Source organism: Mustelus asterias, chromosome 5 (assembly GCF_964213995.1).
Source record: "Mustelus asterias chromosome 5, sMusAst1.hap1.1, whole genome shotgun sequence".
Taxonomy (NCBI): Eukaryota; Metazoa; Chordata; class Chondrichthyes; order Carcharhiniformes; family Triakidae; genus Mustelus; species Mustelus asterias.
In genome coordinates this window covers 13,969,077-14,106,723 of record NC_135805.1, presented here as the reverse complement: position 1 = coordinate 14,106,723, position 137,647 = coordinate 13,969,077, and the positions used below count along the sequence as shown (strand labels likewise).

Here is a 137,647-nt window from a genome sequence, read left to right as displayed (position 1 = left end):
GGAGCAGTGAGTGTGGCCAGTCAGGGGAGTGCGGGGGCAGTGAGTGTGACCAGTCAGGGGAGTGTGGGGGCAGTGAGTGTGGCCAGTCAGGGGAGTGCGGGTGCAGTGAGTGTGGCCAGTCAGGGGAGTGCGGGTGCGGTGAGTGCGGCCAGTCAGGGGAGTGTGGGGACAGTGAGTGTGGCCAGTCAGGGGAGTGCGGGGGCAGTGAGTGCGGCCAGTCAGGGGAGTGTGGGGACAGTGAGTGCGGCCAGTCAGGGGAGTGTGGGGACAGTGAGTGCGGCCAGTCAGGGGAGTGTGGGGACAGTGAGTGCGGCCAGTCAGGGGAGTGCGGGGGCAGTGAGTGCGGCCAGTCAGGGGAGTGCGGGTGCGGTGAGTGCGGCCAGTCAGGGGAGTGTGGGGGCAGTGAGTGCGGCCAGTCAGGGGAGTGTGGGGGCAGTGAGTGTGGCCAGTCAGGGGAGTGCGGGGGCAGTGAGTGTGGCCAGTCAGGGGAGTGTGGGTGCAGTGAGTGTGGCCAGTCAGGGGAGTGTGGGGGCAGTGAGTGCGGCCAGTCAGGGGAGTGTGGGGGCAGTGAGTGTGGCCAGTCAGGGGAGTGTGGGTGCAGTGAGTGTGGCCAGTCAGGGGAGTGCGGGTGCAGTGAGTGTGGCCAGTCAGGGGAGTGCGGGGGCAGTGAGTGTGGCCAGTCAGGGGAGTGTGGGTGCAGTGTGTGTGGCCAGTCAGGGGAGTGCGGGGGCAGTGAGTGCGGCCAGTCAGGGGAGTGCGGGTGCAGTGAGTGTGGCCAGTCAGGGGAGTGTGGGTGCAGTGAGTGTGGCCAGTCAGGGGAGTGCGGGTGCAGTGTGTGTGGCCAGTCAGGGGAGTGTGGGTGCAGTGAGTGTGGCCAGTCAGGGGAGTGTGGGGGCAGTGAGTGCGGCCAGTCAGGGGAGTGCGGGTGCAGTGAGTGCGGCCAGTCAGGGGAGTGCGGGTGCAGTGAGTGTGACCAGTCAGGGGAGTGTGGGTGCAGTGAGTGCGGCCAGTCAGGGGAGTGTGGGGACAGTGAGTGCGGCCAGTCAGGGGAGTGCGGGGGCAGTGAGTGCGGCCAGTCAGGGGGAGTGCAGGGGCAGTGAGTGCGGCCAGTCAGGGGAGTGCGGGTGCAGTGAGTGCGGCCAGTCAGGGGAGTGCGGGTGCAGTGAGTGCGGCCAGTCAGGGGAGTGTGGGGGCAGTGAGTGCGGCCAGTCAGGGGAGTGCGGGGGCAGTGAGTGTGGCCAGCCAGGGGAGTGTGGGGGCAGTGAGTGTTGCCAGTCAGGGGAGTGCGGGGGCAGTGAGTGTGGCCAGTCAGGGGAGTGCGGGGGCAGTGAGTGCGGCCAGCCAGGGGAGTGCGGGGGCAGTGAGTGCGGCCAGTCAGGGGAGTGCGGGGGCAGTGAGTGCGGCCAGTCAGGGGAGTGCGGGTGCAGTGAGTGTGGCCAGTCAGGGGAGTGTGGGTGCAGTGAGTGTGGCCAGTCAGGGGAGTGCGGGTGCAGTGAGTGTGGCCAGTCAGGGGGAGTGCAGGGGCAGTGAGTGCGGCCAGTCAGGGGAGTGCGGGTGCAGTGAGTGCGGCCAGTCAGGGGAGTGCGGGTGCAGTGAGTGCGGCCAGTCAGGGGAGTGTGGGGGCAGTGAGTGCGGCCAGTCAGGGGAGTGCGGGGGCAGTGAGTGCGGCCAGTCAGGGGAGTGCGGGGGCAGTGAGTGCGGCCAGTCAGGGGAGTGTGGGGGCAGTGAGTGCGGCCAGTCAGGGGAGTGCGGGTGCGGTGAGTGCGGCCAGTCAGGGGAGTGCGGGGACAGTGAGTGTGGGGGCAGTGAGTGCGGCCAGTCAGGGGAGTGTGGGGACAGTGAGTGCGGCCAGTCAGGGGAGTGCGGGGGCAGTGAGTGCGGCCAGTCAGGGGAGTGCGGGGGCAGTGAGTGCGGCCAGTCAGGGGAGTGCGGGTGCGGTGAGTGCGGCCAGTCAGGGGAGTGTGGGGACAGTGAGTGCGGCCAGTCAGGGGAGTGTGGGGGCAGTGAGTGCGGCCAGTCAGGGGAGTGTGGGTGCAGTGAATGTGGCCAGTCAGGGGAGTGCGGGGGCAGTGAGTGTGGCCAGTCAGGGGAGTGCGGTGAGTGCGGCCAGTCAGCGGAGTGTGGGGGCAGTGAGTGCGGCCAGTCAGGGGAGTGCGGGGGCAGTGAGTGCGGTCAGTCAGGGGAGTGCGGGGCAGTGAGTGCGGCCAGTCAGGGGAGTGTGGGGGCAGTGAGTGCGGCCAGTCAGGGGAGTGTGGGGGCAGTGAGTGCGGCCAGTCAGGGGAGTGCGGGGGCAGTGAGTGCGGCCAGTCAGGGGAGTGCGGGGACAGTGAGTGCGGCCAGTCAGGGGAGTGCGGGTGCAGTGAGTGCGGCCAGTCAGGGGAGTGCGGGGGCAGTGAGTGCGGCCAGTCAGGGGAGTGTGGGTGCAGTGAATGTGGCCAGTCAGGGGAGTGCGGGGGCAGTGAGTGCGGCCAGTCAGGGGAGTGCGGTGAGTGCGGCCAGTCAGCGGAGTGTGGGGGCAGTGAGTGCGGCCAGTCAGGGGACTGCGGGGGCAGTGAGTGCGGCCAGTCAGGGGAGTGTGGGGGCAGTGAGTGCGGCCAGTCAGGGGAGTGCGGGGGCAGTGAGTGCGGTCAGTCAGGGGAGTGCGGGGCAGTGAGTGCGGCCAGTCAGGGGAGTGTGGGGGCAGTGAGTGCGGCCAGTCAGGGGAGTGCGGGGGCAGTGAGTGCGGCCAGTCAGGGGAGTGTGGGTGCAGTGAGTGCGGCCAGTCAGGGGAGTGCGGGGGCAGTGAGTGTGGCCAGTCAGGGGAGTGCGGGTGCAGTGAGTGCGGCCAGTCAGGGGAGTGTGGGTGCAGTGAGTGTGGCCAGTCAGGGGAGTGTGGGTGCAGTGAGTGTGGCCAGTCAGGGGGAGTGCGGGGGCAGTGAGTGTGACCAGTCAGGAGAGTGTGGGGACAGTGAGTGCGGCCAGTCAGGGGAGTGCGGGGGCAGTGAGTGCGGCCAGTCAGGGGAGTGTGGGTGCAGTGAGTGTGGCCAGTCAGGGGAGTGCGGGTGCGGTGAGTGCGGCCAGTCAGGGGAGTGCGGGGACAGTGAGTGCGGCCAGTCAGGGGAGTGCGGGTGCGGTGAGTGCGGCCAGTCAGGGGAGTGTGGGGACAGTGAGTGCGGCCAGTCAGGGGAGTGCGGGTGCGGTGAGTGCGGCCAGTCAGGGGAGTGTGGGGACAGTGAGTGCGGCCAGTCAGGGGAGTGCGGGGGCAGTGAGTGCGGCCAGTCAGGGGAGTGCGGGTGCAGTGAGTGCGGCCAGTCAGGGGAGTGCGGGTGCGGTGAGTGCGGCCAGTCAGGGGAGTGCGGGGACAGTGAGTGCGGCCAGTCAGGGGAGTGCGGGTGCGGTGAGTGCGGCCAGTCAGGGGAGTGTGGGGACAGTGAGTGCGGCCAGTCAGGGGAGTGCGGGTGCGGTGAGTGCGGCCAGTCAGGGGAGTGTGGGGACAGTGAGTGCGGCCAGTCAGGGGAGTGCGGGGGCAGTGAGTGCGGCCAGTCAGGGGAGTGCGGGTGCAGTGAGTGCGGCCACTCAGGGGAGTGCGGGGGCAGTGAGTGTGGCCAGTCAGGGGAGTGCGGGTGCAGTGAGTGCGGCCAGTCAGGGGAGTGCGGGGGCAGTGAGTGCGGCCAGTCAGGGGAGTGCGGGTGCAGTGAGTGCGGCCAGTCAGGGGAGTGTGGGTGCAGTGAGTGTGGCCAGTCAGGGGAGTGCGGGGGCAGTGAGTGCGGCCAGTCAGGGGAGTGTGGGGGCAGTGAGTGCGGCCAGTCAGGGGAGTGCGGGTGCAGTGAGTGTGGCCAGTCAGGGGGAATGCGGGTGCAGTGAGTGCGGCCAGTCAGGGGAGTGCGGGGGCAGTGAGTGCGGCCAGTCAGGGGAGTGCGGGGGCAGTGAGTGCGGCCAGTCAGGGGAGTGCGGGGGCAGTGAGTGCGGCCAGTCAGGGGAGTGCGGGGGCAGTGAGTGCGGCCAGTCAGGGGAGTGCGGGGGCAGTGAGTGCGGCCAGTCAGGGGAGTGCGGGTGCAGTGAGTGTGGGGGCAGTGAGTGCGGCCAGTCAGGGGAGTGCGGGTGCGGTGAGTGCGGCCAGTCAGGGGAGTGTGGGGGCAGTGAGTGTGGCCAGTCAGGGGAGTGCGGGGACAGTGAGTGTGGGGGCAGTGAGTGCGGCCAGTCAGGGGAGTGTGGGGACAGTGAGTGCGGCCAGTCAGGGGAGTGCGGGGGCAGTGAGTGCGGCCAGTCAGGGGAGTGTGGGGACAGTGAGTGCGGCCAGTCAGGGGAGTGCGGGTGCAGTGAGTGTGGTCAGTCAGGGGAGTGCGGGGGCAGTGAGTGTGGTCAGTCAGGGGAGTGTGGGGACAGTGAGTGTGGCCAGTCAGGGGAGTGCGGGGGCAGTGAGTGCGGCCAGTCAGGGGAGTGCGGGTGCAGTGAGTGCGGCCAGTCAGGGGAGTGTGGGTGCAGTGAGTGCGGCCAGTCAGGGGAGTGCGGGGGCAGTGAGTGCGGCCAGTCAGGGGAGTGTGGGTGCAGTGTGTGTGGCCAGTCAGGGGAGTGCGGGGGCAGTGAGTGTGGCCAGTCAGGGGAGTGCGGTGAGTGCGGCCAGTCAGCGGAGTGTGGGGGCAGTGAGTGCGGCCAGTCAGGGGAGTGCGGGGGCAGTGAGTGCGGTCAGTCAGGGGAGTGCGGGGCAGTGAGTGCGGCCAGTCAGGGGAGTGTGGGGGCAGTGAGTGCGGCCAGTCAGGGGAGTGTGGGGGCAGTGAGTGCGGCCAGTCAGGGGAGTGCGGGGGCAGTGAGTGCGGTCAGTCAGGGGAGTGTGGGGGCAGTGAGTGCGGCCAGTCAGGGGAGTGTGGGTGCAGTGAATGTGGCCAGTCAGGGGAGTGCGGGGGCAGTGAGTGCGGCCAGTCAGGGGAGTGCGGTGAGTGCGGCCAGTCAGCGGAGTGTGGGGGCAGTGAGTGCGGCCAGTCAGGGGAGTGCGGGGGCAGTGAGTGCGGCCAGTCAGGGGAGTGTGGGGGCAGTGAGTGCGGCCAGTCAGGGGAGTGCGGGGGCAGTGAGTGCGGTCAGTCAGGGGAGTGCGGGGCAGTGAGTGCGGCCAGTCAGGGGAGTGTGGGGGCAGTGAGTGCGGCCAGTCAGGGGAGTGCGGGGGCAGTGAGTGCGGCCAGTCAGGGGAGTGTGGGTGCAGTGAGTGCGGCCAGTCAGGGGAGTGCGGGGGCAGTGAGTGTGGCCAGTCAGGGGAGTGCGGGTGCAGTGAGTGCGGCCAGTCAGGGGAGTGTGGGTGCAGTGAGTGCGGCCAGTCAGGGGAGTGCGGGTGCGGTGAGTGCGGCCAGTCAGGGGAGTGTGGGTGCGGTGAGTGCGGCCAGTCAGGGGAGTGCGGGTGCAGTGAGTGCGGCCAGTCAGGGGAGTGTGGGGACAGTGAGTGTGGCCAGTCAGGGGAGTGCGGGGACAGTGAGTGCGGCCAGTCAGGGGAGTGCGGGTGCGGTGAGTGCGGCCAGTCAGGGGAGTGTGGGGACAGTGAGTGCGGCCAGTCAGGGGAGTGCGGGGGCAGTGAGTGCGGCCAGTCAGGGGAGTGTGGGTGCAGTGAGTGCGGCCAGTCAGCGGAGTGTGGGTGCAGTGAGTGCGGCCAGTCAGGGGAGTGTGGGGACAGTGAGTGCGGCCAGTCAGGGGAGTGCGGGGGCGGTGAGTGTGGCCAGTCAGGGGAGTGCGGGGGCAGTGAGTGCGGCCAGTCAGGGGAGTGCGGGTGCAGTGAGTGCGGCCAGTCAGGGGGAGTGCGGGTGCAGTGAGTGCGGCCAGTCAGGGGAGTGTGGGGACAGTGAGTGTGGCCGGTCAGGGGAGTGTGGGGGCAGTGAGTGCGGCCAGTCAGGGGAGTGCGGGGGCAGTGAGTGTGGCCAGTCAGGGGAGTGCGGGTGCAGTGAGTGCGGCCAGTCAGGGGAGTGTGGGTGCAGTGAGTGTGGCCAGTCAGGGGAGTGCGGGGGCAGTGAGTGTGGCCAGTCAGGGGAGTGCGGGTGCAGTGAGTGCGGCCAGTCAGGGGAGTGTGGGGGCAGTGAGTGCGGCCAGTCAGGGGAGTGCGGGTGCAGTGAGTGCGGCCAGTCAGGGGAGTGCGGGTGCAGTGAGTGCGGCCAGTCAGGGGTGTGTGGGTGCAGTGAGTGCGGCCAGTCAGGGGAGTGCGGGGGCAGTGAGTGCGGCCAGTCAGGGGAGTGCGGGGGCAGTGAGTGCGGCCAGTCAGGGGAGTGTGGGGACAGTGAGTGTGGCCAGTCAGGGGAGTGCGGGTGCAGTGAGTGCGGCCAGTCAGGGGAGTGCGGGGGCAGTGAGTGCGGCCAGTCAGGGGAGTGTGGGGGCAGTGAGTGCGGCCAGTCAGGGGAGTGCGGGTGCAGTGAGTGCGGCCAGTCAGGGGAGTGCGGGGGCAGTGAGTGCGGCCAGTCAGGGGAGTGCGGGAGCAGTGAGTGTGGCCAGTCAGGGGAGTGCGGGAGCAGTGAGTGTGGCCAGTCAGGGGAGTGCGGGGGCAGTGAGTGTGACCAGTCAGGGGAGTGTGGGGGCAGTGAGTGTGGCCAGTCAGGGGAGTGTGGGGACAGTGAGTGTGGCCAGTCAGGGGAGTGTGGGGACAGTGAGTGTGGCCAGTCAGGGGAGTGCGGGTGCGGTGAGTGCGGCCAGTCAGGGGAGTGTGGGGGCAGTGAGTGCGGCCAGTCAGGGGAGTGTGGGGACAGTGAGTGCGGCCAGTCAGGGGAGTGTGGGGACAGTGAGTGCGGCCAGTCAGGGGAGTGTGGGGACAGTGAGTGCGGCCAGTCAGGGGAGTGCGGGGGCAGTGAGTGCGGCCAGTCAGGGGAGTGCGGGTGCGGTGAGTGCGGCCAGTCAGGGGAGTGTGGGGGCAGTGAGTGCGGCCAGTCAGGGGAGTGTGGGGGCAGTGAGTGTGGCCAGTCAGGGGAGTGCGGGGGCAGTGAGTGTGGCCAGTCAGGGGAGTGCGGGTGCAGTGAGTGTGGCCAGTCAGGGGAGTGCGGGGGCAGTGAGTGTGGCCAGTCAGGGGAGTGCGGGTGCGGTGAGTGCGGCCAGTCAGGGGAGTGTGGGGGCAGTGAGTGCGGCCAGTCAGGGGATTGTGGGGGCAGTGAGTGTGGCCAGTCAGGGGAGTGCGGGTACAGTGAGTGTGGCCAGTCAGGGGAGTGTGGGTGCAGTGAGTGTGGCCAGTCAGGGGAGTGTGGGGGCAGTGAGTGCGGCCAGTCAGGGGAGTGTGGGGGCAGTGAGTGCGGCCAGTCAGGGGAGTGTGGGGGCAGTGAGTGTGGCCAGTCAGGGGAGTGTGGGGGCAGTGAGTGCGGCCAGTCAGGGGAGTGTGGGGGCAGTGAGTGCGGCCAGTCAGGGGAGTGCGGGGGCAGTGAGTGCGGCCAGTCAGGGGAGTGCGGGTGCAGTGAGTGTGGCCAGTCAGGGGAGTGTGGGTGCAGTGAGTGTGGCCAGTCAGGGGAGTGCGGGTGCAGTGAGTGTGGCCAGTCAGGGGAGTGCGGGGGCAGTGAGTGTGGCCAGTCAGGGGAGTGCGGGTGCAGTGTGTGTGGCCAGTCAGGGGAGTGCGGGGGCAGTGAGTGCGGCCAGTCAGGGGAGTGCGGGGGCAGTGAGTGCGGCCAGTCAGGGGAGTGCGGGGGCAGTGAGTGTGGCCAGTCAGGGGAGTGCGGGTGCAGTGTGTGTGGCCAGTCAGGGGAGTGCGGGGGCAGTGAGTGTGGCCAGTCAGGGGAGTGCGGGGGCAGTGAGTGCGGCCAGTCAGGGGAGTGTGGGTGCAGTGAGTGTGGCCAGTCAGGGGAGTGCGGGTGCAGTGAGTGTGACCAGTCAGGGGAGTGCGGGGGCAGTGAGTGTGGCCAGTCAGGGGAGTGCGGGTGCAGTGAGTGTGACCAGTCAGGGGAGTGCGGGGGCAGTGAGTGTGGCCAGTCAGGGGAGTGCGGGGGCAGTGAGTGTGGCCAGTCAGGGGAGTGTGGGGACAGTGAGTGTGGCCAGTCAGGGGAGTGCGGGGGCAGTGAGTGCGGCCAGTCAGGGGAGTGCGGGGGCAGTGAGTGTGACCAGTCAGGGGAGTGCGGGGGCAGTGAGTGTGGCCAGTCAGGGGAGTGCGGGTGCAGTGAGTGCGGCCAGTCAGGGGAGTGCGGGTGCAGTGAGTGCGGCCAGTCAGGGGAGTGTGGGGACAGTGAGTGCGGCCAGTCAGGGGAGTGCGGGGGCAGTGAGTGCGGCCAGTCAGGGGGAGTGCAGGGGCAGTGAGTGCGGCCAGTCAGGGGAGTGCGGGTGCAGTGAGTGTGGCCAGTCAGGGGAGTGCGGGTGCAGTGAGTGCGGCCAGTCAGGGGAGTGCGGGGGCAGTGAGTGCGGCCAGTCAGGGGAGTGTGGGTGCAGTGAGTGTGGCCAGTCAGGGGAGTGCGGGTGCGGTGAGTGCGGCCAGTCAGGGGAGTGCGGGGACAGTGAGTGCGGCCAGTCAGGGGAGTGCGGGTGCGGTGAGTGCGGCCAGTCAGGGGAGTGTGGGGACAGTGAGTGCGGCCAGTCAGGGGAGTGCGGGTGCGGTGAGTGCGGCCAGTCAGGGGAGTGTGGGGACAGTGAGTGCGGCCAGTCAGGGGAGTGCGGGGGCAGTGAGTGCGGCCAGTCAGGGGAGTGCGGGTGCAGTGAGTGCGGCCAGTCAGGGGAGTGCGGGTGCGGTGAGTGCGGCCAGTCAGGGGAGTGCGGGGACAGTGAGTGCGGCCAGTCAGGGGAGTGCGGGTGCGGTGAGTGCGGCCAGTCAGGGGAGTGTGGGGACAGTGAGTGCGGCCAGTCAGGGGAGTGCGGGTGCGGTGAGTGCGGCCAGTCAGGGGAGTGTGGGGACAGTGAGTGCGGCCAGTCAGGGGAGTGCGGGGGCAGTGAGTGCGGCCAGTCAGGGGAGTGCGGGTGCAGTGAGTGCGGCCAGTCAGGGGAGTGCGGGGGCAGTGAGTGTGGCCAGTCAGGGGAGTGCGGGTGCAGTGAGTGCGGCCAGTCAGGGGAGTGCGGGGGCAGTGAGTGCGGCCAGTCAGGGGAGTGCGGGTGCAGTGAGTGCGGCCAGTCAGGGGAGTGCGGGGGCAGTGAGTGTGGCCAGTCAGGGGAGTGCGGGGGCAGTGAGTGCGGCCAGTCAGGGGAGTGTGGGGGCAGTGAGTGCGGCCAGTCAGGGGAGTGCGGGTGCAGTGAGTGTGGCCAGTCAGGGGGAGTGCGGGTGCAGTGAGTGCGGCCAGTCAGGGGAGTGCGGGGGCAGTGAGTGCGGCCAGTCAGGGGAGTGCGGGGGCAGTGAGTGCGGCCAGTCAGGGGGAGTGCGGGTGCAGTGAGTGCGGCCAGTCAGGGGAGTGCGGGGGCAGTGAGTGCGGCCAGTCAGGGGGAGTGCGGGTGCAGTGAGTGCGGCCAGTCAGGGGAGTGCGGGGGCAGTGAGTGCGGCCAGTCAGGGGAGTGCGGGGGCAGTGAGTGCGGCCAGTCAGGGGAGTGCGGGGGCAGTGAGTGCGGCCAGTCAGGGGAGTGCGGGGGCAGTGAGTGCGGCCAGTCAGGGGAGTGCGGGTGCAGTGAGTGTGGGGGCAGTGAGTGCGGCCAGTCAGGGGAGTGCGGGTGCGGTGAGTGCGGCCAGTCAGGGGAGTGTGGGGGCAGTGAGTGTGGCCAGTCAGGGGAGTGCGGGGACAGTGAGTGTGGGGGCAGTGAGTGCGGCCAGTCAGGGGAGTGTGGGGACAGTGAGTGCGGCCAGTCAGGGGAGTGCGGGGGCAGTGAGTGCGGCCAGTCAGGGGAGTGTGGGGACAGTGAGTGCGGCCAGTCAGGGGAGTGCGGGTGCAGTGAGTGTGGTCAGTCAGGGGAGTGCGGGGGCAGTGAGTGTGGTCAGTCAGGGGAGTGTGGGGACAGTGAGTGTGGCCAGTCAGGGGAGTGCGGGGGCAGTGAGTGCGGCCAGTCAGGGGAGTGCGGGTGCAGTGAGTGCGGCCAGTCAGGGGAGTGTGGGTGCAGTGAGTGCGGCCAGTCAGGGGAGTGCGGGGGCAGTGAGTGCGGCCAGTCAGGGGAGTGTGGGTGCAGTGTGTGTGGCCAGTCAGGGGAGTGCGGGGGCAGTGAGTGTGGCCAGTCAGGGGAGTGCGGTGAGTGCGGCCAGTCAGCGGAGTGTGGGGGCAGTGAGTGCGGCCAGTCAGGGGAGTGCGGGGGCAGTGAGTGCGGTCAGTCAGGGGAGTGCGGGGCAGTGAGTGCGGCCAGTCAGGGGAGTGTGGGGGCAGTGAGTGCGGCCAGTCAGGGGAGTGTGGGGGCAGTGAGTGCGGCCAGTCAGGGGAGTGCGGGGGCAGTGAGTGCGGTCAGTCAGGGGAGTGTGGGGGCAGTGAGTGCGGCCAGTCAGGGGAGTGTGGGTGCAGTGAATGTGGCCAGTCAGGGGAGTGCGGGGGCAGTGAGTGCGGCCAGTCAGGGGAGTGCGGTGAGTGCGGCCAGTCAGCGGAGTGTGGGGGCAGTGAGTGCGGCCAGTCAGGGGAGTGCGGGGGCAGTGAGTGCGGCCAGTCAGGGGAGTGTGGGGGCAGTGAGTGCGGCCAGTCAGGGGAGTGCGGGGGCAGTGAGTGCGGTCAGTCAGGGGAGTGCGGGGCAGTGAGTGCGGCCAGTCAGGGGAGTGTGGGGGCAGTGAGTGCGGCCAGTCAGGGGAGTGCGGGGGCAGTGAGTGCGGCCAGTCAGGGGAGTGTGGGTGCAGTGAGTGCGGCCAGTCAGGGGAGTGCGGGGGCAGTGAGTGTGGCCAGTCAGGGGAGTGCGGGTGCAGTGAGTGCGGCCAGTCAGGGGAGTGTGGGTGCAGTGAGTGCGGCCAGTCAGGGGAGTGCGGGTGCGGTGAGTGCGGCCAGTCAGGGGAGTGTGGGTGCGGTGAGTGCGGCCAGTCAGGGGAGTGCGGGTGCAGTGAGTGCGGCCAGTCAGGGGAGTGTGGGGACAGTGAGTGTGGCCAGTCAGGGGAGTGCGGGGACAGTGAGTGCGGCCAGTCAGGGGAGTGCGGGTGCGGTGAGTGCGGCCAGTCAGGGGAGTGTGGGGACAGTGAGTGCGGCCAGTCAGGGGAGTGCGGGGGCAGTGAGTGCGGCCAGTCAGGGGAGTGTGGGTGCAGTGAGTGCGGCCAGTCAGCGGAGTGTGGGTGCAGTGAGTGCGGCCAGTCAGGGGAGTGTGGGGACAGTGAGTGCGGCCAGTCAGGGGAGTGCGGGGGCGGTGAGTGTGGCCAGTCAGGGGAGTGCGGGGGCAGTGAGTGCGGCCAGTCAGGGGAGTGCGGGTGCAGTGAGTGCGGCCAGTCAGGGGGAGTGCGGGTGCAGTGAGTGCGGCCAGTCAGGGGAGTGTGGGGACAGTGAGTGTGGCCGGTCAGGGGAGTGTGGGGGCAGTGAGTGCGGCCAGTCAGGGGAGTGCGGGGGCAGTGAGTGTGGCCAGTCAGGGGAGTGCGGGTGCAGTGAGTGCGGCCAGTCAGGGGAGTGTGGGTGCAGTGAGTGTGGCCAGTCAGGGGAGTGCGGGGGCAGTGAGTGTGGCCAGTCAGGGGAGTGCGGGTGCAGTGAGTGCGGCCAGTCAGGGGAGTGTGGGGGCAGTGAGTGCGGCCAGTCAGGGGAGTGCGGGTGCAGTGAGTGCGGCCAGTCAGGGGAGTGCGGGTGCAGTGAGTGCGGCCAGTCAGGGGTGTGTGGGTGCAGTGAGTGCGGCCAGTCAGGGGAGTGCGGGGGCAGTGAGTGCGGCCAGTCAGGGGAGTGCGGGGGCAGTGAGTGCGGCCAGTCAGGGGAGTGTGGGGACAGTGAGTGTGGCCAGTCAGGGGAGTGCGGGTGCAGTGAGTGCGGCCAGTCAGGGGAGTGCGGGGGCAGTGAGTGCGGCCAGTCAGGGGAGTGTGGGGGCAGTGAGTGCGGCCAGTCAGGGGAGTGCGGGTGCAGTGAGTGCGGCCAGTCAGGGGAGTGCGGGGGCAGTGAGTGCGGCCAGTCAGGGGAGTGCGGGAGCAGTGAGTGTGGCCAGTCAGGGGAGTGCGGGAGCAGTGAGTGTGGCCAGTCAGGGGAGTGCGGGGGCAGTGAGTGTGACCAGTCAGGGGAGTGTGGGGGCAGTGAGTGTGGCCAGTCAGGGGAGTGTGGGGACAGTGAGTGTGGCCAGTCAGGGGAGTGTGGGGACAGTGAGTGTGGCCAGTCAGGGGAGTGCGGGTGCGGTGAGTGCGGCCAGTCAGGGGAGTGTGGGGGCAGTGAGTGCGGCCAGTCAGGGGAGTGTGGGGACAGTGAGTGCGGCCAGTCAGGGGAGTGTGGGGACAGTGAGTGCGGCCAGTCAGGGGAGTGTGGGGACAGTGAGTGCGGCCAGTCAGGGGAGTGCGGGGGCAGTGAGTGCGGCCAGTCAGGGGAGTGCGGGTGCGGTGAGTGCGGCCAGTCAGGGGAGTGTGGGGGCAGTGAGTGCGGCCAGTCAGGGGAGTGTGGGGGCAGTGAGTGTGGCCAGTCAGGGGAGTGCGGGGGCAGTGAGTGTGGCCAGTCAGGGGAGTGCGGGTGCAGTGAGTGTGGCCAGTCAGGGGAGTGCGGGGGCAGTGAGTGTGGCCAGTCAGGGGAGTGCGGGTGCGGTGAGTGCGGCCAGTCAGGGGAGTGTGGGGGCAGTGAGTGCGGCCAGTCAGGGGAGTGTGGGGGCAGTGAGTGTGGCCAGTCAGGGGAGTGCGGGTACAGTGAGTGTGGCCAGTCAGGGGAGTGTGGGTGCAGTGAGTGTGGCCAGTCAGGGGAGTGTGGGGGCAGTGAGTGCGGCCAGTCAGGGGAGTGTGGGGGCAGTGAGTGCGGCCAGTCAGGGGAGTGTGGGGGCAGTGAGTGTGGCCAGTCAGGGGAGTGCGGGGGCAGTGAGTGTGGCCAGTCAGGGGAGTGCGGGTGCAGTGAGTGTGGCCAGTCAGGGGAGTGTGGGTGCAGTGAGTGTGGCCAGTCAGGGGAGTGCGGGTGCAGTGAGTGTGGCCAGTCAGGGGAGTGCGGGGGCAGTGAGTGTGGCCAGTCAGGGGAGTGCGGGTGCAGTGTGTGTGGCCAGTCAGGGGAGTGCGGGGGCAGTGAGTGCGGCCAGTCAGGGGAGTGCGGGGGCAGTGAGTGCGGCCAGTCAGGGGAGTGCGGGGGCAGTGAGTGTGGCCAGTCAGGGGAGTGCGGGTGCAGTGTGTGTGGCCAGTCAGGGGAGTGCGGGGGCAGTGAGTGTGGCCAGTCAGGGGAGTGCGGGGGCAGTGAGTGCGGCCAGTCAGGGGAGTGTGGGTGCAGTGAGTGTGGCCAGTCAGGGGAGTGCGGGTGCAGTGAGTGTGACCAGTCAGGGGAGTGCGGGGGCAGTGAGTGCGGCCAGTCAGGGGAGTGTGGGGGCAGTGAGTGCGGCCAGTCAGGGGAGTGTGGGGGCAGTGAGTGCGGCCAGTCAGGGGAGTGCGGGTGCAGTGAGTGCGGCCAGTCAGGGGAGTGCGGGTGCAGCGAGTGCGGCCAGTCAGGGGAGTGTGGGGACAGTGAGTGCGGCCAGTCAGGGGAGTGCGGGGGCAGTGAGTGCGGCCAGTCAGGGGGAGTGCAGGGGCAGTGAGTGCGGCCAGTCAGGGGAGTGCGGGTGCAGTGAGTGTGGCCAGTCAGGGGAGTGCGGGTGCAGTGAGTGCGGCCAGTCAGGGGAGTGCGGGGGCAGTGAGTGCGGCCAGTCAGGGGAGTGCGGGGGCAGTGAGTGTGGCCAGTCAGGGGAGTGCGGGTGCAGTGAGTGCGGCCAGTCAGGGGAGTGCGGGGGCAGTGAGTGCGGCCAGTCAGGGGAGTGCGGGGGCAGTGAGTGCGGCCAGTCAGGGGAGTGCGGGTGCAGTGAGTGCGGCCAGTCAGGGGAGTGCGGGTGCAGTGAGTGCGGCCAGTCAGGGGAGTGCGGGTGCAGTGAGTGCGGCCAGTCAGGGGAGTGTGGGGGCAGTGAGTGCGGCCAGTCAGGGGAGTGCGGGGGCAGTGAGTGCGGCCAGTCAGGGGAGTGCGGGGGCAGTGAGTGCGGCCAGTCAGGGGAGTGCGGGGGCAGTGAGTGCGGCCAGCCAGGGGAGTGTGGGGGCAGTGAGTGTTGCCAGTCAGGGGAGTGCGGGGGCAGTGAGTGCGGCCAGCCAGGGGAGTGCGGGGGCAGTGAGTGCGGCCAGTCAGGGGAGTGCGGGGGCAGTGAGTGCGGCCAGTCAGGGGAGTGCGGGTGCAGTGAGTGTGGCCAGTCAGGGGAGTGTGGGTGCAGTGAGTGTGGCCAGTCAGGGGAGTGTGGGTGCAGTGAGTGTGGCCAGTCAGGGGAGTGTGGGTGCAGTGAGTGTGGCCAGTCAGGGGAGTGCGGGGGCAGTGAGTGCGGCCAGTCAGGGGGAGTGCAGGGGCAGTGAGTGCGGCCAGTCAGGGGAGTGCGGGTGCAGTGAGTGCGGCCAGTCAGGGGAGTGCGGGTGCAGTGAGTGCGGCCAGTCAGGGGAGTGTGGGGGCAGTGAGTGCGGCCAGTCAGGGGAGTGCGGGGGCAGTGAGTGCGGCCAGTCAGGGGAGTGCGGGGGCAGTGAGTGCGGCCAGTCAGGGGAGTGTGGGGGCAGTGAGTGCGGCCAGTCAGGGGAGTGCGGGTGCGGTGAGTGCGGCCAGTCAGGGGAGTGCGGGGACAGTGAGTGTGGGGGCAGTGAGTGCGGCCAGTCAGGGGAGTGTGGGGACAGTGAGTGCGGCCAGTCAGGGGAGTGCGGGGGCAGTGAGTGCGGCCAGTCAGGGGAGTGCGGGGGCAGTGAGTGCGGCCAGTCAGGGGAGTGCGGGTGCGGTGAGTGCGGCCAGTCAGGGGAGTGTGGGGACAGTGAGTGCGGCCAGTCAGGGGAGTGTGGGGGCAGTGAGTGCGGCCAGTCAGGGGAGTGTGGGTGCAGTGAATGTGGCCAGTCAGGGGAGTGCGGGGGCAGTGAGTGTGGCCAGTCAGGGGAGTGCGGTGAGTGCGGCCAGTCAGCGGAGTGTGGGGGCAGTGAGTGCGGCCAGTCAGGGGAGTGCGGGGGCAGTGAGTGCGGTCAGTCAGGGGAGTGCGGGGCAGTGAGTGCGGCCAGTCAGGGGAGTGTGGGGGCAGTGAGTGCGGCCAGTCAGGGGAGTGTGGGGGCAGTGAGTGCGGCCAGTCAGGGGAGTGCGGGGGCAGTGAGTGCGGCCAGTCAGGGGAGTGCGGGGACAGTGAGTGCGGCCAGTCAGGGGCGTGCGGGTGCAGTGAGTGCGGCCAGTCAGGGGAGTGCGGGGGCAGTGAGTGCGGCCAGTCAGGGGAGTGTGGGTGCAGTGAATGTGGCCAGTCAGGGGAGTGCGGGGGCAGTGAGTGCGGCCAGTCAGGGGAGTGCGGTGAGTGCGGCCAGTCAGCGGAGTGTGGGGGCAGTGAGTGCGGCCAGTCAGGGGACTGCGGGGGCAGTGAGTGCGGCCAGTCAGGGGAGTGTGGGGGCAGTGAGTGCGGCCAGTCAGGGGAGTGCGGGGGCAGTGAGTGCGGTCAGTCAGGGGAGTGCGGGGCAGTGAGTGCGGCCAGTCAGGGGAGTGTGGGGGCAGTGAGTGCGGCCAGTCAGGGGAGTGCGGGGGCAGTGAGTGCGGCCAGTCAGGGGAGTGTGGGTGCAGTGAGTGCGGCCAGTCAGGGGAGTGCGGGGGCAGTGAGTGTGGCCAGTCAGGGGAGTGCGGGTGCAGTGAGTGCGGCCAGTCAGGGGAGTGTGGGTGCAGTGAGTGTGGCCAGTCAGGGGAGTGTGGGTGCAGTGAGTGTGGCCAGTCAGGGGGAGTGCGGGGGCAGTGAGTGTGACCAGTCAGGAGAGTGTGGGGACAGTGAGTGCGGCCAGTCAGGGGAGTGCGGGGGCAGTGAGTGCGGCCAGTCAGGGCAGTGTGGGTGCAGTGAGTGTGGCCAGTCAGGGGAGTGCGGGTGCGGTGAGTGCGGCCAGTCAGGGGAGTGCGGGGACAGTGAGTGCGGCCAGTCAGGGGAGTGCGGGTGCGGTGAGTGCGGCCAGTCAGGGGAGTGTGGGGACAGTGAGTGCGGCCAGTCAGGGGAGTGCGGGTGCGGTGAGTGCGGCCAGTCAGGGGAGTGTGGGGACAGTGAGTGCGGCCAGTCAGGGGAGTGCGGGGGCAGTGAGTGCGGCCAGTCAGGGGAGTGCGGGTGCAGTGAGTGCGGCCAGTCAGGGGAGTGCGGGTGCGGTGAGTGCGGCCAGTCAGGGGAGTGCGGGGACAGTGAGTGCGGCCAGTCAGGGGAGTGCGGGTGCGGTGAGTGCGGCCAGTCAGGGGAGTGTGGGGACAGTGAGTGCGGCCAGTCAGGGGAGTGCGGGTGCGGTGAGTGCGGCCAGTCAGGGGAGTGTGGGGACAGTGAGTGCGGCCAGTCAGGGGAGTGCGGGGGCAGTGAGTGCGGCCAGTCAGGGGAGTGCGGGTGCAGTGAGTGCGGCCAGTCAGGGGAGTGCGGGGGCAGTGAGTGTGGCCAGTCAGGGGAGTGCGGGTGCAGTGAGTGCGGCCAGTCAGGGGAGTGCGGGGGCAGTGAGTGCGGCCAGTCAGGGGAGTGCGGGTGCAGTGAGTGCGGCCAGTCAGGGGAGTGTGGGTGCAGTGAGTGTGGCCAGTCAGGGGAGTGCGGGGGCAGTGAGTGCGGCCAGTCAGGGGAGTGTGGGGGCAGTGAGTGCGGCCAGTCAGGGGAGTGCGGGTGCAGTGAGTGTGGCCAGTCAGGGGGAGTGCGGGTGCAGTGAGTGCGGCCAGTCAGGGGAGTGCGGGGGCAGTGAGTGCGGCCAGTCAGGGGAGTGCGGGGGCAGTGAGTGCGGCCAGTCAGGGGGAGTGCGGGTGCAGTGAGTGCGGCCAGTCAGGGGAGTGCGGGGGCAGTGAGTGCGGCCAGTCAGGGGAGTGTGGGGGCAGTGAGTGCGGCCAGTCAGGGGGAGTGCGGGTGCAGTGAGTGCGGCCAGTCAGGGGAGTGCGGGGGCAGTGAGTGCGGCCAGTCAGGGGGAGTGCGGGTGCAGTGAGTGCGGCCAGTCAGGGGAGTGCGGGGGCAGTGAGTGCGGCCAGTCAGGGGAGTGCGGGGGCAGTGAGTGCGGCCAGTCAGGGGAGTGCGGGTGCAGTGAGTGTGGGGGCAGTGAGTGCGGCCAGTCAGGGGAGTGCGGGTGCGGTGAGTGCGGCCAGTCAGGGGAGTGTGGGGGCAGTGAGTGTGGCCAGTCAGGGGAGTGCGGGGACAGTGAGTGTGGGGGCAGTGAGTGCGGCCAGTCAGGGGAGTGTGGGGACAGTGAGTGCGGCCAGTCAGGGGAGTGCGGGGGCAGTGAGTGCGGCCAGTCAGGGGAGTGTGGGGACAGTGAGTGCGGCCAGTCAGGGGAGTGCGGGTGCAGTGAGTGCGGCCAGTCAGGGGAGTGCGGGGGCAGTGAGTGTGACCAGTCAGGGGAGTTTGGGGGCAGTGAGTGTGGCCAGTCAGGGGAGTGCGGGTGCGGTGAGTGCGGCCAGTCAGGGGAGTGCGGGGACAGTGAGTGTGGGGGCAGTGAGTGCGGCCTGTCAGGGGAGTGTGGGGACAGTGAGTGCGGCAGGTCAGGGGAGTGCGGGGGCAGTGAGTGCGGCCAGTCAGGGGAGTGTGGGGACAGTGAGTGTGGCAAGTCAGGGGAGCGCGGGTGCGGTGAGTGCGGCCAGTCAGGGGAGTGCGGGGGCAGCGAGTGTGGCCAGTCAGGGGAGTGTGGGGACAGTGAGTGTGGCCAGTCAGGGGAGTGTGGGGACAGTGAGTGCGGCCAGTCAGGGGAGTGTGGGGACAGTGAGTGTGGCAAGTCAGGGGAGCGCGGGTGCGGTGAGTGCGGCCAGTCAGGGGAGTGCGGGGGCAGCGAGTGTGGCCAGTCAGGGGAGTGTGGGGACAGTGAGTGTGGCCAGTCAGGGGAGTGCGGGTGCAGTGAGTGTGGCCAGTCAGGGGAGTGCGGGGACAGTGAGTGCGCGGGCAGTGAGTGCGGCCAGTCAGGGGAGTGCGGGTGCGGTGAGTGCGGCCAGTCAGGGGAGTGTGGGGGCAGTGAGTGCGGCCAGTCAGGGGAGTGCGGGGACAGTGAGTGCGGCCAGTCAGGGGAGTGCGGGGGCAGTGAGTGCGGCCAGTCAGGGGAGTGCGGGTGCAGTGAGTGCGGCCAGTCAGGGGAGTGCGGGGGCAGTGAGTGCGGTCAGTCAGGGGAGTGCGGGTGCAGTGAGTGCGGCCAGTCAGGGGAGTGTGGGGGCAGTGAGTGCGGCCAGTCAGGGGAGTGTGGGGACAGTGAGTGCGGCCAGTCAGGGGAGTGCGGGGGCAGTGAGTGCGGCCAGTCAGGGGAGTGCGGTGAGTGCGGCCAGTCAGGGGAGTGTGGGGACAGTGAGTGCGGCCAGTCAGGGGAGTGCGGGTGCGGTGAGTGCGGCCAGTCAGGGGAGTGTGGGGACAGTGAGTGCGGCCAGTCAGGGGAGTGTGGGGGCAGTGAGTGCGGCCAATCAGGGGAGTGCGGGTGCAGTGAATGTGGCCAGTCAGGGGAGTGCGGGGGCAGTGAGTGCGGCCAGTCAGGGGAGTGCGGGGGCAGTGAGTGCGGCCAGTCAGGGGAGTGCGGGGGCAGTGAGTGTGGCCAGTCAGGGGAGTGCGGGGGCAGTGAGTGTGGCCAGTCAGGGGAGTGCGGTGAGTGCGGCCAGTCAGCGGAGTGTGGGGGCAGTGAGTGCGGCCAGTCAGGGGAGTGCGGGGGCAGTGAGTGCGGTCAGTCAGGGGAGTGCGGGGCAGTGAGTGCGGCCAGTCAGGGGAGTGTGGGGGCAGTGAGTGCGGCCAGTCAGGGGAGTGTGGGGGCAGTGAGTGCGGCCAGTCAGGGGAGTGCGGGGGCAGTGAGTGCGGCCAGTCAGGGGGGGGGCAGTGAGTGCGGCCAGTCAGGGGAGTGCGGGGGCAGTGAGTGTGGCCAGTCAGGGGAGTGCGGGTGCAGTGAGTGCGGCCAGTCAGGGGAGTGCGGGTGCAGTGAGTGCGGCCAGTCAGGGGAGTGTGGGGACAGTGAGTGCGGCCAGTCAGGGGAGTGTGGGGGCAGTGAGTGCGGCCAGTCAGGGGAGTGCGGGGGCAGTGAGTGCGGCCAGTCAGGGGAGTGCGGGGCCAGTGAGTGCGGCCAGTCAGGGGAGTGCGGGGGCAGTGAGTGCGGCCAGTCAGGGGAGTGCGGGGGCAGTGAGTGCGGCCAGTCAGGGGAGTGCGGGGGCAGTGAGTGCGGCCAGTCAGGGGAGTGCGGGGGCAGTGAGTGCGGCCAGTCAGGGGAGTGTGGGGGCAGTGAGTGCGGCCAGTCAGGGGAGTGTGGGGGCAGTGAGTGTGGCCAGTCAGGGGAGTGCGGGGGCAGTGAGTGTGGCCAGTCAGGGGAGTGCGGTGAGTGCGGCCAGTCAGGGGAGTGCGGGGGCAGTGAGTGTGGCCAGTCAGGGGAGTGCGGTGAGTGCGGCCAGTCAGGGGAGTGCGGGGGCAGTGAGTGTGACCAGTCAGGGGAGTGCGGGTGCAGTGAGTGCGGCCAGTCAGGGGAGTGTGGGGGCAGTGAATGTGGCCAGTCAGGGGAGTGCGGGTGCAGTGAGTGCGGCCAGTCAGGGGAGTGCGGGTGCAGTGAGTGCGGCCAGTCAGGGGAGTGCGGGGGCAGTGAATGTGGCCAGTCAGGGGAGTGCGGTGAGTGCGGCCAGTCAGGGGAGTGTGGGGACAGTGAGTGCGGCCAGTCAGGGGAGTGCGGGGACAGTGAGTGCGGCCAGTCAGGGGAGTGCAGTGAGTGCGGCCAGTCAGGGGAGTGCGGGGACAGTGAGTGCGGCCAGTCAGGGGAGTGTGGGGGCAGTGAGTGCGGCCAGTCAGGGGAGTGTGGGGACAGTGAGTTCGGCCAGTCAGGGGAGTGTGGGGGCAGTGAGTGCGGCCAGTCAGGGGAGTGTGGGGGCAGTGAGTGCGGCCAGTCAGGGGAGTGCGGGGGCAGTGAGTGCGGCCAGTCAGGGGGGGGGCAGTGAGTGCGGCCAGTCAGGGGAGTGCGGGGGCAGTGAGTGTGGCCAGTCAGGGGAGTGCGGGTGCAGTGAGTGCGGCCAGTCAGGGGAGTGCGGGTGCAGTGAGTGCGGCCAGTCAGGGGAGTGCGGGTGCAGTGAGTGCGGCCAGTCAGGGGAGTGTGGGGACAGTGAGTGCGGCCAGTCAGGGGAGTGTGGGGGCAGTGAGTGCGGCCAGTCAGGGGAGTGCGGGGGCAGTGAGTGCGGCCAGTCAGGGGAGTGCGGGGGCAGTGAGTGCGGCCAGTCAGGGGAGTGCGGGGCCAGTGAGTGCGGCCAGTCAGGGGAGTGCGGGGGCAGTGAGTGCGGCCAGTCAGGGGAGTGCGGGGGCAGTGAGTGCGGCCAGTCAGGGGAGTGCGGGGGCAGTGAGTGCGGCCAGTCAGGGGAGTGCGGGGGCAGTGAGTGCGGCCAGTCAGGGGAGTGTGGGGGCAGTGAGTGCGGCCAGTCAGGGGAGTGTGGGGGCAGTGAGTGTGGCCAGTCAGGGGAGTGCGGGGGCAGTGAGTGTGGCCAGTCAGGGGAGTGCGGTGAGTGCGGCCAGTCAGGGGAGTGCGGGGGCAGTGAGTGTGGCCAGTCAGGGGAGTGCGGGGACAGTGAGTGCGGCCAGTCAGGGGAGTGCGGGGGCAGTGAGTGTGGCCAGTCAGGGGAGTGCGGGGGCAGTGAGTGTGACCAGTCAGGGGAGTGCGGGTGCAGTGAGTGCGGCCAGTCAGGGGAGTGTGGGGGCAGTGAATGTGGCCAGTCAGGGGAGTGCGGGTGCAGTGAGTGCGGCCAGTCAGGGGAGTGCGGGTGCAGTGAGTGCGGCCAGTCAGGGGAGTGTGGGTGCAGTGAGTGTGACCAGTCAGGGGAGTGTGGGTGCAGTGAGTGCGGCCAGTCAGGGGAGTGTGGGTGCAGTGAGTGTGGCCAGTCAGGGGAGTGCGGGTGCAGTGAGTGCGGCCAGTCAGGGGAGTGCGGGGGCAGTGAATGTGGCCAGTCAGGGGAGTGCGGTGAGTGCGGCCAGTCAGGGGAGTGTGGGGACAGTGAGTGCGGCCAGTCAGGGGAGTGCGGGGACAGTGAGTGCGGCCAGTCAGGGGAGTGCGGGGGCAGTGAGTGCGGCCAGTCAGGGGAGTGTGGGGACAGTGAGTTCGGCCAGTCAGGGGAGTGTGGGGACAGTGAGTGCGGCCAGTCAGGGGAGTGCGGGGGCATGAGTGCGGCCAGTCAGGGGAGTGTGGGGACAGTGAGTGCGGCCAGTCAGGGGAGTGCGGGGGCAGTGAGTGCGGCCAGTCAGGGGAGTGCGGGTGCAGTGAGTGCGGCCAGTCAGGGGAGTGCGGGTGCAGTGAGTGCGGCCAGTCAGGGGAGTGCGGGGGCAGTGAGTGTGGCCAGTCAGGGGAGTGCGGGGGCAGTGAGTGCGGCCAGTCAGGGGAGTGTGGGGACAGTGAGTGCGGCCAGTCAGGGGAGTGCGGGGACAGTGAGTGCGGCCAGTCAGGGGAGTGCGGGGACAGTGAGTGCGGCCAGTCAGGGGAGTGTGGGGACAGTGAGTGCGGCCAGTCAGGGGAGTGTGGGGGCAGTGAGTGCGGCCAGTCAGGGGAGTGTGGGGACAGTGAGTTCGGCCAGTCAGGGGAGTGTGGGGACAGTGAGTGCGGCCAGTCAGGGGAGTGCGGGGGCATGAGTGCGGCCAGTCAGGGGAGTGTGGGGACAGTGAGTGCGGCCAGTCAGGGGAGTGCGGGGGCATGAGTGCGGCCAGTCAGGGGAGTGCGGGGGCAGTGAGTGCGGCCAGTCAGGGGAGTGTGGGGACAGTGAGTGCGGCCAGTCAGGGGAGTGCGGGGGCATGAGTGCGGCCAGTCAGGGGAGTGTGGGGACAGTGAGTGCGGCCAGTCAGGGGAGTGCGGGGGCAGTGAGTGCGGCCAGTCAGGGAGTGCGGGGGCAGTGAGTGCGGCCAGTCAGGGGAGTGTGGGGACAGTGAGTGCGGTCAGTCAGGGGAGTGCGGGTGCGGTGAGTGCGGCCAGTCAGGGGAGTGTGGGTGCAGTGAGTGTGGCCAGTCAGGGGAGTGTGGGGACAGTGAGTGCGGCCAGTCAGGGGAGTGTGGGGACAGTGAGTGCGGCCAGTCAGGGGAGTGTGGGGGCAGTGAGTGCGGCCAGTCAGGGGAGTGCGGGGGCAGTGAGTGCGGCCAGTCAGGGGAGTGTGGGGGCAGTGAGTGCGGCCAGTCAGGGGAGTGTGGGTGCAGTGAGTGTGGCCAGTCAGGGGAGTGTGGGGACAGTGAGTGCGGCCAGTCAGGGGAGTGCGGGGGCAGTGAGTGCGGCCAGTCAGGGGAGTGTGGGGACAGTGAGTGCGGCCAGTCAGGGGAGTGCGGGGTCAGTGAGTGCGGCCAGTCAGGGGAGTGTGGGGGCAGTGAGTGCGGCCAGTCAGGGGAGTGCGGGTGCAGTGAGTGCGGCCAGTCAGGGGAGTGTGGGGACAGTGAGTGCGGCCAGTCAGGGGAGTGCGGGTGCAGTGAGTGCGGCCAGTCAGGGGAGTGTGGGTGCGGTGAGTGCGGCCAGTCAGGGGAGTGCGGGTGCAGTGAGTGCGGCCAGTCAGGGGAGTGCGGGTGCGGTGAGTGCGGCCAGTCAGGGGAGTGCGGGGGCAGTGAGTGTGGCCAGTCAGGGGAGTGCGGGGGCAGTGAGTGCGGCCAGTCAGGGGAGTGTGGGGACAGTGAGTGCGGCCAGTCAGGGGAGTGTGGGGACAGTGAGTGCGGCCAGTCAGGGGAGTGTGGGGACAGTGAGTGCGGCCAGTCAGGGGAGTGCGGGGGCAGTGAGTGTGGCCAGTCAGGGGAGTGCGGGGGCAGTGAGTGCGGCCAGTCAGGGGAGTGCGGGGGCAGTGAGTGCGGCCAGTCAGGGGAGTGCGGGTGCAGTGAGTGTGGCCAGTCAGGGGAGTGTGGGGACAGTGAGTGCGGCCAGTCAGGGGAGTGTGGGGACAGTGAGTGCGGCCAGTCAGGGGAGTGTGGGGGCAGTGAGTGCGGCCAGTCAGGGGAGTGCGGGGGCAGTGAGTGCGGCCAGTCAGGGGAGTGTGGGGGCAGTGAGTGCGGCCAGTCAGGGGAGTGTGGGTGCAGTGAGTGTGGCCAGTCAGGGGAGTGTGGGGACAGTGAGTGCGGCCAGTCAGGGGAGTGCGGGGGCAGTGAGTGCGGCCAGTCAGGGGAGTGTGGGGACAGTGAGTGCGGCCAGTCAGGGGAGTGCGGGGGCAGTGAGTGCGGCCAGTCAGGGGAGTGTGGGGGCAGTGAGTGCGGCCAGTCAGGGGAGTGCGGGTGCAGTGAGTGCGGCCAGTCAGGGGAGTGTGGGGACAGTGAGTGCGGCCAGTCAGGGGAGTGCGGGTGCAGTGAGTGCGGCCAGTCAGGGGAGTGTGGGTGCGGTGAGTGCGGCCAGTCAGGGGAGTGCGGGTGCAGTGAGTGCGGCCAGTCAGGGGAGTGCGGGTGCGGTGAGTGCGGCCAGTCAGGGGAGTGCGGGGGCAGTGAGTGTGGCCAGTCAGGGGAGTGCGGGGGCAGTGAGTGCGGCCAGTCAGGGGAGTGTGGGGACAGTGAGTGCGGCCAGTCAGGGGAGTGCGGGGGCAGTGAGTGCGGCCAGTCAGGGGAGTGCGGGGGCAGTGAGTGCGGCCAGTCAGGGGAGTGCGGGTGCAGTGAGTGCGGCCAGTCAGGGGAGTGTGGGTGCAGTGAGTGTGGCCAGTCAGGGGAGTGTAGGGGCAGGGAGTGCGGGTGCAGTGAGTGTGGCCAGTCAGGGGAGTGCGGGTGCAGTGAGTGTGGCCAGTCAGGGGAGTGTGGGGGCAGTGAGTGCGGCCAGTCAGGGGAGTGCGGGTGCAGTGAGTGCGGCCAGTCAGGGGAGTGCGGGGGCAGTGAGTGTGGCCAGTCAGGGGAGTGCAGGGGCAGTGAGTGTGGCCAGTCAGGGGAGTGTGGGGACAGTGAGTGCGGCCAGTCAGGGGAGTGTGGGGACAGTGAGTGTGGCCAGTCAGGGGAGTGTGGGGACAGTGAGTGCGGCCAGTCAGGGGAGTGCGGGTGCAGTGAGTGTGGCCAGTCAGGGGAGTGCGGGGGCAGTGAGTGTGGCCAGTCAGGGGAGTGTGGGGACAGTGAGTGTGGCCAGTCAGGGGAGTGCGGGGGCAGTGAGTGTGGCCAGTCAGGGGAGTGCGGGTGCAGTGAGTGTGGCTAGTCAGGGGAGTGTGGGGACAGTGAGTGTGCCCAGTCAGGGGAGTGTGGGGGCAGTGAGTGCGGCCAGTCAGGGGAGTGTGGGGGCAGTGAGTGCGGCCAGTCAGGGGAGTGTGGGGGCAGTGAGTGCGGCCAGTCAGGGGAGTGCGGGGGCAGTGAGTGCGGCCAGTCAGGGGAGTGCGGGTGCAGTGAGTGCGGCCAGTCAGGGGAGTGCGGGGGCAGTGAATGTGGCCAGTCAGGGGAGTGCGGTGAGTGCGGCCAGTCAGGGGAGTGTGGGGACAGTGAGTGCGGCCAGTCAGGGGAGTGCGGGGACAGTGAGTGCGGCCAGTCAGGGGAGTGCGGGGGCAGTGAGTGCGGCCAGTCAGGGGAGTGTGGGGACAGTGAGTTCGGCCAGTCAGGGGAGTGTGGGGACAGTGAGTGCGGCCAGTCAGGGGAGTGCGGGGGCATGAGTGCGGCCAGTCAGGGGAGTGTGGGGACAGTGAGTGCGGCCAGTCAGGGGAGTGCGGGGGCAGTGAGTGCGGCCAGTCAGGGGAGTGCGGGTGCAGTGAGTGCGGCCAGTCAGGGGAGTGCGGGTGCAGTGAGTGCGGCCAGTCAGGGGAGTGCGGGGGCAGTGAGTGTGGCCAGTCAGGGGAGTGCGGGGGCAGTGAGTGCGGCCAGTCAGGGGAGTGTGGGGACAGTGAGTGCGGCCAGTCAGGGGAGTGCGGGGACAGTGAGTGCGGCCAGTCAGGGGAGTGCGGGGACAGTGAGTGCGGCCAGTCAGGGGAGTGTGGGGACAGTGAGTGCGGCCAGTCAGGGGAGTGTGGGGGCAGTGAGTGCGGCCAGTCAGGGGAGTGTGGGGACAGTGAGTTCGGCCAGTCAGGGGAGTGTGGGGACAGTGAGTGCGGCCAGTCAGGGGAGTGCGGGGGCATGAGTGCGGCCAGTCAGGGGAGTGTGGGGACAGTGAGTGCGGCCAGTCAGGGGAGTGCGGGGGCATGAGTGCGGCCAGTCAGGGGAGTGCGGGGGCAGTGAGTGCGGCCAGTCAGGGGAGTGTGGGGACAGTGAGTGCGGCCAGTCAGGGGAGTGCGGGGGCATGAGTGCGGCCAGTCAGGGGAGTGTGGGGACAGTGAGTGCGGCCAGTCAGGGGAGTGCGGGGGCAGTGAGTGCGGCCAGTCAGGGAGTGCGGGGTCAGTGAGTGCGGCCAGTCAGGGGAGTGTGGGGACAGTGAGTGCGGTCAGTCAGGGGAGTGCGGGTGCGGTGAGTGCGGCCAGTCAGGGGAGTGTGGGTGCAGTGAGTGTGGCCAGTCAGGGGAGTGTGGGGACAGTGAGTGCGGCCAGTCAGGGGAGTGTGGGGACAGTGAGTGCGGCCAGTCAGGGGAGTGTGGGGGCAGTGAGTGCGGCCAGTCAGGGGAGTGCGGGGGCAGTGAGTGCGGCCAGTCAGGGGAGTGTGGGGGCAGTGAGTGCGGCCAGTCAGGGGAGTGTGGGTGCAGTGAGTGTGGCCAGTCAGGGGAGTGTGGGGACAGTGAGTGCGGCCAGTCAGGGGAGTGCGGGGGCAGTGAGTGCGGCCAGTCAGGGGAGTGTGGGGACAGTGAGTGCGGCCAGTCAGGGGAGTGCGGGGTCAGTGAGTGCGGCCAGTCAGGGGAGTGTGGGGGCAGTGAGTGCGGCCAGTCAGGGGAGTGCGGGTGCAGTGAGTGCGGCCAGTCAGGGGAGTGTGGGGACAGTGAGTGCGGCCAGTCAGGGGAGTGCGGGTGCAGTGAGTGCGGCCAGTCAGGGGAGTGTGGGTGCGGTGAGTGCGGCCAGTCAGGGGAGTGCGGGTGCAGTGAGTGCGGCCAGTCAGGGGAGTGCGGGTGCGGTGAGTGCGGCCAGTCAGGGGAGTGCGGGGGCAGTGAGTGTGGCCAGTCAGGGGAGTGCGGGGGCAGTGAGTGCGGCCAGTCAGGGGAGTGTGGGGACAGTGAGTGCGGCCAGTCAGGGGAGTGTGGGGACAGTGAGTGCGGCCAGTCAGGGGAGTGTGGGGACAGTGAGTGCGGCCAGTCAGGGGAGTGCGGGGGCAGTGAGTGTGGCCAGTCAGGGGAGTGCGGGGGCAGTGAGTGCGGCCAGTCAGGGGAGTGCGGGGGCAGTGAGTGCGGCCAGTCAGGGGAGTGCGGGTGCAGTGAGTGTGGCCAGTCAGGGGAGTGTGGGGACAGTGAGTGCGGCCAGTCAGGGGAGTGTGGGGACAGTGAGTGCGGCCAGTCAGGGGAGTGTGGGGGCAGTGAGTGCGGCCAGTCAGGGGAGTGCGGGGGCAGTGAGTGCGGCCAGTCAGGGGAGTGTGGGGGCAGTGAGTGCGGCCAGTCAGGGGAGTGTGGGTGCAGTGAGTGTGGCCAGTCAGGGGAGTGTGGGGACAGTGAGTGCGGCCAGTCAGGGGAGTGCGGGGGCAGTGAGTGCGGCCAGTCAGGGGAGTGTGGGGACAGTGAGTGCGGCCAGTCAGGGGAGTGCGGGGGCAGTGAGTGCGGCCAGTCAGGGGAGTGTGGGGGCAGTGAGTGCGGCCAGTCAGGGGAGTGCGGGTGCAGTGAGTGCGGCCAGTCAGGGGAGTGTGGGGACAGTGAGTGCGGCCAGTCAGGGGAGTGCGGGTGCAGTGAGTGCGGCCAGTCAGGGGAGTGTGGGTGCGGTGAGTGCGGCCAGTCAGGGGAGTGCGGGTGCAGTGAGTGCGGCCAGTCAGGGGAGTGCGGGTGCGGTGAGTGCGGCCAGTCAGGGGAGTGCGGGGGCAGTGAGTGTGGCCAGTCAGGGGAGTGCGGGGGCAGTGAGTGCGGCCAGTCAGGGGAGTGTGGGGACAGTGAGTGCGGCCAGTCAGCGGAGTGCGGGGGCAGTGAGTGCGGCCAGTCAGGGGAGTGCGGGGGCAGTGAGTGCGGCCAGTCAGGGGAGTGCGGGTGCAGTGAGTGCGGCCAGTCAGGGGAGTGTGGGTGCAGTGAGTGTGGCCAGTCAGGGGAGTGTAGGGGCAGGGAGTGCGGGTGCAGTGAGTGTGGCCAGTCAGGGGAGTGCGGGTGCAGTGAGTGTGGCCAGTCAGGGGAGTGTGGGGGCAGTGAGTGCGGCCAGTCAGGGGAGTGCGGGTGCAGTGAGTGCGGCCAGTCAGGGGAGTGCGGGGGCAGTGAGTGTGGCCAGTCAGGGGAGTGCAGGGGCAGTGAGTGTGGCCAGTCAGGGGAGTGTGGGGACAGTGAGTGCGGCCAGTCAGGGGAGTGTGGGGACAGTGAGTGTGGCCAGTCAGGGGAGTGTGGGGACAGTGAGTGCGGCCAGTCAGGGGAGTGCGGGTGCAGTGAGTGTGGCCAGTCAGGGGAGTGCGGGGGCAGTGAGTGTGGCCAGTCAGGGGAGTGTGGGGACAGTGAGTGTGGCCAGTCAGGGGAGTGCGGGGGCAGTGAGTGTGGCCAGTCAGGGGAGTGCGGGTGCAGTGAGTGTGGCTAGTCAGGGGAGTGTGGGGACAGTGAGTGTGCCCAGTCAGGGGAGTGTGGGGGCAGTGAGTGCGGCCAGTCAGGGGAGTGTGGGGGCAGTGAGTGCGGCCAGTCAGGGGAGTGTGGGGGCAGTGAGTGCGGCCAGTCAGGGGAGTGCGGGGGCAGTGAGTGCGGCCAGTCAGGGGAGTGCGGGTGCAGTGAGTGCGGCCAGTCAGGGGAGTGTGGGTGCAGTGAGTGTGGCCAGTCAGGGGAGTGTGGGGGCAGTGAGTGTGGCCAGTCAGGGGAGTGCGGGTGCAGTGAGTGCGGCCAGTCAGGGGAGTGTGGGGACAGTGAGTGCGGCCAGTCAGGGGAGTGCGGGTGCGGTGAGTGCGGCCAGTCAGGGGAGTGCGGGGACAGTGAGTGTGGGGGCAGTTAGTGCGGCCAGTCAGGGGAGTGTGGGGACAGTGAGTGCGGCCAGTCAGGGGAGTGTGGGGACAGTGAGTGCGGCCAGTCAGGGGAGTGCGGGTGCGGTGAGTGCGGCCAGTCAGGGGAGTGTGGGGACAGTGAGTGCGGCCAGTCAGGGGAGTGCGGGTGCGGTGAGTGCGGCCAGTCAGGGGAGTGCGGGGACAGTGAGTGTGGGGGCAGTGAGTGCGGCCAGTCAGGGGAGTGTGGGGACAGTGAGTGCGGCCAGTCAGGGGAGTGCGGGGGCAGTGAGTGCGGCCAGTCAGGGGAGTGTGGGGACAGTGAGTGTGGCCAGTCAGGGGAGCGCGGGTGCGGTGAGTGCGGCCAGTCAGGGGAGTGCGGGGGCAGCGAATGTGGCCAGTCAGGGGAGTGTGGGGACAGTGAGTGTGGCCAGTCAGGGGAGTGTGGGGACAGTGAGTGTGGCCAGTCAGGGGAGTGTGGGTGCAGTGAGTGCGGGGACAGTGAGTGCGGGTGCAGTGAGTGCGGCCAGTCAGGGGAGTGCGGGGACAGTGAGTGCGCGGGCAGTGAGTGCGGCCAGTCAGGGGAGTGCGGGTGCGGTGAGTGCGGCCAGTCAGGGGAGTGCGGGTGCAGTGAGTGCGGCCAGTCAGGGGAGTGTGGGGGCAGTGAGTGCGGCCAGTCAGGGGAGTGCGGGGACAGTGAGTGCGGCCAGTCAGGGGAGTGCGGGTGCAGTGAGTGCGGCCAGTCAGGGGAGTGCGGGGGCAGTGAGTGCGGCCAGTCAGGGGAGTGCGGGTGCAGTGAGTGCGGCCAGTCAGGGGAGTGCGGGGGCAGTGAGTGCGGTCAGTCAGGGGAGTGCGGGTGCAGTGAGTGCGGCCAGTCAGGGGAGTGTGGGGGCAGTGAGTGCGGCCAGTCAGGGGAGTGTGGGGACAGTGAGTGCGGCCAGTCAGGGGAGTGCGGGGGCAGTGAGTGCGGCCAGTCAGGGGAGTGCGGTGAGTGCGGCCAGTCAGGGGAGTGTGGGGACAGTGAGTGCGGCCAGTCAGGGGAGTGCGGGGGCAGTGAGTGCGGCCAGTCAGGGGAGTGCGGGTGCGGTGAGTGCGGCCAGTCAGGGGAGTGTGGGGACAGTGAGTGCGGCCAGTCAGGGGAGTGTGGGGGCAGTGAGTGCGGCCAGTCAGGGGAGTGCGGGGCAGTGAGTGCGGCCAGTCAGGGGAGTGTGGGGGCAGTGAGTGCGGTCAGTCAGGGGAGTGCGGGGCAGTGAGTGCGGCCAGTCAGGGGAGTGTGGGGGCAGTGAGTGCGGCCAGTCAGGGGAGTGTGGGGGCAGTGAGTGCGGCCAGTCAGGGGAGTGCGGGGGCAGTGAGTGCGGCCAGTCAGGGGGGGGGGGGGCAGTGAGTGCGGCCAGTCAGGGGAGTGCGGGGGCAGTGAGTGTGGCGAGTCAGGGGAGTGCGGGTGCAGTGAGTGCGGCCAGTCAGGGGAGTGCGGGTGCAGTGAGTGCGGCCAGTCAGGGGAGTGCGGGGACAGTGAGTGCGGCCAGTCAGGGGAGTGTGGGGGCAGTGAGTGCGGCCAGTCAGGGGAGTGCGGGGGCAGTGAGTGCGGCCAGTCAGGGGAGTGCGGGTGCAGTGAGTGCGGCCAGTCAGGGGAGTGCGGGTGCAGTGAGTGCGGCCAGTCAGGGGAGTGCGGGGGCAGTGAGTGCGGCCAGTCAGGGGAGTGCGGGGGCAGTGAGTGCGGCCAGTCAGGGGAGTGCGGGGGCAGTGAGTGCGGCCAGTCAGGGGAGTGCGGGGGCAGTGAGTGCGGCCAGTCAGGGGAGTGCGGGGGCAGTGAGTGCGGCCAGTCAGGGGAGTGTGGGGGCAGTGAGTGTGGCCAGTCAGGGGAGTGCGGGTGCAGTGAGTGCGGCCAGTCAGGGGAGTGCGGGGGCAGTGAGTGCGGCCAGTCAGGGGAGTGTGGGGGCAGTGAGTGCGGCCAGTCAGGGGAGTGTGGGGGCAGTGAGTGTGGCCAGTCAGGGGAGTGCGGTGAGTGCGGCCAGTCAGGGGAGTGCGGGGGCAGTGAGTGTGGCCAGTCAGGGGAGTGCGGTGAGTGCGGCCAGTCAGGGGAGTGCGGGGGCAGTGAGTGTGACCAGTCAGGGGAGTGTGGGTGCAGTGAGTGCGGCCAGTCAGGGGAGTGTGGGTGCAGTGAGTGCGGCCAGTCAGGGGAGTGCGGGTGCAGTGAGTGCGGCCAGTCAGGGGAGTGTGGGTGCAGTGAGTGTGACCAGTCAGGGGAGTGCGGGTGCAGTGAGTGCGGCCAGTCAGGGGAGTGTGGGTGCAGTGAGTGCGGCCAGTCAGGGGAGTGCGGGGGCAGTGAATGTGGCCAGTCAGGGGAGTGCGGGGGCAGTGAGTGCGGCCAGTCAGGGGAGTGCGGGGGCAGTGAGTGCGGCCAGTCAGGGGAGTGCGGGTGCAGTGAGTGCGGCCAGTCAGGGGAGTGCGGGTGCAGTGAGTGTGGCCAGTCAGGGGAGTGCGGGTGCAGTGAATGCGGCCAGTCAGGGGAGTGTGGGGGCAGTGAGTGTGGCCAGTCAGGGGAGTGCGGGGGCAGTGAGTGCGGCCAGTCAGGGGAGTGCGGGTGCAGTGAATGCGGCCAGTCAGGGGAGTGTGGGGGCAGTGAGTGTGGCCAGTCAGGGGAGTGTGGGGACAGTGAGTGTGGCCAGTCAGGGGAGTGTGGGTGCAGTGAGTGTGGCCAGTCAGGGGAGTGTGGGGGCAGTGAGTGCGGCCAGTCAGGGGAGTGCGGGGGCAGTGAGTGCGGCCAGTCAGGGGAGTGCGGGGACAGTGAGTGTGGCCAGTCAGGGGAGTGCGGGGACAGTGAGTGCGGCCAGTCAGGGGAGTGCGGGGGCAGTGAGTGTGGCCAGTCAGGGGAGTGCGGGGACAGTGAGTGCGGCCAGTCAGGGGAGTGCGGGTGCAGTGAGTGCGGCCAGTCAGGGGAGTGCGGGGGCAGTGAGTGCGGCCAGTCAGGGGAGTGCGGGGGCAGTGAGTGCGGCCAGTCAGGGGAGTGCGGGGGCAGTGAGTGCGGCCAGTCAGGGGAGTGCGGGGGCAGTGAGTGCGGCCAGTCAGGGGAGTGTGGGGGCAGTGAGTGTGGCCAGTCAGGGGAGTGCGGGTGCAGTGAGTGCGGCCAGTCAGGGGAGTGCGGGGGCAGTGAGTGCGGCCAGTCAGGGGAGTGTGGGGGCAGTGAGTGCGGCCAGTCAGGGGAGTGTGGGGGCAGTGAGTGTGGCCAGTCAGGGGAGTGCGGTGAGTGCGGCCAGTCAGGGGAGTGCGGGGGCAGTGAGTGTGGCCAGTCAGGGGAGTGCGGTGAGTGCGGCCAGTCAGGGGAGTGCGGGGGCAGTGAGTGTGGCCAGTCAGGGGAGTGCGGGTGCAGTGAGTGCGGCCAGTCAGGGGAGTGCGGAGGCAGTGAGTGTGGCCAGTCAGGGGAGTGTGGGTGCAGTGAGTGCGGCCAGTCAGGGGAGTGCGGGTGCAGTGAATGTGGCCAGTCAGGGGAGTGCGGGGGCAGTGAGTGCGGCCAGTCAGGGGAGTGCGGGGGCAGTGAGTGCGGCCAGTCAGGGGAGTGCGGGTGCAGTGAGTGCGGCCAGTCAGGGGAGTGTGGGGGCAGTGAGTGTGGCCAGTCAGGGGAGTGCGGGGGCAGTGAGTGTGGCCAGTCAGGGGAGTGTGGGGGCAGTGAGTGTGGCCAGTCAGGGGAGTGCGGGGGCAGTGAGTGTGGCCAGTCAGGGGAGTGTGGGGACAGTGAGTGTGGCCAGTCAGGGGAGTGCGGGGGCAGTGAGTGTGGCCAGTCAGGGGAGTGTGGGGGCAGTGAGTGTGGCCAGTCAGGGGAGTGCGGGTGCAGTGAGTGTGGCCAGTCAGGGGGAGTGCAGGGGCAGTGAGTGTGGCCAGTCAGGGGAGTGTGGGTGCAGTGAGTGCGGTCAGTCAGGGGAGTGTGGGGGCAGTGAGTGCGGCCAGTCAGGGGAGTGTGGGTGCAGTGAATGCGGCCAGTCAGGGGAGTGTGGGGGCAGTGAGTGCGGCCAGTCAGGGGAGTGCGGGTGCAGTGAGTGCGGCCAGTCAGGGGAGTGCGGGTGCAGTGAGTGCGGCCAGTCAGGGGAGTGCGGGTGCAGTGAGTGCGGCCAGTCAGGGGAGTGCGGGTGCAGTGAGTGCGGCCAGTCAGGGGAGTGCGGGTGCAGTGAGTGCGGCCAGTCAGGGGAGTGCGGGTGCAGTGAGTGTGGCCAGTCAGGGGAGTGCGGGTGCAGTGAGTGCGGCCAGTCAGGGGAGTGTGGGGGCAGTGAGTGTGACCAGTCAGGGGAGTGCGGGGGCAGTGAGTGCGGCCAGTCAGGGGAGTGTGGGGGCAGTGAGTGCGGCCAGTCAGGGGAGTGCGGGTGCAGTGAGTGTGGCCAGTCAGGGGAGTGCGGGGGCAGTGAGTGTGACCAGTCAGGGGAGTGCGGGGGCAGTGAGTGCGGCCAGTCAGGGGAGTGCGGGTGCAGTGAGTGCGGCCAGTCAGGGGAGTGTGGGGACAGTGAGTGCGGCCAGTCAGGGGAGTGCGGGGGCAGTGAGTGCGGTCAGTCAGGGGAGTGCGGGTGCAGTGAGTGCGGTCAGTCAGGGGAGTGCGGGTGCAGTGAATGCGGCCAGTCAGGGGAGTGTGGGTGCAGTGAGTGCGGCCAGTCAGGGGAGTGCGGGTGCGGTGAGTGCGGCCAGTCAGGGGAATGCGGGGACAGTGAGTGTGGGGGCAGTGAGTGCGGCCAGTCAGGGGAGTGTGGGGACAGTGAGTGCGGCCAGTCAGGGGAGTGTGGGGACAGTGAGTGTGGCCAGTCAGGGGAGTGTGGGGACAGTGAGTGTGGCCAGTCAGGGGAGTGCGGGGGCAGTGTGTGCGGCCAGTCAGGGGAGTGCGGGGGCAGTGAGTGCGGCCAGTCAGGGGAGTGTGGGTGCAGTGAGTGTGGTCAGTCAGGGGAGTGCGGGGGCAGTGAGTGCGGTCAGTCAGGGGAGTGTGGGGACAGTGAGTGCGGCGAGTCAGGGGAGTGTGGGTGCAGTGAGTGTGGCCAGTCAGTGGAATGCGGGTGCAGTGAGTGCGGCCAGTCAGGGGAGTGTGGGGGCAGTGAGTGCGGCCAGTCAGGGGAGTGCGGGTGCGGTGAGTGCGGCCAGTCAGGGGAGTGCGGGGACAGTGAGTGCGGCCAGTCAGGGGAGTGTGGGTGCAGTGAGTGCGGCCAGTCAGGGGAGTGCGGGTGCGGTGAGTGCGGCCAGTCAGGGGAGTGCGGGGACAGTGAGTGCGGCCAGTCAGGGGAGTGTGGGGACAGTGAGTGCGGCCAGTCAGGGGAGTGTGGGGACAGTGAGTGCGGTCAGTCAGGGGAGTGCGGGTGCAGTGAGTGTGACCAGTCAGGGGAGTGCGGTGAGTGCGGCCAGTCAGGGGAGTGTGGGGGCAGTGAGTGCGGCCAGTCAGGGGAGTGCGGGGACAGTGAGTGCGGCCAGTCAGGGGAGTGCGGGGACAGTGAGTGCGGCCAGTCAGGGGAGTGCGGGGACAGTGAGTGTGACCAGTCAGGGGAGTGTGGGGACAGTGAGTGCGGCCAGTCAGGGGAGTGCGGGGACAGTGAGTGCGGCCAGTCAGGGGAGTGCGGGGACAGTGAGTGCGGCCAGTCAGGGGAGTGTGGGGGCAGTGAGTGCGGCCAGTCAGGGGAGTGTGGGGACAGTGAGTTCGGCCAGTCAGGGGAGTGTGGGGACAGTGAGTGCGGCCAGTCAGGGGAGTGCGGGGGCATGAGTGCGGCCAGTCAGGGGAGTGTGGGGACAGTGAGTGCGGCCAGTCAGGGGAGTGCGGGGGCAGTGAGTGCGGCCAGTCAGGGGAGTGCGGGTGCAGTGAGTGCGGCCAGTCAGGGGAGTGTGGGTGCAGTGAATGTGGCCAGTCAGGGGAGTGCGGGTGCAGTGAGTGCGGCCAGTCAGGGGAGTGCGGGTGCAGTGAGTGCGGCCAGTCAGGGGAGTGCGGGGGCAGTGAGTGTGGCCAGTCAGGGGAGTGCGGGGGCAGTGAGTGCGGCCAGTCAGGGGAGTGTGGGGACAGTGAGTGCGGCCAGTCAGGGGAGTGCGGGGGCAGTGAGTGCGGCCAGTCAGGGGAGTGTGGGGACAGTGAGTTCGGCCAGTCAGGGGAGTGTGGGGACAGTGAGTGCCGTCAGTCAGGGGAGTGCGGGGGCATGAGTGCGGCCAGTCAAGGGAGTGTGGGGACAGTGAGTGCGGCCAGTCAGGGGAGTGTGGGGACAGTGAGTGCGGCCAGTCAGGGGAGTGCGGGGGCAGTGAGTGCGGCCAGTCAGGGAGTGCGGGGGCAGTGAGTGCGGCCAGTCAGGGGAGTGTGGGGACAGTGAGTGCGGTCAGTCAGGGGAGTGCGGGTGCGGTGAGTGCGGCCAGTCAGGGGAGTGTGGGTGCAGTGAGTGTGGCCAGTCAGGGGAGTGTGGGGACAGTGAGTGCGGCCAGTCAGGGGAGTGTGGGGACAGTGAGTGCGGCCAGTCAGGGGAGTGTGGGGGCAGTGAGTGCGGCCAGTCAGGGGAGTGCGGGGGCAGTGAGTGCGGCCAGTCAGGGGAGTGTGGGGGCAGTGAGTGCGGCCAGTCAGGGGAGTGTGGGTGCAGTGAGTGTGGCCAGTCAGGGGAGTGTGGGGACAGTGAGTGCGGCCAGTCAGGGGAGTGCGGGGGCAGTGAGTGCGGCCAGTCAGGGGAGTGCGGGGACAGTGAGTGCGGCCAGTCAGGGGAGTGTGGGGACAGTGAGTGCGGCCAGTCAGGGGAGTGCGGGGGCAGTGAGTGCGGCCAGTCAGGGGAGTGTGGGGGCAGTGAGTGCGGCCAGTCAGGGGAGTGCGGGTGCAGTGAGTGCGGCCAGTCAGGGGAGTGTGGGGACAGTGAGTGCGGCCAGTCAGGGGAGTGCGGGTGCAGTGAGTGCGGCCAGTCAGGGGAGTGTGGGTGCGGTGAGTGCGGCCAGTCAGGGGAGTGCGGGTGCAGTGAGTGCGGCCAGTCAGGGGAGTGCGGGTGCAGTGAGTGCGGCCAGTCAGGGGAGTGCGGGGGCAGTGAGTGCGGCCAGTCAGGGGAGTGCGGGGACAGTGAGTGTGGCCAGTCAGGGGAGTGCAGGGGCAGTGAGTGTGGCCAGTCAGGGGAGTGTGGGGACAGTGAGTGCGGCCAGTCAGGGGAGTGTGGGGACAGTGAGTGTGGCCAGTCAGGGGAGTGTGGGGACAGTGAGTGTGGCCAGTCAGGGGAGTGCGGGTGCAGTGAGTGTGGCCAGTCAGGGGAGTGTGGGGGCAGTGAGTGCGGCCAGTCAGGGGAGTGTGGGGGCAGTGAGTGCGGCCAGTCAGGGGAGTGCGGGGGCAGTGAGTGCGGCCAGTCAGGGGAGTGTGGGGGCAGTGAGTGCGGCCAGTCAGGGGAGTGTGGGGGCAGTGAGTGCGGCCAGTCAGGGGAGTGCGGGGGCAGTGAGTCCGGCCAGTCAGGGGAGTGCGGGTGCAGTGAGTGCGGCCAGTCAGGGGAGTGCGGGTGCAGTGAGTGCGGCCAGTCAGGGGAGTGCGGGGGCAGTGAGTGCGGTCAGTCAGGGGAGTGCGGGTGCAGTGAGTGCGGTCAGTCAGGGGAGTGCGGGGACAGTGAGTGTGGTCAGTCAGGGGAGTGCGGGGGCAGTGGGTGTGGCCAGTCAGGGGAGTGTTGGTGCAGTGAGTGCGGTCAGTCAGGGGAGTGTGGGGGCAGTGAGTGCGGTCAGTCAGGGGAGTGCGGTCAGTGTGGCCAGTCAGGGGAGTGCGGGTGTAGTGAGTGCGGTCAGTCAGGGGAGTGCGGTGAGTGCGGCCAGTCAGGGGAGTGCGGGTGCAGTGAGTGCGGCCAGTCAGGGGAGTGCGGTGAGTGCGGCCAGTCAGGGGAGTGCGGGTGCAGTGAGTGCGGCCAGTCAGGGGAGTGCGGGTGCAGTGAGTGCGGCCAGTCAGGGGAGTGCGGGGGCAGTGAGTGCGGCCAGTCAGGGGAGTGCGGGGGCAGTGAGTGTGGCCAGTCAGGGGAGTGTGGGGGCAGTGAGTGCGGCCAGTCAGGGGAGTGCGGGGGCAGTGAGTGCGGCCAGCCAGGGGAGTGTGGGGGCAGTGAGTGCGGCCAGTCAGGGGAGTGCGGGGGCAGTGAGTGTGGCCAGTCAGGGGAGTGCGGGGGCAGTGAGTGTGGCCAGTCAGGGGAGTGTGGGGGCAGTGAGTGCGGCCAGTCAGGGGAGTGTGGGTGCAGTGAGTGTGGCCAGTCAGGGGAGTGCGGGGGCAGTGAGTGTGGCCAGTCAGGGGAGTGCGGGGGCAGTGAGTGTGGCCAGTCAGGGGAGTGCGGGGGCAGTGAGTGCGGCCAGCCAGGGGAGTGCGGGTGCAGTGAGTGCGGCCAGTCAGGGGAGTGTGGGTGCGGTGAGTGCGGCCAGTCAGGGGAGTGCGGGGGCAGTGAGTGCGGCCAGTCAGGGGAGTGCGGGTGCAGTGAGTGCGGCCAGTCAGGGGAGTGTGGGGGCAGTGAGTGCGGCCAGTCAGGGGAGTGTGGGGGCAGTGAGTGCGGCGCAGGTAACAATACTCAGGGCTCCAAATCGATGAGCTGCTGTGTCTAGTTGGGGCGGTGCCATAACCGGGGCTCCCATTCAAGTGAGGGAATGATCACAAGGTGGGCTTGTGCATATCAGCACAACACAACTCCTCTGCAGGGCAGCAGTGGGTCAGTATGTTCAAGGGATGGAGGGATTGGGTTTCTGCATTATCCGGATCCATGTGGGCATGAGGTGAGCAGGCAGCCATGTCTGTGTGTGGAGGGGTTGTGGGGGCCAGCGATGAGGCCAGTGATGTGAGTGGAGGGATTATGGGGGCCAGCGATGTATGTGTGAGGGGGTTGTGGTGGCCAGCAATAAGGCCAGCGATGTCTGTGGGCGGGGGGGGGGTTGTGGGGGCCAGTGATGGATGTGGTCGGGGGATTGTGGGAGCCAGCGATAAGGCCAGCGATGTCTGTGGCGGGGGGTTGTGGGGGCCAGTGATGGATGTGGGGGGGTTGTGGGGGCCAGTGATGGATGTGGGGGGGGGGGGGGTTGTGGGGGCCAGTGATGGATGTGGGGGGGGGGGGGGTTGTGGGGGCCAGTGATGTCTGTGGGGGGGGGGGGGGTTGTGGGGGCCAGTGATGGATGTGGGGGGGTTGTGGGGGCCAGCGATATGTGTGGGCAGGGTTGTGGGGGTCAGTGATGTCAGCTTGATACTTGGTAGTGTGGATGAACAGAGGGATCTGGGTGTCCATGTGCATAGATCCCTGAAAGTTGGCACCCAGGTTGATAGGGTTGTTAAGAAGGTGTACGGTGTGTTAGCTTTTATTGGTAGAGGGATTGAGTTTCGGAGCCAGGAGGTCATGCTGTAACTGTACAAAACTCTGGTGCGACCACATTTGGAGTATTGCGTACAGTTCTGGTCACCGTATTGTAGGAAAGATGTGGAAGTGTTGGAAAGGGTGCAGAGGAGATTTACCAGGATGTTGCCTGGTATGGTGGGAAAATCGTATGAGGAAAGGCTGAGGGGCTTGAGGTTGTTTTCGTTAGAGAGAAGAAGGTTAAGAGGTGACTTAATAGAGGCATACAAGATGATCAGAGGATTAGATAGGGTGGATAGTGAGAGCCTTTTTCCTCGGATGGTGATGGCTAACACGAGGGGACATAGCTTTAAATTGAGGGGTGAGAGATATAGGACAGATGTTAGAGGTAGGTTCTTTACTCAGAGAGTCGTAAGGGCATGGAATGCCCTGCCTGCAGCAGTAGTGGACTCGTCAACATTAAGAGCATTCAAATGGTTATTGGATAAACATATGGATGATATTGGAATAGTGTAGGTTAGAGGGGCTTTAGATTGGTTCCACTGGTCGGCGCAACATCGCGGGCCGAAGGGCCTGTACTGCGCTGGAATGTTCTATGTTCTATGTGGGGTCAGTGATAAGGCCAGTGATGTTTGTGGGGGGGTTGTGGGGGTCAGTGATGTCTGTGGGGGGGATGTGGGGGTCAGTGATGTCTGTGGGGGGTTTGTGGGGGTCAGTGATATCTGTGGGGGGTTGTGGGGGCCAGCGATGTCTGTGGGGGGGTTGTGGGGGCCAGTGATGTCTGTGAGGGGTTGTGGGGGCCAGCGATGAGGCCAGTGATGTGTGTGGGGGGGGATGTGGGGGTCAGTGATGAGGCCAGTGATGTCTGTGGGGGGTTTGTGGGGGTCAGTGATATCTGTGGGGGGTTGTGGGGGCCAGCGATGTGTGTGGGGGGGTTGTGGGGGCCAGTGATGTCTATGGGGGGGTTGTGGGGCCAGCGATGTCTATGGGGGGGTTGTGGGGGCCAGTGATGTGTGTGGGGGGGTTGTGGGGGCCAGCGATGTCTGTGAGGGGGTTGTGGGGGCCAGTGATGTCCATGGGGGGGTTGTGGGGGCCAGTGATGTGTGTGGGGGGGTTGTGGGGGCCAGCGATGTCTGTGGGGGGGTTGTGGGGGCCAGTGATGTCTGTGGGGGGGTTGTCAGGGCCAGTGATGTCTGTGGGGGGGTTGTGGGGGCCAGTGATGTGTGTGGGGGGGTTGTGGGGGCCAGTGATGTCTATGGGGGGGTTGTGGGGGCCAGTGATGTGTGTGGGGGGGTTGTGGGGGCCAGTGATGTGTGTGGGGGGGTTGTGGGGGCCAGCGATGTCTGTGAGGGGGTTGTGGGGGCCAGTGATGTCCATGGGGGGGTTGTGGGGGCCAGTGATGTGTGTGGGGGGGTTGTGGGGGCCAGCGATGTCTGTGGGGGGGTTGTGGGGGCCAGTGATGTCTGTGGGGGGGTTGTCAGGGCCAGTGATGTCTGTGGGGGGGGTTGTGGGGGCCAGTGATGTGTGTGGGGGGGTTGTGGGGGCCAGTGATGTCTATGGGGGGGTTGTGGGGGCCAGCGATGTCTGTGGGGGGGTTGTGGGGGCCAGTGATGTCTATGGGGGGGTTGTGGGGGCCAGTGATGTGTGTGGGGGGGTTGTGGGGGCCAGCGATGTCTGTGGGGGGGTTGTGGGGGCCAGTGATGTCTGTGGGGGGGTTGTGGAGGCCAGTGATGTCTGTGGGGGGGTTGTGGGGGCCAGTGATGTGTGTGGGGGGGTTGTGGGGGCCAGTGATGTCTATGGGGGGGTTGTGGGGGCCAGTGATGTCTGTGGGGGGGTTGTGGGGGCCAGCGATGTCTATGGGGGGTTGTGGGGGCCAGTGATGTGTGTGGGGGGGTTGTGGGGGTCAGTGATGTCTGTGGGGGGGTTGTGGTGGCCAGTGATGTCTGTAGGGGGGTTGTGGGGCCAGTGATGTCTATGGGGGGGTTGTGGGGGCCAGTGATGTCTGTGGGGGGGTTGTGGGGGCCAGCGATGTCTATGGGGGGGTTGTGGGGGCCAGTGATGTCTGTGGGGGGGTTGTGGGGGTCAGTGATGTGTGTGGGGGGGTTGTGGGGGCCAGTGATGTGTGTGGGGGGGTTGTGGGGGTCAGTGATGTGTGTGGGGGGGTTGTGGGGGCCAGTGATGTCTGTGGGGGGGTTGTGGGGGCCAGCGATGTCTATGGGGGGGTTGTGGGGGCCAGTGATGTCTGTGGGGGTGTTGTGGGGGCCAGTGATGTCTGTGGGGGGGTTGTGGGGGCCAGTGATGTCTGTGGGGGAGTTGTGGGGGCCAGTGATGTGTGTGGGGGAGTTGTGGGGGCCAGTGATGTCTGTGGGGGAGTTGTGGGGGCCAGTGATGTGTGTGGGGGGGTTGTGGGGGCCAGCGATGTCTGTGGGGGGGTTGTGGGGGCCAGCGATGTCTATGGGGGGGTTGTGGGGGCCAGTTATGTGTGTGGGGGGGTTGTGGGGGCCAGTGATGTCTGTGGGGGGGTTGTGGGGGCCAGTGATGTGTGTGGGGGGTTTGTGGGGGCCAGTGATGTCTGTGGGGGGGTTGTGGGGGCCAGTGATGAGGCCAGTGATGTGTGTGGGGGGGATGTGGGGGTCAGTGATGAGGCCAGTGATGTCTGTGGGGGGTTTGTGGGGGTCAGTGATATCTGTGGGGGGTTGTGGGGGCCAGTGATGTGTGTGGGGGGGATGTGGGGGTCAGTGATAAGAACATAAGAACATAAGAAATAGGAGCAGGAGTAGGCCATCTAGCCCCTCGAGCCTGCCCCGCCATTCAATAAGATCATGGCTGATCTGACGTGGATCAGTACCACTTACCCGCCTGATCCCCATAACCCTTAATTCCCTTACCGATCAGGAATCCATCTATCCGCGCTTTAAACATATTCAGCGAGGTAGCCTCCACCACCTCAGTGGGCAGAGAATTCCAGAGATTCACCACCCTCTGGGAGAAGAAGTTCCTCCTCAACTCTGTCTTAAACCGACCCCCTTTTATTTTGAGGCTGTGTCCTCTAGTTTTAACTTCCTTACTAAGTGGAAAGAATCTCTCCGCCTCCACCCTATCCAGCCCCCGCATTATCTTATAAGTCTCCATAAGATCCCCCCTCATCCTTCTAAACTCCAACGAGTACAAACCCAATCTCCTCAGCCTCTCCTCATAATCCAAACCCCTCATCTCCGGTATCAACCTGGTGAACCTTCTCTGCACTCCCTCCAATGCCAATATATCCTTCCTCATATAAGGGGACCAATACTGCACACAGTATTCCAGCTGCGGCCTCACCAATGCCCTGAACAGGTGCATCAAGACATCCCTGCTTTTATATTCTATACCCCTCGCAATATAGGCCAACATCCCATTTGCCTTCTTGATCACCTGTTGTACCTGCAGACTGGGCTTTTGCGTCTCATGCACAAGGACCCCCAGGTCCCTTTGCACGGTAGCATGTTTTAATTTGTTTCCATTGAGATAGTAATCCCATTTGTTATTATTTCCTCCAAAGTGTATAACCTCGCATTTATCAACGTTATACTCCATTTGCCATATCCTCGCCCACTCACTCAGCCTGTCCAAATCTCTCTGCAGATCTTCTCCGTCCTCCACACGATTCACTTTTCCACTTATCTTTGTGTCGTCTGCAAACTTCGTTACCCTACACTCCGTCCCCTCCTCCAGATTATCTATATAAATGGTAAACAGTTGCGGCCCGAGTACCGATCCCTGCGGCACGCCACTAGTTACCTTCCTCCAACCGGAAAAACACCCATTTATTCCGACTCTTTGCTTCCTGTCGGATAGCCAGTCCCCAATCCACTTTAACACACTACCCCCAACTCCGTGTGCCCTAATCTTCTTCAGCAGCCTTTTATGGGGCACCTTATCAAACGCCTTTTGGAAATCCAAAAACACCGCATCCACCGGTTCTCCTCCATCAACCGCCCTAGTCACATCTTCATAAAAATCCAACATGTTCGTCAAGCACGACTTTCCCCTCATGAATCCATGCTGCGTCTGATTGATCGAACCATTTCTATCCAGATGCCCTGCTATCTCCTCTTTAATAATGGATTCCAGCATTTTCCCTACTACAGACGTTAAGCTGACCGGCCTATAGTTACCCGCCTTTTGTCTCCTTCCTTTTTTAAACAGCGGCGTTACATTAGCCGTTTTCCAATCAACCGGCACTACCCCAGAATGCAACGAGTTTTGATAAATAATCACTAACGCATCCACTATTACCTCTGACATTTCTTTCAATACCCTGGGATGCATTCCATCCGGACCCGGGGACTTGTCCACCTTCAGTCCCATTAGTCTACCCAGCACTGCCTCTCTGGTAACATTAATCGTATTAAGTATTTCTCCTGCTGCCATCCCTCTATCGTTAATATTTGGCAAACTATTTGTGTCCTCCACCGTGAAGACCGACACAAAAAACTTATTTAAAGACTCAGCCATATCCTCATTTCCCACTATTAACTCCCCCCTCTCGTCCTCCAAGGGTCCAACATTCACTCTAGCCACTCTATTCCTTTTTATATATTTATAAAAACTTTTACTATCATTTTTTATATTAATTGCTAGCCTAGCTTCATAGTCTATCCTTCCTTTCTTTATCGCTTTCTTAGTCTCTCTTTGTTGTTTCTTAAATTTTTCCCAATCACTTGTTTCTCCACTATTTTTGGCCACTCTGTACGCAGCTGTTTTTATTTTAATACTCTCCTTTATTTCCTTCGTTATCCACGGCTGGTTCTCCCTTTTCTTACAATCCTTGTTTTTTGCTGGAATATATTTTTGCTGAGAACTGAAAAGGATCTCCTTAAAAATCTTCCACTGTTCCTCAGCTATCCTACCTGCCAGCCTGCTCTCCCAGTCTACCTTAGCCAATTCATCCCTCATCCTATCATATTTCCCTCTGTTCAAACAGAGGACACTGGTTTGAGACCAAACTTTCTCCTCTTCCATCTGAATCAGAAATTCGACCATATTGTGGTCACTAGACCCAAGAGGGTCCTTCACAATAAGATCCTTAATTCTACCTACCTCGTTACACAATACCAGATCCAAAATAGCTCGTTCCCTCGTCGGTTCCGTAACATGCTGTTCAAGGAAACTATCCCGACAGCATTCTAAGAACTCTTCCTCCATTCCACCCTTACCGACTTGAGTCTGCCAGTCAATGTGCATGTTGAAGTCCCCCATGATTATTGCCGTTCCGTTTTTACACGCATCCCTTATCTGCTTGTTTACAGCCCTCCCTACCTCAACATTATTATTTGGGGGGCTATATACCACACCTACTAGTGTCTTTCTCCCTCTACTATTCCTCATCTCTACCCATAATGATTCCACGTTTTGTTCCTCAGAGCCTATGTCATCCCTCAGTACTACCCTGATATTATCTCTTATTAATAGCGCGACCCCACCACCTTTTCCTTCCTGTCTATTCTTCCTAAACGCCTGATACCCCTGGATATTCATCTCCCAGTCCTGGTCACCTTTCAGCCACGTTTCTGTAATGGCCACTAGATCGTACCCACTTGTCAGCACATCAACTTGATGAGGCCAGTGATGTCTGTGGGGGGTTTGTGGGGGCCAGTGTGATGTCTGTGGGGGGTTTGTGGGGGTCAGTGATGTCTGTGGGGGGGTTGTGGGGGCCAGTGATGTCTGTGGGGGGTTTGTGGGGGTCAGTGATGTCTGTGGGGGGGTTGTGGGGGCCAGTGATGTCTATGGGGGGGTTGTGGGGGTCAGTGATGTCTGTGGGGGGGTTGTGGGGGCCAGTGATGTCTGTGGGGGGTTTGTGGGGGTCAGTGATGTCTGTGGGGGGGTTGTGGGGGCCAGTGATGTCTGTGGGGGGTTTGTGGGGGTCAGTGATGTCTGTGGGGGGTTGTGGGGGTCAGTGATATCTGTGAGGGGTTGTGGGGGCCAGCGATGAGGCCAGTGATGTGTGTGGGGGGGATGTGGGGGTCAGTGATGTCTGTGGGGGGTGTTGTGGGGGCCAGTAATAAGGCCGGTGATGTGTGTGGGGGAGTTGTGGGGGCCAGCGATGTTTGTGTGGAGGGGTTGTGGGGGCCAGTGATGTCTGTGGGGGGGTTGTGGGGGCCAGTGATGTGTGTGGGGGGGTTGTGGGGGCCAGTGATGTGTGTGGGGGGGTTGTGGGGGCCAGTGATGTGTGTGGGGGGGTTGTGGGGCCAGTGATGTTTGTGGGGGGGGTTGTGGGGGCCAGTGATAAGGCCAGTGATGTGTGGGGGGGTTGTGGGTCCAGTGATAAGGCCAGTGATGTCTGTGGGGGGGTTGTGGGGGCCAGCGATGTCTGTGGGGGGGTTGTGGGGCCAGTGATGTTTGTGGGGGGGGTTGTGGGTCCAGCGATAAGGCCAGTGATGTGTGGGGGTGGTTGTGGGTCCAGTGATAAGGCCAGTGATGTCTGTGGGGGGGTTGTCAGGGCCAGTGATGTCTGTGAGGGGTTGTGGGGGGCAGTGATGTCTGTGGGGGGGTTGTGGGGGGCCAGTGATGTGTGTGGGGGGGTTGTGGGGGTCAGTGATGTGTGTGGGGGGGTTGTGGGGGTCAGTGATGTGTGTGGGGGGGTTGTGGGGCCAGTGATGTCTGTGGGGGGGTTGTGGGGGCCAGTGATGTCTGTGGGGGGGTTGTGGGGGCCAGTGATGTCTGTGGGGGGGTTGTGGGGGCCAGTGATGTCTGTGGGGGGGTTGTGGGGGCCAGTGATGTCTATGGGGGGGTTGTGGGGCCAGTGATGTCTATGGAGGGTTGTGGGGGCCAGTGATGTCTATGGGGGGGGTTGTGGGGCCAGTGATGTCTATGGGGGAGTTGTGGGGTCCAGTAATAAGGCCAGTGATGTGTGGGGTGGGTTGGATGGCAGTGATCTGGATGCTGGGAGGTCTTTTCCGCGATCTCCCAGCGATGTGCGCACGCGTGGGTTCCCGCTCCATCCCGCCGATTTCAGTCCCCGTCCCCCGAGAGTTTAATGAGATTCCCGACTGGGCCTCTGCATTGCAGAGTGCGGAGATTCAGGTGAGAAGCTGAACTATCAGAACTGGCGCGATCTAGAACAGATTTCCCACCAATTCAGCACTTTTGGGAGAATCGCCCCCGTTGAATCTGTGGCGATTAGTTATCTCTGTGATGATTGGTTATCTCTGTGTTGATTGGTTATCTCTGTGGTGATTGGTTATCTCCGGGATGATTCGTTATCCCTGTGGGGATTAGTTAGCTCTGAGTTGATTAGTTATCCCTGTGGTGATTAGTTATAGAGCCGTAGAATCATAGAGGTTTACAGCATGGAAACAGGCCCTTCGACCCAACTTGTCCATGCCGCCCTTATTTTTTTTAAACCCCTAAGCTACTCCCAATTGCCCGCATTTGGCCCATATCCCTCTATACCCATCGTACCCATGTAACTATCTAAATGCTTTTTAAAAGATAAAATTGAACCCGCCTCTACTACTACCTCTGGCAGCTTGTTCCAGACACTCACCACCCTCTGAGTGAAGAAATTGCCCCTCTGGACACTTTTGTATCTCTCCCCTCTCACCTTAAACCTATACCCTCTAGTTTTAGACTCCCCTATCTTTGGGAAAAGATATTGACTATCTAGCTGATCTGTGCCCCTCATTATTTTATAGACCTCTCTAAGATCATCCCTCAGCCTCCTACGCTCCAGAGAAAAAAGTCCCAGTCTATCCAGCCTCTCCTTATAACTCAAACCATCAAGTCCCGGTAGCATCCCAGTAAATCTTTTCTGCACTCTTTCTAGTTTAATAATATCCTTTCTATAATAGGGTGACCAGAATTGCACACAGTATTCCAAGTGTGGCCTTACCAATGCCTTGTACAACTTCTACAAGACGTCCCAACTCCTGTATTCAATGTTCTGACCGATGAAACCAAGCATGCCGAATGCCTTCTTCACCACTCTGTCCACCCGTGACTCCACTTTCAAGGAGCTATGAACATGTACTCCTAGATCTCTTTGTTCCGTAACTCTCCCCAACGCCCGACCATTAACTGAGTAAGTCATGCCCTGGTTCAATCTACCAAAATGCATCACCTCTCGCATTTGTCTAAATTAAACTCCATCTGCCATTCGTCAGCCCACTGGCCCAATTGATCAAGTTAGCTCTGGGTTGATTAGCTATCCCTGTGTTGATTAGTTATCTCTGGGTTGATTAGTTATCTCTGTGTTGATTAGTTATCTCTGGGTTGATTAGTTATTTCTGTGGTGATTAGTTATCTCTGGGTTGATTAGTTATCTCTGTGTTGATTAGTTATCCCTGTGGTGATTAGTTATCTCTGTGTTGATTGGTTATCTCTGTGTTGATTGGTTATCCCTGTGGTGATTAGTTATCTCTGGGTTGATTGGTTATCCCTGTGTTGATTAGTTATCTCTGGGTTGATTAGTTGTCTCTGTGGTGAAACTCAGGATGTGGAGATGCCGGTGTTGGACTGGGGTAAACACAGTAAGAAGTCTAACAACACCAGGTTAAAATCCAACAGGTTTATTTGGTTTATTTATTAAATGAATTTATTAAATAAACCAGTTGGACTTTAACCTGGTGTTGTTAGACTTCTTACTGTGAAGCTCAGGCTGTGACGCCACCTTGTGGTGTTTCAGTGTAAATATAATCTCTGCAAGTGGCAAAGGCCCTTTGGTCCACCTGGATTCATCCACCTGAACAGACCCGACTGTCTCACTGCCCTCCCCTTTCCACCTCGTTCCACCCATTCCCCCAACTGTTCCCAGCCTTTCCCACCCCTTCGCACCCCGTTACACCACTTCCCACACTTTCCCACTCTGTTCCACCCCTTCCTGTTCACTGTTCCCAAATTAACTGTAATAAATCGAGGGTGACTCGATGAAGCTTCAGAACAAACAGGCTTTATTGCTAAAGCACTGGGTAACTGTATGTACAAACAGGGTCTGACAGAGTAACTGTGCGACTGTACATTACTGATCGCCGGCTGTAACTGCTGATCCTTCCCAACCCGGGATACACTCCCTCACACTCCACTGGCTCAGCTTCCAGCATTATCCCTCCACAGGGCCCAGCTTGACCACGTGGCCCTGAGGGAACACCCCCTTAAAGGGGCCTCACACTCCTCCCCCTACCCCCCCCCCGTACCCCGCCCCCCTCCCCCCGACCCACTGAAGTCACGTAAGCAGCAAACAAAAAAAAATTTGACACGAGCAACAATTTCCAGAGAAACATCGTGAAAACCTGTCGTAGGTACAATTGATCAGGTGACTTCCCAACTCTTGTAGAAGGTCCAACTCCAAGCTCGGAAATGGAAAATCAGGTCAGGCCAGGGGGTGAATGGCCAACTCACCCCCCCCCCCCGCCCTCTGGGTCTGGATCATCCTCGGTCGCTGCTGCATTCTCCATTACTGCAATAACTGGCTGTTCCGTCTCCACATCTGCTACCGGGAATCCCACTCCCAATCCCGGCGGATCTACCTGCACTGCTGGAGTCACCTGTTGGTGCCCAGTAACCGGCACCACTCTCCTCCTCAGGTCATCCACATGCTTCTTGGTGCCACATCTTTGTATCGCTAGGATACAGGAGATCTGTCTCTCCGCAACCGTCCCAGACACCCCCACGCTGCTCCAGCTGTGAAATCTCTGACCATGACGAGACCCTCGTCTCTGAAGACTCTGTCATTCTTCTTTGAGTCGCGATTCTCTTTCTGAGAGGCTTCCACCCTCCCTGCCAAATTTGGAAATTTCATATCCAGCCGTGTCCTTTGACGGTGTCCCATTAGCAGCTCAGCTACCTTGACCCCCATGGTCACACTTAGCGTGATGTTGTACAACAGAAACCTGGCAAAACCAGTAAGGCAGAGGCCTATTTACTTGTTCCTTCATTGAGACATTGTACGTTTGCACGGCCTGTTCCACTAACCCGTTCAGTGCTGGGTGGTGAGGTACTAACCTGTTCCACTAACCCATCTGATGCCTCCTAAATTCTCATCCAAATCATTAATATAAATGACAAATAACAGTGGACCCAGCACTGATCCCTGAGGCACACCGCAGGTCACAGGCCTCCAGTTTGAAAAACAACTCTCTACAACCACCCTCTGGCTTCAGTCATCAAGCCAATTTTGTATCCATTTAGATACCTCACCCCGGATCCCATGAGATTTAACCTTATGCAACAACCTAACATGCGGTATCTTGTCAAAGGCCTTGCTAAAGTCCATGTGGACAACTGCCCTCATCTACCTTCTTGGTTACCCCTTCAAAAAACTCAATCAAATTTATGAGACATGATTTTCCACTCACAAAGCCATGCTGACTGTCCCTAATCAGTCCTTGTGTCTCTAAATGCCTGTAGATCCTGTCTCTCAAAATACCTTCCAACAATTTACCCACCACAGATGTGAGGCTCACTGGCCTGTAGTTCCCAGGCTTTTCCCTGCAGCCCTTTTTAAACAAAGGCACAACATTTGGCACTCTCCAATCTTCAGGCACCTCACCCGTGACTATCGATGATTCAAATATCTCGGCTCGGGGACCCGCAATTTCCTCCCTATCCTCCCACAATGTCCTGGGATACACTTCATCAGGTCCTGGGGATTTATCTGCCTTGATGCACTTTAAGACTTCCAGCACCTCCTTCTCTGTAATATGTACACTCCTCAAGATATCACTATTTATTTCCCCAAGTTCCTTGCTTTTCTCAACAATAAATACTGATGAGAAATATTCATTTAGGATCTCATCCATCTCTTGTGGATCCACACATAGATGACCTTGTTGATCCTTAAGAGGCCCTACTCTCTCCCTAGTTACTCTTTACATATTTGTAGAAGCTCTTTGGATTCTCCTTTGCCTTATCTGCAAAACAATTTCGTGTCCCCTTTTTGCCCTCCTGATTTCTCTCTTCACTCTACTCCTGCACCCCCCATACTCTTCAAAAGATTCACTTGATCCCAGCTGCCCATGCACGTCATGTGCCTCTATCTTCTTCTTGACCAGGGCTTCAATATCCCGAGTCATTCAGGGTTCCCTACTTTTGCCCAGCCTTGCCCTTCACTCTAAGAGGAATGTGTTTACCCTGAACCCTGGTTAACACACTTTTGAAAGCCTCCCACTTACCAGACGTCCCTTTGCCTTCCCACAGACTCCCCCAATTATCTTTTGAAAGTTCCTGCCTGATACCATCAAAATTGGCCTTGACCCAATTTAGAATTTTAACTTTTGGGCCAGACCTATCATTCTCCATAGCTATCTTAAAACTAATAGTATTATGGTCACTGATCCCAAAGTGATCCCTCACTAACACTTCTGTCACCAGCCCTTCCTTATTTCCCAAGAGGAGGTCAAGTTTTGCCCCCTCTCTAGTCGGACCATCCACGTACTGAATGAGAAATTCCTCCTGAATACACTCAACAAATTTCTCTCCATCCAACCCTCTAATACTATGGCTGTCCCAGTCAATGTATCCTTGCCTTAAAAACATTCAATGAGGTAGCCCCAACTGCTTCATTGGGCAGGGAATTCCACAGATTCACAACCCTTTGTGTGAAGAAGTTCCTCCTCAACTCAGTCCTAAATCTGCTTCCCCTTATTTTGAGGCCATGCCCCCTAGTTCTAGTTTCACCCGCCAGTGGAAACAACTTCCCTGCTTCTATCTTATCTATTCCCTTCATAACCTTATATGTTTCTATAAGATCTCCCCTCATTCTTCTGAATTCCAATGAGTATAGCCCCAGTCTACTCAGTCTCTCCTCATAAGCCAACCCTCTCAACTCTGGAATCAATCTAAGGAATCTCCTCTGCACCCCATCTAGTGCCAGAGACATAGACATAGAGACCCTACAGTACAGAAAGAGGCCATTCGGCCCATCGAGTCTGCACCAACCACAATCCCTACCCCCATATCCCTACATATTTTACCTACTAATCCCTCTAACCCTACACATCTCAGGACACTAAGGGCCAGTATATCCTTTCTCAAGTAAGGAGACCAAAACTGTACACAGTACTCCAGGTGTGGCCTCACCAGCACCTTATACAGCTGCAACATAATCTCACTCTTTTTAAACTCCATCCCTATAGCAATGAAGGACAAAATTCCATTTGCGTCCGATTGCAACGGGATCTTGATCAATTGGGCCAGTGGGCTGACGAATGGCAGATGGAGTTTAATTTAGATAAATGTGAGGTGATGCATTTTGGTAGATTGAACCAGGGCAGTACTTACTCAGTTAATGGTAGGGCGTTGGGGAGAGTTACAAAACAAAGAGATCTCAGGGTACATGTTCATAGCGCCTCGAATGTGGAGTCACAGGTGGACAGAGTGGTGAAGAAGGCATTCAGCATGCTTGTTTCATTGGTCAGAACATTGAATACAGGAGTTGGGACGTCTTGTTGAAGTTGCACACGACATTGGTAAGGCCGCACTTGGAATACTGTGTCCAGTTCTGGTCACCCTAACATAGAAAGGACATTATTAAACTAGAAAGAGTGCAGAAGAGATTTACTAGGATGCTACCGGGACTTGATGGTTTGAGTTATAAGGAGAGGCTGGATAGACTGGGACTTTTTTCTCTGGAGCGTAGGAGGCTGAGGGGTGATCTTGTAGAGGTCTATAAAATAATGAGGGGCAGAGATCAGCTAGTTAGTCAATATCTTTTCCCAAAGGTAGGGGAGCCTAAAACCAGAGGGCATAGGTTTAAGGTGAGAGGGGAGAGATACAAAAGTGTCCAGAGGGGCAATTTTTTCACACAGAAGGTGGTGAGTGTCTGGAACAAGCTGCCAGAGGTAGTAGTAGAGGTGGGTACAAGTTTGTCTTTTAAAAAGCATTTAGATAGTTTCATGGGTAGGATGGGTATAGAGGGATATGGGCAAAACACAGGCAATTGGGATTAGCTTTGGTGTTTGAAAAAAAAGGGTGGCATGGACAAGTTGGGCCGAAGGGCCTGTAAACCTCTATGACTCTAAATGGCCGAACAACTGAATACATACTTTGGTTCTGTCTTCATAAAAGAGGACACAAATCAAATGCCAGAAATGTTGGAGAATGCAAGATTTAGTGAGAGGGAAGAACTGAGGGAGATCAATATTAGTAGAAAATGGTGCTGGGAAAATCGATGGGATTGAAGGTGGGTAAATCCCCAGGGCTTGATAATCTACAGCCGAAAGTACTTAAGGAAGTGGCTTAGAAATAATGGATACATTGATGGTCATCTTCCAGGATTCTATAGACTCTGGAACAGTCCCTGCAGATTGGAGGATAGCTAATGTCACTCAAATATTCAAAAAGGGAGGTAGAGAGAAAACAGGGAATTATAGACCAGTAAGCTTAACATCGGTAGTGGGGAAAATTCTCAAATCCATTATCAAGGGGTTTATAGCAGAGCATGTAAAGTTAAAGTTTATTTATTAGTCACAAGTAAGGTTTACATTAACACTGCAATGAAGTTACTGTGAAATTCCCCTAGTTGCCACAGTCCGGCGCCTGTTCAGGTCAATGCACCTAACCAGCTCGTCTTTCCAAATGTGGGCGGAAACTGGAGCACATGGAGGAAACCCACGCAGACATGGGGAGAACGTGCAAACTCCACACAGACAGTGACCCAAGCTGGGAATCGAACCCTGGGTCCCTGGCGCCATGAAGCAGCAGTGCTAACCACTGTGCTACCGTGCCACCCACTGCTTTAGACAGAGTCAGCATGGATTTATGAAGGGGAAATCATGCTTGACAAATCTGTTGGAATTCTGTGAAGATGTAACTACTAGAGTTGATCAGGGGGAGTCAGTCGATGTGGTATATTTGGACTTTCAGAAAGTGTTTGACAAAATCCCGCACAAGAGATTATCGTGCAAGGTTAAAGCGCATGGGATTGGGAGAAGTGTATTGTGATGGATAGAAAACTGGTTGGTAGAGAGGAAACAAAAAGTAGGAATTAATGTGTCCTTTCAAATTGGCAGGCAGTAACTAGTGGGGTGCCACAGGGTTCAGTGCTGGGACCCCAGCTATTCACAATATATATGAATGATTTGGATGAGGGAACAAAGTTTAACATCTCAAAGTTTGTAGATGATACCAAGTTGGGTGGGAGGGTGAACTGTGACGAGGAGCAGAGATCCTTCAGCATGATCTGGACAGGTTGGGTGAGTGGGCAAATCAATGGCAGATGCAGTATAATTTGAATAAATGTGAGGTTATTCACTTTGGAAGCAAAAACAAGGCGGCCGAATACTACCTGAATGGCTGTAAATTGGGAGAGGGGAGTGTGCAGCGGGACCTGGGTGTCCTTGTGCACCAGTCGCTGAAGGTAAGCATACAGGTGCAGCAGAAGGTAAAGGAGGCAAATGGTATGTTGGCCTTCATTGTGAGAGGTTTCGAGTACAGGAGCAGGGATGTGTTGTTGCAATTATACAGGGCCTTGGTGAGGCCACACCTAGAGTATTGTGTGTAGTTTTGGTCTCCTTTTCTGAGGAAGGATGTTCTTGCTCTCGAGGGAGTGCAGCGAAGGTTTACGAGGCTGATTCTGGGGATGGCGGGACTGATGTATGAGGAGAGATTGACTAGGTTAGGATTGTTTTCACTGGAGTTCAGACAAATGTGGGGGGGGGGATCTCATAGAGACTTATAAAATTCTAACAGGTCTAGACAGAATAGATGTGGGGGGGAGATGTTCCCGATGGTGGGGGAGTCCAGAACCAGGGGTCACAGTCTGAGGATTTAGGACGGAGATGATGAGATATTTCTCCACCCAAAGAGTGGTGAGCCTGTGGAATTCATTACCACAGGAAGTAGTTGATCCCAAAACATTGAATGTATCCAAGAGGCAACTGGATATAGCACTTGGGGCGAATGGGATCAAAGGTTATGGGGAGAAAGCAGGATTAGGTTATTGAGTTGGATGATCAGCCATGATGGTGATGAATGGTGGAGCAGGCTCGAAGGGCCGAATGGCCTCCTCCTGCTCCTATCTTCTATGTTTCGATCCTCTAAAGGACCAATGTTTACTTTAGCCACTCATTTTTGTTTTATGTATTTGGAGAAACTTTTGCTATCTGTTTTTATATTCTGAGCTAGTTTACCCTCATAATCCATCTTATTTTTCTTTCTTGAGGCTTTTTGTTGACCTTTAAAGATTTCCCAATCCTCTAGGTTCCCACTAATCTTTGCCACTTTGGATGCATTTTCTTTCAATTTGATTCCCTCCTTTATTTCCTGAGATATCCATGGCTGATTATCTCTTTTTCTCCAGTCCTTCCTTATCACTGGTATATACGTTTGCTGAGCACTGTGAAAGATTGCTTTGAAAGTCCTCCACTGTTCCTCAATTGTTCCACCATAAAGTTTTTGCTCCCAGTCTACCTTAGCCACCTCCTCCCTCATCCCTTTGTAGTCTCCTTTGTTTAAGCACAAGACACTGGAATTGGATTTTACCTTCTCACGCTCCATCTGTATTTTAAATTCAACCAAACTGTGATCGCTTCTTCCGAGAGGATCCCTAACTGCAAGATCATTAATTATTCCCATCTCATCACACAGGAACAGATCTAGGATAGCTTCTCCCTTGTCGATTCCATTACACACTGTTCAAGGAAGCTATCGCGGATACATTCTATGAACTCCTCCTCAAGGCTGCCTTGACCGACCTGGTTTGACCAATTGATATGGAGATTAAAATCCCCCATGATAATTGCTGTACCATTTTTACATGCATCAGTTATTTCTTTGTTTATTTCTCGTCCCACCATGATGTTATTATTTGGTGGCCTATAGACTACGCCTAGCAGTGACTTTTTCTCCTTACTATTTCTAATTTCCACCCAACTGGATTCAACCTTTTTTTTTCCATAAAACCTGTATCATCTCACCACCGCCCTGATGTCATCCTTAAATATCAGATGACACTAAGATTGGTGGCATAGTGGACAGTGAAGAAGATTATCTCCAATTGCAATGGGATCTTGATCAATTGGGCCAGTGGGCTGATGAATGGCAGATGGAGTTTAATTTAGATAAATGCGAGGTGATGCATTTTGGTAGATTGAACCAGGGCAGGACTTACTCAGTTAATGGTAGGGTGTTGGGAAGAGTTATAGAGCAAAGAGATCTAGGGGTACATGTTCATAGCTCCTTGAAAGTGGAGTCACAGGTGGACAGAGTGGTGAAGAAGGCATTCAGCATGCTTGGTTTCATTGGTCAGAACATTGAATACAGGAGTTGGGACGTCTTGTTGAAGTTATACAAGACATTGATAAGGCCACATTTGGAATACTGTGTGCAATTCTGGTCACCCTATTATAGAAAGGATATTATTAAACTAGAAAGAGTGCAGAAAAGATTTACTAGGATGCTACCGGGACTTGATGGTTTGAGTTATAAGGAGAGGCTGGATAGACTGGGATATTTTTCTCTGGAGCGTAGGAGCCTGAGGGGTGATCTTGTAGAGGTCTATAAAATAATGAGGGCACAGATCAGCTAGATAGTTAATATCTTTTCCCAAAGGTAGGGGAGTCTAAAACTAGAGGGCATAGGTTTAAGGTGAGAGGGGAGAGATACAAAAGTGTCCAGAGGGGCAATTTTTTCACACAGAGGGCGATGAGTGTCTGGAACAAGCTGTCAGAGGTAGTAGTGGAGGCGGGTTCAATTTTGTCTTTTAAAAAGCATTTAGACAGTTACATGGGTACGATGGGTATAGAGGGATATGGGCAAAATGCGGGCAATTGGAATTAGCTTAGGGGTTTAAAAAAAAGTGTGGCGTGGACAAGTTGGGCCGAAGGGCATGTTTCTATGCTGTAAACCTCTATGGCTCTATGGCTCTAAGAAGAAGGAGGCACATGCATAGGCAGCTGGGATCCAGTGGATTACTTGAAGAGTATAGAGGGTGTCAGAGCAGAGTTAAGGGAGAAATCAGGAGGGCAAAAAGGGGACACGAGATTGCATTGGCAGATAAAACAAAGGAGAATCCAAAGAGCTTCTACAAATACATAAAGGGCAAAAGAGTAACTAGAGAGAGAGTAGGGCTTCTTAAGGATCAACAAGGTCATCTATGTGCGGATCCACAGGAGATGGGTGAGATCCTAAATGAATATTTCTCATCAGTATTTACTGTTGGGTAAAGCATGGATGTTAGAGAACTTGGGGAAATAAACAGTGATGTCTTGAGGAGTCTACATATTACAGAGAAGGAGGTGCTGGAAGTCTTAAAGCGCATCAAGGTAGATAAATCCCCGGGACCTGATGAAGTGTATCCCAGGACGTTGTGGGAGGCTAGGGAAGAAATTGCGGGTCCTCTAGCAGAGAGACGTTTAGGCAGTTACAGGGGTAAGATGGGTATAGAGGGATATGGGCTAAACGTGAGCAATTGGGACTAGCTTAGTGCTAAAAACTGGGCAGCATGGACCAGTTGGGCTGAAGGGCCTGTTTCCATGCTGTAAACCTCTATGACTCTATGCAAGTCCAGATCTGTTTTCCAGTGCTTCTGTTTTCATTTGTTTACTGTTGTTTTGTCAAACGTTGTTAGTTATTTCTATATAGAAGATCCCTCTGTTAACAACGCATTCGACTGCCTAATTTGTGGGCTCAGGTTAGCACACACAGCAATGTGATTAACTTTTAACTGCTCTCTGAAATGGCCGAGCAAGCCACACAGTTCAAGGGCAATTAGGGATGGGCAATAAATGCTGACCCAGCCGGCGACCCCCACATCCCGTGAATGAATTAATAAAACAGCCAGGAGTGTGTTGGAATAATCGAACCTGCAGGGAACGGGGCAGCAATGAGGCTTTCAGCAGCAGGCAAGTTGAGGCAGGAACAAAGGCGGCCATTTTACAGAGAGTGTGAGGGTGGAGGGAGAGCGTGAGGGTGGGGGGAGAGAGTGTGAGGGTGGGGGGGGAGAGAGTGTGAGGGTGGGGGGAGAGAGTGTGAGGGTGGGGGGAGGGAGTGTGAGGGTGGAGGGAGAGAGTGAGGGTGGAGGGAGAGAGTGAGGGTGGGGGGAGAGAGTGTGAGGGTGGGGGGGGAGAGAGTGTGAGGGTGGGGGGAGAGAGTGTGAGGGTGGGGGGAGGGAGTGTGAGGGTGGAGGGAGAGAGTGAGGGTGGAGGGAGAGAGTGAGGGTGGGGGGAGAGAGTGTGAGGGTGGGGGGGGAGAGAGTGTGAGGGTGGGGGGAGAGAAAGTGTGAGGGTGGGGGGAGAGTGTGAGGGTGGGGGGAGAGTGTGAGGGGGGGGAGAGAGTGTGAGGGTGGGGGGGAGAGATTGTGTGGGTGGGGGGGAGAGAGTGTGAGGGTGGGGGGAGAGAGTGTGAGGGGGGAGAGAGTGTGAGGGTGGGGGGAGAGTGTGAGGGTGGGGGGAGAGAGTGTGAGGGTGGGGGGAGAGTGTGTGAGGGTGGGGGAGAGGGTGAGGGTGGGGGGAGAGAGTGAGGGTGGGGGGAGAGTGTGAGGGTGGGGGGAGAGTGTGAGGGTGGGGGGGGAGAGTGTGAGGGTGGGGGGAGAGTGTGAGGGTGGGGGGAGAGTGTGTGAGGGTGGGGGGAGAGAGTGTGAGGGTGGGGGGAGAGTGTGAGGGTGGGGGGAGAGGGTGAGGGTGGGGGGAGAGAGTGTGAGGGTGGGGGGAGAGAGTGTGAGGGTGGGGGGAGAGTGTGAGGGTGGGGGGAGAGGGTGAGGGTGGGAGGAGAGTGTGAGGTTGGGGGGAGAGTGTGAGGGTGGGGGGGAGAGTGTGAGGGTGGGGGGAGAGAGTGTGAGGGTGGAGGGAGAGTGTGAGGGTGGGGGGAGAGTGTTAGGGCGGGGGAGAGTGTGAGGGTGGGGGGAGAGTGTGAGGGTGGGGGGAAGAGTGTGAGGGTGGGGGGAAGAGTGTGAGGGTGGGGGGAAGAGTATGCCTTCATCTTGTAGCCTGCTATGTCTTGCAGACCTTGCCATAGTCGGTGGGGGTCGGTGTGGCTCGCCTGGGACTTCCTTGTATAGCTCAGTAAGGGGTCTCACAACACCAGGTTAAAGTCCAACAGGTTTATTTTGTAGCACAAGCCATAGGCTTTCGGAGCACTGCTCCTTCATTAGGTAAGTGGGAGTTGGGTTCACAAACAGGGCATATAAAGACACAAACTCAATTTACAAGGTAATGGTTGGAATGCGAGTCTTTACAGGTAATCAAGTCTTAAAGGTACAGACAATGTGAGTGGAGAGAGCGTTAAGCACAGGTTAAAGAGATGTGTATTGTCTCCAGCCGGGACAGTTAGTGAGGTTTTGCAAGTCCAGGCAAGTCGTGGGGGTTACAGATAGTGTGACATGAACCCAAGATCCCGGTTGAGGCCGTCCTCATGTGTGCAGAACTTGGCTATCAGTCTCTGCTCAGCGACTCTGCGTTGTGTGTCATGAAGGCCGCCTTGGAAAACTCTTACCCGAAGATCAGAGGCTGAATGCCAGTGACTGCTGACGTGTTCCCTGACTGGAAGAGAACAGTCTTGCCTGGTGATTGTCGAGCGGTGTTCATTCATCCGTTGTCGTAGCGTCTGCATGGTCTCCCCAATGTACCATGCCTCGGGACATCCTTTCCTGCAGCGTATCAGGTAGACAACGTTGACCGAGTTGCAAGCAGCCCCGTAGACCATCCGATTCCTCAGACCAACATTGCACGACTCTCTTTGATGGGTTCTCCCGCTTCAGATTTTGCTTGTAAGCCGGGAGCAGGAGCACAGCCTTGTGGTCTGATTTTCCAAAGTGTGGGCGGACGATAGAGCGGTAGGCATGTTTGATATTTGTGTAGCAGTGTCTAGGATGTTTGGGCCTCTGATGGAGCAGGAGACGTGTTGGTGGTAACTTGTTAGTACGCCCTTGAGCTTGGCCTGATTGAAGTCCCCGGCTACGATGAAAAAGACCTCCCCACAGATGCTGTCAGACCTGCTGAGATTTTCCAGCATTTTCTGTTTTTGTTTCCGATTCCAGCCTCCGCAGTGTTTGTCTTTGATCTCATGGGTCAGATCTCTCCCTTGGAGTGTGATGTCAGAAATGTGGGGAGGCGATTCTCCCATTGCGACCCGCAACTTTTCTGTCGGCTCGGGGTGGGAGAAATGGGCGTCGCCGACCTTGTTCCGGGATTTGCGCATGTGTCGGGAACGCAGGCGCTTCTCCCAGAGCCGGAGAACAGTCGCCGGTCGGATCACGCTGGAAACCGGCGGGAAGGCAGGGAAGTCATTCAAATCTTTTTTTAATATGTTTTAAATGTCTTTTACATTTAATTACTGGGAACTTACTGGTCCCGAATGAATCTCCCACCCCGCCAGGAGTTCTTCATTTCGGCAGCGTTCAGACTAGCTCCCCACGTTCGGGGAACTAGCAGGAGACCCCGCCGGAATGAAGGGGAGGCAATCAGGGCCCCCCCAGGGGGTTGGGTGGTGGTGCCTCCTGGGCATGGGTACCCTGGCAGTGCCGGCCTGTGCCCCCTGGCACTGCCCAAGGGGCAAAGTGCCCATGCCCCTCAGGCATCAGGCAGTGCCAAGGGGAGGGGCCTATTGTGAGTGGAGTCTGGGGGCAATCGGTGGGGGTTGGGGGGTCCCGCTGCCACGCTGCAGACAGGATCAGTCTAGGATGGAGGCCAGCGATTGGGGCGGAGGGGTTGGTCACGATTGGCCCGGGAATTGTTGTAGGGGCCACGATTGGGCTGTTGGGGGCGGGGGGGGGGGGGGGGGGGTGCTGGAGGGGCAGCTCTGCGGGGGTCCCGGGCTGGCCAGCGATCGAGCTGGATAGCAAACGGGGCGAGTGACAGATTGGGGCCACTGCACATGCGCAGAGTTCCAGAACGGTCAAACTCCAGTGCGAATAGGCCCCGCCCCCCCCTGGGTTTTTAATGAGATTCACGACTGGGACCTCTGCAGTGCACAGAACGCGGAGATTCAGGTGAGAAGCTGAACTGACAAAACAGTCGTGATCTAGAACAGTTTTCCCGCCGACTCAGCACTTTTGGGAGAATCGCAGCTGTGGTGTCTGGAGTGTGACCTCTGGAGTGTGACCTCTGGACTGTGACCTCTGGAGTGTGACCACTGGACTGTGACCTCTGGACTGTGACCTCTGGAGTGTGACCTCTGGAGTGTGACATCTGGAGTGTGACCTCTGGAGTGTGACCTCTGGAGTGTGACCTCTGGACTGTGACCTCTGGAGTGTAATGTCTGTGTGTGACCTCTGGAGTGTGACCTCTGGACTGTGACCCCTGGAGTGTAATGTCTGTGTGTGACCTCTGGAGTGTGACCACTGGACTGTGACCTCTGGAGTATAATGTCTGTGTGTGACCTCTGGAGTGTAATGTCTGTGTGTGACCTCTGGAGTGTGACCTCTGGAGTGTGACGTCTGGAGTGTGACCTCTGGAGTGTGACCTCTGGAGTGTGACGTCTGGAGTGTGACGTCTGGACTGTGACCTCTGGAGTGTGACGTCTGGAGTGTGACGTCTGGAGTGTGACCTCTGGAGTGTGACTGACATGTAGAAGACAAAAGGTTTACACTGACAATAGATTTAATGCATACTCTGTACATTGGCTAGACACTACTAACTTGGGTGCTCCAACACCTTGCTTGGGTCACCGAGAATAGGCGTACCCATGGCATTACATCACAATGTTGTCTCCATGTACATATCGCAATAAATAACCTTCGGATAAACAATAAAGTCACCTTTACAAGAAGAAACTTGAAAGAATCTTTCAGACTGATCTTCAGTCTTGCCCACACCCCATCTACAATTTCCCAATAATTCTGTAGAAAAAAACAAAACCTGTCCCAAGTTGGAAAGAGTGAATCTTCCAGAGCCTTCCGTTAGCTACCCATCACAAAATGGCCGCCACACCACATCCAAAATGGAGCTGGTCATGGGACTCGTTCTGGAGGCACAGTTAGACATTGAGGGCACTTGATGTGGGCTGGAGACACTCATTCCTCTCCCTGTTCCCAAGCCCCTCCCCAACACCTGCCCAAGAGCATTTGCACACCCTAAGTTAGGTCTGTACAATAATACAAAAGAATCGTCAAAGCTGATTTGTTTTAATGTGTGTTGGACTTTCCCCAGCTTGGGTGGGTTTGCATCAGGAATGGAGGGATTGTATTCTGGATTGGGGTGGGTGTGGGGGTGGGGGTGGGGGGTTTGGTGGGCTGGGTCGGGAAGTATTCAAACAGAATGCCAGTCTTCAGGATGAGGGGGTAGACTGAATTCTATCACTGACTATCACTAAAGGGAGAGACGCGACTGGCTGATGGGTCTTTTTTTCAGGTGGAATGCCCGATTGTACTCTGGGAGGGGGCGGTTATTCTGGGGGGGGAGGTGGGCAGACAACATGGAATTCATTTTGGAAGGTCTATTAAAGACAGGAAAAATATGATGAATGGTAGGACCCTTAAGAGTATTGATCGGCAGAGGGATCTGGGTGTACAGGTGCACAGGTCACTGAAAGTGGCAACGCAGGTGGAGAAGGTAGTCAAGAAGGCGTACGGCATGCTTGCCTTCATCGGCCGGGTTATTGAGTTTAAAAATTGGCAAGTCATGTTGCAGCTTTGTGGAACCTTAGTTAGGCCGCTCTTGGAATATAGTGTTCAATTCTGGTCGCCACACTACCAGAAGGATGTGGAGGCTTTGGAGAGGGTACAGAAAAGATTTACCCGGATGTTGCCTGGTATGGAGGGCATTAGCTATGAGCAGAGGTTGGAGAAACTTGGTTTGTTCTCACTGGAACGACGGAGGTTGAGGGGCGACCTGATAGAAGTCTACAAGATTATGAGAGGCAGGGACAGAGTGGATAGTCAGAAGCTTTTTCCCAGGGTGGAAGAGTCAATTACGAGGGGGGCACAGGTTTAAGGTGCGAGGGGCAAGGTTTAAAGGAGATGTACGAGGCAGACTTTTTACACAGAGGGTGGTGGGTGCCTGGAACTCGCTGCTGGGAGAGGCAGTGGAAGCAGATGCGATAGTGAGTTTTAAGGGGCGTCTTGATAGATACATGAATGGAATGGGAATGGAGGGATATGGTCCCCGGAAGGGTAGGGGGTTTTAGTTCAGTCGGGCAGCATGGTCGGTGCAGCCAAAGGGTTGTAATTTTCTTTGTTGTTTGTACCCAGGAGTCATCCGGCTGGCTCTCCTCTAGTTCTGGATTTTCCTGCCAAAAATAATGGGCAGACAATACATTTTCTGGCGTTAAATCTAGACAGCCATATTCAGGGCAGAGAGCGGATATCTGCACAATGCCAATAGGCTACACCCTGGGCCCAGCACCTTACTGCCTCCCGGCTGGTTGCTAAGGGACCAGCAGCAGACCCTTAACTTTTTCGATTCCCGCCTCAGGCCCAAGTGTCAATCGCAGGCCGAGCTCAGGATTCAGACCTTCCGGATCCCTCAGGTTCCAGGGAAAAGAAGCTCCCTCCCTCTCTGACCAGGGCCTGTGGCAGCCATTTTGCACTCCTCCTTCCACCCCACCCCCAGACCCCAACAACCCCCTCAGGGGAGAAACGTCAAGGCGAGGGACCAAGAAACGGTTCGATCTTTCATTTTCTCTGCACAACGTTGGTCACAATTATACTGGCGACAAGGCAATGGTCAAGAGGTTGTCCAATCAGGTGGCCAGGAGAGGGTGTGGTGTCAATATCGGGTGACAAACAGGAGGGCATGAAACCTCCAGGAATTATTTCAGACCAAATTTCTTTTACAAGTTCACTGTGGGATGTGGGCGTCGCTGGCCTGGCTCCCATTATGGGCGACACAGTGGCACAGTGGTTGGCGCTGCTGCCTCACAGCTCCAGGGACCTGGGTTCGATTCCCAGCTTGGGTCACTGTCCATGCAGAGTGTCAGCGTGGGTTTCCTCCGGATGCTCCGGTTTCCTCCCACAGTCCGAAAGATGTGCTTTGTAAGTAAGCCTACTTGTGATGCTAATAAATAAACTTAAAAAAAAATTATTTATTGTCCATTCCCCCTTGCCAAGCGTCGGGCTGGTTTGAGGAGAGGGGGGCATTTTTTGGCAGGTCTGTCTGCTCCTGGAATATTAGGTTAATTGGGGGCGAGAGGTCATAGGGGAAAAAGAGGTCACTTGGGAAAATCTGGCCCCGGTTCAAAAGAACCAATAAAACTTCAAACTATTTGCCAAGGGAGGAGGGATTTCCTTGTCCAGAAATCAGAAAAATTTGCACAGGGTCAGATTTGAAATGCTGCTTTCACTGCACAGAGGAATCACTCATTCCGCCCTCCCTCCCACTGCCCCCCCCCCCTCCTCCCCCACCGCCCATCCCCTTTCCCCAGAGCCTTGGGCAGTGGGACATATTGAACCGAGCTGTGTAAATGGATGGTGCAGAAAGTGGCCAGCAGAGGGTGACACAACACCACTTTGCCACCATAACCTGGCTGCAAGAAGAGCCAATTGAAGCCTCCCCCAGTCGAGCAGCTAGCCTCACTCCCTGCCGGGCATAGCCACTTTTTGGTACTTGCTGTTTCCCAGCAGGGCTGGAGTTGCCCTCCTTGGCCTGTTGGCACGGTGGGTGAGCGGGTGAGCGAAGGGGATCCGGTTAGGCCACAGCCTGCAGCGTGAGTGGATTGTGTTGGGCCCTCGCATGGGGAATGGGATAGGGCAAGGAAATTGTAGATGGGAGTGGCTTAATCCCACCCTCGATTCCTCACGGTTTGTAAAGGGGGTTCACCAAGTGAGGGGAGGTTCCGCCAATGGCTTGTGTTAACTCGACTGCCAATGAGCTGGGGATTGTTACCAAGGACCACTTGCCTGACTTGAGGGAGCTGACCCCAGCCTGTGGATACAGACCCCGGCCTGTGGATACTGACTCCGGCCTGTGGGAGTTGGTCCCGGCCTGTGGATACTGACCCCGGCCTGTGGGAGTTGGTCCCGGCCTGTGGATACTGACCCCAGCCTGTGGGAGCTGGTCTCAGCCTGTGGGAGTTGGTCCCGGCCTATGGGAGTTGGACCCGGCCTGTGGGAGCTGGTCCTGGCCTGTGGGAGCTGGTCCCGGCCTGTGGGAGCTGGTCCTGGCCTGTGGGAGCTGGTCCCGGCCTGTGGGAGCTGGTCCCGGCCTGTGGGAGCTGGTCCCGGCCTGTGGGAGCTGGTCCCGGCCTGGAACTGGGCTCAGCCTGTGTGATCCGTAAAAACAGCACCTACAGAAACACAACACGTGGCTACAAGCCCTTAGGAGTCCGTTCTAAACCCTTGCTTCTCTCTGTATGAACAACCCAAGCCCAAGACCTCCCTCATCCACCAGCTGACAGTTCCATCTTCTACCTGATAGTCATTGCGTTGGAGCCTCATGCTAGCACAGACTTGTTGGGCGGAATGGCCTATTCCTGTGCAGTGAAATGCCACATTACTCAATACTGGTATTGGAGTGAAACAGATAAGGCATGTGGGTGACAGCCAAGGTCTCAGACGGTGAAATATCTGGAACATCCTCAAGCTGCCCTTAAGGACTCGGCCCTCCCTCCCTCCCTCCCTCGATATTCCGACTGCCACAGAGCAAGACAGGTTTGGAGTTTTAGGAGGAGCTGGGAGTGTGAGGGGGAGGGGAGAGGAGGGGAGGGGGGTTAAGGGGCAGGGAGGAGGACGGAGGTTAAGGAAATGAGTCCCATTGTCCAAAGTCTTGACCCTGGCAGTTTAATGTCCTATCAGAGCCCAGCCTGTATCTTCCGTGTAGCCATCTTTCTGAGTGTGGGGTAGAGGGGGTAGGCGGGCTTGTTCTAGAACATTCTGTAGTGCGGCGTGTATTGACGGACAGGGACTGCCTCAGTTGTCGGAAGGAAGTTCCGGCTCCACCTCAGTTCTGCTCCTGCGACATGTCTGTGATGATGGAGATAAGATTGTCCAGGCCCCAGAGGTAACCGTCCTCTCGATTCCCCTCCACCCAGGGCCTCCTGTGGGTCAGGACCTGGCCCTCGGGCAGAGGCATCGTTTTGCCAAAGTCGATCATCCAAACCTTGGCCTGGTCCCGTCGGTCGTGTACAAAGAGCAAGGAGCTTCCAATCACCTGGAGTATAACAGAGAGAGAGAGAGAGGGCTCGTCAATACATAGCCGTTTATATAGTGACTTCCACAACCCCCTCTGGACACTCCCAGCGTCAATGAAGTGCTTTCTGAAGTGTAGCCATAATATAGGACAGTTTATACACAGCAAGGTCCCACAGACAGCAATCTGTGTTGGTGATATTGGTTGAGGGATAATTATTGGCCAGGCGCTGGGCAGAACTCCCTCGCTCTACTTCCAAGTGGTGTCAATGGGGAGGCGATGGCCTAGTGGTATTATCATTAGGCTATCAATCTAGAAACTCAGCCAATGATCTGCGGACCCGGGTTCAAATCCTGCCACGGCAGGTGGTGGAATTTAAATCGAATAAAAGATATCTGGAATTAAGAATCTATTGATGGCCTTTAGGGGAGGAAATCTGCCGTCCTTACCTGGTCTGGCCTACATGTGACTCCAGAGCCACAGTAACTGCCCTCCAAGGGCAATAAATGCTGGCCAGCCAGCGACGCCCATGTCCCCCGAGAGAATAAAGAAAAACAAGGACCTGTTTACTTCCACCGTTATGCTAACAGAATCCAAGCTGGTTGGTGAAATCAAAACTAAGAACTTTTCTCCAATGAATCTAGCTTATATTAAGTTGATCTTTCGCTACACCCTATCTATGACTGTAACACTACATTCTGCACTCTCTCCTTTCCTTCTCTCTGCACGGTATGTTTTGTCTGTATAGCGTGCAAGAAACAATACTTTTCACTGTATCCCAAGACATGTGACAATCATACATGTGGCCCTGAGAGTTCCCATTATTGGATTGCTGCTGCATGTGTAATTTCAGATGCAACCATTATCACAGCAGGGTGCCTGCAATTTCACAGTGTGGCAGCTGCAAGTGGTTATACATTCTTTGATGTGGAATTGTGAATTCCAATGCTTGTCGTTGTAAGGGATTCTGAGCTTGAATTTAAAAATTGTTGTCATAAGGTGTTAGTTAGTTGAGGGAATGTAAATGTAGTAAATGGTATTTTAAAAATGGGTTTTATAACATAGTAAAGTCAGCGATTGACAATTACAATCTAAAAAATCTCTGCATGGAGGTCCACCTACGGTGGATACTAGGTGAGTTGGTATCGTAGCTGTGGAGCCTTTGCACCTGGTATCTGAGGGTCACCAGTCTCAACTTACCCCAGACTGAAAGTCCAATGTCTGGGAACTGTTTTTAAAGGTCAGGTTCTTGGAGGTGGGAATTACCCCATCTCTATGCACTTGATGTGGGAGCGAAAATCTGAGCCAAGGGTTTTTTGATTTGATTTGATTTATAATTGTCACATAGAGCCAGAGAGTCATGGAGGTTTACAGCATGGAAACAGGCCCTTTGGCCCAACTTGTCCATGCGCCCTTTTTTTTTATTACCTCTAAGCTAAACCCAATTGCCTGCATTTGGCCCATATCCCTCTATACCCATCTTATCCATGTAACTGTCTAAATGATTTTTAAAAGACAAAATTGAACCCGCCTCTACTACTACCTCTGGCAGCTGGTTCCAGACACTCACCACCCTCTGTGTGAAAAAATTGCCCCTCTGGACACTTTTGTATCTCTCCCCTCTCACCTTAAACCTATGCCCTCTAGTTTTAGACTCCCCTACCTTTGGGAAAAGATATTGACTATTTAGCTGATCTGTGCCCCTCATTATTTTATAGACCTCTATAAGATCACCCCTCAGCCTCCTACGCTCCAGAGGAAAAAGTCCCAGTCTATCCAGCCTCTCCTTATAACTCAATCCATCAAGTCCCGGTAGCATCCGAGTAAATCTTTTCTGCACTCTTTCTAGTTTAATAATATCCTTTCTATAATAGGGTGACCAGAATTGCACACAGTATTCCAAGTGTGGCCTTGCCAATGTCTTGTACAACTTCAACAAGATGTCCCAACTCCTGTATTCAATGTTCTGACCAATGAAATCAAGCATGCCGAATGCCTTCTTCACCACTCTGTCCACCTGTGACTCCACTTTCAAGGAGCTATGAACATGTACCCCTAGATCTCTTTGTTCTGTAACTCTCTCCAACGCCCTACCATTAACTGAGTAAGTCCTGCCCTGGTTCAATCTACCAAAATGTATCATCTCGCATTTATCTAAATTAAACTCCATCGTCAGCCCACTGGCCCAATTGATCAAGATCCCGTTGCAATTGGAGATAACTTTCTTCACTGTCCACTATGCCACCAATCTTAGTGTCATCTGCAAACTTACTAACCATGCCTCCTATATTCTCTTCCAAATCATTAATACAAATGACAAATAACAGTGGGCCCAGCACTGATCCCTGAGGCACACCGCTGCTCACAGGCCTCCAGTTTGAAAAACAACCCTCTACAATCACCCTCTGGCTTCTGTCAAGAAGCCAATTTTGGATCCATTTAGATACCTCACCCTGGGTTCTGTGAGATTTAACCTTACGCAACAACCTACCATGCGGTACCTTGTCAAAGGCCTTACAAAAGTCCATGTAGACAACATCAACTACACTGCCCTCATCGATCTTCTTGGTTATCCCTTCAAAAAACTCAATCAAATTTGTGAGGCATGATTTTTCACTCACAAAGCCATGCTGACTGTCCCTAATCAGTCCTTGCGTCTCTATACATGTATTAGCATACAGTGAAAAGTATTGTTTCTTGCGCGCTATACAGACAAAGCATAGAGAAGGAAAGGAGAGAGTGCAGAATGTAGTGTTACAGTCATAGCTAGGGTGTAGAGAAAGATCAACTTAATACAAGGTAAGTCCATTCAAAAGTCTGACAGCAGCAGGGAAGAAGCTGTTCTTGAGTCGGTTGGTACGTGACCTCAGACTTTTGTATCTTTTTCCTGAAGGAAGAAGCTGGAAGAGAGAATATCCGGGGTGCGTGGGGTCCTTAATTATGCTGGCTGCTTTGCCGAGGCAGCGGGAAGTGTAGACAGAGTCAGTGGATGGGAGGCTGGCTTGGATTTTGTAAAAGTTGGAGCAACTGTTGCTGTATAAATTGCTCCATAATTTGCTGAATTTTACTGTGTCTGCTTATCTTGAATAGTTGAAGAGTTAAAACACACCTGAATAATGTATGATAGACAACAGAGAAAGGTAAGAAGGAGCATCTGAATGTGATGCCCTGCCTGTGTTGACCAATGAAGTTTGTACAGATGCTGTTATAAATATTATCCATGCCTTATTTATTGTAGTCCTAATTTGATAGAGATGGATTTTCGGTTTGATAGCTGTAGCTTGAGTGTTGTGTACAGTTTTGGTCTTCTTGCTTGAGGGGGGATGTGCGGGTGCTGGGGGGAGGTTGTGGAGGAGGTTCACTGGTTTGATTCCAGAGTTGAGAGGGTTGTGGCTTATGGGGAGAGACTGAGAGTACTGGGACTGTGCTTGTTGGAGTTTGGAGGAGTGGGAGGGGTGGGGGCATCCTGTAGAAACATGTGGAATTGAGAGGGGAATGGGTGGAGTGGAGATGGGGAGATTGTTTCCATTGGCGGATGGGGCCAGGGCCGGGGCTGGGGAGGGCGTAGCCTCAAGCTGAGGGGAAGCGGATTTGGGACTGAGTTGGGGAGGAGCTTGTCCACCCAGAGGATTGTGGCTCTGTGGAGTTCCCTGCCCAGTGGGGCAATTGGGGCTACCTCATGGAATGTTTTTGGGGCAAGGACAGATAAGATTTTTGAAGAGTGGAGGAATTGTGTTGAGGAGGCGGGTGGCTGGAGCCGGGTCCATAAGGAGATCAGCCGTGGTCTTATTGAATGGCGGAGCAGGCTCGAGGGGCCAGATGGCCTACTCCTGATCCTAGTTCTTATGTTCTTATGCTCCTCATTTCTGAAAATAGGATAAAGAGATGTCCTGATTCATTTTATATTGCTGCACCATTCTAGATTAAAGTAGAGAAGTGTTGTTACAATTGTATAAAGTGTTGGGTGCGACCACACTTGGGGTATTGTGTTCAGTTTTGGTCACCTTCTTTGAGAAAGGATGTGGTGGCATTGGAGGAGATCAAAGATGTGTGAGTTAGGTTGATTGGCCGTGATAAATTCTCCCTCAGTGTCAGAGCTGTTAGCAAGGTAAATATTAAAGTTAAAGTTTATTTATTAGTCACAAGTGAGGCTTACATTAACACTGCATTGAAGTTACTGTGAAATTCTCCTAGTCGCCACACTCTGGCGCCTGCTCGGGTCAATGCATCTAACCAGCACGTCTTTCAGACTGTGGGAGGAAACCGGAGCACCCGGAGGAAACCCACGCAGACACGGGGAGAATGCGCAGACTCCGCACAGACAGTGACCCAAGCCAGGAATCGAACCCGGGTCCCTGGCGCTGTGAAGCAGCAGTGCTAACCACTGTGCTACCCAAATATATGGGGTTACAGGGATAGGACCTGGGTGGGATTGTCAGTGCAGGCCCGATGGGCCGAATGGCCTCTTTCTGCACAGTAAGGATTCAATGATTCTATTCTAATTCAAATGTTGAGCCTCAGAGGCCAGTGTCCCAGCTATCACCTACAGGCTAAAGATAACTTAATATCCATCACCTGTTTCCTTTTGACCTTTAACAGTGTGATTGATGAAGCATTAACACTAAGCAGACAGCCAAGGTCTCAGTCTGAGGTTTTATCCAATAGCTGGCACCTCTGACAGTGCAGCACTCCCTCAGCTCTGACCCTCTGACAGTGCGGCACTCCCTCAGTACTGACCCTCTGACAGTGCAGCACTCCCTCAGCACTGACCCTCTGACAGTGCGGCACTCCCTCAGTACTGACCCGCTGACAGTGCAGCACTCCCTCAGCACTGACCCTCTGACAGTGCAGCACTCCCTCAGCACTGACCCTCTGACAGTGCAGCACTCCCTCAGCACTGACCCTCTGACAGTGCAGCACTCCCTCAGCACTGACCCTCTGACAGTGCAGCACTCCCTCAGCACTGACCCTCTGATAGTGCAGCACTCCCTCAGCACTGACCCTCTGACAGTGCAGCACTCCCTCAGCACTGACCCTCTGACAGTGCAGCACTCCCTCAGCACTGACCCTCTGACAGTGCAGCACTCCCTCAGTACTGACCCTCTGACAGTGCAGCACTCCCTCAGTACTGACCCTCTGACAGTGCAGCACTCCCTCAGCACTGACCCCCTGACAGTGCAGCACTCCCCAAGCACTGACCCTCTGAAAGTGCAGCACTCCCTCAGTACTGACCCCCTGACAGTGCAGCACTCCCCAAGCACTGACCCTCTGACAGTGCAGCACTCCCTCAGCACTGACCCTCTGACAGTGCAGCACTCCCTCAGCACTGACCCTCTGACAGTGCAGCACTCCCTCAGTACTGACCCTCTGACAGTGCAGCACTCCCTCAGTACTGACCCTCTGACAGTGCGGCACTCCCTCAGCACTGACCCTCTGACAGTGCAGCACTCCCCAAGCACTGACCCTCTGAAAGTGCAGCACTCCCTCAGTACTGACCCTCTGACAGTGCAGCACTCCCCAAGCACTGACCCTCTGAAAGTGCAGCACTCCCTCAGTACTGACCCTCTGACAGTGCAGCACTCCCCAAGCACTGACCCTCTGAAAGTGCAGCACTCCCTCAGCACTGACCCTCTGACAGTGCAGCACTCCCTCAGCACTGACCCTCTGACAGTGCAGCACTCCCTCAGTACTGACCCTCTGACAGTGCAGCACTCCCTCAGCACTGACCCTCTGACAGTGCGGCACTCCCTCAGTACTGACCCTCTGACAGTGCGGCACTCCCTCAGTACTGACCCTCTGACAGTGCGGCACTCCCTCAGTACTGACCCTCTGACAGTGCAGCACTCCCCAAGAACTGACCCTCTGAAAGTGCAGCACTCCCTCAGTACTGACCCTCTGAAAGTGCAGCACTCCCTCAGTACTGACCCTCTGACAGTGCAGCACTCCCTCAGTACTGACCCTCTGACAGTGCAGCACTCCCTCAGTACTGACCCTCTGACAGTGCAGCACTCCCTCAGTACTGTCCCTCTGACAGTGCAGCACTCCCTCAGTACTGTCCCTCTGACAGTGCAGCACTCCCTCAGCACTGACCCTCTGACAGTGCAGCACTCCCTCAGCACTGACCCCCTGACAGTGCAGCACTCCCCAAGCACTGACCCTCTGAAAGTGCAGCACTCCCTCAGTACTGACCCCCTGACAGTGCAGCACTCCCCAAGCACTGACCCTCTGACAGTGCAGCACTCCCTCAGCACTGACCCTCTGACAGTGCAGCACTCCCTCAGCACTGACCCTCTGACAGTGCAGCACTCCCTCAGTACTGACCCTCTGACAGTGCAGCACTCCCTCAGTACTGACCCTCTGACAGTGCGGCACTCCCTCAGCACTGACCCTCTGACAGTGCAGCACTCCCCAAGCACTGACCCTCTGAAAGTGCAGCACTCCCTCAGTACTGACCCTCTGACAGTGCAGCACTCCCCAAGCACTGACCCTCTGAAAGTGCAGCACTCCCTCAGTACTGACCCTCTGACAGTGCAGCACTCCCCAAGCACTGACCCTCTGAAAGTGCAGCACTCCCTCAGCACTGACCCTCTGACAGTGCAGCACTCCCTCAGCACTGACCCTCTGACAGTGCAGCACTCCCTCAGTACTGACCCTCTGACAGTGCAGCACTCCCTCAGCACTGACCCTCTGACAGTGCGGCACTCCCTCAGTACTGACCCTCTGACAGTGCGGCACTCCCTCAGTACTGACCCTCTGACAGTGCGGCACTCCCTCAGTACTGACCCTCTGACAGTGCAGCACTCCCCAAGAACTGACCCTCTGAAAGTGCAGCACTCCCTCAGTACTGACCCTCTGAAAGTGCAGCACTCCCTCAGTACTGACCCTCTGACAGTGCAGCACTCCCTCAGTACTGACCCTCTGACAGTGCAGCACTCCCTCAGTACTGACCCTCTGACAGTGCAGCACTCCCTCAGTACTGTCCCTCTGACAGTGCAGCACTCCCTCAGTACTGTCCCTCTGACAGTGCAGCACTCCCTCAGCACTGACCCTCTGACAGTGCAGCACTCCCTCAGTACTGACCCTCTGAAAGTGCAGCACTCCCTCAGTACTGACCCTCTGACAGTGCAGCACTCCCTCAGCACTGACCCTCTGACAGTGCGGCACTCCCTCAGTACTGACCCTCTGACAGTGCAGCACTCCCTCAGTACTGACCCTCTGAAAGTGCAGCACTCCCTCAGTACTGACCCTCTGACAGTGCAGCACTCCCTCAGTACTGACCCTCTGACAGTGCGGCACTCCCTCAGTACTGACCCTCTGACAGTGCAGCACTCCCTCAGCACTGACCCTCTGACAGTGCAGCACTCCCTCAGTACTGACCCTCTGACAGTGCAGCACTCCCTCAGTACTGACCCTCTGACAGTGCAGCACTCCCTCAGTACTGACCCTCTGACAGTGCAGCACTCCCTCAGTACTGACCCTCTGAAAGTGCAGCACTCCCTCAGCACTGACCCTCTGACAGTGTGGCACTCCCTCAGTACTGACCCTCTGACAGTGCAGCACTCCCTCAGTACTGACCCTCTGACAGTGTGGCACTCCCTCAGCACTGACCCTCTGACAGTGCAGCACTCCCTCAGTACTGACCCCCTGACAGTGCAGCACTCCCCAAGCACTGACCCTCTGACAGTGCAGCACTTCCACAGCACTGACCCTCTGACAGTGCGGCACTCCCTCAGCACTGACCCTCTGACAGTGCAGCACTCCCCAAGCACTGACCCTCTGACAGTGCAGCACTCCCTCAGCACTGACCCTCTGACAGTGCAGCACTCCCTCAGCACTGACCCTCTGACAGTGCAGCACTCCCTCAGTACTGACCCTCTGACAATGCAGCACTCCCTCAGTACTGACCCTCTGACAGTGCAGCACTCCCTCAGTACTGACCTTCTGACAGTGCAGCACTCCCTCAGTACTGACCCTCTGACAGTGCAGCACTCCCTCAGTACTGACCCTCTGACAATGCAGCACTCCCTCAGTACTGACCCTCTGACAGTGCGGCACTCCCTCAGTACTGACCCTCTGACAGTGCAGCACTCCCTCAGTACTGACCCTCTGACAGTGCGGCACTCCCTCAGTACTGACCCTCTGACAGTGCGGCACTCCCTCAGTACTGACCCTCTGACAGAGCAGCGCTCCCTCAGTACTGGAGGGTCAGGCTGGATTTTTGTGCTGGGGACTCTCGGGCGGGACATGAACTCACGACCCCCTGACTGAGAGTAAGGGTGCGACAGGATTGTTTGAAAGCAGACTTCTCCTGAAGCCAGCAGCCATCTGAGCCAATCCCAGTTCCTCAGCACCACCATCGGGAACATTGAACTCCCAGATCTCCTCGGAAACTGCAGGAAAGCGTGTGGACCGGCAGTAACCATGGACACGGTGCAGGAAACAGATAAATACAGATGAGAGATTACAACCAAAAACAAATAAACAACAACACTTTAATTCAGCCTGGGGTAACTAAAACTCGCCAAGTTCCTGCACATTCCCCCGCTCTCTCTCATAAATCGCAGGCACATTCCATTCCCATTCCCAGCCCAGTTCTTCCAGCTTCTTTATCACAGCCAGTTAAATACAGAACACAATTCATACCTTCAGTACAAGATACAAAAGTATTCTCTAACCTCTCCCCTCTCCCAGTCTCCCCAGAGGTTCCCCCCTCACTGTCTCCCCAGAGATTCCCTCTCTCCCTGTTTTCCCAGAGACTCCCCCCTCTCCCTGTTTTCCCAGAGATTCCCCCCTCTCCCTGTTTTCCCAGAGATTCCCCCCTCTCCCTGTTTTCCCAGAGACTCCCCCCTCTCCCTGTTTTCCCAGAGATTCCCCCCTCTCCCTGTTTTCCCAGAGATTCCCCCCTCTCCCAGTCGCCCCAGAGATTCCCCCCTCTCCCAGTATCCCCAGAGACTCCCCCTCTCCCAGTTTCCCCAGAGACTCCCCCTCTCCCAATTTCCCCAGAGACTCCCCCTCTCCCAGTTTCCCCAGAGACTCCCCCTCTCCCTGTTTTCCCAGAGATTCCCTCTCTCCCTGTTTTCCCAGAGATTCCCCCCTCTCCCTGTTTTCCCAGAGATTCCTCCTCTCCCTGTATCCCCAGAGATTTCTGGGGGTCAGTGCCGGGATCGGTCAGTGCCGGGATCGGTCAGTGCCGAGATCGTTCAGTGCCGAGATCGGTCAGTGCCGAGATCGGTCAGTGCCGAGATCGGTCAGTGCCGGGATCGGTCAGTGCCGAGATCGGTCAGTGCCGAGATCGGTCAGTGCCGAGATCGGTCAGTGCCGAGATCGGTCAGTGCCGGGATCGGTCAGTGCCGAGATCGGTCAGTGCCGAGATCGGTCAGTGCCGAGATCAGCACATGTGCAGTGGCCTCACACTGCGGCCTCCCGATTGCTGGCCAGCCCCGTGATCCACTCAATGCCGGCTCTCCGGCGCCCCCCCCCCCCAAGCCCGATCGCTGGCCCCCGACCATTCCTGGGCTGAGCCCGACCCCCCCCCTCCCCCCGGCCCGCCATGATCACCAGCCACCCCCACCGATTCTCCCGCCCTCTCCGATAGTGACCCCACTCCGCAGTCCCGCCCCGATCTCTGGCCTCCCTCCTTTCCCCACCAATCCCTATGCAGTGTGGCAGCGGGACCCACCACCCCACCAATCACCCCTCGGCCCTGCCCCCATATGCCGCACCCCTTGGCGCTGCCCCAAGCCTGATGGGCAGTGCCTGGGAGCCTAGGCTGGCACTGCCAGAGTGCCAATGCCCAGAGGACACCACCCCCCACCCCCTGACCCCCTGGGGATCCCCCGATTGCCCCCCCTCACTCCAGCAGGGTCAAGCCGCTGGCCCCCTAAAAGTGGGGAGCTGGTCTGACCCCGCGGAGTGAAACACTCTGTCGGGGGGGGGGGGGGGGAGATGCTCGCGGGCCTGGAGACTTCAGTCCCTGGCTCGCTAATGATATTCAACTGGCCACTTAAATGGTCTTTGTGACTCCCCACAGATTGGCAGTGCAGATCAGACGCTCCCGGAAATCTGGCGCTGGGAGACGCACGCGGGGCACGACTGCTTGCACGAGCCCCCTGAATCCACCACCACCCCCCGAGCCCCCTGAATCCACCACCCCCCCCCCCCCCCCCCCCCACCCGCCGCGGGATTCTCCCCGTTCGCTGTGCTGAAAAATTAGGGATGGGTGAATCGCCCTCTGTGTGTGTGAGAGAGAGACTGGGCTGGATCTCGCTTGGGCGAGGGTCGTCAAACTCGAAATGTTGGCTCTATTCTCTCTCCACAGACGCTGTCAGACCCGCTGAGATTTTCCAGCATGTTTCTGTTTTTATGCCAATGCTCAGCGATAATTCTTTGGAAAGTAACCTCCACTCACCTCATGAGTTTTGAAGAAAGCAGAACCCTCCAGAGTTTCCTTAATCAACTTCAAACGATCGAGGTATTTTTTCTGGAACAGACAGAACGATGGAATCACTGCAGTGAATACTCTCACCTTCCCTTTTGCCCTCCAAGCTCAGGGTGAGAATCACACAATCTTTACCATGCAGAAGGAGGCCATTCAATCCATCAAGCCTGCACTGGCTCTCTGAAAGAGCATTCGATCTCGTCCCGTGCCCCTGCCTTATCCCCGTAAGCTTGGACATTCTTTTCAGGTAGCTATCCAACTCTTTCTCAAATCTCTCAATCGAACCTACCTCCACCACCCTCTCAGGAAGATTGTTCCAGACTCCAACCACCCGCTGGGTTAAAACATTGTTCCTCGCATTAGTTTAAAGGAGATGTACGAGGTACGTTTTTTACACAGAGGGTGGGTGCTTGGAACTCGTTGCCGGGGGAGGTAGTGGAGACGGATACGGTAGTGACTTTTAAGGGGCATCTAGACAAATACATGAATAGGATGGGAATAGAGGGATATGGTCCCTGGAAGGGTAGGGGGTTTTAGTTCAGTCGGGCAGCATGGTCGGTGCAGGCTTGGAGGGCCGAAGGGCCTGTTCCTGTGCTGTAATTTTCTTTGTTCTTCATTTATTAATTTTACTCCTCCTGCCAATGAGTTTGAATCTGTGCCCTCTCGTTCGTGATGCTGTCTTGAGTGGGAACAGTTTCTCACTATTTATCCTGTCCGTATCCCACAGGATCTTGAATATCTCGATCAAGTCTCCTCTCAGCCTTCTTTTCTCCAAGGAAAACAAGAATCATTCTTGTCAGTCTTATCTGTACTCTCTCCAATGGTCTTCACATCCTTCCTCAGGTCTGGCACCCAGGCCGAGCTAGTCTCTTACACAATTTCAATGTAACCTCCCGCTCTCTCTCCCCCTCCTCCACGCCCACCCTCCCCGTTTCCCTCCACCCCCACCCCCACCATCTGCCCTCTTCCTCACTGCTCCCTAAACCTGTCACCCATCTCTCTGGATTCCCAGAGCCCTTTCCTCCTTCTCCCTCACCCCATCAGAGAGCCCCTGCCTCCACCAGCGCCCACCCACCTCCCTCTCCCAATTCACGGGGGAGACGTCTGTGCCCTTTGAGAGAAACAGCTCACATCCTCGCCCACGTTGCAGCCAAAAGCAGCCCCACCCCAACTTACCAAAACAATCTTGTTTCCCTTGGTGAACTCTCTGAACGCCATCACAACCTGCTCTTTGGTCTTTGTCTTCTTAAAGTCCCGGTTCACAGACCCATCTTCATTCTGTAAAGAGAGTAATGTGTCAAAGTTGGGTAGAGTAATTGTAGGTTGGTGTTTGTGAAACGCGAGGGGGAAAGCATTGCATGGTCCCTTTAGAAAGATGGTGCTTTTTCTGTGCTTAGAGAGTTTAAAAAAATGCAAGTACATATAGAGTACTCAGACTGAAACATTTGTGTTGGACGGCCAAGCAGCAGGGTTACCAAGGCAACAGGCTTTCAGGCTTTTTGAATTTTTTTGAATTCAGCCTATCAATTTGGATACCAAGAATCTATAAAATTTGAATTTGATGGTGTTGACAACCTAGAACCAATCATATTGTAGGGGATATTGATATGGATATGGGGATATAGAATGGTCTAGTTTGGACCAGGGAGCGGCGCGGGCTTGGAGGGCCAAAGGGCCTGTTCCTGTGCTGTATTGTTCTTTGTTGTTCTTTGTCATCACAGGTATAAAAGAAGGGTGGCAGTGGGACAAAAGCAGAGAGCAACTGCAATCTGCCAGAGTATCAACTCTTAGTCCAGCTCTAGAGAGAGAGAGAACTGCTGGCTCTCACAGCTTCATTTACATCTTAGAGAAAGTACCATCTCGATAGAAAAGGTACCAAAGAAGAAAGAAGTTCCATACAGAAGAATCAACAGAAAAGGCCCAGAATATTCCAGAAGATGCCAAACATAGAAACATAAAAACATAGAGGATAGGAGCAGGAGGAGGCCATTCAGCCCTTCGAGCCTGCTCCACCATTCATCACGATCATGGCTGATCATCCAACTCAATAGCCTAATCCTGCTTTCTCCCCATAACCTTTGATCCCGTTCGCCCCAAGTGCTATATCCAGCCGCCTCTTGAATACATTCAATGTTTTGGCATCAACATCTTCCTGTGGTAATGAATTCCACAGGCTCACCACTCTTTGGGTGAAGAAATGTCTCCTCGTCTCCGCCCTAAATGGTCTACCCTGAATCCTCAGACTGTGACCCCTGGTTCTGGGTTCCCCCACCATCGGGAAAATCCTCCCTGCATCTACCCTGTCTAGTCCCGTTAGAATTTTATTAGTCTCTATGAGATCCCCCCACGTTCGTCTGAACTCCAGAGAAAACAATCCTAACCTAGTCAATCTCTCCTCGTACATCAGTCCCGCCATCCCTGGAATCAGCCTGGTAAACCTTCGCTGCACTCCCTCGAGAGCAAGAACATCCTTCCTCAGAAAAGGAGACCAAAACTACACACAATACTCTAGGTGTGGCCTCACCAAGGTCCTGTATAATTGCAACAACACATCCCTGCTCCTGTACTCGAAACTTCTCACTATGAAGGCCAACATGCCATTTGCCTTCTTTACCGCCTGCTGCACCTGCATGCTTACCTTCAGCGACTGGTGCACAAGGACACCCAGGTCCCTCTGCACACTCCCCTCTCCCAATTTACAGCCATTAATTGTGAGAGTGACTAAATTTTATTTTGCTAATGAGCAGGAATTGTATTTATCTGAACAGCATTCCATTAGAATCTTGTTTTATTCGGTTTGTTAATAGTTTAGTTAACCTGTTGAGTTGGTTAGATAAATAAATTGTTACTTGTTGATTTTAGAGAGAGTGTCAGGGAGTTATTTTGTGTTTCACCACTAGGGGTTGCTGAAGAGCAGGTCGCACCTTCACGCTCACGGTTACAGATTATAAGGCGCGGTACTCCTCTGAGTGATTAGGTGTCAGTTCTCGGAGGGGGATCAACCTCCCCTTCATAACAATAATTAACAGAAGCACGCAAACAACCTTGACCTTTCACCTCCGGGGCCCAAGAGTTAGGCTCAATCCAAGTTAGTCATACGGAAAGGCCTCTCTCTCTCCCAGCAGACTGTGTGGATCCCTCCACCCAGATTTAAGTGGGGCTGTTGCTAAACTCCAAAGACACAAAGGACCCCATCCCACCCTTACCTCAGCTCACACTGTAACATTGCACTGAGGCTACCTGCCAGGAACAGGCCCAGTTCTGCGATATTGTAAAGTTGGGGTGATGTCCCCTCTCTTATTCAGCACGGAAAGATAACTGTGTAACATGGGGAGGCGATGGCCTAGTGGTATTATCACTAGACTGTTAATCCAGAAACTCTGCTAATGTTCTGGGGACCCGGGTTCGAATCCTGCCCCGGCAGATTGTGGAATTTGAATTCAATAAAACATATCTGTAATTTAGGGTGTCACAGTGGTTAGCACTGCTGCCTCACAGGGCCAGGGACCCGGATTTAATTCCCGGCTTGGATCACTGTCTGTGTGTAGTTTGCATGTTCTCCCTGTGTCTGTGTGGGTTTCCTCCGGGTGCTCTGGATTCCTCCCACAGTCCAAAGATGTGCAGGTTAGGTGGATTGGCCATGCTAAAATTGCCCCTTAGTGTCAGGGGAACTAACAGGGTAAATACGTGGGGCTACGGGGAATAGGGGCTGGGTGGGATTGTGGTCAGTGCAGACTCGATGGGCCGAATGGCCTCCTTCTGCACTGTAGAATTCTATGATTCTATGATACTGATGACCATGAAATCATTGTTGGGAAAATCCATCTTTCGGGAAGGAAATCTGCCGTCCTTATCTGGTCTGGCCTACATGTGATACAGCCAATTCTCTCAACTGTCCTCAGGCAGATTCAATGGACCGAATGGCCTCCTTCTGCACTGTGGGGTTTCTATGATAACGAGGGATGGCCAATAAATGTTGGCCAAATGAATAAAAAAGTGTGGTTGAAGTTTTTTAATTTTTCACAAATCAGGACAAATGTAAGAATGCCAAATTTCAAACCATCACTACAATCCTTACTACAGGAGGAAAGGGCACCTGATTGGCTGGATGGCTCCCAGTGCCACATGCCGGTATGGATGGGAATAGGAGGCGAGGGCAGATCAATGTGTGACCAAAGAGATGGTGGAGGGAGGAGGGCTTTGGATTCCTGGATCACCGAAACCATTTCCGGGGAAGGTGGGACCTGTACAGGTTGGATGGGCTACAGCTGAACCACATTGGGTCTAACCGTTGCGGGGGAGGGAGGGGGGGTGGGTTAGCTGGTGCTATGGGGTGGGGGGAGGGGGGGTGATTAAACTAATTTGGCAGGGGGGTGGAGTGTGGTGGGAGAGTAGCGGGTGATGCACAGGCAAATACAGAAGAATAAAGTTAATCTGGATGGCAGAGAGATTATAGATAACTAAAGGCACGAGGGAGTAGTGTGGGCAGGCTGGATGGCATTCACTTCAATGCAAGGAGTCCAGTGAGTAAGGCAGGTGAGTTGAGGATTTTGATAAAAGTAACGTTTATTTATTAGTCACAAGTAAGGCTTACATTAACACTGCAATGAAGTTGCCGTGAAAATCCCCTAGTCGCCACACTCTGGTGCCTGTTTGGGTACACTGAGGGAGAATTTAGCTCAGCGTTCAGACTGTGGGAGGAAACCCACGCAGACACAGGGAGAACATGCAAACTCCACACAGACAGTGACCCAAACCGGGAATCGAACCCATGTTCCTGGTGCTGGGAGGCAGCAGTGCTAACCACTGTGCTACCGTGCCATACACACGGGGGTACAATTATATTGCCATCACAGAGACATGGTTGAGGGAGGGGCGAAATCTGGCAGTTTAATATTCCGGGGGATTGAATCTTATGATGGGATGGGGTGCGGGGGGGGCTGTAAAAGAGGAAGTGGCAAGCTAATACTGAATAAGGAATTAATTACTGTTGTACTGTCAGAGTGTCAGTACTGAGGGAGTGCCGCACTGTCAGAGGGTCAGTGCTGAGGGACTGCCGCGCTGTCAGAGGGTCAGTGCTGAGGGAGTGCCGCACTGTCAGAGGGTCAGTGCTGAGGGAGTGCTGCACTGTCAGAGAGTCGGTGCTGAGGGAGTGCTGCACTGTCAGAGGGTCAGTACTGAGGGAGTGCTGCACTGTCAGAGGGTCAGTGCTGAGGGAGTGCTGCACAGTCAGAGGGTCAGTGCTGAGGGAGTGCTGCACTGTCAGAGGGTCAGTGCTGAGGGAGTGCCGCACTGTCAGAGGGTCAGTGCTGAGGGAGTGCCGCACTGTCAGAGGGTCAGTGCTGAGGGAGTGCTGCACTGTCAGAGGGTCAGTGCTGAGGGAGTGCCGCACTGTCAGAGGGTCAGTGCTGAGGGAGTGCCGCACTGTCAGAGGGTCAGTGCTGAGGGAGTGCCGCACTGTCAGAGGGTCAGTACTGAGGGAGTGCTGCACTGTCAGAGGGTCAGTGCTGAGGGAGTGCTGCACTGTCAGAGGGTCAGTGCTGAGGGAGTGCCGCACTGTCAGAGGGTCAGTGCTGAGGGAGTGCTGCACTGTCAGAGGGTCAGTGCTGAGGGAGTGTCGCACTGTCAGAGGGTCAGTGCTGAGGGAGTGCCGCACTGTCAGAGGGTCAGTGCTGAGGGAGTGCTGCACTGTCAGCGGGTCAGTACTGAGGGAGTGCTGCACTGTCAGAGGGTCAGTACTGAGGGAGTGCTGCACTGTCAGATGGTCAGTACTGAGGGAGTGCTGCACTGCCAGAGGGTCAGTACTGAGGGAGTGCCGCACTGTCAGAGGATCAGTACTGAGGGAGTGCTGCACTGTCAGTGAGGCACTGCTGAGAGAGTGCTGCACTGTCAGAGGGTCAGTGCTGAAGGAGTGCCGCACTGTCAGAGGGTCAGTACTGAGGGAGTGCCGCACTGTCAGAGGTTAGTACTGAGGGAGTGCTGCACTGTCAGAGGGTCAGTACTGAGGGAGTGCTGCACTGTCAGAGGGTCAGTGCTGAGGGAGTGCTGCACTGTCAGAGGGTCAGTGCTGAGGGAGTGCTGCACTGTCAGAGGGTCAGTGCTGAGGGAGTGCGGCACTGTCAGAGGGTCAGTGCTGAGGGAGTGCTGCACTGTCAGAGGGTCAGTGCTGAGGGAGTGCCGCACTGTCAGAGGGTCAGTGCTGAGGGAGTGCTGCACTGTCAGCGGGTCAGTACTGAGGGAGTGCTGCACTGTCAGTGAGGCACTGCTGAGAGAGTGCTGCACTGTCAGAGGATCAGTGCTGAGGGAGTGCCGCACTGTCAGAGGGTCAGTGCTGAAGGAGTGCCGCACTGTCAGAGGGTCAGTACTGAGGGAGTGCCGCACTGTCAGAGGTTAGTACTGAGGGAGTGCTGCACTGTCAGAGGGTCAGTACTGAGGGAGTGCTGCACTGTCAGAGGGTCAGTGCTGAGGGAGTGCTGCACTGTCAGAGGGTCAGTGCTGAGGGAGTGCTGCACTGTCAGAGGGTCAGTGCTGAGGGAGTGCTGCACTGTCAGAGGGTCAGTGCTGAGGGAGTGCTGCACTGTCAGAGGGTCAGTGCTGAGGGAGTGCTGCACTGTCAGAGGGTCAGTGCTGAGGGAGTGCCGCACTGTCAGAGGGTCAGTGCTGAGGGAGTGCTGCACTGTCAGAGGGTCAGTGGTGAGGGAGTGCTGCAATGTCAGAGGGACAGTTTTGAGGGAGTGCTGCACTGTCAGAGGGTCAGTGCTGAGGGAGTGCTGCACTATCAGAGGGTCAGTGCTTGGGGAGTGCTGCACTGTCAGAGGGTCAGTGCTGAGGGAGTGCTGCACTGTCAGAGGGTCAGTACTGAGGGAGTGCTGCACTGTCAGAGGGTCAGTACTGAGGGAGTGCTGCACTGTCAGAGGGTCAGTGCTGAGGGAGTGCTGCACTGTCAGAGGGTCAGTGCTGAGGGAGTGCTGCACTGTCAGAGGGTCAGTGCTGAGGGAGTGCTGCACTGTCAGAGGATCAGTGCTGAGGGAGTGCCGCACTGTCAGGGGGTCAGTGTTGAGGGAGTGCTGCACTGTCAGAGGGTCAGTACTGAGGGAGTGCTGCACTGTAAGAGGGTCAGTACTGAGGGAGTGCCGCACTGTCAGAGGGTCAGTGCTGAGGGAGTGCCGCACTGTCAGAGGGTCAGTGCTGAGGGAGTGCTGTACTGTCAGAGGGTCAGTGCTGAGGGAGTGCTGCACTGTCAGAGGGTCAGTGCTGAGGGACTGCCGCGCTGTCAGAGGGTCAGTGCTGAGGGAGTGCCGCACTGTCAGAGGGTCAGTGCTGAGGGAGTGCTGCACTGTCAGAGGGTCAGTGCTGAGGGAGTGCTGCACTGTCAGAGGGTCAGTGCTAAGGGAGTGCTGCGCTGTCAGAGGGTCAGTACTGAGGGAGTGCTGCACTGTCAGAGGGTCAGTACTGAGGGAGTGCTGCACTGTCAGAGGGTCAGTGCTGAGGGAGTGCTGCACTGTCAGAGGGTCAGTACTGAGGGAGTGCTGCACTGTCAGAGGGTCAGTACTGAGGGAGTGCTGCACTGTCAGAGGGTCAGTACTGAGGGAGTGCCGCACTGTCAGAGGGTCAGTGCTGAGGGAGTGCTGCACTGTCAGTGGGTCAGTACTGAGGGAGTGCCGCACTGTCAGAGGGTCAGTGCTGAGGGAGTGCTGCACTGTCAGAGGGTCAGTACTGAGGGAGTGCCGCACTGTCAGAGGGTCAGTACTGAGGGAGTGCTGCACTGTCAGAGGGTCAGTACTGAGGGAGTGCCACACTGTCAGAGGGTCAGTGCTGAGGGAGTGCTGCACTGTCAGAGGGTCAGTGCTGAGGGAGTGCTGCACTGTCAGATGAACCAAGCCCGGAATGTCTGCTCGGGTGGATGTAACAGGGTGATATTTTGAAGAGCGGGGTGGGTTATCCCAGTTCATGGCCAATATCTGTCCCTCAGCTGAGGGGATATCTCTCTGTTCGCACCTTGCTGCTTGTCGGAGTTTACTGAACACAACATAGCTCGTATGTCTCCATGTTCGAACACTCCTCCAATAAAAATACTTCAGCTGCTGTAGAGTGCTTTGAGTCTAAATATGTGCGGGTTAGGCCATGCTAAAAAATTGTCCCTTAGTGTCCTGAGATGCGTAGGTTAGAGGGATTAGTGGGTAAAATTATGTAGGGATATGGGGATAGGGCCTAGGTGGGATTGTGGTCGGTGCAGACTCGATGGGCCGAATGGCCTCTTTCTGTACTGTAGGGTTTCTATGTTTCTGTGAGATGCTTTGTGCGCTCGAAAGGAGCTGAGTAAGTGTACGTTTTGCCTCTGTTAAAGATTCGACATGTACACAGCTTGTTGCAGTTAAAAATCCCACTCCAAATTGAAATAACTTGCATCAAATCACCTTGTCATTATTCTCCCCTCTCCCCCTCTCCGCCCCGCTGTGAGGATTCAGATACAATGGAGAGGATATTCCCTGCTGCTTGCTTTTTGTCTGGATGTTAAATTAGGCCTCAGTCTGTCTGCAGGCCCCACTTGACACTTGACCTCCTTCAATGCTGTCACGTACGACTGCTTTTCCAAACAGAAATGTCAGCAACAGACATTACTTTGAGTTTAACCATGTGTCTGTGTCTTCGTGAGAGAGAGTGTGTGTGTCTAAGTGTGTGTGTCTTCGTGTGTGTGTCTGTGTGTGAAAGTATGTGTCTGTTTGTGTGTGAATGTGTGTCTTAGTGCATGTGTGTGTGTCTGTGTGAGAGTGTGTGTGTGTATATGTGTGTCTGTGTGTCTTAGTGTGTGTGGGTGAATGTGTGTCTGTGTGTCTTAGTGTGTGTGGGTGAATGTGTGTCTGTGTGTCTTAGTGTGTGTGGGTGAATGTGTGTGTGTGTGTGTGTATATATATGTCTGTGTGTGAGTGTGTGTCTGTGTGAGTGTGTGTGTGTGTGTGTGTGTGTGTATATATGTCTGTGTGTGTGTGTGAGTTTGTGTGAGTGTGTGTGATCATGTTATGGTCGCTCAGTAAGCTTAACATCGGTAGTGGGGAAAATTCTCGAATCCATTATCAAGGACTTTATAGCAGATCATTTGGAAAGCAGTGGCAGGATCAGACAGAGTCAGCATGGGTTTATGAAGGGAAAATCATGCTTCACAAATCTGTTGGAATTCTTTGAAGATGTAACTGGTAGAGTTGGCAAAGGGGAGCCAGTCGGTATATTTGGACTTTCAGAAAGTTTTTGACAAAGTCCCGCATCAGAGATTATTTTCTGAGGAAGGATGTTCTTGCTCTCGAGGGAGTGCAGCGAAGATTTCCCAGGCTGATTCCGGGGATGGTGGGACTGATGTATGAGGAGAGATTGACTAGGTTAGGATTGTTTTCACTGGAGTTCAGACGAATGAGGGGGGAGATCTCATAGAGACTTATAAGATTCTAACAGGACTGGACAGGGTAGATGCAGGGAGGATGTTCCCGATGGTGGGGGAGTCCAGAACCAGGGGTCACAGTCTGAGGATTCAGGGTAGACCATTTAGGACGGAGATGAGGAGACATTTCTTCACCCAAAGAGTGGTGAGCCTGTGGAATTCATTACCACAGGAAGATGTTGATGCCAAAACATTGAATGTATTCAAGAGGATGCTGGATATAGCACTTGGGGCGAATGGGATCAAAGGTTACGGGGAGAAAGCAGGATTAGGTTATTGATTGGGCGATCAGCCATGATCGTAATGAATGGCGGAGCAAGCTCGAAGGGCCAAATGGCCTCTTCCTGCTCCTATCAGAGACTATTTCCTCAGGTGGATGTAGCTGTTACTAGGGGGCATAACTATAAGGTTCATGGTGGGAGATATATAGAACATAGAACATAGAACAGTACAGCACAGAACAGGCCCTTCGGCCCACGATGTTGTGCCGAGCTTTATCTGAAACCAAGATCAAGCTATCCCACTCCCTATCATCCTGGTGTGCTCCATGTGCCTATCCAATAACCGCTTAAATGTTTCTAAAGTGTCTGACTCCACTATCACTGCAGGCAGTCCATTCCACACCCCAACCACTCTCTGCATAAAGAACCTACCTCTGATATCCTTCCTGTATCTCCCACCACGAACCCGATGGTTATGCCCCCTTGTAATAGCTCCATCCACCCGAGGAAATAGTCTTTGAACGTTCACTCTATCTATCCCCTTCATCATTTTATAAACCTCTAATAAGTCTCCCCTCAGCCTCCTCCGCTCCAGAGAGAACAGCCCTAGCTCCCTCAACCTTTCCTCATAAGACCTACCCTCCAAACCAGGCAGCATCCTGGTAAATCTCCTCTGCACTCTTTCCAGCGCTTCCACATCCTTCTTATAGTGAGGTGACCAGAACTGCACACAATATTCCAAATGTGGTCTCACCAAGGTCCTGTACAGTTGCAGCATAACCCCACGGCTCTTAAACTCCAACCCCCTGTTAATAAAAGCTAACACTCTATAGGCCTTCTTCACAGCTCTATCCACTTGAGTGGCAACCTTTAGAGATCTGTGGATATGGACCCCAAGATCTCTCTGTTCCTCCACAGTCTTCAGAACCCTACCTTTGACCCTGTAATCCACATTTAAATTTGTCCTACCAAAATGAATCACCTCACATTTATCAGGGTTAAACCCATTTGCCATTTTTCAGCCCAGCTTTGCATCCTATCTATGTCTCTTTGCAGCCTACAACAGCCCTCCACCTCATCCACTACTCCACCAATCTTGGTGTCATCAGCAAATTTACTGATCCATCCTTCAGCCCCCTCCTCTAAGTCATTAATAAAAATCACAAAGAGCAGAGGACCAAGCACTGATCCCTGTGGCACTCCGCTAACAACCTGCCTCCAATCCGAAAATTTTCCATCCACCACCACCCTCTGTCTTCGATCAGATAGCCAGTTACCTATCCAATCGGCCAACTTTCCCTCTGTCCCACACCTCCTCACTTTCATCATAAGCCGACCATGGGGGACCTTATCAAATGCCTTACTAAAATCCATGTATATGACATCAACTGCCCTACCTTCATCAACACACTTAGTTACCGCCTCAAAAAATTCAGTCAAATTTGTGAGGCACGACTTGCCCTTCACAAATCCGTGCTGACTATCCCGGATTAATCCGCATCTTTCTAAACGGTCGTAAATCCCATCTCTAAGGACCTTTTCCATCAATTTCCCAACCACCGAAGTAAGACTAACCGGTCTATAATTACCAGGGTCATTTCTATTCCCTTTATTAAACAGAGGTACCACTCTCCAGTCCTCTTGCACCATCCCCGTGGACAGTGAGGAGCCAAAGATCAAAGCCAAAGGCTCTGCAATCTCATCCCTTGCCTCCCAAAGAATCCTAGGATATATTTCATCAGGCCCAGGGGACTTATCGACCTTCAGTTTATTCAAAACTGCCAGTACATCCTCCCACCGAACATCTATTTCCTCCAGCCTATTAGCCTGTAACACCTTCTCTTCCTCAAAAACATGGCCCCTCTCCTTGGTGAACACTGAAGAAAAGGCTGAGGGAAGAAAAGTATTCATAAATCAGATATAGGAGGGATTTACGAGGTAGGTTCTTTACGCAGAGAGTGGTTGGGGTGTGGAATGGACTGCCTGCAGTGATAGTGGAGTCGGACACTTTAGGAAATTTCAAGCGGTTATTGGATAGGCACATGGAGCACACCAGGATGATAGGGAGTGGGATAGCTTGATCTTGGTTTCAGATAAAGCTCGGCACAACATCGAGGGCCGAAGGGCCTGTTCTGTGCTGTACTGTTTTATGTTCTATACTCTATCCTCTATGTTTCCATGTCTATGTTACCATTGCGCCTTGCCGGCTGATGATGGGATCAGCTGGTAAGATCACGAGAGAGCAGAGAGATCGGGCTGGTGTGTGGCTTCTCACCTCTCATGATCTCAGTGCCAAGGAGGTGGGGCTTGAGGGATGTGGGGCCAACTGTGGGTGGGGCCAGACCAAGGGTGGGCCGATCGGGAGGGGAGGGGAACCGCTGCAGCCTCCCATCCATTGACTCTGTCTACACTTCCCGCTGCCTCGGAAAAGCAGCCAGCATCATCAAGGACCCCACACACCCCGGACATTCTCTCTTCCACCTTCTTCCATTGGGAAAAGTCTGAGGTCACGTACCAACCGACTCAAGAATAGCTTCTTCCCAGGTGCTATCGGACTTTTGAATGGACCGACCTTGCATTAAGTTGATCTTTCTCTACACCCTAGCTATGACTGTTAACACTACATTCTGCACTCTCTCGTTTCCTTCTCTATGAACGGTATGCTTTGTCTGTACAGCGTGCAAGAAACAATACTTTTCACTGTATACTAATACATGTGACAATAAATCAACTCAAATCAGATCAAATCAAAGAGAGGGTGACAATCAGTTTGGCTGGAGGCTGTGTGACAGATCTCTGCTGCTCTCAAAACACAGACCTGCACATGCACACTCTGCTGCTATCAGCCGGCTTTCAGGTGATTTAGGCCCCATGCACTCCCCCTACAGGTGAAAAATGGTTTTCTGCGTCTGTTTCATGCACTCAGTGCATTAGAGTCGAGAGTTAACTTGCCAAAAAACGGATCCAAAACACTCCCATTTCCATGCTTGTTCTGGGCTGAGAATGCTTTTTCATAAGATCGCCTTCTGTGAGTGAGTGAGTGTGAGTGTGAGTGAGTGTGAGTGTGTGTGAGTGTGTGTGTGTGTGTGTGTGTGCGGTGTGAGTGTGTGTGAGTGTGTGTGTGTGTGTGTGTGTGTGTGTGTGTGAGTGAGTGTGTGAGTGTGTGTGTGCGGTGTGAGTGTGTGTGAGTGAGTGTGAGTGTGTGTGTGTGTGCGGTGTGAGTGTGTGTGTGCGGTGTGAGTGTGTGTGGGTGTGAGTGAGTGTGAATGTGTGAGAGTGTGTGTGAGTGTGTGTGTGTGTGTGTGTGAGTGTGTGTGAGTGTGTGAGTGTGTGTGTGTGTGTGAGTGTGTGTGTGTGTGAGTGTGTGTGTGTGTGTGAGTGTGTGTGTGAGTGTGTGTGTGAGTGTGTGTGAGTGTGTGTGTGAGTGTGTGTGAGTGTGTGTGTGAGTGTGTGTGTGTGTGAGTGTGTGTGTGTGAGTGTGAGTGTGTGTATGTCAGTGTGTGTGCACGTGTGTGTGTGTGTTTCTGCGAGTGCGTGTGCACGTGTGTGTGTGTGTGTTTCTGCGAGTGTGTGCGTGTGTGTCAGTGTGTGAGAGTGTGTGTCAGTATGTGTGTGCGTCAGTGTGTGTGTGTCCGTGTGTGTCAGTGTGTGTGTCAGTGTGTGTGTGTGTGTCCGTGTGTGTCAGTGTGTGTATCAGTGTGTGTGTCAGTGTGTGTGTGTCAGTGTATGTCAATGTGTGTATCAGTGTGTGTGTCAATGTGTGTAAGTGTGTGTGAGTGTGTGTCACTGTGTGTGTGTGTCAGTGTGTGTGTGTCAGTGTGAGTGTGTGTGTCAGTGTGTGTGTGTGTGTGTCAGTGTGTGTGTCAGTCTGAGTGTGTGTCAGTGGGTGTGTGTGTGTCAGTGTGTGTGTGTCAGTGTGTGTGTGTGTCAGTGTGTGTGTCAGTGTGTGTGTGTGTCAGTGTGTGTGTGTGTGTGTCAGTGTGTGTGTCAGTCTGTGTGTGTGTCACTGTGTGTGTGTGTCAGTGTGTGTATGTCAGTGTGTGTGTGTGTGTATGTCAGTGTGTGTGTCAGTGTGTGTGTCAGTGTGTGTGTGTCAGTGTGTGTGTATGTCAGTGTGTGTGTGTGTGTATGTCAGTGTGTGTGTCAGTGTGTATGTCAGTGTGTGTGTCAGTGTGTGTGTCAGTGTGTGTGTGTCAGTGTGTATGTCAGTGAGTGTGTGTGTCAGTGTGTGTGTCTGTGTGTGTGTGCCAGTGTGTGTGTGTCAGTGTGTGTCAGTGTGTGTGTATCAGTGTGTGTGTCAGTGTGTGTGTCAGTGTGTGTGTGTGTCAGTGTGTGTATGTCAGTGTGTCTGTGTGTGTGTGTGTATGTCAGTGTGTGTGTCAGCGTGTGTGTCAGTGTGTGTATGTCAGTGTGTGTGTGTGTATGTCAGTGTGTGTGTCAGTGTGTGTGTCAGTGTGTGTGTCAATGTGTGTGTGTCAGTGTGTATGTCAGTGTGTGTGTGTGTCAGTGTGTGTGTCCCAGTGTGTGTGTGTCAGTGTGTGTGTCAGTGTGTGTATCAGTGTGTGTGTCAGTGTGTGTGTCAGTGTGTGTGTGTGTGTGTGTGTCAGTGTGTGTGTCAGTGTGTGTGTGTCAGTGTGTGTATGTCAGTGTGTGTGTGTGTGTAGGTCAGTGTGTGTGTCAGTGTGTCTGTCAGTGTGTGTGTCAGTGTGTGTGTATGTCAGTGTGTGTGGGTGTGTATGTCAGTGTGTGTGTCAGTGTGTGTGTCAGTGTGTGTGTCAGTGTGTGTGTGTCAGTGTGTATGTCAGTGTGTGTGTGTGTCAGTGTGTGTGTCTGTGTGTGTGTGCCAGTGTGTGTGTGTCAGTGTGTGTCAGTGTGTGTGTATCAGTGTGTGTGTCAGTGTGTGTGTGTGTAAGTGTGTGTGTGTGTGTCAGTGTGTGTGTCTGTGTGTGTGTGTCAGTGTGTGTGTCAGCTGTGTATGTCAGTGTGTGTGTCAGTGTGTGTGTGTCAGTGTGTATGTCAGTGTGTGTGTGTGTCAGTGTGTGTGTCAGTGTGTGTATCAGTGTGTGTGTCAGTGTGTGTGTCAGTGTGTGTGTGTGTGTGTGTGTGTCAGTGTGTGTGTCAGTGTGTGTGTGTCAGTGTGTGTATGTCAGTGTGTGTGTGTGTGTAGGTCAGTGTGTGTGTCAGTGTGTCTGTCAGTGTATGTGTCAGTGTGTGTGTATGTCAGTGTGTGTGTGTGTGTATGTCAGTGTGTGTGTCAGTGTGTGTGTCAGTGTGTGTGTCAGTGTGTGTGTGTCAGTGTGTATGTCAGTGTTTGTGTGTGTCAGTGTGTGTGTCTGTGTGTGTGTGCCAGTGTGTGTGTGTCAGTGTGTGTCAGTGTGTGTGTATCAGTGTGTGTGTCAGTGTGTGTGTCAGTGTGTGTGTGTGTAAGTGTGTGTGTGTGTGTCAGTGTGTGTGTCTGTGTGTGTGTGTCAGTGTGTGTGTCAGCTGTGTATGTCAGTGTGTGTGTCAGTGTGTGTGTCAGTGTGTGTGTGTCAGTGTGTATGTCAGTGTGTGTGTGTGTCAGTGTGTGTGTCTGTGTGTGTGTGCCAGTGTGTGTGTGTCAGTGTGTGTGTATCAGTGTGTGTGTCAGTGTGTGTGTCAGTGTGTGTGTGTGTCAGTGTGTGTATGTCAGTGTGTGTGTGTGTGTGTATGACAGTGTGTGTGTCAGTGTGTGTGTCAGTGTGTGTGTCAGTGTGTGTGTGTCAGTGTGTGTGTGTGTCAGTGTGTGTGTCTGTGTGTGTGTCCCAGTGTGTGTGTGTCAGTGTGTGTGTCAGTGTGTGTATCAGTGTGTGTGTCAGTGTGTGTGTCAGTGTGTGTGTGTGTCAGTGTGTGTGTCAGTGTGTGTGTGTGTCAGTGTGTGTATGTCAGTGTGTGTGTGTGTGTGTGTATGTCAGTGTGTGTGTCAGTGTGTGTGTCAGTGTGTGTGTGTCAGTGTGTGTGTATGTCAGTGGGTGTGTGTGTGTGTATGTCAGTGTGTGTGTCAGTGTGTGTGTCAGTGTGTGTGTCAGTGTGTGTGTGTCAGTGTGTATGTCAGTGTGTGTGTGTGTCAGTGTGTGTGTCTGTGTGTGTGTGCCAGTGTGTGTGTGTCAGTGTGTGTGTATCAGTGTGTGTGTCAGTGTGTGTGTCAGTGTGTGTGTGTGTAAGTGTGTGTGTGTGTGTCAGTGTGTGTGTGTGTCAGTGTGTGTGTCAGCTGTGTGTATCAGTGTGTGTGTGTCAGTGTGTGTGTCAGTGTGTGTGTGCGTCAGTGTGTGTGTCAGTGTGTGTGTGTGTGTCAGTGTGTGTGTCAGTGTGAGTGTGTGTGTGTGCGTGTGTGTGTGTCAGTGTGTGTGTGTCAGTGTGTGTGTCAGTGTGTGTGTGTGTCAGTGTGTGTGTGTGTGTGTGTCAGTGTGTGTGTCAGTGTGTGTGTCAGTGTGTGTGTGTCAGTGTGTGTCAGTGTGTGTGCGTGTCAGTGTGTGTGCGTGTCAGTGTGTGTGAGTGTGTGTCAGTGTGTGTGCGTGTGATTCAGTGTGTGTGAGTGTGTGTGTCAGTGTCAGTGTGGGTCAGTGTGTGTGTCAGTGTGTGTGTTAGTGTGTGTGTGTCAGTGTGTGTCAGTGTGTGTGCGTGTCAGTGTGTGTGAGTGTGTGTCAGTGTGTGTGTCTGTCAGTGTGTGTGTATGTCAGTGTGTGTGTCAGTACGTGTCAGTGTGTGTGTCTGTCAGTGTGTGTGTGTGTGTCAGTGTGTGTGAATGTGTGTGAGTGTGTGTCAGTGTGTGTGTCAGTGTGTGTGTGTCAGTGTGCGTGTGTCAGTGTGTGTGTCAGTGTTTGTGTCTGTCAGTGTGTGTGTGTATCAGTGTGTATGTGTCAGTGTGTGTGTCAGTGTGTGTGTGCGTCAGTGTGTGTGTCAGTGTGTGTGTGTGTGTCAGTGTGTGTGTCAGTGTGTGTGTGCCAGTGTGTGTGTTTCAGTGTGTGTCAGTGTGTGTGAGTGTGTCAGTGTGTGTGTGTGTCAGTGTGTGTGTCAGTGTATGTGTCAGTGTGTGTGTGTGTGTGTGTCAGTGTGTGTGCGTGTGTCAGTGTGTGTGTGTGATTCAGTGTGTGTGAGTGTGTGTGTCAGTGTGTGTCAGTGTGTGTGTCAGTGTGTGTGTGTGTCAGTGTGTGTCAGTGTGTGTGCGTGTCAGTGTGTGTGCGTGTCAGTGTGTGTGAGTGTGTGTCAGTGTGTGTGTCTGTCAGTGTGTGTGTCAGTGTGTGTGTCAGTATGTGTCAGTGTGTGTGTGTGTGTGAGTGTGTGTGAGTGTGTGTGTCAGTGTGTGTGTCAGTGTGTGTGTGTCAGTGTGTGTGTCAGTGTTTGTGTCTGTCAGTGTCTGTGTGTCAGTGTGCGTGTGTCAGTGTGTGTGTCAGTGTTTGTGTCTGTCAGTGTGTGTGTGTGTCAGTGTGTGTGTGTGTCAGTGTGTGTGTGTGTCAGTGTGTGTGTGTCAGTATGTGTGTCAGTGTGTGTGTCAGTGTGTGTGTGTGTCAGTATGTGTGTCAGTGTGTCTGTCAGTGTGTGTGTGTGTCAGTGTGTGTGTGTCAGTATGTGTGTCAGTGTGTGTGTCAGTGTGTGTGAGTGTCAGTGTGTGTGTCAGTGTGTGTCAGTGTGTGTGTGTCAGTGTGTGTCAGTGTGTGTGTGTCAGTGTGTGTGTGTGTCAGTGTGTGTGTCAGTGTGTGTGTGTGTCAGTGTGTGTGTCAGTGTGTGTGTGTGTCAGTGTGTGTGTCAGTGTGTGTGTGACAGTGTGTGTGTCAGTGTGTGTGTCTGTCAGTATGTGTGTCAGTGTGTGTGTGTCAGTGTGTGTCAGTGCGTGTGTGTCAGTGTGTGTCAGTGTGTGTGTGTCAGTGTGTGTCAGTGTGTGTCAGTGTGTGTGTGTCAGTATGTGTCAGTGTGTGTGTGTCAGTGTGTGTGTCAGTGTGTGTGTCAGGGTGTGTGTGTGTGTGTCAGTGTGTGTGTCAGTGTGTGTGTGTGTCAGTGTGTGTCAGTGTGTGTGTGTCAGTGTGTGTGTGTGTGTGTGTCAGTGTGTGTGTCAGTGCGTGTGTGTCAGTGCGTGTGTGTCAGTGTGGGTGTGTCAGTGTGTGTGTCAGTGCGTGTGTGTCAGTGTGTGTGTGTCAGTGTGTGTGTGTCAGTGTGTGTGTCAGTGTGTATGTGTCAGTGTGTGTGTCAGTGTGTGTGTGTCAGTGTGTGTGTGTGTCAGTGTGTGTGTCAGAGTGTGTGTCAGTGTGTGTGTGTCAGTGTGTGTGTCAGTGTGTGTGTGTCAGTGTGTGTGTGTGTCAGTGTGTGTGTCAGTGTGTGTGTCAGTGTGTGTGTGTGTCAGTGTGTGTGTGTGTCTGTGTGTGTGTGTGTGTGTGTCAGTGTGTGTGTCAGTGTGTGTGTGTGTCAGTGTGTGTGTCAGTGTGTGTGTGTGTCAGTGTGTGTGTCAGTGTGTGTGTCAGTGTGTCAGTGTGTGTGTCAGTGTGTGTGTGTCAGTGTGTGTGTCAGTGTGTGTGTCAGTGTGTGTGTGTGTCAGTGTGTGTGTGTCAGTGTGTGTGTCAGTGTGTGTGTGTGTCAGTGTGTGTGTGTCAGTGTGTGTGTCTGTGTGTCAGTGTGTGTGTCAGTGTGTGTGTGTGTCAGTGTGTGTGTGTGTCAGTGTGTGTGTCAGTGTGTGTGTGTCAGTGTGTGTGTCAGTGTGTGTGTGTGTCAGTGTGTGTGTCAGTGTGTGTGTCAGTGTGTGTGTGTGTCAGTGTGTGTGTGTGTCAGTGTGTGTGTGTGTCAGTGTGTGTGTGTCAGTGTGTGTGTGTGTCAGTGTGTGTGTGTGTCTGTGTGTGTGTGTGTGTCAGTGTGTGTGTCAGTGTGTGTGTGTGTCAGTGTGTGTCAGTGTGTGTGTGTGTCAGTGTGTGTGTGTGTCAGTGTGTGTGTCAGTGTGTGTGTGTGTCAGTGTGTGTGTCAGTGTGTGTGTGTGTCAGTGTGTGTGTCAGTGTGTGTGTCAGTGTGTGTGTGTGTCAGTGTGTGTGTCAGTGTGTGTGTCAGTGTGTGTGTCAGTGTGTGTGTGTGTCAGTGTGTGTGTCTGTGTGTGTGTCAGTGTGTGTGTGTCAGTGTGTGTGTGTCAGTGTGTGTGTGTGTCAGTGTGTGTGTCAGTGTGTGTGTGTCAGTGTGTGTGTGTGTCAGTGTGTGTGTGTCAGTGTGTGTGTCAGTGTGTGTGTGTCAGTGTGTGTGTGTGTCTGTGTGTGTGTGTGTCAGTGTGTGTGTGTGTGAGTGTGTGTGTGTGTCAGTGTGTGTGTCAGTGTGTGTGTGTGTGAGTGTGTGTGTGTGTCAGTGTGTGTGTCAGTGTGTGTGTGTGTGAGTGTGTGTGTGTGTCAGTGTGTGTGTCAGTGTGTGTGTGTGTGTGTGTCAGTGTGTGTGTCAGTGTGTGTGTGTCAGTGTGTGTGTCAGTGTGTGTGTGTGTCAGTGTGTGTGTCAGTGTGTGTGTCAGTGTGTGTGTGTCAGTGTGTGTGTGTCAGTGTGTGTGTGTGTGAGTGTGTGTGTGTGTCAGTGTGTGTGTCAGTGTGTGTGTGTGAGTGTGTGTGTGTGTCAGTGTGTGTGTCAGTGTGTGTGTGTGTGTGTGTCAGTGTGTGTGTGTCAGTGTGTGTGTCAGTGTGTGTGTGTGTCAGTGTGTGTGTCAGTGTGTGTGTCAGTGTGTGTGTGTCAGTGTGTGTGTGTGTCAGTGTGTGTGTGTGTGTGAGTGTGTGTGTGTGTCAGTGTGTGTGTCAGTGTGTGTGTGTGTGAGTGTGTGTGTGTCAGTGTGTGTGTCAGTGTGTGTGTGTGTGTGTGTCAGTGTGTGTGTCAGTGTGTGTGTGTCAGTGTGTGTGTCAGTGTGTGTGTCAGTGTGTGTGTCAGTGTGTGTGTGTCAGTGTGTGTGTCAGTGTGTGTGTGTCAGTGTGTGTGTGTGTCAGTGTGTGTGTCAGTGTGTGTGTGTCAGTGTGTGTGTGTGTCAGTGTGTGTGTGTGTGTCAGTGTGTGTGTCAGTGTGTGTGTGTATCAGTGTGTGTGTCAGTGTGTGTGTCAGTGTGTGTGTGTCAGTGTGTGTGTCAGTGTGTGTGTCAGTGTGTGTGTCAGTGTGTGTGTCAGTGTGTGTGTCAGTGTGTGTGTGTGTCAGTGTGTGTGTCAGTGTGTGTGTCAGTGTGTGTGTGTGTGTCAGTGTGTGTGTCAGTGTGTGTGTCAGTGTGTGTGTCAGTGTGTGTGTCAGTGTGTGTGTGGGGGGGAGGCCGGACTGTGAATAAAGGCTCTGCAGTTTAATTTAGAGTTGGAATGGAAACACAGGTGTCTTTAGGCCTCTGAGCATCGTAACCACGGAGACCAAGGCCAGAGGCAGTAATGGGTGTGGGAGACGCTGGGGGAGAGAAAGTTCACCGCTTTCTACAGACAAACATAGAATGTTCTAGCGCTTTTCACCGCTCGGGCCATCCCTCACTGATTTACAGCTGATAAAGAATGTTTGATATCATCATCGCTGCTGTGATGTCGAGAACATGGCAGCCAAACGCACAGCAAGATCCCACAACCAGGAAAGAAACAGGCACCAAATAATGCCTTATGTGTGTGTGTCAGTGTGTGTGTCAGTGTGGGTGTGTGTGTCAGTGTGTGTGTGTCAGTGTGTGTGTGTCAGTGTGTGTGTCAGTGTGTGTGTGTGTCAGTGTGTGTGTCAGTGTGTGTGTGTGTCAGTGTGTGTGTGTCAGTGTGTGTGTGTGTCAGTGTGTGTGTGTGTCAGTGTGTGTGTCAGTGTGTGTGTGTGTCAGTGTGTGTGTCAGTGTGTGTGTCAGTGTGTGTGTGTGTCAGTGTGTGTGTCAGTGTGTGTGTGTGTCAGTGTGTGTGTCAGTGTGTGTGTGTCAGTGTGTGTGTGTCAGTGTGTGTGTGTGTCAGTGTGTGTGTCAGTGTGTGTGTGTGTCAGTGTGTGTGTCAGTGTGTGTGTGTCAGTGTGTGTGTGTCAGTGTGTGTGTGTGTCAGTGTGTGTGTCAGTGTGTGTGTGTCAGTGTGTGTGTGTGTCAGTGTGTGTGTGTCAGTGTGTGTGTCAGTGTGTGTGTGTGTGAGTGTGTGTGTGTCAGTGTGTGTGTGTGTCAGTGTGTGTGTGTGTCAGTGTGTGTGTCAGTGTGTGTGTGTGTCAGTGTGTGTGTCAGTGTGTGTGTGTGTCAGTGTGTGTGTCAGTGTGTGTGTGTGTCAGTGTGTGTGTCAGTGTGTGTGTCAGTGTGTGTGTGTGTGTCAGTGTGTGTGTCAGTGTGTGTGTCAGTGTGTGTGTGTGTCAGTGTGTGTGTCAGTGTGTGTGTGTGTCAGTGTGTGTGTCAGTGTGTGTGTGTGTCAGTGTGTGTGTCAGTGTGTGTGTGTCAGTGTGTGTGTCAGTGTGTGTGTCAGTGTGTGTGTCAGTGTGTGTGTGTCAGTGTGTGTGTGTGTGTCAGTGTGTGTGTCAGTGTGTGTGTGTGTCAGTGTGTGTGTGTGTCAGTGTGTGTGTCAGTGTGTGTGTGTCAGTGTGTGTGTGTGTCAGTGTGTGTGTCAGTGTGTGTGTGTGTGTCAGTGTGTGTGTCAGTGTGTGTGTCAGTGTGTGTGTCAGTGTGTGTGTGTGTCAGTGTGTGTGTCAGTGTGTGTGTGTCAGTGTGTGTGTGTCAGTGTGTGTGTGTGTCAGTGTGTGTGTCAGTGTGTGTGTGTGTGTCAGTGTGTGTGTCAGTGTGTGTGTCAGTGTGTGTGTCAGTGTGTGTGTGTGTCAGTGTGTGTGTCAGTGTGTGTGTGTCAGTGTGTGTGTGTGTCAGTGTGTGTGTCAGTGTGTGTGTGTGTCAGTGTGTGTGTCAGTGTGTGTGTGTGTGTCAGTGTGTGTGTCAGTGTGTGTGTCAGTGTGTGTGTCAGTGTGTGTGTCAGTGTGTGTGTCAGTGTGTGTGTGTGTCAGTGTGTGTGTCAGTGTGTGTGTCAGTGTGTGTGTGTGTGTCAGTGTGTGTGTCAGTGTGTGTGTCAGTGTGTGTGTGTCAGTGTGTGTGTCAGTGTGTGTGTCAGTGTGTGTGTCAGTGTGTGTGTCAGTGTGTGTGTGTGTCAGTGTGTGTGTCAGTGTGTGTGTGTGTGTCAGTGTGTGTGTGTGTGTCAGTGTGTGTGTCAGTGTGTGTGTGGGGGGGAGGCCGGACTGTGAATAAAGGCTCTGCAGTTTAATTTAGAGTTGGAATGGAAACACAGGTGTCTTTAGGCCTCTGAGCATTGTAACCACGGAGACCAAGGCCAGAGGCAGTAATGGGTGTGGGAGACGCTGGGGGAGAGAAAGTTCACCGCTTTCTACAGACAAACATAGAATGTTCTAGCGCTTTTCACCGCTCGGGCCATCCCTCACTGATTTACAGCTGATAAAGAATGTTTGATATCATCATCGCTGCTGTGATGTCGAGAACATGGCAGCCAAACGCACAGCAAGATCCCAGAACCAGGAAAGAAACAGGCACCAAATAATGCCTTATGTGTGTGTGTCAGTGTGTGTGTCAGTGTGGGTGTGTGTGTCAGTGTGTGTGTGTGTCAGTGTGTGTGTCAGTGTGTGTGTGTGTCAGTGTGTGTGTCAGTGTGTGTGTGTGTCAGTGTGTGTGTGTCAGTGTGTGTGTGTGTCAGTGTGTGTGTGTGTCAGTGTGTGTGTGTGTCAGTGTGTGTGTCAGTGTGTGTGTGTGTCAGTGTGTGTGTCAGTGTGTGTGTCAGTGTGTGTGTGTGTCAGTGTGTGTGTCAGTGTGTGTGTCAGTGTGTGTGTCAGTGTGTGTGTGTGTCAGTGTGTGTGTCAGTGTGTGTGTGTCAGTGTGTGTGTGTCAGTGTGTGTGTGTGTCAGTGTGTGTGTCAGTGTGTGTGTGTCAGTGTGTGTGTGTGTCAGTGTGTGTGTGTCAGTGTGTGTGTCAGTGTGTGTGTGTCAGTGTGTGTGTGTGTGAGTGTGTGTGTGTCAGTGTGTGTGTGTGTCAGTGTGTGTGTGTGTCAGTGTGTGTGTCAGTGTGTGTGTGTGTCAGTGTGTGTGTCAGTGTGTGTGTGTGTCAGTGTGTGTGTCAGTGTGTGTGTCAGTGTGTGTGTCAGTGTGTGTGTGTGTCAGTGTGTGTGTGTGTCAGTGTGTGTGTCAGTGTGTGTGTCAGTGTGTGTGTGTGTGTCAGTGTGTGTGTCAGTGTGTGTGTCAGTGTGTGTGTGTGTCAGTGTGTGTGTCAGTGTGTGTGTGTGTCAGTGTGTGTGTCAGTGTGTGTGTGTGTCAGTGTGTGTGTCAGTGTGTGTGTGTGTCAGTGTGTGTGTCAGTGTGTGTGTGTCAGTGTGTGTGTCAGTGTGTGTGTCAGTGTGTGTGTGTCAGTGTGTGTGTGTGTGTCAGTGTGTGTGTCAGTGTGTGTGTGTGTCAGTGTGTGTGTCAGTGTGTGTGTGTCAGTGTGTGTGTGTGTCAGTGTGTGTGTCAGTGTGTGTGTGTGTCAGTGTGTGTGTCAGTGTGTGTGTGTGTCAGTGTGTGTGTCAGTGTGTGTGTCAGTGTGTGTGTCAGTGTGTGTGTGTCAGTGTGTGTGTCAGTGTGTGTGTGTGTGTCAGTGTGTGTGTGTGTGTCAGTGTGTGTGTGTCAGTGTGTGTGTCAGTGTGTGTGTCAGTGTGTGTGTGTGTCAGTGTGTGTGTCAGTGTGTGTGTGTGTGTCAGTGTGTGTGTCAGTGTGTGTGTCAGTGTGTGTGTGTGTCAGTGTGTGTGTCAGTGTGTGTGTGTGTCAGTGTGTGTGTGTGTGTCAGTGTGTGTGTCAGTGTGTGTGTGGGGGGGAGGCCGGACTGTGAATAAAGGCTCTGCAGTTTAATTTAGAGTTGGAATGGAAACACAGGTGTCTTTAGGCCTCTGAGCATCGTAACCACGGAGACCAAGGCCAGAGGCAGTAATGGGTGTGGGAGACGCTGGGGGAGAGAAAGTTCACCGCTTTCTACAGACAAACATAGAATGTTCTAGCGCTTTTCACCGCTCGGGCCATCCCTCACTGATTTACAGCTGATAAAGAATGTTTGATATCATCATCGCTGCTGTGATGTCGAGAACATGGCAGCCAAACGCACAGCAAGATCCCACAACCAGGAAAGAAACAGGCACCAAATAATGCCTTTGTTTTTTGACTGAGGAATGTTGGGCAGCACATCGGGGTGGGGCGGGGGGGGGGGGGGGGGGGAAGGGTTGGTGGGTGAGCGGGGAGGGGGGGAGGGGGGAGTGGGGGGTGGAGGGGGGGAAAGGGGTGGGGGAGGGGGTGGGGCAGGGGAGGGGGAGGGGAAGGGTTGGTGGGTGAGCGGGGAGGGGGGGGGGGGGGCGGGTAACACCCCCCCGTGTCTTCTTCGAAATAATTGAGAGGCCGGACAGAGCCTCAGTTCAACATCTCGGCCGAAGGATGGCACCTCTGACGATGCAGCACTCCCGCAGTAGCTCAGCACAGGACAGGAATGGACACGAGGGTCCAGGGGTCTGTCTTTATAATCCTGCTGAATCCACGATTTGTGCTGTCGGACATGAGGGACTGAGCGTTTCACCTCATCGCACCCAGCCAGCTGCATGGCCAATAGACTCAGGTACCCCAGGAGGTGTCCACTGGCACAGGGCAGCAGGAGAGGCTGACAGAGAGCATCCAACAGTACTGCTGAGGAAGCTGGGTGTTAAAGAAGATCTTGGTGTCAGCGAGGGAGCTGAGAAGACAAGGAACTGAGGGACAGAGTTCCAGACATTCACCGCCCTCTGTGTAAAAAACTTGCCTCGCACATCTCCTCTAAACCTGTCCCCACTCACCTTAAACCTATGTCCCCTGGTACTTGACTTTTCTACCCTGGGAAAGAGTACCTGACTATCCACTCTGTCAATGCCACTCATCATCATTCATAGAATCATAGAATCCCTGCAGTGCAGAAGGAGGCCATTCAGCCCATTGAGTCTGCACCGACCACAATCCCACCCAGGCCCTATCCCCATAACCCCATGCATTTACCCTAGCTAGTCCCCCTGACACTAAGGGTCAGTTTAGCATGGCTAATCAACCTAACCCGCACATCTTTGAACTGTGGGAGGAAACTGGAGCACCCAGAGGAAACCCACGCAGACATGGGGAGAATGTGCAGACTCCACGCAGACAGTGACCCGAGCCGGGAATCGAACCCGGGTCCCTGGTGCAGTGAGGCGGTAGTGCTAACCACTGTGCCACCGTGACGCCCCACTCGAGAATGGGGAAACAGCCGCCCCATCCTAAGGTCAGCCCACCCCTGGGGAAGCCCGCCCTGAGGTGGGGCCAGACTGGGGAGCTGTGCCGATGGGCTTTTCCACACCCCCCCCTCCCCGGCTGTCAGCTGGGAGGATCCCAGCCCCCTCCCCCCCCCCCCGCCATCCGGCACTGCCGGAGCCGGGGTATTTATGTGGAGCCTGCAGGTTGGAGTCGTATCTGGCGCTCTCACCTTCACCCCTTCGATCCTGAAGCCCAGTGTGGCGGTGGAACTGATTGTCTCCCTCCACTGCATGTACCGCGGCTTGGAGATGGCTCGCTGATCCTGCTCCTCCGCAGTTGGAGCCTCAGGATCCACCTCCACCATCTTCAGGTACATGTCCCTCCTCAGGCTGCGATTCTTGCTGGCTTTGGTCAGCTCGTCCTCCAGGTACGTCCTGCGGAGACCGTAATCGGCAAGGTGAGAGAGGGAGGGGCGGAGGATTTCACCCTTCCCCCTTCTCTATTTCCTCCATCCCACTGTGCGCCAGTCGAGACAGAGCGCGCTGGGGCCTGTGCGTGAGTCGAGACAGAGCGCGCTGGGGCCTGTGTGTGTGTCGAGACAGAGCGCGCTGGGGCGTGTGTGTGTGACGAGACAGAGCGCGCTGGGGCGTGTGTGTGAGCCAAGACAGATCGCGCTGGGGCCTGTGCATGAGTCGAGACAGAGCGCGCTGGGGCCTGTGTGTGAGTCGAGACAGAGCGCGCTGGGGCCTGTGTGTGAGTCGAGACAGAGTGCGCTGGGGACTGTGTGTGAGTCGAGACAGAGCGCGCTGGGGTCTGTGTGTGAGTCGAGACAGAGCGCGCTGGGGCCTGTGTGTGAGTCGAGACAGAGTGCGCTGGAGCCTGTGTGTGTGTCGAGACAGAGCGTGCTGGGACCTGTGTGTGAGCCAAGACAGAGCGCGCTGGGGTCTGAGTGTGAGACAAGACAGAGCGCGCTGGGGCCTGTGTGTGAGTCGAGACAGAGCGCGCTGGGGCCTGTGTGTGAGTCGAGACAGAGCGCGCTGGGGCCTGTGTGTGAGTCGAGACAGAGCGCGCTGGGACCTGTGTGTGAGTCGAGACAGAGCGCGCTGGGGCCTGTGTGTGAGTCGAGACAGAGCGCGCTGGGACCTGTGTGTGAGTCGGGGCAGAGTGCGCTGGGGCCTGTGTGTGAGTCGAGACAGAGCGCGCTGGGGCCTGTGTGTGAGTCGAGACAGAGCGCGCTGGGACCTGTGTGTGTCGGGGCAGAGTGCGCTGGGGCCTGTGTGTGAGACAAGACAGAGCACGCTAGGACCTGTGTGTGAGACAAGACAGAGTGCGCTGGGGCCTGTGTGTGAGTCGAGACAGAGCGCGCTGGGGTCTGTGTGTGAGTCGAGACAGAGCGCGCTGGGGCTTGTGTGAGTCGGGTCAGAGTGCGCTGGGGCCTCTGCGTAAGTCGAGACAGAGCGCGCTGGGGCCTGTGTGTGAGCCAAGACAGATCACGCTGGGGCCTGTGCATGAGTCGAGACAGAGCGCGCTGGGGCGTGTGTGTGAGCCAAGACAGATCGCGCTGGGGCCTGTGCATGAGTCGAGACAGAGCGCACTGGGGCCTGTGTGTGAGACAAGACAGAGCGCGCTGGGGTCTGTGTGTGAGACAAGACAGATCGCGCTGGGACCTGTGTGTGAGACAAGACAGAGCGCGCTGGGGTCTGTGTGTGAGACAAGACAGAGCGCGCTGGGGTCTGTGTGTGAGTCGAGACAGAGCGCGCTGGGGCCTGTGTGTGAGTCGAGACAGAGCGCGCTGGGGTCTGTGTGTGAGTCGAGACAGAGCGCGCTGGGGTCTGTGTGTGAGTCGAGACAGAGCGCGCTGGGGACTGTGTGTGAGTCGAGACAGAGCGCGCTGGGGCCTGTGTGTGAGTCGAGACAGAGCGCGCTGGGGACTGTGTGTGAGTCAAGACAGAGCGCGCTGGGGTCTGTGTGTGAGTCGAGACAGAGCGCGCTGGGGCGTGTGTGTGAGCCAAGACAGATCACGCTGGGGTCTGTGCATGAGTCGAGACAGAGCGCGCTGGGGCGTGTGTGTGAGCCAAGACAGATCACGCTGGGGCCTGTGCATGAGTCGAGACAGAGCGCACTGGGGCCTGTGCATGAGTCGAGACTGAGCGCGCTGGGGCCTGTGTGTGAGTCGAGACAGAGCGCGCTGGGGACTGTGTGTGAGTCGGGGCAGAGTGCGCTGGGGCCTGTGTGTGAGTCGAGACAGAGTGCGCTGGGGACTGTGTGTGAGTCGGGGCAGAGTGCGCTGGGGACTGTGTGTGAGTCGAGACAGAGCGCACTGGGGCCTGTGTGTGAGACAAGACAGAGCGCGCTGGGACCTGTGTGTGAGTCGGGGCAGAGTGCGCTGGGGCCTGTGTGTGAGACAAGACAGAGCGCGCTGGGGCCTGTGTGTGAGTCGAGACAGAGCGCGCTGGGACCTGTGTGTGAGTCGGGTCAGAGTGCGCTGGGGCCTGTGTGTGAGTCGGGTCAGAGTGCGCTGGGGCCTCTGCGTAAGTCGAGACAGAGCGCGCTGGGGCGTGTGTGTGAGCCAAGACATATCACGCTGGGACCTGTGCATGAGTCGAGACTGAGCGCGCTGGGGCCTGTGTGTGAGTCGAGACAGAGCGCGCTGGGGACTGTGCGTGAGTCGGGGCAGAGTGCGCTGGGGACTGTGTGTGAGTCGGGGCAGAGTGCGCTGGGGCCTGTGTGTGAGACAAGACAGAGCGCGCTGGGGCCTGTGTGTGTGTCGAGACAGAGCGCGCTGGGGACTGTGTGTGAGTCGGGGCAGAGTGCGCTGGGGACTGTGTGTGAGTCGGGGCAGAGTGCGCTGGGGCCTGTGTGTGAGACAAGACAGAGTGCGCTGGGGCCTGTGTGTGAGACAAGACAGAGCGCGCTGGGGCCTGTGTGTGAGTCGAGACAGAGCGCGCTGGGGCCTGTGTGTGAGTCGAGACAGAGCGCGCTGGGGCCTGTGTGTGAGTCGAGACAGAGCGCGCTGGGGACTGTGTGTGAGTCGGGGCAGAGTGCGCTGGGGCCTGTGTGTGAGACAAGACAGAGCGCGCTGGGACCTGTGTGTGAGACAAGACAGAGCGCGCTGGGGCCTGTGTGTGAGTCGAGACAGAGCGCGCTGGGACCTGTGTGTGAGTCGAGACAGAGCGCGCTGGGGCCTGTGTGTGAGTCGAGACAGAGCGCGCTGGGACCTGTGTGTGAGTCGAGACAGAGCACGCTGCGGCCTGTGTGTGAGACAAGACAGAGCGCGCTGGGGCCTGTGTGTGAGTCGAGACAGAGCGTGCTGGGACCTGTGTGTGAGTCGGGTCAGAGTGCGCTGGGGCCTCTGCGTAAGTCGAGACAGAGCACGCTGGGGCGTGTGTGTGAGCCAAGACAGAGCACGCTGGGGCCCGTGCATGAGTCGAGACAGAGCGCGCTGGGGTCTGTGTGTGAGTCGAGACAGAGCGCGCTGGGGCGTGTGTGTGAGCCAAGACAGAGCACGCTGGGGCCCGTGCATGAGTCGAGACAGAGTGCACTGGGGCCTGTGCATGAGTCGGGACTGAGCGCGCTGGGGCCTGTGTGTGAGTCGAGACAGAGTGCACTGGGGCCTGTGTGTGAGTCGAGACAGAGCGCGCTGGGGCCCGTGCATGAGTCGAGACAGAGTGCACTGGGGCCTGTGCATGAGTCGAGACAGAGTGCACTGGGGCCCGTGCATGAGTCGAGACAGAGCGCGCTGGGGTCGGTGTGTGAGTCGAGACAGAGCGCGCTGGGGCGTGTGTGTGAGCCAAGACAGATCACGCTGGGGCCTGTGCATGAGTCGAGACTGAGCGCGGTGGGGCCTGTGTGTGAGTCGAGACAGAGCGCGCTGGGGCCTGTGTGTGTGTCGAGACAGAGCGCGCTGGGGCCTGTGTGTGTGTCGAGACAGAGCGCGCTGGGGCCTGTGTGTGAGTCGGGGCAGAGCGCGCTGGGGTCTGTGTGTGAGACAAGACAGAGCGCGCTGGGGTCTGTGTGTGTGTCGAGACAGAGCGCGCTGGGGACTGTGTGTGTGTCGAGACAGAGCGCGCTGGGGCCTGTGTGTGAGTCGAGACAGAGCGCGCTGGGGCCTGTGTGTGTGTCAAGACAGAGCGCGCTGGGGCCTGTGTGTGAGACAAGACAGAGCGCGCTGGGGCCTGTGTGTGAGTCGAGACAGAGCGCGCTGGGGCCTGTGTGTGAGACAAGACAGAGCGCGCTGGGGACTGTGTGTGAGTCGGGACAGAGCGCGCTGGGGCCTGTGTGTGAGACAAGACAGAGCGCGCTGGGGACTGTGTGTGAGTCGGGGCAGAGCGCGCTGGGGCCTGTGTGTGAGTCGGGGCAGAGCGCGCTGGGGCCTGTGTGTGAGACAAGACAGAGCGCGCTGGGGCCTGTGTGTGAGTCGAGACAGAGCGCGCTGGGGCCTGTGTGTGAGTCGAGACAGATCACGCTGGGGCCTGTGTGTGAGTCGGGTCAGAGTGCGCTGGGGCCTGTGTGTGAGTCGGGTCAGAGTGCGCTGGGGACTGTGTGTGAGTCGGGACAGAGCGTGCTGGGGCCTGTGTGTGAGACAAGACAGAGCGCGCTGGGGACTGTGTGTGAGTCGGGGCAGAGCGCGCTGGGGCCTGTGTGTGAGTCGGGGCAGAGCGCGCTGGGGCCTGTGTGTGAGACAAGACAGAGCGCGCTGGGGCCTGTGTGTGAGTCGAGACAGAGCGCGCTGGGGCCTGTGTGTGAGTCGAGACAGATCACGCTGGGGCCTGTGTGTGAGAGAAGACAGAGTGCGCTGGGGCCTGTGTGTGAGTCGGGGCAGAGCGCGCTGGGGCCTGTGTGTGAGACAAGACAGAGCGCGCTGGGGACTGTGTGTGAGTCGAGACAGAGCGCGCTGGGGACTGTGTGTGAGTCGAGACAGATCACGCTGGGACCTGTGTGTGAGTCGGGGCAGAGCGCGCTGGGGACAGTGTGTGAGTCGAGACAGAGCGCGCTGGGGCCTGTGTGTGAGACAAGACAGAGCGCGCTGGGGACTGTGTGTGAGTCGAGACAGAGCGCGCTGGGGCCTGTGTGTGAGTCGGGTCAGAGTGCGCTGGGGCCTGTGTGTGAGTCGGGTCAGAGTGCGCTGGGGACTGTGTGTGAGTCGGGTCAGAGTGCGCTGGGGCCTGTGTGTGAGTCGGGTCAGAGTGCGCTGGGGACTGTGTGTGAGCCGAGACAGAGCGCGCTGGGGCGTGTGTGTGAGACAAGACAGAGCGCGCTGGGGACTGTGTGTGAGACAAGACAGAGCGCGCTGGGGCCTGTGTGTGAGACAAGACAGAGCGCGCTGGGGACCGTGTGTGAGTCGAGACAGAGCGCGCTGGGGACTGTGTGTGAGTCGAGACAGATCACGCTGGGACCTGTGTGTGAGTCAGGGCAGAGCGCGCTGGGGACTGTGTGTGAGTCGAGACAGAGCGCGCTGGGGCCTGTGTGTGAGTCGGGTCAGAGTGCGCTGGGGACTGTGTGTGAGTCGGGTCAGAGTGCGCTGGGGCCTGTGTGTGAGTCGGGTCAGAGTGCGCTGGGGACTGTGTGTGAGTCGAGACAGAGCGCGCTGGGGTGTGTGTGTGAGACAAGACAGAGCGCGCTGGGGACTGTGTGTGAGACAAGACAGAGCGCGCTGGGGCCTGTGTGTGAGACAAGACAGAGCGCGCTGGGGACTGTGTGTGAGTCGAGACAGAGCGCGCTGGGGCCTGTGTGTGAGTCGGGTCAGAGTGCGCTGGGGACTGTGTGTGAGTCGGGTCAGAGTGCGCTGGGGCCTGTGTGTGAGTCGGGTCAGAGTGCGCTGGGGACTGTGTGTGAGTCGGGGCAGAGCGCGCTGGGGCCTGTGTGTGAATCAAGACAGAGCGCGCTGGGGCCTGTGTGTGAGTCGGGGCAGAGCGCGCTGGGGCCTGTGTGTGAGTCGGGGCAGAGCGCGCTGGGGACTGTGTGTGAGTCGAGACAGTTCACGCTGGGGACTGTGTGTGAGTCGAGACAGAGCGCGCTGGGACCTGTGTGTGAGTTGAGACAGAGCGCGCTGGGACCTGTGTGTGAGTCGAGACAGAGCGCGCTGGGGCCTGTGTGTGAGTCGAGAGAGATCACGCTGGGGCCTGTGTGTGAGAGAAGACAGAGTGCGCTGGGGCCTGTGTGTGAGTCGGGGCAGAGCGCGCTGGGGCCTGTGTGTGAGACAAGACAGAGCGCGCTGGGGACTGTGTGTGAGTCGAGACAGAGCGCGCTGGGGACTGTGTGTGAGTCGAGACAGAGCGCGCTGGGGACTGTGTGTGAGACAAGACAGAGCGCGCTGGGGACTGTGTGTGAGTCGAGACAGAGCGCGCTGGGACCTGTGTGTGAGTCGGGGCAGAGCGCGCTGGGGACAATGTGTGAGTCGAGACAGAGCGCGCTGGGGCCTGTGTGTGAGACAAGACAGAGCGCGCTGGGGACTGTGTGTGAGTCGAGACAGAGCGCGCTGGGGCCTGTGTGTGAGTCGGGTCAGAGTGCGCTGGGGCCTGTGTGTGAGTCGGGTCAGAGGGCGCTGGGGACTGTGTGTGAGTCGGGTCAGAGTGCGCTGGGGACTGTGTGTGAGTCGGGTCAGAGTGCGCTGGGGACTGTGTGTGAGCCGAGACAGAGCGCGCTGGGGCGTGTGTGTGAGACAAGACAGAGCGCGCTGGGGACTGTGTGTGAGACAAGACAGAGCGCGCTGGGGCCTGTGTGTGAGACAAGACAGAGCGCGCTGGGGACTGTGTGTGAGTCGAGACAGAGCGCGCTGGGGACTGTGTGTGAGTCGAGACAGATCACGCTGGGACCTGTGTGTGAGTCGGGGCAGAGCGCGCTGGGGACTGTGTGTGAGTCGAGACAGAGCGCGCTGGGGCCTGTGTGTGAGTCGGGTCAGAGTGCGCTGGGGACTGTGTGTGAGTCGGGTCAGAGTGCGCTGGGGCCTGTGTGTGAGTCGGGTCAGAGTGCGCTGGGGACTGTGTGTGAGTCGAGACAGAGCGCGCTGGGGCGTGTGTGTGAGACAAGACAGAGCGCGCTGGGGACTGTGTGTGAGACAAGACAGAGCGCGCTGGGGCCTGTGTGTGAGACAAGACAGAGCGCGCTGGGGACTGTGTGTGAGTCGAGACAGAGCGCGCTGGGGCCTGTGTGTGAGTCGGGTCAGAGTGCGCTGGGGACTGTGTGTGAGTCGGGTCAGAGTGCGCTGGGGCCTGTGTGTGAGTCGGGTCAGAGTGCGCTGGGGACTGTGTGTGAGTCGGGTCAGAGTGCGCTGGGGCCTGTGTGTGAGTCGGGTCAGAGTGCGCTGGGGACTGTGTGTGAGTCGAGACAGAGCGCGCTGGGGTGTGTGTGTGAGACAAGACAGAGCGCGCTGGGGACTGTGTGTGAGACAAGACAGAGCGCGCTGGGGCCTGTGTGTGAGACAAGACAGAGCGCGCTGGGGACTGTGTGTGAGTCGAGACAGAGCGCGCTGGGGCCTGTGTGTGAGTCGGGTCAGAGTGCGCTGGGGACTGTGTGTGAGTCGGGTCAGAGTGCGCTGGGGCCTGTGTGTGAGTCGGGTCAGAGTGCGCTGGGGACTGTGTGTGAGTCGGGGCAGAGCGCGCTGGGGCCTGTGTGTGAATCGAGACAGAGCGCGCTGGGGCCTGTGTGTGAGTCGGGGCAGAGCGCGCTGGGGCCTGTGTGTGAGTCGGGGCAGAGCGCGCTGGGGACTGTGTGTGAGTCGAGACAGTTCACGCTGGGGACTGTGTGTGAGTCGAGACAGAGCGCGCTGGGACCTGTGTGTGAGTTGAGACAGAGCGCGCTGGGACCTGTGTGTGAGTCGAGACAGAGCGCGCTGGGGCCTGTGTGTGAGTCGAGAGAGATCACGCTGGGGCCTGTGTGTGAGAGAAGACAGAGTGCGCTGGGGCCTGTGTGTGAGTCGGGGCAGAGCGCGCTGGGGCCTGTGTGTGAGACAAGACAGAGCGCGCTGGGGACTGTGTGTGAGTCGAGACAGAGCGCGCTGGGGACTGTGTGTGAGTCGAGACAGAGCGCGCTGGGGACTGTGTGTGAGACAAGACAGAGCGCGCTGGGGACTGTGTGTGAGTCGAGACAGAGCGCGCTGGGACCTGTGTGTGAGTCGGGGCAGAGCGCGCTGGGGACAATGTGTGAGTCGAGACAGAGCGCGCTGGGGCCTGTGTGTGAGACAAGACAGAGCGCGCTGGGGACTGTGTGTGAGTCGAGACAGAGCGCGCTGGGGCCTGTGTGTGAGTCGGGTCAGAGTGCGCTGGGGCCTGTGTGTGAGTCGGGTCAGAGGGCGCTGGGGACTGTGTGTGAGTCGGGTCAGAGTGCGCTGGGGACTGTGTGTGAGTCGGGTCAGAGTGCGCTGGGGACTGTGTGTGAGCCGAGACAGAGCGCGCTGGGGCGTGTGTGTGAGACAAGACAGAGCGCGCTGGGGACTGTGTGTGAGACAAGACAGAGCGCGCTGGGGCCTGTGTGTGAGACAAGACAGAGCGCGCTGGGGACTGTGTGTGAGTCGAGACAGAGCGCGCTGGGGACTGTGTGTGAGTCGAGACAGATCACGCTGGGACCTGTGTGTGAGTCGGGGCAGAGCGCGCTGGGGACTGTGTGTGAGTCGAGACAGAGCGCGCTGGGGCCTGTGTGTGAGTCGGGTCAGAGTGCGCTGGGGACTGTGTGTGAGTCGGGTCAGAGTACGCTGGGGCCTGTGTGTGAGTCGGGTCAGAGTGCGCTGGGGACTGTGTGTGAGTCGAGACAGAGCGCGCTGGGGCGTGTGTGTGAGACAAGACAGAGCGCGCTGGGGACTGTGTGTGAGACAAGACAGAGCGCGCTGGGGCCTGTGTGTGAGACAAGACAGAGCGCGCTGGGGACTGTGTGTGAGTCGAGACAGAGCGCGCTGGGGCCTGTGTGTGAGTCGGGTCAGAGTGCGCTGGGGACTGTGTGTGAGTCGGGTCAGAGTGCGCTGGGGCCTGTGTGTGAGTCGGGTCAGAGTGCGCTGGGGACTGTGTGTGAGTCGGGGCAGAGCGCGCTGGGGCCTGTGTGTGAGTCGAGACAGAGCGCGCTGGGGCCTGTGTGTGAGTCGGGGCAGAGCGCGCTGGGGCCTGTGTGTGAGTCGGGGCAGAGCGCGCTGGGGACTGTGTGTGAGTCGAGACAGTTCACGCTGGGGACTGTGTGTGAGTCGAGACAGAGCGCGCTGGGACCTGTGTGTGAGTCGAGACAGAGCACGCTGGGACCTGTGTGTGAGTTGAGACAGAGCGCGCTGGGACCTGTGTGTGAGTCGAGACAGAGCGCGCTGGGGCCTGTGTGTGAGTCGAGAGAGTTCACGCTGGGGCCTGTGTGTGAGTCGAGACAGAGCGCGCTGGGGACTGTGTGTGAGTCGGGGCAGAGTGCGCTGGGGCCTGTGTGTGAGTCGGGGCAGAGTGCGCTGGGGCCTGTGTGTGAGACGAGACAGAGCGCGCTGGGGACTGTGTGTGAGTCGAGACAGAGCGCGCTGGGGACTGTGTGTGAGTCGAGACAGAGCGCGCTGGGGACTGTGTGTGAGTCGAGACAGAGCGCGCTGGGGACTGTGTGTGAGTCGGGGCAGAGCGTGCTGGGGCCTGTGTGTGAGTCGAGACAGAGCGCGCTGGGGCCTGTGTGTGAGTCGAGACAGAGCGCGCTGGGGCCTGTGTGTGAGTCGAGACAGAGCGCGCTGGGGCCTGTGTGTGAGACAAGACAGAGCGCACTGGGGCCTGTGTGTGAGTCGAGACAGAGCGCGCTGGGGCCTGTGTGTGAGTCGAGACAGAGCGCGCTGGGGACTGTGTGTGAGTCGAGACAGAGCGCGCTGGGGACTGTGTGTGAGTCGAGACAGAGCGCGCTGCGGACTGTGTGTGAGTCGAGACAGAGCGCGCTGGGGCCTGTGTGTGAGTCGAGACAGAGCGCGCTGGGGCCTGTGTGTGAGTCGAGACAGAGCGCGCTGGGGACTGTGTGTGAGTCGAGACAGAGCGCGCTGGGGCCTGTGTGTGAGTCGAGACAGAGCGCGCTGGAACCTGTGTGTGAGTCGAGACAGAGCACGCTGGGGCCTGTGTGTGAGACAAGACAGAGCGCGCTGGGGCCTGTGTGTGAGTCGAGACAGAGCGCGCTGGAACCAGGCGACTCACCTCACTCCCATTTTACAGTCCATCACACATGGCAGGTCAAACTCGGCCAGAAGGTCATCCATCTGGTTGTACCTCTCGCCGTCCTTCTCCACCTCACCGTGGTAAGCCGGCACGTAGGGGCGCAATGTGTCGCCCATCAGGCCGTCCAGACAACGCCGCTCACACTCACAGAACTTCTTCAAGATCTTGCCATTCGCTCCAGCCTTGAAACTACCTGTCAGAGAGGATGGAGATTACAAACAGAGCAGTTCCCCGGGGTCAGCACTTGCCTCCCAATCCTCCACCCTACCCTGACTGATCTTTTCATGCTTCTCTTCACCCTTTCCCAACCTGCTCCGGGTTTTACCCATCCCGCTCCGGATTTTACCCATCCCGTTCAGTGTTTTACCCAGCTCACTCCAGGTTTTATTATCCCACTCCAGGTTTTATTATCCCACTCCGGGTTTTACTAATCCCACTCCGGGTTTTAATTCATCCCACTCTGGGTTTTATGCATCCCGCTCCGGGTTTTACCCTTCTGGTTCCAGGTTTTATCCATCCCGCTCCAGGTTTCACCCAGCTCGCTCCGGGTTTATCCATCCCGCTCTGGATTTTACTCATCCCGCTCCGGGTTTTACTCATCCCGCTCCAGGTTTTACCCATCCCAAAGAACAAAGAACAGTACAGCACAGGAAACAGGCCCTTCGGCCCTCCAAGCCTCTGCCGCTCATTGGTCTAACTCGACCATTTGTTTGTATCCCTCCATTCCCAGGCTGCTCATGTGACTATCCAGGTAAGTCTTAAACGATGCCAGCGTGCCTGCCTCCACCACCCTACTTGGCAGCGCATTTCAGGCCCCCACCACCCTCTGTGTAAAAAGGTCCCTCTGATATCCGAGTTACACCTCGCCCCTCTCATCTTGAGCCCGTGACCCCTCGTGATCGTCACCTCCGACCTGGGAAAAAGCTTCCTACTGTTCACCCTATCTATACCCTTCATAATTATGTACACCTCTATTAGGTCTCCCCTCATTCTCTGTCTTTCCAGGGAGAACAAGCCCAGTTTACCCAATCTCTCCTCATAGCTAAGACCCTCCATACCAGGCAACATCCTGGTAAACCTTCTCTGCACCCTCTCTAAAGCCTCCACATCCTTCTGGTAGTGTGGCGACCAGAACTGGACGCAGTACTCCAAATATGGCCTAACCAGCATTCTATACAGCTGCAACATCAGACTCCAACTTTTATACTCTATACCCCGTCCTATAAAGGCAAGCATATCATATGCCTTCTTCACCACCTTCTCCACCTGTGCTGCCACCTTCAAGGATTTGTGGACTTGCACGCCTAGGTCCCTCTGTGTTTCTATACTCTTGATGGCTCTGCCATTTATTGTATAACTCCCCCCTACATTAGTTCTTCCAAAATGCATCACTTCGCATTTATCCGGATTAAATTACATCTGCCATTTCTCCGCCCAATTTTCCAGCCTATCTATATCCTGCTGTATTGTCCGACAATGTTCATCGCTATCTGCAAGTCCAGCCATCTTCGTGTCATCCGCAGACTTGCTGATAACACCAGTTACACCTTCTTCCAAATCATTTATATATATCACAAATAGCAGAGGTCCCAGTACAGAGCCCTGCGGAACACCACTGGTCACAGACCTCCAGCCGGAAAAAGACCCTTCGACTGCTACCCTCTGTCTCCAGTGGCCAAGCCAGTTTTCTACCCATCTAGCCACCTCTCCTTGTATCACATGAGCCTTAACCTTCTTAACCAACCTGCCATGAGGGACTTTGTCAAATGCCTTACTGAAATCCATATAGACGACATCCACGGCCCTTCCTTCGTCAACCGTTTTTGTCACTTCCTCAAAAAACTCCATCAAATTTGTAAGGCACGACCTCCCTCTTACAAAACCATGCTGTCTGTCACTAATGAGATTGTTCCGTTCTAAATGCGCATACATCCTGTCTCTAAGAATCCTCTCCAACAACTCCCCTACCACGGACGTCAAGTTCACTGGCCTATAATTATCCTGTTTATCCCTGCTACCCTTCTTAAATAACGGTACCACATTCGCTATCCTCCAATCCTCAGGGACCTCACCTGTGTCCAACGAAGAGACAAAGATTTCCATCAGAGGCCCAGCAATTATATCTCTTGTCTCCCTGAGCAGTCGAGGATAGATGCCATCAGGCCCTGGGGATTTGTCAGTTTTAATGTTACCTAAAAAACCCAACACTTCCTCCCTTGTAATGGAGATTCTCTCTAACGGGTCAACACCTCCCTCTGAGACACTCCCAGTCAACAAGTCCCTCTCCTTTGTGAATACCGATGCAAAGTATTCATTTAGGATCTCCCCTATTCCCTTAGGTTCTCAGCATAATTCCCCTCCTTTGTCCCTGAGAGGTCCGACTTTTTCCCTGACAACTCTTTTGTTCCTAACATATGAAAAAAATGCCTTGGATTCTCCTTAATCCTGTCTGCCAAGAACATTTCGTGCCCTTCTAACTCCCCGTTTGAGTTCTTTCCTACTCTCTCTATATTCCTCCAGAGCTCCATCTGTTTTCAGTTGCCTGGACCTAACGTACGCCTCTCTTTTCTTTTTGATCAGATCCTCAATTTCCCTGGTTATCCACGGCTCTCGAATCCTACCTTTCCTATCCTTCCTTTTTACAGGCACATGCCTGTCCTGCAGCCTTATCAACTGTTCCTTAAAAGACTCCCACATGCCAGACGTGGACTTACCCCCGAACAGCCTCTCCTAATCAACGGCCACCAATTCCTGCCTAATCCAGCTATAGTTAGCCTTCCCCCAATTTAGCACCTACCCTTAGGACAGCACTCGTCCTTGTCCATTACTATCCTAAAGTTAACAGAGTTGTGGTCACTATTTGCCACATGTTCCCCAACCGAAACTTTGACGACCGGACTGGGCTCATTTCCCAGAACTAGAATGTTGTTCCTCTGTTTAAGAAAGGGAATAGAAATGACCCTGGTAATTATAGGCCGGTTAGTCTTACTTTGGTGGTTGGTAAGTTGATGGAAAAGATCCTTAGGGATGGGATTTACGACCATTTAGAAAGATTCGGATTAATCCGGGATAGTCAGCACGGATTTGTGAAGGGCAAGTCGTGCCTCACAAATTTGATAGAGTTTTTTGAGGAGGTAACTAAGTGTGTTGATGAAGGTAGGGCAGTTGATGTCATATACATGTATTTTAGTAAGGCGTTTGATAAGGTCCCCCATGGTCGGCTTATGAAGAAAGTAAGGGTGTGTGGGATAGAGGGAAAGTTGGCCGATTGGATAGGTAACTGGCTATCTGATCGAAGACAGAGGGTGGTGGTGGATGGAAAATTTTCGGACTGGAGGCAGGTTGCTAGCGGAGTGCCACAGGGATCTGTGCTTGGTCCTCTGCTCTTTGTGATTTTTATCAATGACTTAGAGGAGGGGGCTGAAGGGTGGATCAGTAAATTTGCTGATGACACCAAGATTGGTGGAGTAGTGGATGAGGTGGAGGGCTGTTGTAGGCTGCAAAGAGACATAGATAGGATGCAAAGCTGGGCTGAAAAATGGCAGATGGAGTTTAACCCTGATAAATGTGAGGTGATTCATTTTGGTAGGACTAATTTAAATGTGGATTACGGGGTCAAAGTTAGGGTTCTGAAGACTGTGGAGGAACAGAGAGATCTTGGGATCCATATCCACAGATCTCTGAAAGTTGCCACTCAAGTGGATAGAGCTGTGAAGAAGGCCTATAGTGTGTTAGCTTTTATTAACAGGGGGTTGGAGTTTAAGAGCCGTGGGGTTATGCTGCAGCTGTACAGGACCTTGGTGAGACCACATTTGGAATATTGTGTGCAGTTCTGGTCACCTCACTATAAGAAGGATGTGGAAGCGCTGGAAAGAGTGCAAAGGAGATTTACCAGGATGCTGTCTGGTTTGGAGGGTAGGTCTTATGAGGAAAGGTTGAGGGAGCTAAGGCTGTTTTCTCTGGAGCGGAAGAGGTTGAGGGGAGACTTAATTGAGGTTTATAAAATGATGAAGGGGATAGATAGAGTGAACGTTGAAAGACTATTTCCTCGGGTGGATGGAGCTATTACAAGGGGGCATAACTATAGGGTTCGTGGTGGGAGATATAGGAAGGATATCAGAGGTAGGTTCTTTACGCAGAGAGTGGTTGGGGTGTGGAATGGACTGCCTGCAGTGATAGTGGAGTCAGACACTTTAGGAACATTTAAGCGGTTATTGGATAGGCACATGGAGCACACCGGGATGATAGGGAGTGGGATAGCTTGATCTTGGTTTCAGATAAAGCTCGGCACAACATCGTGGGCCGAAGGGCCTGTTCTGTGCTGTACTGTTCTATGTTCTATGTTCACAGTAGCACAGTGATTAGCACTGCTGCCTCACAGCACCAGGGACACGGGTTTGATTCCCGGCTTGGGTGACTGTCTGTGTGGTGTCTGCACGTTCTCCCCGTGTCTGCATGGATTTCCTCCGGGTGCTCCGGTTTCCTCCCACAGTCTGAAAGGCGTGCTGGTTAGGTGTATTGGCCATTTTAAATTCTCCCTCAGTGGACCCGAACAGGCACTGGAGTGTGGCGACATTGCAGTGTTAATGTAAGCCTACTTGTGACTAATAATTATAAACTTTAAAAACTTTTAATGTATAGGATGGGATAATGTGTAGGGTGGGATAACATGTGGGATGGGGTAATGTATAGGATGGGGTAAGGTGTAGCATTGGAAAATGTATAGGATGGGATGTATAGGATGGGATAGTGTATAGGATGGGATAAGGTATAGGATAGGATAATGTATAGGATGGGATAGTGTATAGGATGGGGTAATATATAGGGTGGGGTAGTGTATAGGATGAGATGTATATAATGGGGTAATCTATAGGATGGGGTAATGTATAGGGTGGATGATGTATAGGATCGGATCATGTATGGGATGGGATAATGTAGAGTGTGGGGTAGTATAGGATGGGATAGTGTATAGGATGGGATTATGTATAGGGTGGGGTAATGTATAGGGTGGGGTAGTGTATAGGGTGGGCTGATGTATAGGGTTGGGTAATGTATAGGATTGGGTAATGTATAGGGTGGGGTAATGTATAGGATGGGAGATTATATAGGGTGGGGTAATGTATATGATGGGAGAGTGTATAGGGTGGGGTATTGTATAGGGTGGGGTAATGTATAGGATGGGAGAGTGTATAGGGTGGGGTAATGTATAGGGTGGGTAATGTATAGGATGGGAGATTATATAGGGTGGGGTAATGCATAGGATGGGAGAGTGTATAGGGTGGGGTATTGTATAGGGTGGGGTAATGTATAGGGTGGGGTAATGTATAGGACGGGAGATTGTATAAGGTGAGGTAATGTATAGGATGGGAGAGTGTGTAGGGTGGGGTATTGTATAGGGTGGGATAGTGTATAGGATGGGGTAATGTGATGGGTGGGATGTATAGGGTTAGATGTATAGGATGGGATGTATAGGGTGGGATGTATAGGGTGGGATGTATAGGGTTGGATGTATAGGATGAGATAATCAACGCTGGCTTCTGATGAGTTAATTTCAGTAATTGGGGAAAATGTTTGACCTCAGTGCGTCTGAGCTGGAGTGAGGAAGTTCTCCCGCTGTTTGTAACTATCGCCGGTGGAGTGGTCTGCCAGCCCTCGTGTGGTGTTTTACTCGGTGCTCAGAAACTACTCCAGACTCAGCACTGGAGAATGAAACTTTATCCAATAGAAAGCCACGAGAGGAATGAACCTAAACTGTGGGGAGTGAACAGGGTGAAATAATCAGCTTTGTTCATGGGTCAGTGCGTGGTTTCCGACTGGCTGGGAATCTGGCAACTAATGAGAGGAAAGTGCCTCGTTAAGTATTATTAATCAGGTTCCTGATGTCTCAGCAATCCCCAAATGGACTCCGAGTGTGGAAACCCTGCAAGCAGAAATACAGACTGGACCTGAACCTACCAGCATGTCCTGCTAGCTGTATCCATGGATACCGTTTCTTGAAGGACATTACAAAGGGCGACCAGTGAACCATGTTCTTAATCTTCTTCCAGGATTTACTCTGAAACAGAGTGAGAGAGAACATTAAAGTTTATTTATTAGTCACAAGTGAGGCTTACATTAACACTGCAATGAAGTTACTATGAAATTCCCCGCGTTGCCACACTCCAGCGCCTGTTCGGGTCAATGCACCGAACCAGCTCGTCTTTCAGACTGTGGGACTCATGTGTGAGTCCAGCTTCCACCCGAAACACGTTAAAGAAGCCATCCCCTACGGACAGGCCCTCCGTATACACAGGATCTGCTCGGATGAGGAGGATCGCAACAGACACCTCCAGACGCTGAAAGACGCCCTCATAAGAACAGGATATGGCGCTCGACTCATCGATCGACAGTTCCGACGCGCCACAGCGAAAAACCGCACCGACCTCCTCAGAAGACAAACACAGGACACAGTGGACAGAGTACCCTTCGTCGTCCAGTACTTCCCCGGAGCGGAGAAGTTACGACACCTTCTCCGGAGCCTTCAACATGTCATCGATGAAGACGAACATCTCGCCAAGGCCATCCCCACACCCCCTCTACTTGCCTTCAAACAACCGCGCAACCTCAAACAGACCAGCAAACTACCCAGCATTCAGGAGAACAGTGACCACGACACCACACAACCCTGCCACAGCAACCACTGCAAGACGTGCCGGATCATCGACACGGATGCCATCATCTCATGTGAGAACACCATCCACCAGGTACACGGTACATACTCTTGCAACTCGGCCAACGTTGTCTACCTGATACGCTGCAGGAAAGGATGTCCCGAGGCATGGTACATTGGGGAGACCATGCAGACGCTACGACAACGGATGAATGAACACTGCTCGACAATCACCAGGCAAGACTGTTCTCTTCCTGTCGGGGAACACTACAGCGGTCACGGGCATTCAGCCTCTGATCTTCGGGTAAGCGTTCTCCAAGGCGGCCTTCACGACACACGACAGCGCAGAGTCGCTGAGCAGAAACCGATAGCCAAGTTCCGCACACATGAGGATGGCCTCAACCGGGATCTTGGGTTCATGTCACACTATCTGTAACCCCCACGACTTGCCTGGGCTTGCAAAATCTCACTAACTGTCCTGGCTGGAGACAATACACATCTCTTTAACCTGTGCTTAGCCCTTTCTCCACTGGCTCCACTCCTGTACCTGTAAAGACTTGCATTCCAACCATTATCTTGTAATTGAGTTTGTTGCCCTGTTTGTAAACCAAATCCTGCACTCACCTAATGAAGGAGCGGCGCTCCGAAAGCTCGTGCTACCAAATAAACCTGTTGGATTTTAATCTGGCGTTGTGAGACTACTTACTGAGACTGTGAGAGGAAACTGTGAGAGCACCCAGAGAAAACCCACACAGACACGGGGAGAACGTGCAAACTCCACACAGACAGTGACCCGAGCTGGGAATCAAACCTGGTTCCTGGTGCTGTGAGGCAGCAGTGCTAGAGAACGTTAGTAAGACCACCCTGACTGGCAACCCACACCCTGTAACACATTGACTGGCACCACATATACTCCTATAGTGACTGGTAACTCACACTCTGTAACACATTGACTGGCACCACATATACTCCTATAGTGACTGATAACCCACACCCTGTAGTTGTCTGGCTCTCTGCACACTGTAGGTTGGAAATATTGGTTCCATACAGAGTTCTGCTAAATCAAACATACACAAGAATCCTCCACAGCTCGTGGTGTCCAGGATTTCATTGGAATCTTTCTCTGGATTGAGAAGTAATGAGACATTAGAATCCCATTCTGACCAAACTGGGAGTGAGGAATAAGCAAAATACTGTGGAAGCTGAAATCTGTCTACATCAATGGGGACAAAGTAGAAAGGATCGGTAGCTTCAAGGTTTTAGGTGTCCAGATCACCAACAACCTGTCCTGCTCCCCCCATGCCGACACTACAGTTAAGAAAGCCCACCAACGCCTCTACTTTCTCAGAAGACTGAGGAAATTTGACATGTCAGCAATGACTCTCACCAACTTTTACAGATGCACCATAGAAAGCATTCTTTCTGGTTGTATCACAGCTTGGTATGGCTCCTGCTCTGCCCAAGACCGCAAGGAACTACAAAAGGTCGTGAATGTAGCCCAATCCATCACGCAAACCAGCCTCCCATCCATTGACTCTACACTTCCCGCTGCCTCGGAAAAGCAGCCAGCATAATTAAGGACCCCACGCACCCCGGACATTCTCTCTTCCACCTTTTTCCTTCAGAAAAAAGATACAAAAGTCTGAGGTCACGAACCAACCGACTCAAGAACAGCTTCTTCCCTGCTGCTGTCAGACTTTTGAATGGACCTACCTCGCACTAAGTTGATCTTTCTCTACACCCTAGCTATGACTGTAACATTACATTCTGCACTCTCTCCTTTCCTTCTCTATGAACGGTATGTTTTGTGTGTACAGCGCGCAAGAAACAATACTTTTCACTGTATGTTAATACATGTGACAATAATAAATCAAATCAAAACAAATCTGAGGAGGTGGGAAGGCAGGGCTCTTGGATTGAGAAATGAACGCATGGATATTAGAAAGCGGAGGTTTAAGATGGTCACAGTCTAAAGTTGTTGCACTCAATGTTGAACTCTGAGAGCTATTTCTGCCTCTCCTTCGTTCTGATGAAAAGTCATACAAACTCAAAAGGTTCACTCTGCTTCCTATCCCTACAGCTGCTGCCAGACCTGCTACATATCTGCAGAATTTTCTGTTCTTGCAGGACGGAGGAAGACCAGTGTCCCCAGTGTTCAAACACTGGCTGGATGCGTCCCAGGCATGGTGGTTAACACTGCTGGTGGTTAACTCATAATGCCAGGGACCCTTGGGTCACTGTCTGTGCAGAGTTTGCAAATTCTCCTCATGTCTGCATGGGTTTCCTCCCACAGTCCGAAAGATGTGCGGGTTAGTTGCATTGGCCATGCTAAATTGCCCCTTGGTGTCCCAAGATATATCGATGAGGGGGATTAGCCATGGGAAATGTGTTGGGTTATGGGGATAGATCGGGGAAGAGGGCCTGGGCTGCTGGAGAGTCGGTGCAGACTCGATGGGCCGAATGGCCTCTTCTGCACTGTAGTCATTCTATGGAATTTATAAAACGCCGACAGGATATGTTCCCTCTGGAATTCCCTCCCTAAAACCTCTTCATCTCATTTTCCTCCTTTAAGACACTTCTTAAAACCCTTCTCTTTGACTAATATCTTGGTCTTAATACTTGCTTTAGTTGGCTCAGAGTTGAATCACATTCCATGGGATGTTTTAATGGGTTAAAGGTGCTATATAAATGCAAGTTGTTGTTCTCTATCCTTTCCCAGCCCAAGGGAGATTTATATTTGGAGTTCACGGGATGTGGGTATTCCTGGCTAGGCCAGCATTTGTTACCCATCCCTAGTTGCCCTTGAACTGAGTGGCTTGCTAGGCCATTTCAGAGGGCAGTTGAGAGTCAACCACATTGCTGTGGCTCTGGAGTCACATGTAGGCCAGACCGGGTAAGGACGGCAGATTTCCTTCCCTAAAGGACATTAGTGAACCACATGAGTTTTTTACAACCGTCGATGATAGTTGTCATGGTGACCATCACTGAAAATAGTTATATACCGGATTTATTAATCGTGGGGAGGGTGGCGTAATGATATTGCCACAATCCAGAAACCCTGGGCAAGATCTGGGGAACCGGGTTCAAATCGCAAGATGGCAGATGGTGATATTTATAGAGTCACAGAGGTTTACAGAATGGAAACAGACCCTTCAGCCCAACTAGTCCATGCCGTCCAGTTTTTACCACTAAACTAGTCCCAATTGCCTGTGTTTGGACCATATCCCTCTATACCCATCTTATACATGTAACTGTCTCAATGCTTTTTAAAAGACAAAATTGTACCCGCCTCTACTACTACCTCTGGCAGCTCGTTCCAGACACTCACCACCCTCTGTGTGAAAAAATTGCCCCTCTGAACACTTTTGTACCTCTCCCCTCTCACCTTAAACCTATGCCCTCTAGTTTTAGACTCCCCTACCTTTGGGAAAAGATGTTGACTATCCAGCTGATCTATGTCCCTCATTATTGGGGTGGCACGGTAACACAGTGGTTAGCACTGCTGCCTCACAGCTCCAGGGACCTTGGTTCGATTCCCAGCTTAGGTCACTGTCTGTGTGGAGTTTGCGTGTTCTCCCTGTGTCTGCGTGGGTTTCCTCCGAGTGCTCCAGTTTCCTCCCACAGTCCAAAGATGTGTGGGTTAGGTGAATGGGCCATGCTAAATTCTCCCTCGGTGTACCTGAACAGGCGCCGGAGTGTGGTGACTAGGGCATTTTCACAGTAACTCCATTACAGTGTGAATGTAAGCCTACTTGTGACGAATAAATAAACTTTTTTTTAATTTTATAGACTTCTATAAGACCACCCCTAAGTCTCCTACACTCCAGAGAGAAAAAGTCCCAGTCTATCAGTCTATCCAGCCTCTCCTTATAACTCAAACCATCAAGTCCCGGTAGCATCCTAGTAAAGCTTTTCTGCACTCTTTCTAGTTTAATAATATCCTTTCTATAATAGGGTGACCAGAACTGTACCAGTATTCCAAGTGTGGCCTTACTAGTGTCTTGTACAACTTCAACAAGACGTCCCAACTCCTGTATTCAATGTTCTGACCGATAAAACCAATCTGAATTCAGTAAAAACAAATCTGGAATTAAAAGGCTAGTGATGATCATGAAACCCAAAGAGAAAATGCTGGAAAATCTCAGCAGGTCTGGCAGCATCTGTGAGGAGAGAAAAGAGCTGATGTTTCGAGTCCCGATAACTCTTTGTAACAAAGGGTCACCTGGACTCGAAACGTCAGCTCTTTTCTCTCCTCACAGATGCTGCCAGACCTGCTGAGATTTTCCAGCGTTCTTTCGTTTGGTTTCAAATTCCAGCATCCCGCAGTGTTTTGCTTTTATCTTAGTGTCGGAAAAACCCATCTGGTTCACTAATGTCCTTTGGAGAAGGAAATCTGCCGTCCTCACCCGGTCTGGTCTACATGTGACTCCAGACCCACAGCAATGTAGTTTTTTTTATTCATTTGTGGAACATGGGCGTCGCTGGCCAGCATTTATTGCCCATCCCTAGTTACCCAAGGGGCAGTTGAGAGTCAAACACATTGCCGTGGTTGACTGCCCTTTGGTCGCAAGGCCACAACTGCCCTTTGACGGAGAGCAGTTAGGAATGGGCACTAAATGCTGACCCAGACAATGGCACCCACATCCCATAAATTAATTTGATTTGAACCCGTGTCCCCAGAGCATTGACCTGGACCTCTGGATTACTAGTCTGGGGACATTCCCACTACTCCCCCAAATCCCTTTGTCCTTTCCGGATCCCTGCTGATGTGGTGCAGTCGGACTGGGAGCTGAGTGTTGTGTGTGACTCTGCAGTCACCGGGGGGGGGGGGGGGGTAGCAGTGCAGCCTGTGTCCGTCCTCCTCTCAGGGTGAAAGTACCAAAACTATAAGTGGAAAGGGCAGAGAGAGTTGGATTTACAGCTGCACTGTAAAATACCCACACTGTCTAGATCTTGTGGGGTGGAGAGAGACTAATGGAGCAAATATTACATTCCACACAGGTCATTCCACCCTCCTGCCTGGTCACACCCCCTCGTGTTCAGTCACGCTCTGTAAGCTACACTGTGTTCTCTGAGGGTATTGGATGAGTAAGAAGTCTCACAACACCAGGTACAGAGAGATTTGTTTTACGGGAATACAAGAGATAAAGGACTCCCGTTACATGGAGACACTGAGGTTATTATCACAGAAGAGAGGGTTGAGGATTTGATCGGGACTTCAAAATCACGAGGGCTTTTGAGGGAATCAATAAGGAAACAAAAGGGTTGGTAACCAGTGGACACGGCTTTGCAGTAATTTGTAAATGAGCCAGAGGGTGGATGAGGAGAATGTCTTTAACACAGCGAGTTGTTCCAATCCGGAATGTTCTGTTGGAAAGGGCAGAGCAAGCTGATTCAACAGCGACCTTCCAAAGGATACTGGATAAGGAGAATTCTGCAGGACAATGTGGAAGGAGCAGTTCAGAGTGGGAACAGTTGGATCTCTCTTTAAGGGAGAAATTGAGCGCAGGCTTAATGGGACGAATGGCCTCCTCCTGTGCTGTATCATGCTATAGGGTCAAAACCATTGTCTTAGACTGAACATTTGTTATCATAGAATAGAATCATAGAATCCCTACAGTGCAGAAGGAGGCCATTCAGCCCATCGAATCTGCACCAACCAGGTCCTATCCCCATAACCCTACATATTTACCCTGCTAGTCCCCCTGACACTAGGGTAAATTTAGCATGGCTAATCCACCTAACCCACACATCTTTGGACTGTGGGAGGAAACCGGAGCACCCGGAGGAAACCCACGCAGACACAGGGAGAACGTGCAGACTCCACACAGACAGTGACCCAAGCCAGGAATCGAACCCGGGTCCCTGGCGCTGTGAGGCAGCAGTGCTAACCACTGTGCCGCCCCAGGATGAAAGGCTGAGTAAATTGGATTTGTTTCTCTGAGGTCCTTTCCTGATCCTCTATGTCTCAATAAGGTCGGCTCTCATTCGTCTAAACTCCAATGAGTATAGACCCAAACTCCTCGACCCTTCCTCATAGGATCGTCCCCTCATCCCAGGAAAGAGTCGAGTGAACTTTCTCTGAACTGTCCCTAATGCAATGGCATCCTTTCTTAAATAAGCACACCAAAACTTTGCACTCCAGACCTGATCTTATCCAACTGGAGCAAAACCTCCCTCCTTTTAGATTCCATTGGCCTTGCCATAAACAACAACATTCCATTTGCTTTCCTAATCACTTGCTGGGATCAGGGAATGTTGTCATGCGAGGAATAGGGGAAATGTGCTGAGAAGGTAATCAGGGAATTGGATCAGAGAATGCTGCCGGGAGTGGGATCAGGGAATGTTGTCAGGAATGGGATCTTTTTTTAAAGTTTATTTATTAGTCACAAGTCGGCTTACATTAACACTGCAATGAAGTTACTGTGAAAATCCGCTAGTCGCCACACTCTGGCGCCTGTTCGGGTACACTGAGGGAGAATTTAACATGGCCAATGGACCTAACCAGCACGTCTTTTGGACTGTGGGAGGAAACCGGAGCACCCGGAGGAAACCCACGCAGACACGGGGAGAGCGTGCAAACTCCACACAGACAGTGACCCAAGCCGGGAATTGAACCCGGCTCCCTGGCGCTGTGAGGCAGCAGTGCTAAACACTGTGCCACCCTTTGGGAGTGTTGTCGGGAGTGGGATAAGGAAATGTTGTCAGGAATGGGATCCGGGAGCGTTGTCGAGAGTGGGCTCAGGGAATGTTGCCGGGAATTGGATCGGAGAATGCTGTCGGGAGAAGGATAAGGGAATGTTGTTGGGAGTGGGATCAGGAAGTGTTGTCGAGGTTTCAGTTCAGGGATTGCTGCACTTCCTGCTTTAGTTCCCGCTTCCATCGGCCCATGAATTAGGCCATTCAGCCCATCAAGTCTGTTCCGCCATTCAATCGTGTGACCCTCATTCCCATTCTCCTGCCTTCTCCCCATAACCCTCGACCCCCTTACTGATCAAGAATCTATCTATCTCCCGTTGCGGCGTGCATTTATTCTGAGTGGACTGGTTCCTGAGCCAGCAGTGTGCTGTCCCTGGGACAGAGCAGTCAAGCCAAGAAGAAGCCAACACAAGAGGCTGGAGGGTTGAAGAATGAGAGCACTGTCTCTCTCTCTCTCTCTCTCTCGGCTGTCGAGAGGAAATGCTGATGTCGTTGGTGCAGAGACACTGACAGCCTGCAAGCTGCAGTGAGCTTTAGTGCACAAACACACCCTGACAGCATTGCCCGTACAGCTGCACAGAAGGAACACCCCCCCCCCCCCCCCCCGCTCTCTCTGGCCCTGCTCCAAGCGACGTCACTTTTTCCACCACTGCCTTGCTAGCTGTGGTATGTGTGGTCCTCTCTCAGATCACTTCGTGGCTTAAAGAGCTTCTCCCCCCCCCCCCCGACTTACAACAATGGTTCAACAATGCAGCCCCGGCCTGCGAGTGTGAAGCCTTCCGTGGTGCTCTAACCCTCCCCGCCCCCCCCCCCCCCCCCCTTTCCTCCCGCAGCGACACACCATCACAGTACAGTTAACTTATGCTTAATCAGCACACAGGTACTTGGACACAGAGTTCCTTTACTGTCTGCCTGAGGCACTCCCTCTCCTGACAATAATATTTTCCGAATGAGGAAAGATTCCTGCCAAATTCCTCCCCTCACAAGATCAGGAAAGCCCATTCTCTCCGTCCACCCGGGCAACACCTCTCTGCAGCAGCAAGCTGTGTCTCAAAAGTTTCTGCTGTTATTTTTTTTTTTGTCTGCGCTGTATCCTGGAGTCCATTCTCCGTGTCGATCATTCCAGGAGACACTTCCTGATATTAATCCCAAAGTAATTGTAAAAACCTGTAGTCCGGCCCAACTCTCACAGTTTAATGTAAAGTCATAGAATCCCTACAGTGCAGAAGGAGGCCATTCGGCCCATCGAGTCTGCACTGACAACAATCCCACCCAAGCCCGTAATCAACTTGATTTTGTGTCCCTGTGTGGAGTTTACACAGTAAGGAGTCTCACAACACCAGGTTAAAGTCCAACAGGTTTATTTGGTAGCAAACGCCACTAGCTTTCGGAGCGCTGCTCCTTCGTCAGATGAGTGGGAGATCTGCTCATAAACAGCAAACAGGGCATATAAAGACACAAACTCAATTTACAGAATAATGAATAATGGTTGGAATGCGAGTCCTTACAGCTAATCAAGTCTTAAAGGTACAGACAATGTGAGTGGAGAGAGCATTAGCACAGGTTAAAGAGATGTGTATTGTCTCCAGCCAGGACAGCCAGTGAGATACTGCAAGTCCAGGCAAGTTGTGGGGGTTACAGATAGTGTGACATGAACCCAATATCCCGGTTGAGGCCATCCTCATGTGTGCAGAACTTGGCTATCAGTCTCTGCTCAGCGACTCTGCGCTGTCGTGTGTCGTGAAGGCCACCTTGGAGAACGCTTACCTGAAGATCAGAGGCCGAATGCCCGTGACCGCTGAAGTGTTCCCCAACAGGAAGAGGATACTCTTGCCTGGTGATTGTCGAGCAGTGTTCATTCATCTGTTGTCGTAGTGTCTGCATGGTCTCCCCAATGTACCATGCCTCGGGACATCCTTTCCTACAGCGTATCAGGTAGACAACGTTGGCCGAGTTGCAAGAGTATGTACCGTGTACCTGGTGGATAGTGTTCTCACGTGAGATGATGGCATCCGTGTCGATGATCTGGCACATCTTGCAGAGGTTGCTGTGGCAGGGTTGTGTGGTGTCGTGGTCACTGTTCTCCTGAAGGCTGGGTAGTTTGCTGCGGACAATGGTCTGTTTGAGGTTGTGCGGTTTTTTGAAGGCAAGAAGTGGGGGTGTGGAGATGGCCTTGGCGAGATGTTCGTCTTCATCAATGACATGTCGAAGGCTCCAGAGAACATGTCATAGCTTCTCCGCTCCGGGGAAGTACTGGACGACGAAGGATACTCTGTCCGCCGTCTCCCTTGTTTGTCTTCTGAGGAGGTCGGTGCGGTTTTTCGCTGTGGCGCGTCGGAACTGTCGATTGATGAGTCGAGCGCCATATCCTGTTCTTATGAGGGCATCTTTCAGCGTCTGGAGGTGTCTGTTGCGATCCTCCTCATCTGAGCAGATCCTGTGTATACGGAGGTCTGTCCGTAGGGGATGGCTTCTTTAACGTGTTTAGGGTGGAAGCTGGAGAAGTGGAACACCGTGAAGTTATCCGTGGGCTTGCGGTACAGTGAGGTACTGAGGTGACCGTCCTTGATGGAGATGCGTGTGTCCAAGAATGCAACCGATTCCAGAGAGTAGTCCATGGTGAGTCTGATGGCGGGATGGAACTTGTTGATGTCATCATAGAGTTGTTTCAGTGATTGTTCACCATGAGTCCAAAGGAAGAAAATGTCATCGATGTATCTAGTGTATAGCATCGGTTGAAGGTCCTGTGCGGTGAAGAGGCCTTGTTCGAACCTGTGCATGAAGATGTTGGCATATTGAGGTGTGAATTTGGTCCCCATGGCTGTTCCGTGTGTCTGGATGAAGAACTGGTTGTTGAAGGTGAAGACATTGTGGTCCAGGATAAGAAGATAAGAACATAAGAACATAAGAAATAGGAGCAGGAGTAGGCCATCTAGCCCCTCGAGCCTGCCCCGCCATTCAATAAGATCATGGCTGATCTGACGTGGATCAGTACCACTTACCCGCCTGATCCCCATAACCCTTAATTCCCTTACCGATCAGGAATCCATCCATCCGCGCTTTAAACATATTCAGCGAGGTAGCCTCCACCACCTCAGTGGGCAGAGAATTCCAGAGATTCACCACCCTCTGGGAGAAGAAGTTCCTCCTCAACTCTGTCTTAAACCGACCCCCCTTTATTTTGAGGCTGTGTCCTCTAGTTTTAACTTCCTTACTAAGTGGAAAGAATCTCTCCGCCTCCACCCTATCCAGCCCCCGCATTATCTTATAAGTCTCCATAAGATCCCCCCTCATCCTTCTAAACTCCAACGAGTACAAACCCAATCTCCTCAGCCTCTCCTCATAATCCAAACCCCTCATCTCCGGTATCAACCTGGTGAACCTTCTCTGCACTCCCTCCAATGCCAATATATCCTTCCTCATATAAGGGGACCAATACTGCACACAGTATTCCAGCTGCGGCCTCACCAATGCCCTGTACTGGTGCATCAAGACATCCCTGCTTTTATATTCTATCCCCCTCGCGATATAGGCCAACATCCCATTTGCCTTCTTGATCACCTGTTGTACCTGCAGACTGGGCTTTTGCGTCTCATGCACAAGGACCCCCAGGTCCCTTTGCACGGTAGCATGTTTTAATTTGTTTCCATTGAGATAGTAATCCCATTTGTTATTATTTCCTCCAAAGTGTATAACCTCGCATTTCTCAACGTTATACTCCATTTGCCATATCCTCGCCCACTCACTCAGCCTGTCCAAATCTCTCTGCAGATCTTCTCCGTCCTCCACGCGATTCACTTTTGGATGAAGCGGATGAGATGTAAAATTGCATCTGGAAACTGGCAGTTGTCGGCGTTGAGTACTGAGGCAGTTGCAGCAATGCCATCATCATGGGGGATGCTGGTGTAGAGTGCCGAGACATCCATTGTGACGAGGAGCGCTCCTAGTTCAACTGCTCCATGTGTGTTGAGTTTCTGTAGGAAGTCCGTCGTGTTGCGACAAAAGCTCGGGGTTCTTTGTACAATGGGTTTCAGGATGCCCTCGACGTCGCCGGAGAGGTTCTCGCACAGGGTCCCATTGCCCGATACGATGGGACGGCCGGGTGTGTTTGCCTTGTGTATCTTCGGAAGGCAGTAGAGATCTCCAACGCAGACAGTACGTGGGATGAGAGCACGGAGGGTGTTCTGAAGGTCCGGATCAAAGGTCTTGATCAGTCTGTTGAGTTGACGGGTGTGTTCTTTGGTCGGATCTGCGGGTAACTGTCTGTAGTGTTCCTCGTTGTTCAGTTGTCGGTACACTTCTTTGCAGTAATCCGTTCTGTTCAGTATGACGATGGCCCCTCCTTTGTCTGCTGGTTTGATGACAATGTTGCGGTTGGTCTTGAGAGCGCGGATGGCGTTGCGTTGTGCTTGGGTGATGTTCGGGGCTGTCTTGTGAGTGCGGCTGATGAATCTGGTGTTGACGCACCTCCTGATGGCTTGGGCATACATGTCAAGTCGAGGGCAGCGCAGCACTGAGTTACTGAGCAGAAACTGATATCCAAGTTCCGCACACATGAGGATGGCCTCAACCGGGATCTTGAGTTCATGTCACACTATCTGTAACCCCCACGACTTGCCTGGACTTGCAAAACCTCACTGGCTGTCCTGTCTGGAGACAATACACATCTCTTTAACCTGTGCTTAACCCTCTCTCCACTCACATTCTCTGTATCTTTAAGACTTGATTATCTGTAAAATCTCGCATTCCAACCATTATTTTGTAAATTGAGTTTGTGTCTTTATATGCCCTGTTTGTGAACAGAACTCCCACTTACCTGACGAAGGAGCAGCGCTCCGAAAGCTCGTGGATTTTGCTACCAAATAAACCTGTTGGACTTTAACCTGGTGTTGTGAGCCTTCTTACTGTGGTTACCCCAGTCCAACGCCGGCATCTCCACATCATTGAAGTCCCACCCAGAGTACGTTCTGCGCCCTTGCCACCCTCAGTGTTTCTTCCAAATGATGTTCAACATGGAGGAGTACTTTTACAGATGCCCCATAGAAAGAATTCTTTCTGGTTGTATCACAGCTTGGTATGGCTCCTGCTCTGCCCAAGACCGCAAGAAACTACAAAAGGTCATGAACGAAGCCCAGTCCATCACACAAACCAGCCTCCCAGCCACTAATTCTGTCTATGCTTCCTGCTGCCTCGGGAAAGCAGCCAGCATAATTAAGGGCCCCACGCACCCCGGACATTCTCTCTTCCACCTTCTTCCATCGGGAAAAAGATACAAAAGTCTGACGTCACGTATCAACCGACTCAAGAACAGCTTCTTCCCTGCTGCTGTCAGACTTTTGAATGGACATACCTTGCATTAAGTTGATCTTTCTCTACACCCTAGCTATGACTGTAACACTACATTCTGCACTCTCTCGTTTCCTTCACTATGAACGGTATGTTTTGTCTGTATAGCGCGCAAGAAACAATACTTTTCACTGTATGTTAATAATGTGACAATAATAACAAATCAAATCAAAGTACTGATTGATCAGCTGAGGGAAACAGTACGTGGTAATCAGCAGGAGGTTTCCTTGCCCATGTTTGACCTGATGCCATGAGACTTCATGGGATCTGGAGTTAATGAAGAGGACTCCAGGGCAACTCTCTCCTGACATATGAGGAGAGACTAAGTCGGTTAGGATTATATTCACTGGAGTTTAGAAGAGTGAGAGGGGATCTCATAGCAACTTATAAAATTCTAACAGGGTTAGACAGGGTGGATTCAGAAAGAATGTTCCCAATGGTGGGGGAATCCAGAACTAGGGGTCCTAGTTTGAGGATAAGGAGTAAAACTTTTGCAACTGAGGTGAGGAGAAATTTCTTCACCCAGAGGGTGGTGAAAGTGTGGAATTCACTCCCACAGAAAGTAGTTGAGGCCAAAATGTTGTCTGGTTTCAAGAAGAAATTAGATACAGTTCTTGGGGCTAAAGGGATCAAGGGATATGGAGGGAAGGGGGATCAGGATAGTGAATTCAATGATCATCTGTGATCAAAATGAATAGTGGAGCAGGCTCGAAGGGCCAGATGGCCTCCTCCTGCTTCTAGTTTCTATGTTGCTGACTATATCACTGCGCTGCCACCTCTGTTGTGTCTGTCCTGCGGTGGGACAGGGCATCTCCAGGGATGGTAATGTCTGGGGTGTTATCTGTAAGGTATAATTCCATGAGTATGACTACGTCAGGCTGTTGCTTGACTAGTCTGTGAGACAGCTCCTCCCAACATTGGCACAAGCCCCCTGATGTTGGTAAGGAGGAGTTTGCAGGGTTGACACAGGGCTGGGTATGCCAGTGTCATTCACTAGGTCGATGGTCCATCCGGTTTCACTCCTTTAAGCTTTGTAGCTTTTGGCCACGACTGAGTGGCTTGCTTCCACTTCAGAGGGCAGTTAAGAATTAACCATGGATCTGGAGTCACAGAAAGCCAGAACAGGTAAGGCTGGCAGATTTCCTTCTCTAAAAGAACATGGTCACCACGAGACTAGCTTTTAATTCCAGAGTTATTAATTGAGTTTGAATTCCAACAGCTGCCATGGTGGGAGTCAAATCCATTTTCCCCAGAGCATTAGCAGGAACCTCTGGATTAGTAATCCATTACCACTGTACCACTGCCTCACCTGTGTCTGTATATATGTGCGTGTGTACATGGGTGTGTTTGTGACTGTATATCTGTGTGTGTGTCTATATGTGTATGTGTGTGTCTGGTATATGTGTGTGTGGATGTAGGTGTGTATATATGTGTGTGTGTGTCTATGTGTGTGTCTATATATGTGTGTGTGAATGTAGGTGGGTGTGTGTGTGTGAATGTAGGTGGGTGTGTGTGTGTGAATGTAGGGGTGTGTATATGTGTGTGTGAATGGAGGTGTGTACGTGTCGGTGGGTGTGTATGTGTATATGTGTGTGAGTATATGTGTGTGTGAATGTAGGTGTGTGTAGGTGTGTGTGTATATGTGTGTGTATATGTGTGTGTGAATGTAGGTGTGTATATGTGTGTGTGTATATGTGTGTGTGTGTATGTGTGTGTATATGTGTTTGTGAATGTAGGTGTGTATATGTGTGTGTGTATATGTGTGTGTATATGTGTGTGTGAATGTAGGTGTGTATATGTGTGTGTGTATATGTGTGTGTGTGTATGTGTGTGTATATGTGTTTGTGAATGTAGGTGTGTATATGTGTGTGTGTATATGTGTGTGTATATGTGTGTGTGAATGTAGGTGTGTATATGTGTGTGTGTATATGTGTGTGTGTGTATGTGTGTGTATATGTGTTTGTGAATGTAGGTGTGTGTATGTGTGTGTATATGTGTTTGTGAATGTATGTGTGTGTATATGTGTTTGTGAATGTAGGTGTGTGTATGTGTGTACATGAGGATGGTGGACCCTTTAAGATGGCTGCCTAGTCAGTGAGTGAGGTACTTGGTTGGAAGCAATGCCCAGGCTGACGCTTTGCTGACTCTCTCTCTCTCGCTCTGATCAAATCCGTTCACCTTCTGGGCAAAGTGTGTGTGCGTGAGGGAAGAGGGAGGGTTTGAGTTTGAGCATTTGGAAACAAGAGCTCGGGAGGATTTAATCTTCACAAACACACTGGAGGAAGTGGCCTCTAGGCAACACGGTAAAGGTCAGGCGAGATGGAACAAGTCCGGTATCCAGACTGGAGCTGACACACTGACTGTGTTGTCATTAGGAAAAGCAAACAACAACCACTAGTGAAAAGAACACTGAATAGAACATAGAACATTACAGCGCAGTACAGGCCCTTCGGCCCTCGATGTTGCGCCGACCAGTGGTACCAATCTAAAGCCCCTCTAATCTACACTATTCCAATATCATCCATATGTTTATCCAATAACCACTTGAATGCTCTTAATGTTGACGAGTCCACTACTGCTGCAGGCAGGGCATTCCACGCCCTTACTAATCTCTGAGTAAAGAACCTACCTCTAACATCTGTCCTATATCTCTCACCCCTCAATTTAAAGCTATGTCGCCTCGTGCTAGCCATCACCATCCGAGGAAAAAGGCTCTCACTATCCACCCTATCTGATCCTCTGATCATCTTGTATGCCTCTATTAAGTCACCTCTTAACCTTCTTCTCTCTAACGAAAACAACCTCAAGCCCCTCAGCCTTTCCTCATACGATTTTCCCACCATACCAGGCAACATCCTGGTAAATCTCCTCTGCACCCTTTCCAACACTTCCACATCTTTCCTATAATACGGCGACCAGAACTGTACGCAATACTCCAAATGTGGCCGCACCAGAGTTTTGTACAGCTGCCATTGCTTCGTGGCTCATCAATGACTTGAGATGTAGGCCTACTCGCTTTCGTCGCTTTCGAGGCAAACTGTACACAGCAAGATCCCACAGTCTGCGGCAACCAGATGGCCGGATAATAACTAGAGTCATAGAGTCACAGAGATTTACAGCATGGAAACAGGCCCTTCGGCCCAACTTGTCCATGCCACCCTTTTTTTTAACCACTAAGCTAATCCCAATTGCCTGCATTTGGCCCATATCTCTCTATATCCATTGTACCCATGTAACTGTCTAAATGATTTTTAAAGACAAAATTGAACCCTCCTCTACTACTACCTCTGGCAGCTTGTTCCAGACACTCACCACCCTCTGTGTGAAAACATTTCCCCTCTTTTGTATCTCTCCCCTCTCACCTTAAACCTATGCCCTCTAGTTTTAGATTCCCCTACCTTTGGGAAAAGATATTGGCTATCTAGCTGATCTGTGCCCCTCATTATTTTATAGACCTCTATAAGATCACCCCTCAGCCTCCTACGCTCCAGAGAAAAAAGTCCCAGTCTATCCAGCCTCTCCTTATAACTCAATCCATTAAGTCCCGGTCGCATCCCAGTAAATAGTGACCGGGGTGGGGTCTCCCCTGTTCTTCCCTGGGGTGGTGCCACCCAGTCCCTAATTGGGCCTCAGTTGAACAGCAGACAGCATCTCTGACAACGCAGCACCCAGCAGGGTGGGCCCAGCACTCAGTCAGTGGCTGACTCCCACACCCAGACGGCTGAATGGCCTGTTGATGGTGTGGTTCAGATGGCTGTCTGGGTGAGGGATATTGAAGAGGCTAGCTAGAGTTAATAATGTCAGAGAGAGAGTAGTGAACATCTCAAAAAAAGATACTAAAGGGAACACGACACAGGAAGGCCAGAATTAAACCGCCTGCTTTTAATAACTTGAGGAAATCCAGAAACACTCTGCATTCATTTTGGGAAGTGTATATGTATCTGAATATCACTGCTGTAATGTCGAAGAAATGGGCACGTTGTGCACAGCAAGATCCCACTAACTGCAATATATGGCCAATGCAATCATTTTCCAATCATGTTGGAGTAACTATTGGCCGGGACATGAGGGGTAATACTCTTGCTGCTGTTCAAATGCACCACAGATTCCCCCCCCCCCCACCTGGGCAGGGAAATGGGCCCTGGGGTTGCCAACCCTCCAGGATTGGCCTGGAGTCTCCAGGATTCGAACAACAATCTACAGGACACGGCTGTGTGCGACCCTGGGGAAAAATCATCGGGGACGTTAAAAAGATTGGGTTTTTTTTTTGTCGTTTTCTTTTATATTTCTCTTTCAAAATATTGAAAACGGGGGAATAAAGGCTGTTTGTCCGACAGTCAAGCTTCATCCAATCGGGTTCTGAGTCTTGTTATTTTCCAGTTGGTGTAGAAAGGCAGTGCGTCACATGATGGACGTGTGGTCGAGTAATGGCGGCGTGTGGGGGGTGGGGGTGTGGGGGGCGGGGGGAGGGGGGTGTGGGGGGCGGGGGGAGGGGGGGGGGATGTCATGTGATGAATCCTCCAGGAATACATTTGATCAGAGTTGGCAACCCCAGCTCGCAGGTTAACATCTCATCTGAAAGATATCACCTCAGACTCGCCTCGGGGGAGGCGATGGCCTAGTGGTATTATCGCTAGACTGTTAATCCAGAAACTCAGCTCATGTTCTGGGGGACCCGGGTTCGAATCCCACCACGGTAGATGGTGAAATTTGAATTCAATAAAAAAAAATCTGGAATTAAGAATCTACTGATGAAACCATTGTTGTAAAAACCCATCTGGGTCACTAATGTCCCTTTAGGGAAGGAAATCTGCCGTCCTTACCCGGTCTGGCCTACACGTGACTCCAGAGCCACAGCAATGTGGTTGACTCTCAACTGTCCTCGAAGGGCAACTAGGAATGGGCAATAAATGCTGGGCCCAGCCAGTGATGCCCAGGTCCCACAAATGAATTTTAAAAAAGACTGCACCCCCTCAGTACTGTACTGGAAATTCAGAGTCGGTTACTGTATTCCAACCCCAGAACGGGACATCACACTCGCTGCTGTACCAGGAGGACCCGGGCTGGAGGGGGCAGAGATTTTGGAGGGTTGCACAGATGGAGGGAATAGCATAAGAACTAGGAGCAGGAGTAGGCCATCTGGCCCCTCGAGCCCTGCTCCGCCATTCAATAAGATCATGGCTGATCATTTTGTGGACTCGGCTCCACTTACCCGCCCGCTCACCATAACCCTTAATTCCTTTACTGTTCAAAAATTTATCTATCCTTGCCTTAAAAACATTCAATGAGGTAGCCTCAACTGCTTCACTGGGCAGGGGATTCCACAGATTCACAACCCTTTGTGTGAAGAAGTTCCTCCCCAACTCAGTCCTAAATCTGCTCCCCCTTATTTTGAGGCCATGCCCCCTAGTTCTAGTTTCACCTGCCAGTGGAAACAACTTCCCTGCTTCTATCTTATCCAGCAGGTAACCCCTGCTTGCCGAAGGCCAGAGGGCTGATGAGTGGGTCAGCGGGAGTTTAACCAGGATTTTCCGCTGCTTGTCCTGGCCCCAGGCAGCCTCCTGGCTTTGGGGAATCCGCAGTGATGGGAGGGACCTGTCTGTGCATCTTGAAATAAACTGTGTGAGGCCACATGGCAGCCACAGAGAGTAATCACCAGGGTTTCTGCTATTAGCAAGGGGACTTCCTGCTCATTCAACCGGTGCCTGTCATTGCTGACTTCTTTTGGCAACTGACCATTGTATATTCTGCACAGCTCTGAAGAGGAAGTTCCTCAGTGAGTATTTTTAAGTTTAATGCTTATCGCTCACGTCAGTTCAGACCACACCAAATCGCTCAAGTTAACAACTCTATTCTTTGTACAGCCTCCGTGACTGAATGGGGGTTTCACCGTCAGTCAGCTTTCAGCCTGGAGCCTTTGATGGGTTTGCACATTCTCCCCGTGTCTGCGCGGGTTTCCTCCGGGTGCTCAGGTTTCCTCCCACAGTCCAAAAATGTGCGGGTTAGATGGATTGGCCATGCTCGGTTGCCCCTTAGTGTCAGGGGGACTAGCAGGGTAAATGCATGGGGCTACGGGGATGGGGCCTGGGTGGGATTGTGGTTGGTGCAGACTCGATGGGCCGAATGGCCTCCTTTTGCACTGTAGGATTCTATGATTCTAATCCCTACAGTGCAGAAGGAGGCTATTAGGCCCATCGAGTCTGCACCAACCACAATCCAACCCAGTCCCTATCTGCGCAACCCACATATTTACCCTGCTAGTCCCCCTGACACTAAGGGGCAATTTAGCACGGCCAATCAACCTAACCCGCACATCTTTGGACTGTGGGAGGAAACCGGAGCACCCGGAGGAAACCCACGCAGACACGGGGAGAACGTGCAGACTCCACACAGACAGTGACCCAAGTCGGGAATCGAAGCTGGGTCCCTGGCGCTGTGAGGCAGCAATGCCAACCACTGTGACACCGTGCCACCTCCGTGGATGCAGTTTACATGGATTTCAGCAAGGCTTTAGATAAGGTCTCACTTAGCAGACCAGTTTAAAAAATAAAAGCCCATGGGGATCTAGGGGAATGTAACCAGCTGGATGCAAAATTGATTCAGAGACAGGAAATAGTGTTTTTGTGACAGGAAGCTGCCAGAGGTAGTAGTAGAGGCGGGTATAATTTTGTCTTTTAAAAAGCGTTTAGACAGTTACATGGGTACGATGGGTATAGAGGGATAGGGACCAAATGCTGGCAATTGGAACTAGCTTTGGGGTTTAAAAAAAAAGGCGGCGTGGACAAGTTGGGCCGAAGGGCCTGTTTCCATGCTGTAAACCTCTATGAGTCTATGAAGGCTCCTTCCAGTAGGGATCAGTGCGAGGGATCAGTGCTTTTTGTGGTAAATATTAATGATTTGGAAAAGAAGTTTGCAGATAACACATAAAATTGGCTACGTGTTTGGTAGTGAGGGGGATTGCTGTAGACAGCAGGAAGATATCAATGGACTGTTCAGCAGAGAGGTGGCAAATGGAATTCAATCCAGGGATGATGATGATGAAGGTGATGAACTTGGGGAGGTCAAACAAGCCAAAGGAATATGTGGAGGATACTGAGAGATGTAGAGGAAATGAAGGGCCTTAAAGTGAATGTCCACAAGGTAGCAGGACAGGTCGATAAGGTGATGAAGAAGGCAAATGGAATCCTTTTCTTTATTAGCCGAGGCATATAACTTAACAAAGAACAAGAACAAAGAACAATACAGCACAGGAACAGGCCCTTCGGCCCTCCAAGCCCACGCCGCTCCCCGGTCCAGGATTGAATCCTGAATCCAGGATCCCCGCCCAATTTTCCAGCCTATCTACATCCTAATATCCTATCCACCGAGCTGTCCCTCACAGCTACGATGCTTTGTTCATCACAACCCATTAACTCACCCCCACCCCCCCATTCCAGACCATGTGATCTCCATAAGAGAGGGATGGCAGGTCTGTCATATGAGGAGAGACTAAGTCGGTTGGGATTATATTCACTGGAGTTTAGAAGAGTGGGAGGGGATCTCATAGAAACTTATAAAATTCTAACAGGGTTAGACAGGGTAGATTCAGAAAGAATGTTCCGGATGGTGGGGGAGTGCAGAACTAGGGGTCATAGATTGAGGATAAGGGGTAAACCTTTTAGAACTGAGGTGAGGAGAAATTTCTTCACCCAGAGAGTGGTGAATGTGTGGAATTCACTCCCACAGAATGTAGTTGAGGCCAAAATGTTGTCTGATTTCAAGAAGAAATTAGATATCGCTCTTGGGGCTAAAGGGATCAAGGGATATGGAGGGAAGGGGGATCCGGATATTGAATTCGATGATCAGCCATGATCAAAATGAATGGTGGAGCAGGCTCGAAGGGCCGAATGGCCTCCTCCTGCTTCTAGTTTCTATGTTTCCATGCTGGAATTACATAAATCATTGGTTAGGCCACAACTTGAGTACTGTGTGTAGTTCTGGTCACCTCATTATAAAAGGGATGTAACTGTATTAGAGAGGGTTTAGAGGAGATTTACAAGAATGTTGCCAGGACTGGAAAATTGCAGCTCTGAGGAAAGATTGGAGAGGCTGCAGTTGTTCTCCTTGAAACAGAGGAGGCTGAGGAGAGATTTGATTGAGATCTGCAAAGTTGTGAGGGGCCTGGATAGAGTGGATGGAAAGGGCCTATTAGCAGAGGGGTCAATGACTAGGGAGCATTGATTTAAAGTGATTGGTGGAAGGATTCGAGGGGAGATTAGGAAAAGGTTTTTTTTATCCAGAGGGTTAAGAACATAAGAACATAAGAAATAGGAGCAGGAGTAGGCCATCTAGCCCCTCGAGCCTGCCCCGCCATTCAATAAGATCATGGCTGATCTGAAGTGGATCAGTTCCACTTACCCGCCTGATCCCTATAACCCCTAATTCCCTTACCGATCAGGAATCCATCTATCCGTGATTTAAACATATTCAACGAGGTAGCCTCCACCACTTCAGTGGGCAGAGAATTCCAGAGATTCACCACCCTCTGAGAGAAGAAGTTCCTCCTCAACTCTGTCCTAAACTGACGCCCCTTTATTTTGAGGCTGTGCCCTCTAGTTCTAGTTTCCTTTCTAAGTGGAAAGAATCTCTCCACCTCTACCCTGTCCAGCCCCTTCATTATCTTATATGTCTCTATAAGATCCCCCCTCAGCCTTCTAAATTCCAATGAATACAAACCCAATCTGCTCAGTCTCTCCTCATAATCAACACCCCTCATCTCTGGTATCAACCTGGTGAACCTTCTCTGCTCTCCCTCCAAGGCCAATATATCCTTCCGCAAATAAGGGGACCAATACTGCACACTGTATTCCAGCTGCGGCCTCACCAATGCCCTGTACAGATGCAGCAAGACATCTCTGCTTTTATATTCTATCCCCCTTGCGATATAGGCCAACATCCCATTCACCTTCTTGATCACCTGTTGCACCTGCAGACTGGGTTTTTGCGTCTCATTGCGTCTCATGTTGTGGGGTTTGTTGACTCAATGCCTGGGAGGGTAGTAGAGGTGGAAAACCTCAACTCATTGAAAAGGTGTCTGGATTTGCACCTCAAGTGCTGCAGGGCTCTGCACCAAGTGCTGGAAAGTGGGATTCAGCTGGGTGGCTCATCTCTCGGTCAGAACAGACATGATGGGCCGAGCGGCCTCTTTCTGTGCTGTAAACATCCTCTGATTCTGTGAAATCTGGCCATTGTCACAAAGCTGTCTGTGAGATTGGCTGCCGGCTTTCTTTCATTGAAAAGTACTTCATTGTCTGGGAAACCCTGACAGACACCCATTGGTGATGAAACCAGCTGTCGACACTGCTGACATTGTGGCAATGTCACTGACTGAGTAAACCAGAGGCCTGGGTTAATACTCTGGGGACACAGGTTCAAACCCCATCACGGCTGCTAATGGAATTTAAACCTGGAATATAAAACTCGTCTCAGTGACCATCCTCATCGATTGGTGGAAAAACCCATCTGGGTCACTAATATCCTTCAGGGAAGGAAATCTGCCGTCCTTACCCGGTCTGGCCTACATGTGACTCCAGAACCACAAACTGCCCTCGGACTTGGCCTCGCAAGTCACTCAGGTGAAGGGCAATTAGGGGCTGGCAACAAATACTGGCCTTGCCGGTGACACCCACAACCCGTGAAAGAATAAAGAAAAATAAATTGCAGAGACACGGAGAATGCCAGAGAGAATGGGAATAATTCTCCTTAAGGGAGCAAGCAGAGAGGCCCTCAGCCTCTTTGTATGTGAGTGTGTGTGAGTGTGTGTGTGTGTGTGTCTGTGGGTGTATATGTGTGTGGGAGTGTGTGTGTGCGTCTGTGGGTGTATATGTGTGTGTGAGTGTGTGTGTGTATGTGTGTGTGAGTGTGTGTGTGTCTGTGGGTGTGTGTGTGAGTGTGTGTATGAGTGTGGGTGTGTGTGTGAGTGGGTGGGTGTGTGTGTATGTGTCTGTGGGTGTATATGTGTGTGGGTGTATGTGAGTGTGTGTCTGTGGGTGTATATGTGTGTGTGTATATGAGTGTGGGTGAGCGTGAGTCAGTATGTGTGTGGGTGTGTATGTGCATGAGTGTGTGTGAGTTTGTGGGAGTGTTTGATTTGATTTGATTTGATTTATTATTGTCAGATGTATTAGCATACAGTGAAAAGTATTGTTTGTTGCGCGCTATACAGACAAAGCATACTGTTCATAGAGAAGGAAAGGAGTGAGTGCAGAATATAGTGTTACGGTCATAGCTAGGGTGTAGAGAAAGATCAACTTAGTGCAAGGCAAGTCCCTTCAAAAGTCTGACAGCAGCAGGGAAGAAGCTGTTCTTGAGTTGGTTGGTACGTGACCTCAGACTTTTGTATCTTTTTCCCGAAGGAAGAAGGTGGAAGAGAGAATGTCCAGGGTGCGTGGGGTCCTTAATTATGCTGGCTGCTTTGCCGAGGCAACGGGAAGTGTAGACAGAGCCAATGGATGGGAGGCTGGTTTGCGTGATGGATTGGGCTACATTCATGACCCTTT

The 137,647-nt window shown here is 56.2% G+C and overlaps 1 protein-coding gene across 1 annotated transcript; it reads right to left on the bottom strand.

Moving 5' to 3' along the window:
• Positions 1–61,266: 61,266 nt before the first annotated feature.
• Positions 61,267–122,516, bottom strand: LOC144493372 (inositol-trisphosphate 3-kinase B-like). The gene is made up of 7 exons (XM_078212194.1): positions 122,497–122,516; positions 114,371–114,470; positions 108,395–108,608; positions 98,497–98,701; positions 74,592–74,693; positions 73,386–73,457; positions 61,267–62,998 (listed from the first exon to the last, which is right to left on the bottom strand). Exons 2-7 carry the CDS (start codon positions 114,441–114,443, stop codon positions 62,789–62,791), a joined length of 876 nt encoding a protein of 291 aa, XP_078068320.1. The 5' UTR covers positions 114,444–114,470; positions 122,497–122,516; the 3' UTR covers positions 61,267–62,788.
• Positions 122,517–137,647: the final 15,131 nt, after the last annotated feature.

Coding starts and splice junctions, on each gene's coding strand:
- LOC144493372 (XM_078212194.1), bottom strand. CDS start 114,443: ATGGTTCACTGGTCGCCCTTTGTAATGTCCTTCAAGAAACGGTATCCA. Junction 98,702..108,394: donor GACTGTAAAATGGGAGTGAG/GTGAGTCGCCTG, acceptor CGGTCTCCGCAG/GACGTACCTGGAGGACGAGC. Junction 74,694..98,496: donor TCAGGATCGAAGGGGTGAAG/GTGAGAGCGCCA, acceptor CTCTCTTTACAG/AATGAAGATGGGTCTGTGAA.